At 42.8% G+C, this 144,179-nt stretch overlaps 4 protein-coding genes and 3 long non-coding RNA genes across 23 annotated transcripts; 5 read left to right on the top strand and 2 right to left on the bottom strand.

Annotated features, from left to right (window-relative positions):
• The first annotated feature begins 25,185 nt into the window (after window positions 1-25,185).
• Window positions 25,186-28,114, top strand: LOC127342224 (uncharacterized). The gene is made up of 3 exons (XM_051368178.1): window positions 25,186-26,544; window positions 27,514-27,719; window positions 27,824-28,114. The coding sequence occupies exons 1-2, from the start codon at window positions 25,338-25,340 to the stop codon at window positions 27,660-27,662; spliced, it is 1,356 nt and encodes a 451-aa protein (XP_051224138.1). The 5' UTR covers window positions 25,186-25,337; the 3' UTR covers window positions 27,663-27,719; window positions 27,824-28,114.
• Window positions 28,115-33,893: 5,779 nt separating this feature from the next.
• Window positions 33,894-66,516, bottom strand: LOC139838467 (uncharacterized). 2 transcript variants are annotated; one of them, XR_011755268.1, is made up of 5 exons: window positions 65,974-66,516; window positions 65,240-65,680; window positions 64,129-64,916; window positions 35,655-36,026; window positions 33,894-34,813 (listed from the first exon to the last, which is right to left on the bottom strand). It is a non-coding gene; the product is annotated as an uncharacterized lncRNA (long non-coding RNA). The 2 variants fall into 2 exon arrangements; XR_011755269.1 differs by having other exon boundaries at window positions 33,898-34,813; window positions 65,634-65,680; window positions 65,969-66,516.
• Window positions 66,517-69,553: 3,037 nt separating this feature from the next.
• Window positions 69,554-72,330, top strand: LOC127323726 (uncharacterized). Its single transcript, XM_071826956.1, has 3 exons — window positions 69,554-70,761; window positions 71,730-71,935; window positions 72,040-72,330. The coding sequence occupies exons 1-2, from the start codon at window positions 69,555-69,557 to the stop codon at window positions 71,876-71,878; spliced, it is 1,356 nt and encodes a 451-aa protein (XP_071683057.1). The 5' UTR covers window position 69,554; the 3' UTR covers window positions 71,879-71,935; window positions 72,040-72,330.
• Window positions 72,331-78,654: 6,324 nt separating this feature from the next.
• Window positions 78,655-122,187, bottom strand: LOC127342228 (uncharacterized). Of its 9 annotated transcripts, none has more exons than XR_007876406.1 (7): window positions 121,640-122,187; window positions 121,305-121,351; window positions 119,798-120,585; window positions 119,616-119,693; window positions 118,763-119,518; window positions 79,879-80,250; window positions 78,655-79,037 (listed from the first exon to the last, which is right to left on the bottom strand). It is a non-coding gene; the product is annotated as an uncharacterized lncRNA (long non-coding RNA). The 9 variants fall into 9 exon arrangements; XR_007876405.1 differs by adding an exon at window positions 118,471-118,605 and having other exon boundaries at window positions 119,798-121,351; window positions 121,645-122,187; XR_007876409.1 differs by adding an exon at window positions 118,523-118,605 and having other exon boundaries at window positions 119,798-121,351; window positions 121,645-122,187.
• LOC139829821 (uncharacterized) lies at window positions 86,343-88,215 on the top strand. 3 transcript variants are annotated; one of them, XR_011754084.1, is made up of 3 exons: window positions 86,343-87,292; window positions 87,668-87,800; window positions 87,983-88,215. XR_011754084.1 is itself a non-coding variant. In XM_051368182.2 (3 exons), the coding sequence occupies exons 1-3, from the start codon at window positions 86,765-86,767 to the stop codon at window positions 87,995-87,997; spliced, it is 621 nt and encodes a 206-aa protein (XP_051224142.2). In that variant the 5' UTR covers window positions 86,343-86,764; the 3' UTR covers window positions 87,998-88,213. The 3 variants fall into 3 exon arrangements, 2 of the variants coding, with proteins under 2 accessions (XP_051224142.2, XP_051224141.2); XM_051368182.2 differs by having other exon boundaries at window positions 87,668-87,745; window positions 87,983-88,213; XM_051368181.2 differs by having other exon boundaries at window positions 87,668-87,757; window positions 87,983-88,212.
• On the top strand, window positions 88,303-97,518 carry LOC127342226 (uncharacterized). Of its 6 annotated transcripts, XR_011755259.1 has the most exons (9): window positions 88,303-90,465; window positions 90,562-90,673; window positions 90,776-90,918; window positions 91,122-93,630; window positions 94,266-94,481; window positions 94,639-94,708; window positions 95,214-95,336; window positions 96,005-96,135; window positions 97,192-97,518. It is a non-coding gene; the product is annotated as an uncharacterized lncRNA (long non-coding RNA). The 6 variants fall into 6 exon arrangements; XR_011755260.1 differs by lacking the exon at window positions 95,214-95,336 and having other exon boundaries at window positions 97,192-97,517; XR_011755261.1 differs by lacking the exons at window positions 94,266-94,481; window positions 94,639-94,708; window positions 95,214-95,336; window positions 96,005-96,135; window positions 97,192-97,518 and having other exon boundaries at window positions 90,262-90,465; window positions 91,122-91,657; window positions 91,735-92,545.
• A 3,038-nt stretch (window positions 122,188-125,225) lies between the features above and the next one.
• On the top strand, window positions 125,226-128,029 carry LOC127339577 (uncharacterized). Its single transcript, XM_051365414.1, has 3 exons — window positions 125,226-126,432; window positions 127,448-127,653; window positions 127,758-128,029. The coding sequence occupies exons 1-2, from the start codon at window positions 125,226-125,228 to the stop codon at window positions 127,594-127,596; spliced, it is 1,356 nt and encodes a 451-aa protein (XP_051221374.1). The 3' UTR covers window positions 127,597-127,653; window positions 127,758-128,029.
• Window positions 128,030-144,179: the final 16,150 nt, after the last annotated feature.

Genomic DNA, 144,179 nt, shown 5'->3' with positions numbered 1-144,179 from the left:
TAGATCATCCTTGGTATCCTTATGGCCTCGGGGAAGAGGTGGAAGGGCATGATGGCCATGATCGTCGTCTTCGCCGTCTGATACGTCCAATTTGCATCACTATTTTGTATCATAATTTGCTGTTATTCATTGATATATTTCATGTTTGGACACAATACTTATGTTATTTTATCTATTTTGCATGTTTCATCATTATTGGAGGATCAAGCACCGGAGCCAGGATTCTGCTGGAAAAAGCACCGTCAGAACGCAATATTTCGAAAGATCAACTGTGGAAGGAAATTATACCAAAAATCCTATTTTCCCAGATGACGAAGGAAGCCAGAAGGGGGAGCCAGCTGGACCCAAGGTGGGCCCAGACCATAGGGCAGCGCGGCCCATGGCCTGGCCGCGCCACCTGATGGTGAGGGGGCCCCACAGCCCCTTTCGCCTCCTTTTCTTCGCGAAATCCTTCGTCCCGAAAACCTAAGCCACAGGGGGTACCTCACGAAGAGTTACAGCCGCCTCTGCGGGGCGGAGAACACCCGAGAGAAAAGAGCTCTCCGGCGGGCTGAGATCCGCCGGGGAAATTACCTCCGGGAGGGGGAAATCGACGCCATCGTCACCGTCATCGAGCTGGACATCATCTCCATCACCATCATCATCATCTCCACCATCATCACCGCCGTCTCCACCGCTGGACATCGTCACCGCCGTAGCAATTTGGGTTTGATCTTGATTGTTTGATAGGGGAAACTCTCCCGGTATCGATTTCTACTTGTTGTTGATGCTATTGAGTGAAACCATTGAACCAAGGTTTATGTTCAGATTGTTATTCATCATCATATCACCTCTGATCATGTTCCATATGATGTCTCGTGAGTAGTTCGTTTAGTTCTTGAGGACATGGGTGAAGTCTAAATGTTAGTAGTGAACTATGGTTGAGTAATATTCAATGTTATGATATTTAAGTTGTGGTGTTATTCTTCTAGTGGTGTCATGTGAACGTCGACTACATGACACTTCACCTTTATGGGCCTAGGGGAATGCATCTTGTACTCGTTTGCCAATTGCGGGGTTGCCGGAGTGACAGAAACCTAAACCCCCGTTGGTATATCGATGCAGGAGGGATAGCAGGATCTCAGAGTTTAAGGCTGTGGTTAGATTTATTCTTAATTACTTTCTTGTAGTTGCGGATGCTTGCAAGGGGTATAATCACAAGTATGTATTAGTCCTAGGAAGGGCGGTACATTAGCATAGGTTCACCCACACAACATTTATCATAACAATGAAGATTATTTAGCCGTATGTAGCGAAAGCACTAGACTAAAATCCCGTGTGTCCTCGAGAACGTTTGGTCATTATAAGTAAAAAACCGGCTTGTCCTTTGTGCTAAAAAGGATTGGGCCACTCGCTGCAATTGTTACTCTTGCACTTTACTGACTCGTACTTTATTCACCTGTTACATCAAAACCCCCTGAATACTTGTCTGTGAGCATTTACAGTGAATCCTTCATCGAAACTGCTTGTCAACACCTTCTGCTCCTCGTTGGGATCGACATTCTTACTTATCGAAAATACTACGATACACCCCCTATACTTGTGGGTCATCAAGACTATTTTCTGGCGCCATTGCCGGGGAGTGAAGCGCTATTGGTAAGTGGAATTGGTAAGGGAAATATCTACTGTTTGTGCTAATTTTATTTCTGCCTGCTGCCATAATTCATTATGGAGAGATCTTCTCTCGAATGTTTATTTGGGAAATCCGCTACAACTGCAAAGGTAGTGGATGAGGCGCCAGGTGAAGAAGAAATACCATACAAAATACCTATGAAAATTATTGAACGCGTAGTGAATAACCGTTATACAGGGGATGGAACTGTCCACCATGGAGATCATTTATTGTTCTTGCATGAATTATGCGGTTTATTCAAGTGCGCAGGTATTGTTATGGATGAAGTGAGGAAGAAACTATTCTCTATATCGATGTCTGGTAAAGCGGCGCATTGGTATAAATTACTGGATAATGGGGATTCTCTTGAATGGAATGATATTGTGCCCCGGTTTTATTCTAAGTTCTATCCTCCAAATGAAATTCACAAGGATCGGAATCGCATATATAATTTTTGGCCTCATGATGGAGAGAGTATTGCCCAAGCTTGGGGAGATTGAAGTCTTTAATGCTCAAATGCCCCATTCATGAGCTTCCTGGTAATGTTATTATTGATAATTTCTATGCAAGACTTTCTTTTGAAGACAAGACCTTGCTGGATACTTCTTGTTCTGGATCATTCACGCGCAATAAGGAAGAGTTTAAAAGGGAACTTCTTAATCGGATCCAGGAAAATACTGAAGGATGGGAGATCGACAAAGATCGAGAATCAGGTATAAATTATGATTACAAATGCATTGAAGCTTTTATGGATACTGATAAGTTTCGTAATATGAGTGCTACTTATGGTCTTGATTCTCAAGTTGCTGCAAATCTTTATAAAGCTTTTGCCTCTCATTATGAATTGCCTAAGAAGAATTTTGATAAGTATCATGAACCGTACAAAGATAAAATTGATTCATCTATTAATAAATGTGTTGTAGTTGAAACTGTTGATCATGTTATTCCTGAAGCTTATATTGAAAAAACTCCTTTCCCTGCTAAAATGAAGGAGTACTCTGTTATAAATAGTGCGGTTCATAAAAGTGAAAAGAAACCTATAGAACCTGAAGAACAAATAAAAGTTGAACCTGTTGTTGCAATAGTTAAAGATCTTGTGACTGAAAATTTGGAGGAAGGTCATATTATTTTCTGTGAAGATGCTTCTAATATTGTTTCACATCCTATGCTATCTGTTAGAATTGGTGATCATTGCTATTATGGTTTATGTGATATTGGTGCAAGTATTAGTGCTATTCCTTATGAGCTTTATACGGAGATTATGCACGAAATTGGTTCTTGTGAACTTGAAGATATTGATGTGGTTATTCAGCTGGCTAATAGAGAAACTATCTCTCCAATTGGTATTGTTCGAGATGTAGAAGTTTTATGCGGTAAGATTAAATATCCTGCTGACTTTTTGGTACTTGGTTCTGCCGCTAGTGATTATTGTCCTATCATTTTTGGTACACCTTTTCTAAATACTTGTGGAGCTATTATAGATTGCAAGAAAGAGAAAATTTTGACTAAATTTGCTGGTGAATCATATGAGTTTAAGTTCTCTAAATTTACCAAAACTCCTTATAAAGCTGATTTGCCTAATAATGATTTTAAAATGGAACAGTGTGCATCTATTGTTCTTGTTCCTAATAATCCTTTGCAGCAACATTTGGAGAATAGCGAGAGTGAAGTTTTTAGGAAAGAAAGAGATGAGCTTGAGGAAATTTTTCTTCGTCAACCTATTCTCAAGCATGATTTACCGGTGGAAGATCTGGGTACAACACCGCCACCAAAGGAAGATCATGTCTTTGATTTAAAACCCTTGCCTGATAATCTTAAATATGCTCATATTGATGATAAGAAAATATATCCTGTTATTATTAGTTCTAAGCTTACAGAGTTTGAAGAAGAAAGGCTATTGGAAATATCACCGAGGAGCTATTGGCTACACTCTCGATGACTTGAAGGGGATTTCTCCCTCTATTTGCCAACACGCCATCAATATGGAAGATGATGCGAAGCCTGTTGTTGAACCTCAGCGTCGTCTAATTCCCAAGATGAAGGATGTGGTAAGAAATGAGGTATTACGACTTCTTGAAGCTGGTATTATATATCCTATTGCTGATAGTAGATGGGTTAGTCCTGTGCATTGTGTTCCTAAGAAAGGAGGAATGAGCATTGTGCCTAATGATAATGATGAGCTCATACCTCAAAGAGTAGTTGTAGGGTATAGAATGTGCATTGATTATCGAAAAGTTAATAAAGTTACTAAAAAAGATCATTACCCTTTGCCTTTTATTGATCAAATGTTAGAAAGGTTATCTAAAAATACTAATTTTTGCTTTCTTGATGGTTATTCTAGATTTTCACAAATTGCTGTTAAAACTAAAGATCAAGAGAAAACCACTTTCACTTGTCCCTATGGAACTTATGCTTATAGACGTATGCCTTTTGGTTTGTGTAATGCTCCTGCTACTTTTCAAAGATGCATGTCTGCTATTTTTCATGGTTTTTGCGAGAGTATTGTAGAGGTATTCATGGATGATTTTTCTGTCTATGGGAATTCTTTTGATAATTGCTTGCGGAACCTCGATAAAGTTTTGCAGAGATGTGAAGAAACTAACCTTGTTCTTAATTGGGAGAAATGCCACTTTATGGTTAATGAAGGAATTGTATTGGGACATAAAATTTCCGAGAGAGGTATTGAAGTTGATAGAGCTAAAGTTGAAGCAATTGAGAAGATGCCCTATCCTAGGGATGTTAAAGGCATTCGTAGTGTTCGTGGTCATGCTGGGTTTTATAGGAGGTTTATTAAAGATTTCTCCAAGATTTCAAAGCCTCTTACTAATCTTCTTCAAAAAGACGTACCTTTTGTTTTTGATGACGATTGTAAGGAAGCTTTTGAAACTCTTAAGAAAGCCTTAACAACTGCTCCTATAGTTGAACCTCCTGATTGGAACTTACCATTTGAAATTATGTGTGATGCTAGTGATTTTGCTGTAGGCGCTGTTCTTGGACAGCGGGTAAATAAAAAACTGAATGTTATTCATTATGCTAGTAAAACTCTTGATGCTGCTCAAAGAAATTATGCTACTACTGAAAAGGAATTGTTAGCTGTAGTCTTTGCTTGTGATAAGTTTAGATCTTATATTGTTGATTCAAAAGTTACTATTCATACTAATCATGCTGCAATCAGATACCTTATGCAAAAGAAAGATGCTAAGCCTAGGCTTATTAGATGGGTACTTCTGTTGCAAGAATTTGATTTACATATTGTAGATAGGAAGGGTGCTGATAATCCTGTTGCTGATAATCTGTCTAGATTGGAAAATATTGCTTATGATCCTGTTCCTGTTAATGATAGTTTTCCAAATGAACAATTGGCTGCAATAAAGGTGAGTTCGCGAGACAGTCCTTGGTATGCTGATTATGCTAACTTTATTGTTTCCAAGTACTTGCCTCCAACCTTTTCAGCTCAGCAAAGGAGGAAATTCTTTTATGTCTTGAGGCATTATTTCTGGGATGACCCACACTTATATAAAGAAGGAGTGGATGGTATTATGCGAAGATGTGTTCCCGAATATGAACAACAGGAGATATTGAGTAAATGCCATGGTAGTGCTTATGGAGGACATCACGCCGGAGAAAGAACCGCGCAAAAGGTTCTACAATCAGGTTTTTATTGGCCAACTCTCTTCAAAGATGCAAGGAAGTTTTTTTTTTTTTTTTGACACCTGAACCGTAGGGAAAAATCCCTACGGTGTAAAGGGAAGGAAGTTTATTTTATCTTGTGACGAATGCCAAAGGGTTGGTAATATCTCTAGACGCAATGAAATGCCAATGAATTATACTCTTGTTATTGAACCGTTCGATTGTTGGGGATTTGACTTCATGGGACCTTTTCCCTCTTCAGAAGGTAACACTCATATACTTGTTGCTGTTGATTATGTTACTAAATGGGTGGAAGCCATACCTACAAAAAGTGCTGATGGTGAGACCTCTTTAAGAATGCTTTTAGATATTATTTTTCCTAGATTTGGAGTTCCTAGATATATTATAACTGATGGAGGTTCTCATTTTATTCATGGTGGTTTTAGAAAAACTCTTGCTAGATATGGTATTAATCATAGAATTGCTTCCACTTATCATCCTCAAACTAGTGGGCAAGTAGAATTATCAAATAGAGAGATTAAATCTATCTTGCAAAAGACTGTTAATAAAACTAGAAAGAATTGGGCTAGTAAATTGAAGGATGCACTTTGGGATTATAGAACTGCTTATAAAAATCCCATGGGAATGTCACCTTATAAAATGGTTTATGGGAAAGCTTGTCATTTACCTTTAGAACTAGAGCACAAAGCTTATTGGGCTGTTAGAGAATTAAATAAAGATCCTAAACTTGCCGGTAATAAGAGGTTGTTGCAATTGAGTTCTCTAGATGAATGGAGAAGTGAAGCTTACGAAAATGCTAAACTCTTTGAAGAGAAAGTTAAAAAATGGCATGATAGAAGGATTATCAAAAGAGAATTTAATATTGGAGATAAAGTCCTATTGTATCGGTCTCGTCTCAGATTCTTTGCAGGGAAATTACTCTCGAAATGGGAAGGACCGTATGTTGTCGAGGAGGTGTATCGTTCAGGAGCAATCAAAATTAGCTCTCTCCAAGGCAATGCTACGCAAGTGGTAAATGGACAAAGACTCAAGCATTATATCTCAGGTGATTCCTATAATGTTGATGTTGATATTATTCGAGTGGAAACACCGGAGGCCTTCATCAAAGGACAAGTTGACAGTTCGCCAGAACTCGACTTTGAATAGGTAACAGTACTGGTAATAAAAAGTTCGCAATTTACTTTCCGAACAATATTTTTGCTATTTTTGGAAAATATGAAAAATTACGAGATCGAAACAGAGTGGAAAAGACGCGCGAGGGCGTGCCACCATAGGCCGGCGCGGCCTAGCCTGGGCCCGCGCCGCCCTATGAGCTGGCCGCCTCGTCGCCCCTTTCCGACTCTAGTTCGATCTGGTACTTTCCTTTTGTCGTGAAAATTTTTGCTATATAATCCCCCGGACCCCTGGAGGTCCGTATATCGTTTTCTCGACGTGTTTTGTTTCGAGTTGTTTCTGCCAGGATTTGCTTCGGATCTAGAGCCATCATGTCTTCGTCGGAAACTCCGAAGGACAGCTCCCGCAAGGATGTTGGCAACTTGTACATGGAGGAGCTGAGGATGCACCCCAAGGAGTTGCTGCTCGTTGAGGGAGAACTGCAGATCAAGGATACCCAGGGTCCTAAAGGAGAAGGAAGCTTGGAAGACAGGATGGAGAAGCTAGAACAAGAGGTCTTCAAATACAAGAAGATGGCTGAGCGTGAGGTGGATATCTTCCACAAGATTGTGTCTGAACTCATTGCTGAACACGAGAAGGAAACTGCAAAGCTTTGGGGCGACATCCTCTCACTTCACGACACCACCAACAAGCTCCAAGCACAACTCTATGACGTTCAGAATCAGAACTGTGAGTATGAAAACAGGTTTAAATACATAAGCTGTGCTGCTAGTTTCAGGATCCCCGAGACCAAGATGTCGTTTCTTGATGGAGAACCTCTTCCTTGGAAGTTTGATGACGGGAGTTCATCACCACCATCACCGCAAGAGTAATTCATCATCGGTATTGGCATCCCCTTGGTTTGTTCCAAGCTTGGGGGAGTGCCGTGGTATCACATCATCACTACCTTTTACTTTTTACTGTCAAGTAGTGTCATATCATGAGTAGGGAAGTTATCATATAAGATGGGTTGCAGTTTGGAAGTATCTCTCCTTTAGTTGGTTGTCTATGTATCCCTTGGTGTGAGTCATCGTTATGGAATATTAATGAGAAGTCTTATCATTTACATATTGCACATCTTATTTTAGTTTGCAATCTCTATTATATGATTTACCTTGTTGTTAGTATTGGTATCACTTTGGGAGCATTGAATAAATCTATTTGGTTTTGGCAAACTTAGCATTGGTCAATAGCAACAACACTTTGAGGTTTAAGTAGAAAAGAGAAATACATGTAGATGTTTCATTGTCTTTCTTTCTTGTTAGCTCATAGCTTATTATTCTGAAGTTAAAATTGTTTGTGCTTACAAGTAAGATGCATGATTGTTTCTATCACATGTATATTTGTTTGTTTCCCTCGACTCTTATGCTTGCTAATTAACCTTGCTAGCCAAAGACCTGTACTGAGAGGGAATACTTCTCGTGCATCCAAACCTTAACCCAAACCTATGCCATTTGTGTCCACCATACCTACCTACTACATGGTATTTTCTGCCATCCCAAGTAAATACTTCGTGTGCTACCTTTAAACAAATTCAAAATTTACTATCTCTTATTTGTGTCAATGTTTTATAGCTCATGAGGAAGTATGTGGTGTTTTATCTTTCAACCTTGTTGGGCAACTTTCACCAATGGACTAGTGGCTTTATCCGCTTATCCAATAATTTTGCAAAAAGAGCTGGCAATGGGATTCCCAATCCCAAATTAATTAAACTAAAAAGACACTCCTCCATGGTATGTGATTGATGGACGGCACCCGAAGGATTCGGTTAGCCATGGCTTGTGTAAGCAAAGGTTGGGGGAGTGTCATCATCATAATAAAACCAAAATAAAAAGGCACTCCTTCATGGTATGAGATTGTTGGCAGGCACCCGAGGATTCGGTTAGCCATGGTTTGTGAAAGAAAGGTTGGAAGGAGTGCCACACAAAATAAAAATAAAATGGGAGCCGCTCTTTGAAGGTTTGCCTGGCAAGGGGGTTAGAGTACCCGCTACCAGTCGTTGACAACAACAAACACCTCTCAAAATTTTACTTTTATTATCTCTATATGATTTCAAAACTGAAAAAGCTCTAGCACATGATTTAATCACTGCTTCCCTCTGCGAAGGGCCTGTCTTTTACTTTATGTTGAGTCAGTAAACCTATTTCCCTCTATCTCAAGCAAGCATTTGAGTAGTTGTGATCAAACCATTATATTGTGATCTGCTTCATCATGTCTTTTATTCTTCCTTGTTTAGTACAAGTTTTATCTGAATGAATATAGCTTTGCAAGTTATCAATGATTATGAGGAGACTATTATGATTGAGTATGCAAGTTGTGCCATATAAACTTTAACATGAGAGCGCTGCTCAATAGATAAATATAACCTGTTAATTGTTCTCTGACCAAGAACGAAGTTTGCCATAACCAACTATGATTTCTTATGCACCTTTATTTGTGATTACCTTATACTTGTTTCAAGTTGAGTTATATGAGGAAGTTGTTTGCTAGAGTGTCTTGTGTGAATGAATATGATGCTTCTTGTCCATATTTGATTTATCGACTCTTCACTCCATAAACATGTGGTCCTGTTTACTGAGTTCAGTTTCGCTTGGGGACAAGCGAAGTCTAAGCTTGGGGGGAGTTGATACGTCCAATTTGCATCACTATTTTGTATCATAATTTGCTGTTATTCATTGATATATTTCATGTTTGGACACAATACTTATGTTATTTTATCTATTTTGCATGTTTCATCATTATTGGAGGATCAAGCACCGGAGCCAGGATTCTGCTGGAAAAAGCACCGTCAGAACGCAATATTTCGGAAGATCAACTGTGGAAGGAAATTATACCAAAAATCCTATTTTCCCAGATGACGAAGGAAGCCAGAAGGGGGAGCCAGCTGGACCCAAGGTGGGCCCAGACCATAGGGCGGCGCGGCCCATGGCCTGGCCGCGCCACCTGGTGGTGAGGGGGCCCCACAGCCCCTTTCGCCTCCTTTTCTTCGTGAAATCCTTCGTCCCGAAAACCTAAGCCACAGGGGGTACCTCACGAAGAGTTACAGCCGCCTCTGCGGGGCGGAGAACACCAGAGAGAAAAGAGCTCTCCGGCGGGCTGAGATCCGCCGGGGAAATTCCCTCCGGGAGGGGGAAATCGACGCCATCGTCACCGTCATCGAGCTGGACATCATCTCCATCACCATCATCATCATCTCCACCATCATCACTGCCGTCTCCACCGCTGGACATCGTCACCGCCGTAGCAATTTGGGTTTGATCTTGATTGTTTGATAGGGGAAACTCTCCCGGTATCGATTTCTACTTGTTGTTGATGCTATTGAGTGAAACCATTGAACCAAGGTTTATGTTCAGATTGTTATTCATCATCATATCACCTCTGATCATGTTCCATATGATGTCTCGTGAGTAGTTCGTTTAGTTCTTGAGGACATGGGTGAAGTCTAAATGTTAGTAGTGAACTATGGTTGAGTAATATTCAATGTTATGATATTTAAGTTGTGGTGTTATTCTTATAGTGGTGTCATGTGAACGTCGACTACATGACACTTCACCTTTATGGGCCTAGGGGAATGCATCTTGTACTCGTTTGCCAATTGCGGGGTTGCCGGAGTGACAGAAACCTAAACCCCCGTTGGTATATCGATGCAGGAGGGATAGCAGGATCTCAGAGTTTAAGGCTGTGGTTAGATTTATTCTTAATTACTTTCTTGTAGTTGCGGATGCTTGCAAGGGGTATAATCACAAGTATGTATTAGTCCTAGGAAGGGCGGTACATTAGCATAGGTTCACCCACACAACACTTATCATAACAATGAAGATTATTTAGCCGTATGTAGCGAAAGCACTAGACTAAAATCCCGTGTGTCCTCGAGAACGTTTGGTCATTATAAGTAAAAAAACCGGCTTGTCCTTTGTGCTAAAAAGGATTGGGCCACTCGCTGCAATTGTTACTCTCGCACTTTACTTACTCGTACTTTATTCACCTGTTACATCAAAACCCCCTGAATACTTGTCTGTGAGCATTTACAGTGAATCCTTCATCGAAACTTCTTGTCAATACCTTCTGCTCCTCGTTGGGATCGACATTCTTACTTATCGAAAATACTACGATACACCCCCTATACTTGTGGGTCATCACCGTCGATGTTAACCGCTATCCCATTCTTCACAGCTTCACCGTAGGCCGCAAAGCTTGTCTTCCACTTTTGCACGACCTTCAACTTCTCGCAGCAATGGACCATATGGTAGCCCTTCTTATGTGATACCTGCAATCACGCCAATGCCTAATGATGTACATAGAATGATGTAAATAGAATAGAATGATGATGGTTGTCTTGTTTACCACTGAAATCACGCCAACGCCGCTAATGGGGGCGTTCACAACATGTTCGACGGCGGAGCAGAACTTGCTTGTCTCTTATTTGATGTAGTTCCATCTTTTTCTGATGGACTCTTCTGTGCGAGGGCCTGGGATCTGGTAGGGATGGTGAAGCTTTCTCTCATTGTACTCATGTATGACCTTGGCCCATTACAACTTTTTCTTTTGTTGGGCGCCTTTAATAAAGTCATGGCTTGTCGCCAGCCAGCGTCGCACAAACACGAGTCCTCGTCGTTGATGAATCCTTGTGTCATGTGGCTCTCCCCTTCTTCTTGCTAGAATTTTCCGTGGTGAGGACATACCCTGTTGGCGCGTCCTCATAGGCGTCAACGCACACATGCGTTGGCTGCGTGGGATGGGCGGAGAACAGCTGTGCGACATCGATGTCCTCTGCATCTTGCATCGGTGCCCACTCATCATGTGGCCCTATCCCGGCCTCGGCGTTGCCAATAAAGCCGCCACCGTAGATCATGGCCATGATGTCTTTGATAAAGGGATCCCAGCAGATCCTCCTAGGTTGTTGCCCGATATTTCACAACGAGAACCCGGGTAGATAGAATCTTCCAACAACGCGATGAACGCAGCCTAGAGAAGAGGAACAAATCCAGCAAGCAGCGGATCGACGAACGATATGCCTCAAACCCGAGATAGACAATCCTTGATGAACAAAAGAACCTTCGCAATAGATCTTATTACGAACTAGATAAATGGCAGTGTCGTACCCCCGGAGGGATGATACACGTGAACGCATGCAATAGTTTTTAACCTAAACTTGTCTAACCCTAAACCCTAGCTGTACCAGCCCTTATATGAGGGGGTGGCCGGACAAGCCCTTATGGGCTTGCCTAACTTGGTTTGGATAGGCCCAAACCAAAACTAACTCGACTTATTAAAAATCCTATTTGGCCCACATATGACCATAGATATAAAATACAGTAAATATGATAACTAGCTAGGTGGAGTCTTGAAATTGGGCTTCACCTCAGCCTTCATGCCCGTATCATCCTCCCCCTTCAAGAAGCGTTGTCCCCAACGCGTGAGGGTCTTCTGGAAAAGGTGACGTCATATGAATATCACACGTACGCGCCGTCTTCAAATCTTGCCTGCCTACCACACCACATCCTCCCTCTCGGCATGCTTGACTTGATATAGCTCTTGGACGCCCAAGTAGCAATCCACACACCTCCAATGGCAACACATCGCACTCTATCTCATCAACCTATTCTCAAGCATGATTTACCGGTGGAAGATCTGGGTACAACACCGCCACCAAAGCAAGATCATGTCTTTGATTTAAAACCCTTGCCTGATAATCTTAAATATGCTCATATTGATGATAAGAAAATATATCCTGTTATTATTAGTTCTAAGCTTACAGAGTTTGAAGAAGAAAGGCTATTGGAAATATCACCGAGGAGCTATTGGCTACACTCTCGATGACTTGAAGGGGATTTCTCCCTCTATTTGCCAACACGCCATCAATATGGAAGATGATGCGAAGCCTGTTGTTGAACCTCAGCGTCGTCTAATTCCCAAGATGAAGGATGTGGTAAGAAATGAGGTATTACGACTTCTTGAAGCTGGTATTATATATCCTATTGCTGATAGTAGATGGGTTAGTCCTGTGCATTGTGTTCCTAAGAAAGGAGGAATGACTGTTGTGCCTAATGATAATGATGAGCTCATACCTCAAAGAGTAGTTGTAGGGTATAGAATGTGCATTGATTATCGAAAAGTTAATAAAGTTACTAAAAAAGATCATTACCCTTTGCCTTTTATTGATCAAATGTTAGAAAGGTTATCTAAAAATACTAATTTTTGCTTTCTTGATGGTTATTCTAGATTTTCACAAATTGCTGTTAAAACTAAAGATCAAGAGAAAACCACTTTCACTTGTCCCTATGGAACTTATGCTTATAGACGTATGCCTTTTGGTTTGTGTAATGCTCCTGCTACTTTTCAAAGATGCATGTCTACTATTTTTCATGGTTTTTGCGAGAGTATTGTAGAGGTATTCATGGATGATTTTTCTGTCTATGGGAATTCTTTTGATAATTGCTTGCGGAACCTCGATAAAGTTTTGCAGAGATGTGAAGAAACTAACCTTGTTCTTAATTGGGAGAAATGCCACTTTATGGTTAATGAAGGAATTGTATTGGGACATAAAATTTCCGAGAGAGGTATTGAAGTTGATAGAGCTAAAGTTGAAGCAATTGAGAAGATGCCCTATCCTAGGGATGTTAAAGGCATTCGTAGTGTTCTTGGTCATGCTGGGTTTTATAGGAGGTTTATTAAAGATTTCTCCAAGATTTCAAAGCCTCTTACTAATCTTCTTCAAAAAGACGTACCTTTTGTTTTTGATGACGATTGTAAGGAAGCTTTTGAAACTCTTAAGAAAGCCTTAACAACTGCTCCTATAGTTGAACCTCCTGATTGGAACTTACCATTTGAAATTATGTGTGATGCTAGTGATTTTGCTGTAGGCGCTGTTCTTGGACAGCGGGTAAATAAAAAACTGAATGTTATTCATTATGCTAGTAAAACTCTTGATGCTGCTCAAAGAAATTATGCTACTACTGAAAAGGAATTGTTAGCTGTAGTCTTTGCTTGTGATAAGTTTAGATCTTATATTGTCGATTCAAAAGTTACTATTCATACTGATCATGCTGCAATCAGATACCTTATGCAAAAGAAAGATGCTAAGCCTAGGCTTATTAGATGGGTACTTCTGTTGCAAGAATTTGATTTACATATTGTAGATAGGAAGGGTGCTGATAATCCTGTTGCTGATAATCTGTCTAGATTGGAAAATATTGCTTATGATCCTGTTCCTGTTAATGATAGTTTTCCAAATGAACAATTGGCTGCAATAAAGGTGAGTTCGCGAGACAGTCCTTGGTATGCTGATTATGCTAACTTTATTGTTTCCAAGTACTTGCCTCCAACCTTTTCAGCTCAGCAAAGGAGGAAATTCTTTTATGTCTTGAGGCATTATTTCTGGGATGACCCACACTTATATAAAGAAGGAGTGGATGGTATTATGCGAAGATGTGTTCCCGAATATGAACAACAGGAGATATTGAGTAAATGCCATGGTAGTGCTTATGGAGGACATCATGCCGGAGAAAGAACCGCGCAAAAGGTTCTACAATCAGGTTTTTATTGGCCAACTCTCTTCAAAGATGCAAGGAAGTTTATTTTATCTTGTGATGAATGCCAAAGGGTTGGTAATATCTCTAGACGCAATGAAATGCCAATGAATTATACTCTTGTTATTGAACCGTTCGATTGTTGGGGATTTGACTTCATGGGACCTTTTCCCTCTTCAGAAGGTAACACTCATATACTTGTTGCTGTTGATTATGTTACTAAATGGGTGGAAGCCATACCTACAAAAAGTGCTGATGGTGAGACCTCTTTAAGAATGCTTTTAGATATTATTTTTCCTAGATTTGGAGTTCCTAGATATATTATAACTGATGGAGGTTCTCATTTTATTCATGGTGGTTTTAGAAAAACTCTTGCTAGATATGGTATTAATCATAGAATTGCTTCCGCTTATCATCCTCAAACTAGTGGGCAAGTAGAATTATCAAATAGAGAGATTAAATCTATCTTGCAAAAGACTGTTAATAAAACTAGAAAGAATTGGGCTAGTAAATTGAAGGATGCACTTTGGGATTATAGAACTGCTTATAAAAATCCCATGGGAATGTCACCTTATAAAATGGTTTATGGGAAAGCTTGTCATTTACCTTTAGAACTAGAGCACAAAGCTTATTGGGCTGTTAGAGAATTAAATAAAGATCCTAAACTTGCCGGTAATAAGAGGTTGTTGCAATTGAGTTCTCTAGATGAATGGAGAAGTGAAGCTTACGAAAATGCTAAACTCTTTGAAGAGAAAGTTAAAAAATGGCATGATAGAAGGATTATCAAAAGAGAATTTAATATTGGAGATAAAGTCCTATTGTATCGGTCTCGTCTCAGATTCTTTGCAGGGAAATTACTCTCGAAATGGGAAGGACCGTATGTTGTCGAGGAGGTGTATCGTTCAGGAGCAATCAAAATTAGCTCTCTCCAAGGCAATGCTACGCAAGTGGTAAATGGACAAAGACTCAAGCATTATATCTCAGGTGATTCCTATAATGTTGATGTTGATATTATTCGAGTGGAAACACCGGAGGCCTTCATCAAAGGACAAGTTGACAGTTCGCCAGAACTTGACTTTGAATAGGTAACAGTACTGGTAATAAAAAGTTCGCAATTTACTTTCCGAACAATATTTTTGCTATTTTTGGAAAATATGAAAAATTACGAGATCGAAACGGAGTGGAAAAGACGCGCGAGGGCGTGCCACCATAGGCCGGCGCGGCCTGGCCTAGGCCCGCGCCGCCCTATGAGCTGGCCGCCTCGTCGCCCCTTTCCGACTCTAGTTCGATCTGGTACTTTCCTTTTGTCGTGAAAATTTTTGCTATATAATCCCCCGGACCCCTGGAGGTCCGTATATCGTTTTCTCGACGTGTTTTGTTTCGAGCTGTTTCTGCCAGGATTTGCTTCGGATCTAGAGCCATCATGTCTTCGTCGGAAACTCCGAAGGACAGCTCCCGCAAGGATGTTGGCAACTTGTACATGGAGGAGCTGAGGATGCACCCCAAGGAGTTGCTGCTCGTTGAGGGAGAACTGCAGATCAAGGATACCCAGGGTCCTAAAGGAGAAGGAAGCTTGGAAGACAGGATGGAGAAGCTAGAACAAGAGGTCTTCAAATACAAGAAGATGGCTGAGCGTGAGGTGGATATCTTCCACAAGATTGTGTCTGAACTCATTGCTGAACACGAGAAGGAAACTGCAAAGCTTTGGGGCGACATCCTCTCACTTCACGACACCACCAACAAGCTCCAAGCACAACTCTATGACGTTCAGAATCAGAACTGTGAGTATGAAAACAGGTTTAAATACATAAGCCGTGCTGCTAGTTTCAGGATCCCCGAGACCAAGATGTCGTTTCTTGATGGAGAACCTCTTCCTTGGAAGTTTGATGACGGGAGTTCATCACCACCATCACCGCAAGAGTAATTCATCATCGGTATTGGCATCCCCTTGGTTTGTTCCAAGCTTGGGGGAGTGCCGTGGTATCACATCATCACTACCTTTTACTTTTTACTGTCAAGTAGTGTCATATCATGAGTAGGGAAGTTATCATATAAGATGGGTTGCAGTTTGGAAGTATCTCTCCTTTAGTTGGTTGTCTATGTATCCCTTGGTGTGAGTCATCGTTATGGAATATTAATGAGAAGTCTTATCATTTACATATTGCACATCTTATTTTAGTTTGCAATCTCTATTATATGATTTACCTTGTTGTTAGTATTGGTATCACTTTGGGAGCATTGAATAAATCTATTTGGTTTTGGCAAACTTAGCATTGGTCAATAGCAACAACACTTTGAGGTTTAAGTAGAAAAGAGAAATACATGTAGATGTTTCATTGTCTTTCTTTCTTGTTAGCTCATAGCTTATTATTCTGAAGTTAAAATTGTTTGTGCTTACAAGTAAGATGCATGATTGTTTCTATCACATGTATATTTGTTTGTTTCCCTCGACTCTTATGCTTGCTAATTAACCTTGCTAGCCAAAGACCTGTACTGAGAGGGAATACTTCTCGTGCATCCAAACCTTAACCCAAACCTATGCCATTTGTGTCCACCATACCTACCTACTACATGGTATTTTCTGCCATCCCAAGTAAATACTTCGTGTGCTACCTTTAAACAAATTCAAAATTTACTATCTCTTATTTGTGTCAATGTTTTATAGCTCATGAGGAAGTATGTGGTGTTTTATCTTTCAACCTTGTTGGGCAACTTTCACCAATGGACTAGTGGCTTTATCCGCTTATCCAATAATTTTGCAAAAAGAGCTGGCAATGGGATTCCCAATCCCAAATTAATTAAACTAAAAAGACACTCCTCCATGGTATGTGATTGATGGACGGCACCCGAAGGATTCGGTTAGCCATGGCTTGTGTAAGCAAAGGTTGGGGGAGTGTCATCATCATAATAAAACCAAAATAAAAAGGCACTCCTTCATGGTATGAGATTGTTGGCAGGCACCCGAGGATTCGGTTAGCCATGGTTTGTGAAAGAAAGGTTGGAAGGAGTGCCACACAAAATAAAAATAAAATGGGAGCCGCTCTTTGAAGGTTTGCCTGGCAAGGGGGTTAGAGTACCCGCTACCAGTCGTTGACAACAACAAACACCTCTCAAAATTTTACTTTTATTATCTCTATATGATTTCAAAACTGAAAAAGCTCTAGCACATGATTTAATCACTACTTCCCTCTGCGAAGGGCCTGTCTTTTACTTTATGTTGAGTCAGTAAACCTATTTCCCTCTATCTCAAGCAAGCATTTGAGTAGTTGTGATCAAACCATTATATTGTGATCTGCTTCATCATGTCTTTTATTCTTCCTTGTTTAGTACAAGTTTTATCTGAATGAATATAGCTTTGCAAGTTATCAATGATTATGAGGAGACTATTATGATTGAGTATGCAAGTTGTGCCATATAAACTTTAACATGAGAGCACTGCTCAATAGATAAATATAACCTGTTAATTGTTCTCTGACCAAGAACGAAGTTTGCCATCACCAACTATGATTTCTTATGCACCTTTATTTGTGATTACCTTATACTTGTTTCAAGTTGAGTTATATGAGGAAGTTGTTTGCTAGAGTGTCTTGTGTGAATGAATATGATGCTTCTTGTCCATATTTGATTTATCGACTCTTCACTCCATAAACATGTGGTCCTGTTTACTGAGTTCAGTTTCGCTTGGGGACAAGCGAAGTCTAAGCTTGGGGGGAGTTGATACGTCCAATTTGCATCACTATTTTGTATCATAATTTGCTGTTATTCATTGATATATTTCATGTTTGGACACAATACTTATGTTATTTTATCTATTTTGCATGTTTCATCATTATTGGAGGATCAAGCACCGGAGCCAGGATTCTGCTGGAAAAAGCACCGTCAGAACGCAATATTTCGGAAGATCAACTGTGGAAGGAAATTATACCAAAAATCCTATTTTCCCAGATGACGAAGGAAGCCAGAAGGGGGAGCCAGCTGGACCCAAGGTGGGCCCAGACCATAGGGCGGCGCGGCCCATGGCCTGGCCGCGCCACCTGGTGGTGAGGGGGCCCCACAGCCCCTTTCGCCTCCTTTTCTTCGTGAAATCCTTCGTCCCGAAAACCTAAGCCACAGGGGGTACCTCACGAAGAGTTACAGCCACCTCTGCGGGGCGGAGAACACCAGAGGGAAAAGAGCTCTCCGGCGGGCTGAGATCCGCCGGGGAAATTCCCTCCGGGAGGGGGAAATCGACGCCATCGTCACCGTCATCGAGCTGGACATCATCTCCATCACCATCATCATCATCTCCACCATCATCACCGCCGTCTCCACCGCTGGACATCATCACCACCGTAGCAATTTGGGTTTGATCTTGATTGTTTGATAGGGGAAACTCTCCCGGTATCGATTTCTACTTGTTGTTGATGCTATTGAGTGAAACCATTGAACCAAGGTTTATGTTCAGATTGTTATTCATCATCATATCACCTCTGATCATGTTCCATATGATGTCTCGTGAGTAGTTCGTTTAGTTCTTGAGGACATGGGTGAAGTCTAAATGTTAGTAGTGAACTATGGTTGAGTAATATTCAATGTTATGATATTTAAGTTGTGGTGTTATTCTTCTAGTGGTGTCATGTGAACGTCGACTACATGACACTTCACCTTTATGGGCCTAGGGGAATGCATCTTGTACTCGTTTGCCAATTGCGGGGTTGCCGGAGTGACAGAAACCTAAACCCCCGTTGGTATATCGATGCAGGAGGGATAGCAGGATCTCAGAGTTTAAGGCTGTGGTTAGATTTATTCTTAATTACTTTCTTGTAGTTGCGGATGCTTGCGAGGGGTATAATCACAAGTATGTATTAGTCCTAGGAAGGGCGGTACATTAGCATAGGTTCACCCACACAACACTTATCATAACAATGAAGATTATTTAGCCGTATGTAGCGAAAGCACTAGACTAAAATCCCGTGTGTCCTCGAGAACGTTTGGTCATTATAAGTAAAAAAACCGGCTTGTCCTTTGTGCTAAAAAGGATTGGGCCACTCGCTGCAATTGTTACTCTCGCACTTTACTTACTCGTACTTTATTCACCTGTTACATCAAAACCCCCTGAATACTTGTCTGTGAGCATTTACAGTGAATCCTTCATCGAAACTTCTTGTCAACACCTTCTGCTCCTCGTTGGGATCGACATTCTTACTTATCGAAAATACTACGATACACCCCCTATACTTGTGGGTCATCACCGTCGATGTTAACCGCTATCCCATTCTTCACAGCTTCACCGTAGGCCGCAAAGCTTGTCTTCCACTTTTGCACGACCTTCAACTTCTCGCAGCAATGGACCATATGGTAGCCCTTCTTATGTGATACCTGCAATCACGCCAATGCCTAATGATGTACATAGAATGATGTAAATAGAATAGAATGATGATGGTTGTCTTGTTTACCACCGAAATCACGCCAACGCTGCTAATGGGGGTGTTCACAACATGTTCGACGGCGGAGCAGAACTTGCTTGTCTCTTATTTGATGTAGTTCCATCTTTTTCTGATGGACTCTTCTGTGCGAGGGCCTGGGATCTGGTAGGGATGGTGAAGCTTTCTCTCATTGTACTCATGTATGACCTTGGCCCATTACAACTTTTTCTTTTGTTGGGCGCCTTTAATAAAGTCATGGCTTGTCGCCAGCCAGCGTCGCACAAACACGAGTCCTCGTCGTTGATGAATCCTTGTGTCATGTGGCTCTCCCCTTCTTCTTGCTAGAATTTTCCGTGGTGAGGACATACCCTGTTGGCGCGTCCTCATAGGCGTCAACGCACACATGCGTTGGCTGCGTGGGATGGGCGGAGAACAGCTGTGCGACATCGATGTCCTCTGCATCTTGCATCGGTGCCCACTCATCATGTGGCCCTATCCCGGCCTCGGCGTTGCCAATGAAGCCGCCACCGTAGATCATGGCCATGATGTCTTTGATAAAGGGATCCCAGCAGATCCTCCTAGGTTGTTGCCTGATATTTCACAATGAGAACCCGGGTAGATAGAATCTTCCAACAACGCGATGAACGCAGCCTAGAGAAGAGGAACAAATCCAGCAAGCAGCGGATCGACGAACGATATGCCTCAAACCCGAGATAGACAATCCTTGATGAACAAAAGAACCTTCGCAACAGATCTTATTACGAACTAGATAAATGGCAGTGTCGTACCCCCGGAGGGATGATACACGTGAACGCATGCAATAGTTTTTAACCTAAACTTGTCTAACCCTAAACCCTAGCTGTACCAGCCCTTATATGAGGGGGTGGCCGGACAAGCCCTTATGGGCTTGCCTAACTTGGTTTGGATAGGCCCAAACCAAAACTAACTCGACTTATTAAAAATCCTATTTGGCCCACATATGACCATAGATATAAAATACAGTAAATATGATAACTAGCTAGGTGGAGTCTTGAAATTGGGCTTCACCTCGGCCTTCATGCCCGTATCATCCTCCCCCTTCAAGAAGCGTTGTCCCCAACGCGTGAGGGTCTTCTGGAAAAGGTGACGTCATATGAATATCACACGTACGCACCGTCTTCAAATCTTGCCTGCCTACCACACCACATCCTCCCTCTCGGCATGCTTGACTTGATATAGCCCTTGGACGCCCAAGTAGCAATCCACACACCTCCAATGGCAACACATCGCACTCTATCTCATCAACATAGTCATCAACTGTAAATGGCGCATGCACCTTATGAGTAATCTTCAGCATACCACAACTATTTAACCACTCAAGACGCTTAGGTCCAGGAAGACGCTATGTAGACAACCCCAATGCTGCCACCATCGCCTTGCTTATGCCATTAGTATAGCTACCACCATCAATCATCAACTTGCAAGCCTCGCCCTTTATAATGCACTGAGTCTGAAACAAACTCCACCGCTGACCCTTGTCAACTGTCTTGCAAGCATCTTCTTGTACCTTCCTGAGTTGCATATTCAGCCCGCTCAATGGTACATCCTCCTCCATAACCATAGTAGTGCCCATGGTATCAGAGCCAGGTTTCTTTTCCACAATAGTGTTAGAACAAACCACCTGCTTATTCAACCTTGTAAACTTAAATCTAGCACGCATAAACTGCTTGAAATCTGCCCAATTAGACCGTACACCAATGATACTCTCGACTATCAGATGATCATGGTACCAACTAGCCACAACATCATCAACACGCCAGTATGCAATATCAAATTCATTTTGGCCACCAAATGTACTATCAAACGTCTTGCATCGCTCAAAACCACCATCCATGTCGGCTTCTCAAAGCTGAAATTCCGTTGGTGTCGCGGAACTATCCAACCTCCACTTGATTCTAGATGCATCCAATGGTGAACCCTTCACCATACTAAGGTAATCATGATAGACATTGTCCTTCCTATCTGCCACGCCAAATCACAACAACATAATAAGCAGCAGAAGATAACACCGCCGGAAGCAACACAGAAATAGCAGCAGGGCCGGTCAGAGGGCCGGTTTGGCCTGCCTGGACGGTCTGTTGCCTCGTCATGCCAGCCTAGGCGTCGGCCTGGGCACCACCCTTGAGGGCAGAAGCCCCTGGAATTGGCCCGGTGGGAACCGACCTGGAAGCCGATTTTAGCCGGTCTGGCCAGCCTGAGGCCCGGTCTGGCTAGGTGTGGCACCGACCCGGCCGGTGCAGGAGCCGGTCGGCCGGTCCTGGCACCGGATCCTGTCGCGATTTGCCTTCTTCTTCCCGACTCCAAACAACAAAATTCGCAATTTTGACACCTGGAACAGCCATGGATGATAGAAAAATCGCACCGCAACAGCACCAATCTTCCTCCACCCTACCTCCTTCAACCTCGAGTCAATCTCCTTGATCAACATAACCTCGCCGTGAGCAACCCAGAAATCTGATACCACATGATAAGGGGATCCCAGCAGATCCTCCTAGGGTGTTGCCGATCTTTCACAGCGAGAACCTGGGTAGATAGAATCTCCCAACAACGCGATGAACGCAGCCTGGAGAAGAGGAACGAATCCAGCAAGCAACGGATTGACGAATGATACGCCTCAAACCTGAGCTAGACAATCCTTGATGAACACAAGAACCTTTGCAGCAGATCTTATTACAAACTAGATAAATGGCAGCGCCGTACCCCCGGAGGGATGATACACGTGAACACACGCAATAGTTTTTAACCTAAACTTGTCTAACCCTAAACCCTAGCCATACCAGCCCTTATATGAGGGGGTGGCCGGCCAAGCCCTTGTGGGCATGCCTAGCTTGGTTTGGACAGGCCCAAACCAAAACTAACTCGGCTTATTAAAAATCCTATTTGGCCCACATATGACCATAGATATAGAATACATTAAATATGATAACTAGCTAGGTGGAGTTCTGAAACTGGGCTTCACCTCGGCCTTCATGCCCGTATCATCCTCCCCCCTTCAAGAAGCGTTGTCCCCAACGCATGACGGTCTTCTGGAAAAGGTGACGTGATATGAACATCACATGTACGCGCCGTCTTCAAATCTTGCCTGCCTACCACACCACATCCTTCCTCTCGGCGTGCTTTAATTAATACAGTCCTTGGACGCCCAAGTGGCAATCCACACACCTCCAAAGGCAACACATCGCACTCTATCTCATCAGCATAATCATCAACTGTAAATGGCACACGAACCTTATGAGTAATCTTTAGCATACCACAACTATTCAACCACTCAAGACGCTTAGGTTCAGGAAGAAGCCATGTAGACAACTCCAATGCTGCCACCATCCCTTGCTTATGCCATTAGTATAGCTCCCACCATCAATCATCAACTTGCAAGCCTCGCCCTTTATAATGCACTGAGTCTGAAACAAACTCCACCGCTGACCCTTGTAAACTGTCATGCAAGCATCTTCTTGTACCTTCTTGAGTTGCATATTCAGCCCGCTCAATGGTACATCCTCCTCCATAACCACAGTAGTGCCCATGGTATCAGATCCAGGTTTCCTTTCCACAGTAGTGTTAGAGCACACCATGTGCTTATTCAACCTTGTAAACTTAAATCTAGCACGCAGAAACTGCTTGAAATCTGCCCAACTAGACCATACACCAATGATACCCTCCACTATCAGATGATCATGGTACCAACTAGCCACAACATCATCAACACGCCGGTATGCAATATCAAATTCATTTTGGTCACCAAATGTACTATCAAACGTCTTGCATCGCTCAAAACCACCATCCATGTCGGATTCCCAAAGCTGAAATTCCGTTGGTGTCGCGGAACTAGCCAACCTCCACTTGATTCTAGATGCATCCAATGGTGAACCCGTCACCATACTAAGGTAATCATGATAGACATCGTCCTTCCTATCTGCCACGCCAAATCACAACAGCAGAATCGGCAGCAGAAGATAACACAGCCGGTTTGGCCTGCTTGGCCGGTCCGTGGCCTGGTCAGGCCTAGGCGCCGGCCTGGGCACCGCCCTGGAGGGTAGAAGCCCCTGGAATTGGCCCGGTGGGCACCGACCTGGAAGCCGGTTTTGATCGGTCTGGCCGGCCTGGGGCCCGGTCTGGCCGGGTGTGGCACCGGCCCGGCCGGTGCAGGAGCCGGGCGGCCAGTCCTGGCACCGGATCCTGTCGTGATTTGCCTTCTTCTACCCGACTCCAAACGCCAAAATTCACGATTTTGACACCTGAAACAGCCATGGACGATAGAAAAATCGCACCGCAACCGCACCAATCTTCCTCCACCCAACCTCCTTCAACCTCGAGCCAATCTCCTCGATCAACACAACCTCGTCGTGAGCAACCCAAAAATCTGATACCACATGACAAGGGGATCCCAGCAGATCCTCCAAGGGTGTTGTCGACCTTTCACAGCGAGAACCCGGGTAGATAGAATCTCCCAACAACGCGATGAACACAGTTTGGAGAAGAGGAACGAATCCAGCAAGCAACGTATCGATGAACGATACGCCTCAAACCTAAGCTAGACAATCCTTGATCAACACAAGAACCTTCGCAGCGGATCTTATTACGAACTAGATAAACGGTAGCGCCGTACCCCCGGATGGATGATACACGTGAACACACGCAATAGTTTTTAACCTAAACTTGTCTAACCCTAAACCCTAGCTGTACCAGCCCTTATATGAGGGGGTGGTCGGCCAAGCCCTTGTGGGCTTGCCTAACTTGGTTTGGACATGCCCAAACAAAAACTAACTCGACTTATTAAAAACTCTATTTGGCCCACATATGACCATAGATATAAAATACAGTAAATATGATAACTAGCTAGGTGGAGTCCTGAAATTGGGCTTCACCTCAGCCTTCATGCCAGTATCAGTCTTTGTTATGCCGGTCGTTCCAATAGGCCTACGAATCACCGGACGTTAGACGCATGACACACGGCAGTCGCACACAGTGAGAGAGCTCACGTACCGGGTCGTCCATCGTAGGGGCAGATGGTGCCATTTCGTCAAACAGGATGCGGGGCACTAGCATGCTCTCCTCCGGCAACTGAAGCGTCTTGTGTGTCGCGCCCGGGCATGAGTCACCGCTTCTCGGCGTCCGGTTGAGGTCGAACCGGTGTCACGCTGGAGGCGAACCGCGACGCCGCGTGGACCTGCAAGAGAGCGGGAGTTTCAGGATGCAGCTGGGAACTTACCGAGCTCACCGACGAGGCCGAAGGAGCGACGTTGGTGATCCCCTCTCGCTTGACGAGCATGTAGGCCTCCGCTAAGCTCGGATGGAGGCCTACTTGTGCGGCGCCGGCTTTCAGCTGCATCTGCCACGCCTGCTGGCTGGCCTCCAGGGCGGCGGCCGCTGCATTCCTCTCCTTCAGGTTCATGTGCCGGCCGCGACGCTTCGCGGCCTCGACGCCTTTCTCCTACTTGGACATCACAGCTCTGGACCAGATTTGCGTCGCCGCGGACAGCCCGATCACTTTGCGTTACCCGACTGGAGCAGGATCCAGACGCATTTTCGGTCGCCATTCGGTCGCCAGCGGACGCAACCGGTGGCTCGGCCCGTTGGAGGTGCCCTTATACTCAAATTTCAAGTTATGACTTTATAATAACTTGAACATATGTGTGCGAAATTTGAGGGTCAATCATGCACTAGTAGGAGAAAAGACAAAGAAGTGCCATGGCGGAGAAAAGGAAAACAAAAAGGATCGATTGTCCACAGGAGTAGCATTCCTCTGTCTAAAGCCTGCCTGCCGCGCCACTGCACCCAGCGCAGCACAGCACAGCACAGCACAGCTCTGCGCTGCGCCCCTACAACGGAAACAATTTGCTTTCTTTGACTCCGCCGCCCTGGGCACCTCGCCTCGCCACCTCTCCCATCTTTGCCTCCCCCTCCACCGCAATGGCGTTGCGCCAAGTCCGCTTGCTCGCGGCGAGGGCCGCCGCCCTACCCGCCTCCCTGCGCCAGCGACCCAGCCGATCGCCGCTCTCCGCTCCGTCGCGGGCCCAGACCCAGACGGCGGCCTCGAACTCGTCCTGGGCCATCCTGGCCAGCATCCCGCGGGTCGCCGCCGCCGACGGCGCCGACGTTTCCCTCGCGCTCACGCCGCCCCCGCGCGTCTCCATCCTCACCGTCTCCCCGCGCGTCTTCCCGGAGCCCGTCACGCCGCAGCACTTCCCCTTCGTCCTCGCCGCCGACCCCTCCGGCCTCCTCCTCCTCCAGGCCACCCTGGGCCGCCCCTGGACCCGCGAGGCCACCCTAGGCCCCGACGGCTACTTCAAGTCCGTCACCTGGCACAACTCGCTCCCGCGCTACTTCGTGCTCGACCCCGCCGCCGACTCCGCCTCCGCGTTCCAGCTCCCCGACCCCGACGACGCCATCATGCACCAGGCCCTCCTCGGCCTCATCGCCTCCCCCGCCGGCTACATGGTCGCCGAGCTGCGGCCCCTCATCGGCAGCGACAAGGCCACGCTCCTCTGCTTCTCGTCCGAGACGGGGAGGTGGGTCAGCAAGCCCGTCCACTACCCGCTCCCGCCCCGCCACTTGGCGCCCATCAACGTGCTCTCGCTCCACGGGCGCCTCTGGTGGGTCGACCTCGAGTGGGGCGTCATCACCAGCGACCCCTTCGCCGACCACCCGGTCCTCCGCTTCGTGCCCTTCCCGCCGGACAGGGTGCTCGGCTGCAGGGAAGCATGGGGCGTGGCCGACATCTACCGTTGCGTCGGGGTCAGCGCCGGCAAGCTCAGGTTCGTCGACACCATGTACATGGGCCCTATCATCGGCGGCACTCCCGACATCACCGTCTGGACGCTGCCCGGCCCGGACGCCACGGAGTGGACGCTGGAGCACCAGGTGAGCTTTGGAGACATCTGGGCCGACGACACCTACAAGGCCACCGGGCTGCCCGTCGACATCCCCGCGCTCGCACTCATCCATCCCGACGACCCCGACATCGTCTACTTCTTCCTGGAGGAACACATCTTCGCCGTCGACGTGCCTGCCCGCAAGGTTGTCGACTGCAAGGTCTACCATCTGGTTGCGCCGCCCAGGTGCAAGGTCGCCAGCCGCTTCGTTCGTGCTTGGAAGCTTCCGCACCCACTTCCCTCAGGTTTATATCCTCATCTCATTCTCCGTGCTCTAGGCTTGTACTACACCACTACTGGCGTTCAGTTGCTATGCGAGTAGTGTACATGTCTGCACAAGAACCAAATTACAAGCTTGGGAACTTAGCTAACTGCATTCTATCTGCATATGTCTGCACAAGCATGCTAAGTGAATAATCTGTCCAACCATGTGTTAAGTGGGTAAATGCAGAGATTCATTATCTTAGCCTCTATAATTGACACATATAGCTGACAGTTCATCACAAGTAAAACATGATTTTTTTTGGTGGTTAGTGATTACAGATCTGAAGTTTATATTTTGCTGTGCTTGAGCAAGACCTTAGAGAGGCTGTGTTAATCCATGTTTTCTTTGAAATTACTTTCCATTGCTAGCATGATATATACCTCAGTTGGTGCATCTAAATAGCAATTCTACATTAAAGTACTCATATGCTTGATCTACATTAATTATGTCCTGATATGTCCAGTGGCTCACGTATTTTTGACTAATATTGCCTGTCTTAGCATCTTAGGCTAGCTATTCAGTAATTCACCTAACTGACATAGTTGATGGTTTGTACACTAGTAAAATATATATGTTGTTCTTCTTAAAAGCATGGCCTAGAGGCTGATTGTATGCTCTGTACAATGTTGTGTGCCTTGATGTTAATAGCTAGCATCTGCTAGTAGATGTTGATTCTTATTAGTACGATGCTTGATTGATTGGTACATGTATGTAAGATTTTAGTTGTGCCAAAAGTAGCTTTGGAACTAGACCATCAATAATACTTTTTTCAGATATATGTAATTGTGTTTTGTTTGGATTTACTTACCGCTGGTAGCAAGACCATACATCTCAGTTTGTGTCATCCAAATAGTAATGCTACGTTAAAAGTACTCATATTTTGATCTACAATATATCCAGACATGTCGAATGGCCATTTGTTTTTGACTAATACCGATTGTCTTTCAAGGGATGCTTGACTGGTCTAATGACCCCATCTTGACTGAAAGAGACAAAGCACCTCATGGGATTTACCCCCTGGAGGGCCATTCCATGCTGTGCAGGGAGACCTTCAAGGTGAGGGCCATTCCATGTTGTGCAGGGAGACCTTCAATGTGAGGTCAATTCGAGGAGCATGAAGCACGATGTGTTTATTCTTAACTGCCTCTTAGCTAGGTGAGCTCAATTCCTCACATCACCTATGCCTTCTTGCTCTCGCATCCAGCTTCTTGCAACTGCAGTACTAATTTTGGGTATGCCCCAAATTTCCTTTGATCCAGGTGAAATTAGTGCTGAACTGAAGTTATGGAATGGTCGCATGGGATGAGATAGTAGTGGCATGCATGTTTTTGTGGCCGCGGAGCTCTTGACTCAAACGCTTAACATGTCGTTTTTTGGTCTGTCAGATGATGCTAGGATACTGGAACGGCATCGATCGCTTAGTTTATCGCTTCTAGGATGGAACACTGATGCTCAGAGTAGTCTGACCGTGGTGAACTGTGGTGCTTCCGTTGATCATTTGAAACTATTGCAGTGAAATGATGCTCTTCAGTGATTTTATTGCTCCTTAATTGCAGCGTTGATCCTTGGTTACGACGTACTGTTAACCGTTCTTATGCTTGAAATTTTGTTATCTTTTCCCTTGAGTTTATCTGTTCGCTCTTTGTCGATTGCTGGTTCAGCATTTGGCTTTGGGATCTCATTAAGGATTGGTTTGGCCTTTACTTCATCGGCCCTCATGCTTGGCCAACGCTTTCAATCCACAATTGGTGGGAGATCGTGATGAAACGCAAAGATTTCGCATCCATCGCCTTTCTTGTGTTATGGGATATTTGGAACGAAAAAAATGTTCCTGTCATTCAGCACAAACAAGCTCCCCCTCTGGTCATTCTAGAGAATATCAAACGTGAACCGAAGCTTTAGGTTTTAGCGGGCGCATAAGCAACTTGATGCTGGGAGAACAAAGACTTGTTGTATTTTGGACTTTTACTTTCTTTGCAAAACTCTCCCTTTACTAATTGAAGGTGTTTGGTCCAGTACAACCCTATCTCCTCAAACTCATCCAAATTTAAACACAAGGATGGTGACGAGTGATGTGGAGCGGTTGGCCTTGGCGTGGGGATCACCTGGCCAATGAGGATGCGATTGCCGTCGACGGGAGAGGATTGCCGCGTCAACGACCACGGTCGCGAGCGAGACGTGGGCGACCGATGAGGGAGGAGCAGTTCTATGCATTATACTGCACTAGTACAAATGCCGGTGCATTGTCAAGGTAGAGACAAAAACATGAGAGGACGGTGCAGCTAGATGATTGAAGTTACATCTAATTCAACTTCTCTTCAACTAAGTGGCGTAAAAATATCTTTGTTCTAACACTCTTTGTAAATATTATTATATGAATGCCGATAGAACCCAGTGACATTAATTTCTTTATTGTCGAAATTCATTGTAAGAAAATATCTTAATACTTTTGAAAACAAATTAGTTTTATTTTCTGTCTACGTGAATGTGAATTATATTTATACATGTGTGCTTCCAATTTTTCAACACAATATAGTTAATGTGGATGTGAAAAACAAAAATCACACCAGAATCGGGCTAAATTAGTTTCAGTCCACAACCCATCTACAGATTAAAGACCATTTAAGGAGGGAAAAAACGACATGAGATTCACCGACCGTTTCACTCTCTCCCACTCTCTCTATTCCCCACACCTCAAAAAAAACTCTATCTATACCCCAATGTCTAGCTCGCCGACCATCTCTTCTCCACCGTCGGCGACTCCCCTCCCACTCCTACAGAACACCGGTTTCTTATGGTAGATTTGAGGTTTTTAAGGGAAAAGAAAGGTTCTTTAGGTTCGATGAGTTTGAGGTTTCAAGATTCCTGATACCTTTTTGTTTCGTTCCAAATCCTGCTTGGTAGAAAAAGGTTAGCAAATGAGAGGGATCGTCCGAGTGAGGAGGAAAAGGCAGGCCACTTTTGAACACCTCCTTTTCGTAACATTGCTTGTTCAGGCCTTCTCTGACTGCCTTTTGAGGGAGAAAATGGAACAAGAATACAAGGTAGTAAGGAATGGTTGTTAATATGCTGAGTCTCTCTTCACGCTGTACGCAAAGTTGTACATGGGATAATTTTATCAAAAAAAGAGAATTGCATTGTGTTCCGTAGGCATCCTGTGGTTCTACATGGGATCTTTAGCTTAAATTTGCAGATTGATATTGATGTTCATGAATGTCTGACTGCTACCTTTGCTTCATTTGGGCAGATAAGTGTTGTTGCGAATGCAACCTGTATGATGAAGAAAGGAGATTACGGGCTCCTTTGATTCAAAGGATTTGCATAGGAATTGTGTAGGATTTAGTTCCTATGGGAAAGTTTCCTATACATGTTGTTTGATTCATAGGAACATAGCCTATAGGAAAAATTCCTATAGGAATCTTGTAGTGTAATTCCTATAGGAAAAAAGCATTAGCCCATATCTCATGGAAAAATTCCTTTGCTACAATCAAACAAACTTCATCTTCCTATAGGATTCAAGTAGACATGCCATTCCAATCTTATACCTTCCCTATTCCTATGTTTTTCCTATCCTTCAAATCAAAGGAGCCCTACATGGGCTTGGTGCAGGCACGATTAGTAATTTCTTTATCATCTAATTTTTTTTGGTGAAGCATGGATGGAAAGAGCTGCATATTTAGTTGTTGGTAAACTTCACTTTTGTTCTATATATTTGTCCATACGATGAATTGCCTCCTATTTGATATCAATACCACGAAATTGATATTGGGTAGTGGTGAAAAAAATGCTACCTGGGGGAGGAAAAGATGCTATGCTTTATGCATACATAATTATTCCTGGTTCCTTGACCATAGAGGCAGCAACTTCTGTCTGGGACCAATTACATATCAGAGATCGCAGTCTCCAATGATAGTTTCCCTGGGGCAATGATGCATTTGAATTTTGTAATGTTATAAGAAAATAGTTCACTTTGCATTTCCACTTATGTTAATAATATTTTAAAAGCAATTCATGCACAATATAAGCACCACTGACAGCAGGCACTTGGATGACTTTCAATATGTGTTTCGACTTGCTCGAAAGCCCTTTTTTGTTACAGTAAGCGCATGCTTGGTAAAGCAACGGTTTGACTCACGGCTTTATATACTTAGTTACGAATAAAACCTGGTGATGAGGGGGATACGTGAGCACCCCTTCTCTGCTTGACACGTGTCAAACGGTGTTAGTTGGCTGTGAAAAACTTTGTTGTCCTCTCTTGTGGACCAGACCCACAAGTCTCTCTCCTTACCCATCTTCCTCTCTCACCTTCGATTCTCCAACAAACCCAAAAAAATCTGCGCAAAGTTAGGATATGAGAAAAAACATGTTTTTTGTTCATTTGTGGAACCACAATGATCTCGTCGTGGGTCTTAGTACATGTTTCGAGATCAAGAAAATAATCAAATGATAAACAAAAGAGCTCAGATTCATAATGGAGCAGTTTCATACTATGAACAGAGACTGCAGCGGAAAAATCTGAACAAATAAACCACATTCATGAATACAACAGTTCTGCTCTTGCTCCATCTAATCGATTTACTGTTTGCATTCAGGGTATTTGAAAAAAAATTGTTTGCAAAGGCACCCTAATATTCAGGTGAGTGAAGCCTGACCTATTTTCATGTGCTCCAAAATTATTGTTAGATTGTGACGTTACCAATTACAGTATGTTATTTCTACCATGCTTTCGTATTTTGATCCCCACTTAAGTCTCTGAACAATTTTCTTTACCTTGGTGTGTCAACCCTGGTCTCAATGTACAAAATGGTTATGTCATTGTCATGTGATAGGACGGTATGGAATTATGTACATTCTGTAATGAAAAACGAGTCAGTTCAATAATTCTGGAGCTCTTTCCAGATAGTATGCTTCATGAAATTGTGCATTCTCCTCTTTGTATGCCATAAGTTATAGCATTTACCTTTTTATTTTCTTTACCTTGGGAGGGCCATATTTTTAGAAAAGAATAATCAGCGAGATGCGATGTGGTGACCTTTTTTTTATCATTCTTGTGTTGTAAAAAAATTACTACTGCATTCTTTTTTCGTTTCTCATACATCTGTGTCGCCTTACTACATTCTAGCATGTTGATGTGATCTGAGATCTAGGGTTTGGCCCGATCTCGCGATTTGACCCCAAAATCTAAGGGAAGAGGTGGGAGAACGAGGAACACGAAGAACGCCGGTACTCACGCACGCACACCAACCCGATACACCCGATACTTACCCCCGTGGCTCGATGGACCACGCCAATAGAATCACCCGGAAGAGGCCCGCGGCAGAATTCCTGGTGAGAGATTGGTGTTGGAGAAGAAGAGATTGGTGAGGGAGAGAGAGTAGCTTGTACTAGAATCTCACTCAACAATATCCAAATCAACAACAAGGATGCCTTGATTACAAAGGGATGCTAACCCTAGGGAGACAAAGCTCAAAGTAGTGTTTAAGCTCAATTCAAGTCTAAGGGTTAAAGGAGGGGTCCAGGTTGCTTATATAGGTCTACATGGCCAGCAAGGCGAAAAGGTACATAAGTGGATAACTTAGGGAGTTTGGTGGGTCATTCCCGTCGGATCCGGTCCTGGGGCCGGTCAGACCGGGCCTGTGACCGGGTGGTCCAGTCGTGGGGCCGGTCGACCGGGCGCCAACCGGAAATGTCGCAAGTCTCCATCCGGTTGGCCCCCGGTACGACGCTCGGTCAGGACCGAGGGGAATCCGGTTGGGCGTCCGGTTGACCGGGCCATTATCCTCTTCGAACAGGCGCGTCTGAGGCTAAATTGTAGTGGCGTTGGCATGGTCATTGGGTAGTATGAAGTTCGTCCCAGGTGAACGATTAGTTCCAGGATAAATAGGTCTCGCGCAGGTCTTGACTTTGATTGAATCCTGGGCGCATATCAGGGGCGCATTAGATCGCAGATAACCTACCTAAGATGGTGACAGCTTCCCGTGGCAAGTGATTAATGTGATTTTAATCAGGTTTCCTTTTATTCAGATTTCCTTTTTTTATTCTGGTTTTCTTTTATTCCCAGGATAAATCTTCTCAATGGGAGTGTCGAAACAATTGGCATTACAATCCAAGCTTGTAACGGGTATGCATACATGTCCCTTGTATACATTTGTGATTTATATACAACTCTCGATTTATCTTTTAGGCGCCAGGTTTTATTTCGCTTACGAAACTTCAGAGTATATATGTTGAGCTCAGTGTGATTTTAATCAGATTTCCTTTTTATTCTGGTTTCCTTTTATTCAGATTTCTGGTTTCCTTTTATTCAGATTTTGGTGTCATATTTTATTTAATCTGGTTTCCTTTTATTCAGTGCAGCACAGGTTTGGCGGCCCTTTTTGTGCGAACCATGAGACATGACCCAGATACTCGGACGAAGGTCTGCGAAGTGGGTGACGGTGAACGACCAAAAGAACGACGAAAGTATGGGGAAGGGGGAACATGTTTCTTCTTTTTTAACTACTAGTACAAATGCCCGTGCGTTACTACGCGTTTTTAAATTTTATTTCTCAATGCACATATATAATTCATAATTACTATAAAAATTCGAAACAAATAAGAGATATCATAATATACTAAAACATGATAATACCGAACGCAATAACAAGACAACATTGTTGTGCATCTGCATGGTTTCAAGTTCTAGGTCTTCTTGTTACCCTTCAGCGGTAAGTCCCACACATGTGTTCTAGGCTGTGATAACTATCAATTCAACAACCTCTGTTTTTTGATGTATTATTATCTCATAAAACGTAGGTGCTGCAAACACAGATATAATTGGAGCTATACTTTTTTCAAACTTGATATTGAGTGGCATGTCCAAACAACACCTTTATATTCATAATTAAATGTCTATGTGCTGCCATGCATGGGGTATCAAATATTTTTTTCATATCGTCATTTTACTTCAATAGTCAACTCACTCCAACAACACCACTACATACTCCTATAGTCCTCCTACTTCAACATGTCACTGGCCCTTATGTACTAATATTTTGTCCAACTCTGGTAAATCTTAGTCGATTCTGTAATTTCCAGGGCCCATGAATTTAGAGTTGCTATGAGATAACATACAAACATGAATTGTTAGTATTTCCTTTTCCTCTTTTACAGTGACCACCTGCATCATCGCCTTAGTTTCCTGGATATCTCTCCTCAGCTCCTCCATCCTAGCCCGACCGATGTACCATGGGTGGAGCACGAGCAAACGAAGCTCGACGAAGTCGCCGAATGGCGAGACAACAATGTTGAGCACATGCGTAATACCGACATTGCGTGAAGCAAGAGTGGGAGAAGTTCATGCGAAGTCAGCAGAAGAACAAGAAGGCAATGTCTAAGGAGGGGCAGAATTGCAAGACGGGGCAAGGCACGGCTTGCTACATGTTGATATTTATTGAATATAAAAAAGGGCACTGAAGGCAAGTGATTTTTACAACATGTAGTTTCTCCCCGTGCAATTATGTCATCTAACTGACTGCCCTAATGTGTGATGAAACAACACCCAATAAGCAGCCTGATATTAAGTGTATTTAGCATGCTATTATTTTTGTTCTTTTATTACCATATTGGAAGCGATTTAGCACAAGTACAAACGATTGGGTGTTCTAGCTAAAGTGATGCACTTTGCAGTGAATTACTTCAAAGCGGAAGAAAAAGGTTTAAGGCATTGAAAATATATTTAAAAAAAGTCAAATGGCATATATCTCTTGTTCGGAAGTATACCAAATTCGAATGGCATGTATCTCTTGTATGTAAAATATATAATCTTATAGCTATACCAGATCAACAAAGAAATAATATTTGAGAAGATTTGAGATAGTAGGTCTACAACTAAACATTTGGCATACTTATTCCAAGTCGGTCAAAAACTACCAAATCTTCCTGAGTTACCTAATTCTTGAATTGAGTGGCAACCCTAATAAGAGGGGAAGAAGAAAAAAGTGTGCAATAATTCTACCCAACGCAGAGAAGTACATGTCAAATCACACTAAAAGATCCCGTGTTCTCTTCCTTTTGATTGCCATCTCGGTATATCCCTAGTACCAACTGTACATGAAAACAAATGAACCGTGCACCAACAATCAATCTGAGCACCTGGGAAAAAATCACCAGAATTAAACTTGTGGGTGCCGAGTGAGATAGCGTTGCATGGCCTTCTCTAGGTGATTGCGTGCAAGGACTCTCCCCGCCAGGCGCCGTTGCCAGCCGCTCTACATGGTTAATGTGAATTTTGGTAAAGAATGAGGTTCGCATGATAAAAAAGCATCAGGGAACACAACTTGATTACTGGAAGTTCTTTTAATGCAAATTGGAGCGTGTGCTAGGCGTAATGCTAATACCTTTTTTTCCTAGACAACGTTGAATGCAATATGTAAGATACGAAAGCTGAATAATCTCTGATTTCATAGGTAGTAATATTTATCGTATGCCAAGATTAGTATTTAAGCTCTGGCTTTATATATCATGTTAAGCCCCACAAGCAATAGACCCTATACCCAACAAAAACTGCAAACGGAGGCCGAGCTACATGTAGCCTTTTATTTTTTAAATTCAGAATCATAGTTTAAGTTTTGAAAAAATATGAAAAAAAAATCCTGGATGTAGACAATGATGAAATTTACAAACGTGGAAAATCTCAATGTAAAATTCTTTGTATTTTAGACTACACAAAAATGATAAAATCTGACAGGTTTTATAGTTTTGAAATGTGCACTATTCACTATTCTCATATACACATATTTGTCATTTTTGTGTAGCCTAAAGTACTAAGAATTTATATTGAGATTTTGCATGTTTATAGATTCCATCATTGGCCACACCTAGGATTTTTTTTCATATTTTTTTGAAACTTTAAAATATGATTTTAGATTTTTTGAAAATAAAGAGCTACATGTAGCTCGACCTCCATTTATCCACTCTCCTATACCCAACCTAAATTCAGATTTCTCTTATTTCTCTTCATAAAGACATAAACAATACCCAAGCACCATAGCTCAATGAAAAGCAACCGTCATATGTAATTTCTTAACGACTGGAAGAACAAGCAAAAACCTGATGGGCTGCTGGTGCTGGTACGTGGATAGGACTCTCTTGGACTTGGGAGAGGTGGAGGGCCAGAGGAAGCTACTTGACCTCCTTATGGCAAAGCAGAACTGAAAAAATGTCGTAAGCTATTTCCTACCAATGAACCAAGCATAAATACAATCTATTGAGACCTTCAGTATATTTCTCTCACTGAAACCATATAAGGATGCAAGGTCATACATGCTTATTGAAAGCACAACAACTACCAGAAAATATAGCACAGATCAAGAATTCAATATAATAGTATTCCTCCTCACGCTTGACTCCATGTGCATCCACCTTATATCAAGGTTATTAACTCCACGTGGCCTCTTTTACTGAAAGATGCTCTGCTATGACCTGTAGTAAAAAAAGTATGTGAGGCAAATAATTAGTATGAGCATATTACGTTTGATCTATGGTGAACAAGTATTCCATATAGTAGGTCAGAAGAATTTATGTTCACTTATTTTCATGGAACATTGATACGTCTCCAACGTATCTATAATTTCTGATGTTCCATGCTTGTTTTATGACAATACCAACATGTTTTGCAGCAGGGGGCCCACACCATAAGGCGGCGCGGGTGGCCCCCTGGGCGCGCCAGCCTATGGTGTGGGGGCCCCAGCCGCCTCCTTGCGCCGCCTCTCCGCCTATATATTCGTCCCTGACCTAAAAACATCGACAAGTTCAACGGAAACAGAGAAAACCATCCAGAGCCGCCGTCATCGCGAAAGTCCAATTCGGGGGACAGAAGTCGCTGTTCCGGCACCCTGCCGGGACGGGGAATTGCCCCCGGAGCCGTCTCCACCACCGTCTCCACCGCCATCTTCACCGCCATCGCTGCCTCCATGATGAGGAGGGAGTAATTCACCCCCGGGGCTGAGGGCTCCGCTGTAGCTATGTGGTTCATCTCTCTCTCTATGTGATCTAGTTGAATATCATCTATGTGCTACTCTAGTGATGTTATTAAAGTAGTCTATTCCTCCTCCATGATGTAATGTTGGCAGTGTGTGCATCATGAAGTACTTGGTTTATGCTATGATTGTGATCTCTTGTAGATTATGAAGTTAACTATTACTATGATGGTTTTGATGCGATCTATTCCTCCTTTCATAGTGTGAAGGTTACGGTGTGCATGCTATGTTAGTACTTGGTTTGGTGGCGTTGATCTATCTTGCACTCTAAGGTTATTTAAATATGAACATTGAATATTGTGGAGCTTGTTAACTCCAGCATTGAGGGTTCGTGTAATCCTACATAATGGTGTTCATCATCCAACAAGAGGGTGTAGAGTAGTCCTATTATGTGATCATTGTTGAGAGTGTCCACTAGTGAAAGCAGGATCCCTGGGCCTTGCTTCCAAACATCGAATCTCCGTTTGTTTACTGTTTTGTTGAATGTTTACTCGCTGCCATATTTTATTCAGATTGCTATTATCACTCATACTCATCCATATTACTTGTATCTCACTATCTCTTCGCCGAACTAGTGCACCTATTGTATTAGGTGTGTTGGGGACACAAGAGACTTCTTGCTTTGTGGTTGCAGGGTTGCTTGAGAGGGATATCTTTGACCTCTTCCTCCCTGAGATCGATAAACCTTGGGTGATCCACTTAAGGGAAACTTGCTGCTGTTCTACAAACCTCTGCTCTTGGAGGCCCAACACTGTCTACAAGAATAGAAGCTCCCGTAGACATCAAGCTATTTTTTGGCGCTCGTTGTGGGGAGGAAAGGTAAAAGGCACTCATACTCCGGTTCCAGTGTGATGACTTTTACGGCGCCATTGTGTTTGTGCTCGAAGCTATTTCCTTTAGATCCTGCAATTGCAACTTTTTGTTTCTTGTTTACACTAGTTAGGCATAATGGAAAACAACAAAAAAATTGGTGAGCTTTTTAATCTTTTTCCTGATTTAGAATTGTTTGATGCGAAAATTAAAAAACCTATGGAACCTTATTTGCATGCTAGTAGCGATGTTATTAGTATGAACGCAATTACTGCTAATGCTATGGATAAGTCTAAGCTTGGGGAAGCTAGTTTATGTAAAAATAATCTTTTTGCTCCTCGAGTTTTGGAAGAAATATTTTGCTCTGATAATGCTTTATCTCCCATATGCGATAACTCTAATGATGCTTCTGATATTTTAAATCCACCTGCTGAAAGTATTCCGTATAAAATACCTATGAAAATTATTGAACGTGTTATGGATAACCACTATAAAGGGGATGGAACTGTCCATCCTAAAGATCATTCTTGTTTTTGCATGAATTATGCGAGTTATTCAAGTGTGCAGTATCTCTATGGATGAAGTGAGGAAGAAGCTATTCTCTGCTTTCATTGCCCGGTAAAGCGGCGCATTGGTATAAATTGTTGGAGAATAGTCATTCTCTTGGTTGGGAGGAAATTGCATCTCTCTTTTATTCTAAATTTTATCCTCCTCATGAAGTGCATACTGATAGGAATTATATTTATAACTTTTATCCTCGTGATGGAGAGAGTATTTCTCAAGCGTGGGGGAGATTGAAGTCACTAATTCTCAAATGTCCCATTCATGAGCTCCCCCGTAATGTTATTGTTAACAATTTTTATGCGAGACTTTCAGGGCAACACAAGGACTATCTGGATGCCTGTTCGGAAGGATCTTTCACAAGCAAGGAGATTGAAGCTAGATGGGATCTTCTTGATCGGATTGAGGACAACGCTGAAGGATGGGAGAACAATGAAGGTAAAGAGTCAGGTATAAATTATGATTATGAATGCATTGAAGCTTTTATGGATACCGATAAATTTCGAAATATGAGTGCTACTTATGGTCTTGACTCTCAAGTTCCTGTAAATCTTTATAAAGCCTTTGCTTCTCATTTTGAATTGCCTAAAAAGAATTTTGATAAGTATCATGAACCTTTTAAAGAGGCTTGCATGAAGAATGAAACTGTTGTTAATTATTGCAATAAGCATGCTCAAACTCCTAAGAATGCTATTTCCTATAAGCATGTTAATTTTTGTGGAATGCATAGACCTTGTGGAATTAATCAAGTCAAAGATGAATATTGCATCCATCATATTAATGAAAAAACTAGAAAGTGGCTTAGGGCTCTAGATGATCTTGGTAAAAAAGTTTGTGCCCTCTATCCTTTTATTTGTGAAGTTTGCCATGAAGTGGGTCATTTTAATTTTCAATGCTCCTCCAATGATAATTTGAACCCAATGAGTGCTGCAAATTTGTATTGTGATGATGAAATTACTCCTAATCAGCATGATGAACTTACTTTATTTTTGGGGTGTGAAGAACTGTCGAGAAAAATCTCTTTGATACATATGAGTGATCTTGATATTGATGATGTCCTGCATGGGTGTTTTTCTTATTGCATTGATAATAGCCATACAAATACTTACATACAAAATATTTTAGAAGATGACACCTTGCCAAAATATGATAGGACCGCCATGTGTTTTGAACTAATTAATGAAAAGGAGGAATCCTCCCAAGTTTCTTCTATTGTTTCTAAAAGTAAATCAGATTATGCGGACAAGCCACCCTTCAAGCCTCTTCCTCCTAAAGAAGGAAATGAGGAGAAGGAAGAGAAGAAGAAGAAGAAGGGAACGAAGAAGAAGAAGAGGAAGAAGAAGGAGAATAAAAAGAAAGAGGTAACGGCGTATCCCCGCGTGAATGAGATAACGCTAAGTAACCGTAAGTATGTTGCTCCTAATGATTATTGTGATAATGAATCTAAATATGATGATCTTCCTATGCCCTTTACATACATTAGAGATCATGATTTGAATGAGCACACTACTTTTGATATTGCAAATCTACGGGAAACTAATTCTGAAAATGATTATGATAATAATTGCCATAGTGTCGATGCTATCCATGCTTCCTCCCATAATGATATAGAAAGCTCTAAGCTTGGGGAATAGGTGTTTGAAAATCCTTTTGCTACTGATCATTATGTGTTTGATACATCTCCTTCTAATAACAACGATGGTATGGTCATAGATAAACCGACTGTGAAAGATAACTATTCTATTTCTTATGATGACACTGTGCCTCCGATCTTTGATGATTATTATAAAGAATGCTATGATATAGGTTATAACTACCCTTATGAAACTTGTCATAGTCATGGTTGGATTACCAAAAATAATTCTTTTAATATGCAACTTGTTTACCATGTTCAAATTCTTGATAATAATCTTGCTCCAATTACTATTAATGAGAATAACTCTTCTTATGCCAAACTTAATGATACTTCTATTCATATGAACCATGATAAGAATGTTTTAAGTGATGGGTATATTGTGGATTTCATCAATGATGCTACTGAAAGTTATTATGAGAGAGGGAAATATGGTTGTATGCATCTTAATAATATTAAGTTTCCCCTCTTTGTGTTGAGAATCTTGAAGTTACTCGTGTTTTATCCTCTTATGCTTGTCACTTTGTTCTTCATGAATTCATTTGTGTATAAGATTCCTCTTCATAGGAAGCATGTTAGACTTAAATTTGCTTTGAATTTGCCTCTTGAAGCTCTCTTTTGCTTCGAATACTATTTCCTGCCAGTGGATCATTAAAACTGCTGAGCCCATCTTAATGGCTATAAAGAAAGAACTTCTTGGGAGATAACCCATGTGTTATTTTGCTACAGTATTTTGTTTTATATTTGTGTCTTGGAAGTTGTTTACTACTGTATCAACCTCTCCTTATCTTAGTTTTGTGTTTTGTTGTGCCAAGTGAAGCCTCTAATCGAAGGTTGATACTAGATTTGGATTTCTGCGCAGAAACAGATTTCTATCTGTCACGAATCTGGGCTCTTTTCTCTATAGAAAAATCAGAAAAATATGCCAATTTATGTGCGTGTTCCTCAGATATGTACGCAACTTTCATTAGTTTTGAGTTTTCTGATCTGAGCAACGGAAGTATTTATTAAAAATTAGTCTTTACGGACTGTTCTGTTTTGACAGATTCTGCCTTTTATTTCGCATTGCTTCTTTCGCTGTGTTGGGTGGATTTCTTTGTTCCATTACCTTCCAGTAGCTTTGAGCAATGTCCAGAAGTGTTAAGAATGATTGTGTCACCTCTGAACATGTGAGTTTTTGATTATGTACTAACCCCTCTAATGAAATTTATGAGAAGTTTGGTGTGAAGGAAGTTTTCAAGGGTCAAGAGAGGAGGATGATATACTACGATCAAGAAGAGTGAAAAGTCTAAGCTTGGGGATGCCCCGGTGGTTCATCCCTGCATATTTCAAGAAGACTCAAGCGTCTAAGCTTGGGGATGCCCAAGGCATCCCCTTCTTCATCGACAAATTATCGTGTTCCTTCTCTTGAAACTATATTTTTATTCGGTCACATCTTATGTACTTTACTTGGAGCGTCTGTCTGCTTTCTTGTTTTTGTTTTTGTTTGAATAAATGATTGTGTGGGAGAGAGACACGCTCCGCTGGTTCATATGAACACATGTGTTCTTAGTTTTTAATTTTCATGGCGAAGGTTGAAACTGCTTCGTTAATTGTTATATGGTTGGAAACGGAAATGCTACATGTAGAAATTGGTGTGATATCTTGAATAATGTGATACTTGGCAATTGTTGTGCTCATGTTTAAGCTCTTGTGTAGCACCCTACCTTTTAATAAAGGCAAGATACGTGTGTATAGTGCTATTCCCGGGATCACTGATAGCACACACATTACAAAATATAGTAATCATTGCAATAGTATCAGATTACTACATCGTTGATCCAGAGGGTACAATAAAACCTTACAAATTGCATAGTCACATGGACTAGCTCAGAATAAACACAGCGGAAAGTAAATCATCAATGAGCCTTCATCTTCTTCATGTGCCACAGGCAGTCATGTTGGAATGTAGACTCGAGATCCTACCACGTACTTCTCCTCAGAAAATCCTGCACGTTTGAATATGCAGCCCCACGAATGGAGGTCAGTACAATGATGTACTGGCAAATGACACTTATATGGTGGCAGTTTTGGGCTTATCTATCTACATGATATTTGGCAAGTGGAGTTCAGGCAAATTTGCATAAAGCCAATTTTATCCTACACTTTTATTTCAAAACAAAACATTTTACAAAACTCACTATGATGTCATAAATAGTATCATGGTTACATCTCCCATGTACTATCCGACAGTTGCTACTCAAATTTTAACTCATTTCAGAAAAGGTGATGAGATTCTTCCGTACATTCCCTGCCTAGAAAGCTCAAATTGTCCATAACCGGGGACACAGCTAAGATCTTAGGTTTAACTCTCGAGAGGTCGCGCTCTTTACCCACAATTCGCAACCAAGCCTTTTTGCCAAAATTCTTCATCTTCATTAAGGCCAGGACAAGGTCACTACGAAGCTTTTCCTTAGTAGCCCCCCTACCTACCGGATCCGCCCGTACCCAGATTCCCCCCACTGGCGGTACCCTAGGCGAGGTTTCCCACTACATACTTAGCCAAGACAGAGCCCATATTGTATTGTGGTTGCACTGGAAGCTATCTAAAACATGGACGACATAATAATCTCTTTAATCCTGGGTGGCCATCCACAAGTGCACTCTCAGGCGATGACAACCACAATGTGGCCCCGAGTAGCCACTCAACATAATCCAAAACCACACCAATTCCACCCAGGCGTTTCATTAATGTTGTTAATTTTTAATTTCCAATGATCACAATCCAGAATAATCAAAACAGCATTGGCATTTTTGTTATTGCTAAGCATACTAAGGATACTAGCAATGGTTCAAGGGTGGCTACACACTACTAGGATCTAATAGGCATAGCATAATTTTTCGAAAACAAAAACCTACCATGCATACTAGTTTGAAAACACTAATGCATAATAAAAAGTAAGTAGGAAATGAGCGTCACTTGCCTTTTTGGTAGTCGAAGCGCGTTCACTTCTCTTAATCAAAATACGTGTCTCTCCGTACCACTATAACATAGAATATAGCACAACATAAACACACCATTCAACAACAACATATCAAACAAGACAACAATCGATAATCGCTCTATGGTACTAAGGTGTGGCATGAGGTTTGGCTTGCAGGATATGGCTGTGAGAGTGGATGGCAATTCACACGATTAGAAAGAGATGGATTATCCATGATATAACTGAAGAAGCTTTATGCTTTACAAAAGCATGAAAAGAAAACAGAACGCCTTATGTGAATTGAATCACGTAAGTGACAAATAGTGCAACAACAATACTACTGAATAAGTGTGACAACAATTACTCAATAGTATGAATTACACATAGGCTTGGGTATGGACCAATGACATATGAAAGTACTCAATTTACTCATTTGTAAGTTGAATAGTTTTAAACCAAGTCAAGGGAGTGAATGAAAATGAATTTTGATAGACACAATATTGGTTCAAGGTAAAGTGTCTAGTGGTATCGGTGAGTGGATGTGATCATGAGTTTCACCTTCACAAAAGAACCATGTTGAGAAAGAATATAGAAAACAATAATGGATATATACTCAAATTCTCATGTTTGAATTTGAATATTTGCAAAACGATTCAAATATTTTGGACGGTGGTGCTATTGGATGAAGTTCTGTAAAATAGGCTCATGCAATTGACATAGTGTGACAACACTTATCAGAGTAGCACGAGGTCACACCTAGCATTGGATATGAACTAATGATATATTGAACTACTCAAATCACTCATTTGAAAATTGAATAGTTTGAACTAAGTGGAAGGATTTGAATGGCATGAATGATATTGGGATTTGGTTCGCGGAGCTGGGGTAGAGTATCTCCACCCTACTAAATCAAGGTAAAAATCTAACCTAGGACATGTCGGACTTTACTCAAATAACTCAATTGTTATTTGAATAACATGAGCTAGACAACCAGGGGTAAGCTATGCATTATCTTTGAACATGATAAAGAATTATAACTGGTCCTGGATGATGGGTATGAGCATAAGGATCAATTTGGCTAAAGGAACTATGTTGAAGCCAATCATAGGACTGCACTTTTCGCGAAAAGTCAATAGAGAAAGTTTTCCGGATGGAAGAACTTTCTACACGGAAGTTGTAGAGAATTCCATTACAAGCGTATCGCCAAAAGAATCACTCGGAAAAAGTTTGTAGGATTTATTTCATAGACGATGTTGCGGAACAAAGGGGTACCGCGAAAATAAAGTGGGCGAAACTACCACGCAACATGTCTAACATGATCTACGTGATTTGCTGATTCCAACGGTATATGGTTTGTCGAAATCCGACGGATAGAACTTAAGATATAAATTTTACAAAACTAGACATAAGTGGTCGCAGTTCTAATGGTATACGAAAAGTTGTCCGAACAAGTTGCTCGGATGGAAAAACTTCGTATACGAAAGTTGTAACTTAACGGAAGAACTAATATTCTAAACAGGGGTGTAGATCTAAGGAAATAAAATTGCGAAATTACTAAAGACAATCTACGTAAAAAGAGCGAAAATAGATTTTTTACCGGGCGAGGGATGCGGTCGAGTCGCATCGTTTCCCAAATAGCGTTGCGTCGCAATTAGCTGCGTCGTGAAACAGCTGCGTCGCTCGCTCCAGGAAGACGCTTTGCGCGAGGAGAGAGAGGAGGCGCCGGCCTGATGTGCTTCGGGCTGGCCCTTGGAGGTCTTTATATAGGCTACACGCTCGGGAAATTTTGCTTGGAAAGGCGATGTGGGACTAAATACAAAAGGAAAAAGGGGCGGCGCGTGCGGGAGCTGGGTAGCGGCGGGCGAGCTGGGCCGGGGCAGCTGCGCGGGCGTCGCGCGCGCGTGGCGGCTGCTGGGCCGTTCGGCCGGGTGGGCCGTTTGGCCTGGCCGAACCTCTTTTTTTTTTAATTCCAGAAATTTTAAACATACTTTTGAACGATCTAAAATAATCAGAAAAATGCAAATAAGATACCGTTGGATTCGTTACGAAAAATTCTTCAATATGAGACTAAATTTGGAACAAAAATATAAAATTTATAAAACCAAAATTTGACATACATGTCTATGTGGCTATATTGCCCTTTTAGGGTTTAATGTTTTCTCAAATAAAATAGTTTTATAAGTTTCAAAACCTTCGAACGAAATATAGAATTGTTGGAAAATCTTTTCAAAACTAAGTTTTATGAAAACTCTATATTTTGCAAAACCCTTTTTAATATCCCTTTGTGAAAACATAATAACCATTATATACATTTGGCCTATATGTTTGATTTTGAAAATACTTTAAAACCAAAAGTCTTTGAAAACACTATTTTGGAATTAACTTGTAATTAAGTTTTAAAGAATTTAATTCTTTGTGAATTTTCAATCAAATTCAAACAATCAAGCATTTAATTTATTTTTATTTTACATTCCAAAATTTTGAAAATTCCGGGATGTGACATCTTGCATCATATACCTTGCACCTATTAGTGAAGAAATACATAGAGCTTGTTAAAATTTGGTTTGCATGAGTGGTTTCTCTAGAGTCTAGATATTTTCTAGTGAGGTGTTTGAACAACAAGGAAGACGATGTATAGTCTTATAATGTTTACAATATGTCTTTTATGTGAGTTTTGCTGTACTAGTTCGTGCTTGTGTTTGCTTCAAACAACCTTGCTAGCCTAAACCTTGTATCGAGAGGGAATACTTCTCATGCATCCAAATCCTTGAGCCAAACAACACTATGCCATTTGTGTCCACCATACCTACCTACTACATGGTATTTCCTGCCATTCCAAAGTAAATTGCTTGAGTGCTACCTTTAAACAATTCAAAATTTATCACCTCTGATTTGTGTCAATGTTTTATAGCTCATGAGGAAGTATGTGGTGTTTATCTTTCAATCTTGTTGGGCAACTTTCACCAATGGACTAGTGGCTTCATCCGCTTATCCAATAATCTTGCAAAAATAGCTGGCAATGGGATTCCCAGTCCCGAATTAATTAACAAAAATAGACACTCCTCCATGGTATGTGATTGTTGGACGGCACCCGAAGGATTCGGTTAGCCATGGCTTGTGTAAGCAAAGGTTGGGAGGAGTGTCATCATAATAAAACTAAAATAAAAAGGCACTCCTTCATGGTATGAGATTGTTGGCAGGCACCCGAGGATTCGGTTAGCCATGGTTTGTGAAAGAAAGGTTGGAAGGAGTGCCACCCAAAAATAAAATAAAATGGGAGCCGCTCTTTGAAGGTTTGCCTGGCAAGGGGGTTAGAGTACCCGCTACCATTCGTTGACAATAACATACACCTCTCAAAACTTTATTTTTATGCTCTCTTTATGTTTTCAAAATAAAAGCTCTAGCACAAATATAGCAATCGATGCTTTCCTCTTTGAAGGACCATTCTTTTACTTTTTATGTTGAGTCAGTTCACCTATTTCTCTCCATCTCAAGAAGCGAACACTTGTGTGAACTGTGCATTGATTCCTACATATTTGCATATTGCATTTGTTATGTTGCTTTGCATTGACAATTATCCATGAGATATACATGTTTCAAGTTGAAAGCAACAGCTGAAACTTAATCTTCCATTGTGTTGCTTCAATACCTTTACTAAGAATTTATTGCTTTATGAGTAACTCTTATGCAAGACTTATTGATGCTTGTCTTGAAAGTACTATTCATGAAAAGTCTTTGCTATATGATTCAATTGTTTACTCATTACATTTACATTGTTTCGAATCGCTGCATTCATCTCATATGCTTTACAATGGTATGATTATGTTGGTAGCATGTCACCTCAGAAATTATCTTTTATCGTTTACCTACTCGAGGACGAGTAGGAACTAAGCTTGGGGATGCTGATACGTCTCCAACGTATCTATAATTTCTGATGTTCCATGCTTGTTTTATGACAATACCAACATGTTTTGTTCACACTTTATGTCATATTTATGCGTTTTCCGGAACTAACCTATTGACGAGATGCCGAAAGGCCGATTCTTTGTTTTGCTGTTTTTGGTTTCAGAAATCCTAGTAACGAAATATTTTCGGAATTGGACGAAATCAACACCGAAAGTCTTAGAATTCCCGGAAGCTTCCGGAACACCGAAGGAGAGTCGGAGGGGGGCAGCAGGGGGCCCACACCATAAGGCGGCGCGGGTGACCCCCTGGGCGCGCCAGCCTATGGTGTGGGGGCCCCAGCCGCCTCCTTGCGCCGCCTCTCCGCCTATATATTCGTCCCTGACCTAAAAACATCGACAAGGTCGACGGAGACAGAGAAAACCATCCGAGCCGCCGCCATCGCGAAAGTCCAAGTCGGGGGACAGAAGTCGCTGTTCTGGCACCCTGCCGGGACGGGGAATTGCCCCCGGAGCCGTCTCCACCACCGTGATACGTCTCCAACGTATCGATAATTTCTTATGTTCCATGCCACATTATTGATGTTATCTACATGTTTTATGCACACTTTATGTCATATTCGTGCATTTTCTGGAACTAACCTATTAACAAGATGCCGAAGTGCCGATTCTTTGTTTTCTGCTATTTTTGGTTTCAGAAATCCTAGTAAGGAAATATTCTCGGAATTGGACGAAATCAAAGCCCAGGGGCCTATTTTTCCACGAAGCTTCCAGAAGTCCGAAGGAGAGACGAAGAGGGGCCACGAGGGGGCCACACCCTAGGGCGGCGCGGCCCCCTTGGCCGCGCGGCCCTGTAGTGTGGGGCCCCGTGCCGCCTCTTGACCTGCCCTTCCGCCTACAAATAGCCTCCGTGATGAAACCCCCGGTGCGAGAGCCACGATACGGAAAACCTTCCGGAGACGCCACCAACACCGATCCCATCTCGGGGATCCAGAGATCGCCTCCGGCACCCTGCCGAGAGGGGAATCATCTCCCGGAGGACTCTACGCCGCCATGGTCGCCTCCGGTGTGATGTGTGAGTAGTCTACCCCTGGACTATGGGTCCATAGCAGTAGCTAGATGGTTGTCTTCTCCCCATTGTGCTATCATTGTCGGATCTTGTGAGCTGCCTAACATGATCAAGATCATCTATCTGTAATTCTATATGTTGCGTTTGTTGGGATCCGATGAATAGAGAATACTTGTTATGTTGATTATCAAAGTTATATCTACGTGTTATTTATGATCTTGCATGCTTTCCGTTACTAGTAGATGCTCTGGCCAAGTAGATGCTTGTAACTCCAAGAGGGAGTACTTATGCTCGATAGTGGGTTCATGCCCGCATTGACACCGGGACAAAGGATGTAAAGTTCTAAGGTTGTGTTGTGCTTGTTGCCACTAGGGATAAAACATTGATGCTATGTCTAAGGATGTAGTTGTTGATTACATTACGCACCATACTTAATGCAATTGTCTGTTGCTTTGCAACTTAATACCGGAGGGGGTTCGGATGATAACTTTGAAGGTGGACTTTTTAGGCATAGATGCAGTTGGATGGCGGTCTATGTACTTTGTCGTAATGCCCAATTAAATCTCACTATACTCATCATGATATGTATGTGCATGGTCATGCTCTCTTTATTTGTCAATTGCCCAACTGTAATTTGTTCACCCAACATGCTGTTTGTCTTATGGGAGAGACACCTCTAGTGAACTGTGGACCCCGGTCCAATTCTCTTTACTGAAATACAATCTACTGCAATACTGTTCTACTATTTTCTGCAAACAATCATCTTCCACACAATACGGTTAATCCTTTGTTACAGCAAGCCGGTGAGATTGACAACCTCACTGTTTCGTTGGGGCAAAGTACTTTGGTTGTGTTGTGCAGGTTCCACGTTGGCGCCGGAATCCCTGGTGTTGCGCCGCACTACATCCCGCCGCCATCAACCTTCAACGTGCTTCTTGGCTCCTCCTGGTTCGATAAACCTTGGTTTCTTTCTGAGGGAAAACTTGCTGCTGTGCGCATCATACCTTCCTCTTGGGGTTCCCAACGAACGTGTGAGTTACACGCCATCAAGCATATTTTCTCGGGCGCCGTTGCCGGGGAGATCAAGACACGCTGCAAGGGGAGTCTCCACTTCTCAATCTCTTTACTTTGTTTTTGTCTTGCTTAGTTTTATTTACTACTTTATTTGCTGCACTAAATCAAAATACAAAAAAATTAGTTGCTAGCTTTACTTTATTTGCTATCTTGTTTGCTATATCAAAAACACAAAAAAAATTAGTTTACTTGCATTTACTTTATCTAGTTTGCTTTATTTACTGTTGCTAAAATGGCCAACGCTGAAAATACTAAGTTGTGCGACTTCACAACCACAAATAATAATGATTTCTTATGCACACCTATTGCTCCACCTGCTACTACAGCAGAATTCTTTGAAATTAAACCTGCTTTACTGAATCTTGTTATGCGAGAGCAATTTTCTGGTGTTAGTTCCGATGATGCTGCTGCCCATCTTAATAATTTTGTTGAACTATGTGAAATGCAAAAATATAAAGATGTAGATGGTGATATTATTAAACTAAAATTGTTCCCTTTCTCATTAAGAGGAAGAGCTAAAGATTGGTTGCTATCTCTGCCTAAGAATAGTATTGATTCATGGACTAAATGCAAGGATGCTTTTATTGGTAGATATTATCCCCCTGCTAAAATTATATCTTTGAGGAGTAGCATAATGAATTTTAAACAATTAGATACTGAACATGTTGCTCAAGCTTGGGAAAGAATGAAATCTCTGGTTAAAAATTGCCCAACCCATGGACTGACTACTTGGATGATCATCCAAACCTTCTATGCAGGACTAAATTTTTCTTCACGGAATTTATTGGATTCAGCTGCTGGAGGTACCGTTATGTCCATCACTCTTGGTGAAGCAACAAAGCTTCTTGATAATATGATGATCAACTACTCTGAATGGCACACGGAAAGAGCTCCACAAGGTAAGAAGGTAAATTCTGTCGAAGAAACCTCTTCCTTGAGTGATAAGATTGATGCTATTATGTCTATGCTTGTGAATGATAGGACTAATATTGATCCTAATAATGTTCCGTTAGCTTCATTGGTTGCACAAGAAGAACATGTTGATGTAAACTTCATTAAAAATAATAATTTCAACAACAATGCTTACCGGAACAATTCTAGTAACAACTATAGGCCATATCCTTATAATAATAGCAACGGCTATGGTAATTCTTATGGGAATTCTTACAAAAATAATAGGAGTTCACCCCCTGGACTTGAAGCCATGCTTAAATAATTTATTAGTACACAAACTGCTTTTAACAAATCTGTTGAAGAAAAGCTTGGGAAAATTGATATACTTGCTTCTAAAGTCGATAGTCTTGTCATGATGTTGATCTTTTGAAATCAAAAGTTTTGCCTAATGAGAATCATCATAATAAAATTGTTACTACAGCAAATGCCATTCAAGTTAGAATTAATGAGAATATAAGATTAATGGCTGAACTGCGTGCTAGGTGGGATAGAGAAGAAAATGAAAAACTAGCTAAAGAGAAGAATGTAGCTAAAGTTTGGACTATTACCACCACTAGTAATGCTAATGCTACACATGTTGCTGCACCTCCTACTAATACTAATAAAAGAATTGGTGTTAGCAATGTTTCCACTTCTAATGCAAAGCGCGAAAAAACTGCACTGAAACTGCTAAAATCACAAACTGCCTGTGATAAAGCTGCTGAAATTTTTTCCAACATTGGGGATGATGATCCCATTGCTTTAGATTATAATGGTTTGAATTTTGATGATTGCCACATCTCTGAAGTTATAAAGTTCTTGCAAAAACTTGCTAAAAGTCCTAATGCTAGTGCTATAAATTTGGCTTTCACGCATCATATTACAAATGCTCTCATAAAAGCTAGAGAAGAGAAACTAGAGCGTGAAACCTCTATTCCTAAAAAGCTAGAGGATGGTTGGGAGCCCATCATTAAGATGAAGGTTAAAGATTTTGATTGTAATGCTTTATGTGATCTTGGTGCAAGTATTTCTGTTATGCCTAAGAAAATTTATAATATGCTTGACTTGCCACCGCTGAAAAATTGTAATTTGGATGTTAATCTTGCTGATCATTCTACAAAGAAACCTTTGGGTACGGTTGATAATGTTCGCATTACCGTTAACAATAACCTTGTTCCCATTGATTTTGTTGTCTTGGATATTGAATGCAATGCATCTTGTCCCATTATATTGGGAAGACCTTTTCTTCGAACTGTTGGTGCTATCATTGATATGAAGGAAGGTAATATAAAATATCAATTTCCTCTCAAGAAAGGTATGGAACACTTCCCTAGAAAGAGAATGAAGGTACCTTTTGATTCTATTATGAGAACAAATTATGATGTTGACACTTCGTCTCTTGATAATACTTGATACACACTTTCTCGCGCCTAGCTGAAAGGCGTTAAAGAAAAGCGCTTATGGGAGACAACCCATGTTTTTACCTACAGTACTTTGTTTTTATTTTATGTCTTGGAAGTTGTTTACTACTGTAGCAACCTCTCCTTATCTTAGTTTTGTGTTTTGTTGTGCCAAGTTAAGCCGTTGATAGAAAAGTAAGTACTAGATTTGGATTACTGCACAGAAACAGATTTCTTTGCTGTCATGAATCTGAGTCCACCTCCCTGTAGGTAGCTCAGAAAATTAAGCCAATTTACGTGCATGATCCTCAGATATTTACGCAACTTTCATTCAATTTGAGCATTTTCATCTGAGCAAGTCTGGTGCCATTTTAAAATTTGTCAATACGAACTGTTCTGTTTTGACAGATTCTGCCTTTATTTCGCATTGCCTCTTTTGCTATGTTGGATGAATTTCTTTGATCCACTAATGTCCAGTAGCATTATGCAATGTCCAGAAGTGTTAAGAATGATTGTGTCACCTCTGAATATGTCAATTTATATTGTGCACTAACCCTCTAATGAGTTGTTTCGAGTTTGGTGTGGAGGAAGTTTTCAAGGATCAAGAGAGGAGTATGATGCAACATGATCAAGGAGAGTGAAAGCTCTAAGCTTGGGGATGCCCCGGTGGTTCACCCCTGCATATATTAAGAAGACTCAAGCGTCTAAGCTTGGGGATGCCCAAGGCATCCCCTTCTTCATCGACAACATTATCAGGTTCCTCCCCGAGACTATATTTTTATTCCATCACATCTTATGTGCTTTTTCTTGGAGCGTCGGTTTGTTTTTGTTTTTTGTTTTGTTTGAATAAAATGGATCCTAGCATTCACTTTATGGGAGAGAGACACGCTCCGCTGTAGCATATGGACAAGTATGTCCTTGGTTTCTACTCATAGTATTCATGGCGAAGTTTCTTCTTCGTTAAATTGTTATATGGTTGGAATTGGAAAATGATACATGTAGTAATTGCTATAAATGTTTTGGGTAATGTGATACTTGGCAATTGTTGTGCTCATGATTAAGCTCTTGCATCATATGCTTTGCACCCATTAATGAAGAAATACATAGAGCATGCTAAAATTTGGTTTGCATATTTGGTTTCTCTAAGGTCTAGATAATTTCTAGTATTGAGTTTGAACAACAAGGAAGACGGTGTAGAGTCTTATAATGTTTTCAATATGTCTTTTATGTGAGTTTTGCTGCACCGATTCATCCTTGTGTTTGTTTCAAATAAGCCTTGCTAGCCTAAACCTTGTATCGAGAGGGAATACTTCTCATGCATCCAAAATACTTGAGCCAACCACTATGCCATTTGTGTCCACTATACCTACCTACTACATGGTATTTTCCGCCATTCCAAAGTAAATTGCTTGAGTGCTACCTTTAAAATTCCATCATTCACCTTTGCAATATATAGCTCATGGGACAAATAGCTTAAAAACTATTGTGGTATTGAATATGTAATTATGCACTTTATCTCTTATTAAGTTGCTTGTTGTGCGATAACCATGTTTATCGGGACGCCATCAACTTTCATTGTTGAATTTCATGTGAGTTGCTATGCATGTTCGTCTTGTCTGAAGTAAGGGCGATCTACACTGAGTTGAATGGTTTGAGCATGCATATTGTTACAGAAGAACATTGGGCCGCTAACTAAAGCCATGATCCATGGTGGAAGTTTCAGTTTTGGACAAACATCCTCAAATCTCTAATGAGAAAAGAATTAATTGTTGTTGAATGCTTAAAGCATTAAAAGAGGAGTCCATTATCTCGTTGTCTATGTTGTCCCGGTATGGATGTCTAAGTTGAGAATAATCAAAAGCAAGAAATCCAAATGCGAGCTTTCTCCTTAGACCTTTGTACGGGCGGCATAGAGGTACCCCTTTGTGATACTTGGTTAAAGCATATGTATTGCGGTGATAATCCAGGTAGTCCAAGCTAATTAGGACAAGGTGCGGGCACTATTGGTACACTATGCATGAGGCTTGCAACTTATAAGATATAATTTACATGATGCATATGCTTTATTACTACCGTTGACAAAATTATTTCATGTTTTCAAAATCAAAGCTCTAGCACAAATATAGCAATCGATGCTTTTCCTCTATGAGGACCATTCTTTTACTTTCAATGTTGAGTCAGTTCACCTATTTCTCTCCACCTCAAGAAGCAAACACTTGTGTGAACTGTGCATTGATTCCTACATACTTGCTTATTGCACTTATTATATTACTCTATGTTGACAATATCCATGAGATATACATGTTATGAGTTGAAAGCAACCGCTGAAACTTAATCTTCTTTTGTGTTGCTTCAATGTCTTTACTTTGAATTATTGCTTTATGAGTTAACTCTTATGCAAGACTTATTGATGCTTGTCTTGAAGTGCTATTCATGAAAAGTCTTTGCTTTATGATTCACTTGTTTACTCATGTCATATACATTGTTTTGATCGCTGCATTCACTACATATGCTTTACAAATAGTATGATCAAGATTATGATGGCATGTCACTCCAGAAATTATCTGTGTTATCGTTTACTGCTGGGACGAGCAGAACTAAGCTTGGGGATGCTGATACGTCTCCAACGTATCGATAACTTCTTATGTTCCATGCCACATTATTGATGTTATCTACATGTTTTATGCACACTTTATGTCATATTCGTGCATTTTCTGGAACTAACCTATTAACAAGATGCCGAAGTGCGATTGCTATTTTCTGCTGTTTTTGGTTTCAGAAATCCTAGTAAGGAAATATTCTCGGAATTGGACGAAATCAAAGCCCAGGGGCCTATTTTTCCACGAAGCTTCCGAAGTCCGAAGGAGAGACGAAGAGGGCCACGAGGGGCCACACCCTAGGGCGGCGCGGCCCCCTTGGCCGCGCGGCCCTGTGGTGTGGGGCCCCGTGCCGCCTCTTGACCTGCCCTTCCGCCTACAAATAGCCTCCGTGACGAAACCCCCAAGACGAGAGCCACGATACGGAAAACCTTCCGAGACGCCGCCAACGCCGATCCCATCTCGGGGATCCAGAGATCGCCTCCGGCACTGCCGGAGAGGGGAATCATCTCCCGGAGGACTCTACGCCGCCATGGTCGCCTCCGGTGTGATGTGTGAGTAGTCTACCCCTGGACTATGGGTCCATAGCAGTAGCTAGATGGTTGTCTTCTCCCCATTGTGCTATCATTGTCGGATCTTGTGAGCTGCCTAACATGATCAAGATCATCTATCTGTAATTCTATATGTTGCGTTTGTTGGGATCCGATGAATAGAGAATACTTGTTATGTTGATTATCAAAGTTATATCTACGTGTTATTTATGATCTTGCATGCTTTCCGTTACTAGTAGATGCTCTGGCCAAGTAGATGCTTGTAACTCCAAGAGGGAGTACTTATGCTCGATAGTGGGTTCATGCCTGCATTGACACAGGACGATGTGAGAAAGTTCTAAGGTTGTGTTGTGCTGTTGCCACTAGGGATAAAACATTGATGCTATGTCTAAGGATGTAGTTGTTGATTACATTACGCACCATACTTAATGCAATTGTCTGTTGCTTTGTGATACGTCTCCAACGTATCTATAATTTCCGATGTTCCATGCTTGTTTTATGACAATACCAACATGTTTTGTTCACACTTTATATCATTTTTATGCGTTTTCCGGAACTAACCTATTAACAAGATGCCACAGTGCCAGTTCCTGTTTTCTGCTGTTTTTGGTTCCAGAAAGGCTGTTCGGGCAATATTCTCGGAATTGGACGAAATCAACGCCAAACCTCCTATTTTCTCCGGAAGGCTCCAGAACACCGAAGAAGAGTCGGAGAGGGGCCAGGGGGCCACCACACCACATGGCGGCGCGGGCCAGGCCTAGGCCGCGCCGGCCTAGGGTGTGGAGCCCCCAGGCACCCCCCTGCGCCGCCTCTTCGCCTATAAAACCCCTTTCGACCTAAAAACACCGTACCAATTGACGAAACTCCAGAAAGACTCCAGGGGCGCCGCCGCCATCGCGAAACTCCAATTCGGGGGACAGAACTCTCTGTTCCGGCACCCTGCCGGACGGGGAATTGCCCCCGGAGCCATCTCCACCGCCGTCTTCACCGCCATCTTCACCGCCATCGCTGCCCCCATGATGAGGAGGGAGTAATTCACCCCTGAGGCTGAGGGCTTCGCTGTAGCTATGTGGTTCATCTCTCTCCCATGTACCTCAATACAATGATCTCATGAGCTGCTTTACATGATTGAGATTCATATGAGTTTGTATCACAATTTATCTATGTGCTACTCTAGCAAAGTTATTAAAGTAGTTCTATTCCTCCTGCACGTGTGTAAAGGTGACAGTGTGTGCACCGTGTTAGTACTTGGTTTATGCTATGATCATGATCTCTTGTAGATTGCGAAGTTAACTATTGCTATGATAATATTGATGTGATCTATTCCTCCTACATATGCATGAAGGTGACAGTGTGCATGCTATGTTAGTACTTGGTTTAGTCTATTGATCTATCTTACACTATAAGGTTACTTAAACATGAGCATTATTGTGGAGCTTGTTAACTCCGGCATTGAGGGTTCGTGTAATCCTACGCAATGTGTTCATCATCCAACAAAAGTGTAGAGTATGCATTTATCTGTTCTGTTATGTGATCAATGTTGAGAGTGTCCACTAGTGAAAGTGTAATCCCTAGGCCTTGTTCCTAGATACTGCTATTGCTACTTGTTTACTACTGCTGCGTTACTACTGCTTGTTTACTGTTTACTGTGTTACTACTGCTGCAATACTACCACCATCAACTACACGCCAGCAAGCTATTTTCTGGCACCGTTACTACTGCTCCTATATATTCATACCACCTGTATTTCACTATCTCTTCGCCGAACTAGTGCACCTGTTTGGTGTGTTGGGGACACAAGAGACTTCTTGCTTTGTGGTTGCAGGGTTGCATGAGAGGGATATCTTTGACCTCTTCCTCCCTGAGTTCGATAAACCTTGGGTGATCCACTTAAGGGAAAACTTGCTGCTGTTCTACAAACCTCTGCTCTTGGAGGCCCAACACTGTCTACAGGAAAGGAGGGGGCACGTAGACATCAAGCTATTTTTCCGCGCCGTTGCCGGGAGGAAAGGTAAAAGGTACTCACACTCCGGACCTCGGCTACCAAGCTATTTCCCTTTGTAAGTACTCGAAGCTATTTCCTTTAGATCCTGCAATTGCATCTTTTTGTTTCTTGTTTTACACTAGTAAGGCATAATGGAAAACATCTGTGAACTCTTTGTACTATTTCCTGAGTCAAGACATGAATGGTTTAATGCGAAAATAAAAAACCCTATGGAACCTTATTTGCATGCTAGAAGCAATGATATTAGTATGAACACTTTGAACACCATTGTTGCTAATGATATGGAAAATTCTAAGCTTGGGGAAGCTGGATTTGATGAGCATGATCTTTTTAGTCCCCCAAGCATTGAGGAGAAAATTTTCTTTGATGATACTTTGCCTCCCATATATGATGATTATAATGATAGTGGTCTTTTGGTGCCACCTACTATGGAGAGTAAATTTTGTTGTGATTATACTATGCCTCCAACACTTGATGAGAATAATAATGATAGCTACTTTGTTGAATTTGCTCCCACTATTACTAATAAAATTGATTATGCCTATGTGGAGAGTAATAATTTTATGCATGAGACTCATGATAAGAATGCTTTATGTGATGGTTATATTGTTGAGTTTGCTCATGTTGCTACTGAAAGTTATTATGAGAGAGGAAAATATGGTTGTAGAAATTTTCATGTTACTAAAACACCTCTCTATGTGCTGAAATTTTTCAAGCTACACTTGTTTTATCTTCCTATGCTTGTTACTTTGCTCTTCATGAACTTGTTTATTTACAAGATTCCTATGCATAGGAAGCATGTTAGACTTAAATGTGTTTTGAATTTGCCTCTTGATGCTCTCTTTTGCTTCCAATACTATTTCTTGCGAGTGCATCATCAAAACTGCTGAGCCCATCTTAATGGCTATAAAGAAAAGAACTTCTTGGGAGATAACCCATGTGTTATTTTGCTACAGTACTTTGTTTTATATTTGTGTCTTGGAAGTTGTTTACTACCGTAGCAACCTCTCCTTATCTTAGTTTTGTGTTTTATTGTGCCAAGTAAAGCCGTTGATAGAAAAGTAAGTACTAGATTTGGATTACTGCGCAGTTCCAGATTTCTTTGCTGTCACGAATCTGGGTCCACCTCCCTGTAGGTAGCTCAGAAAATTAAGCCAATTTACGTGCATGATCCTCAGATATGTACACAACTTTCATTCAATTTGAGCATTTTCATTTGAGCAAGTCTGGTGCCATTTTAAAATTCGTCAATACGAACTGTTCTGTTTTGACAGATTCTGCCTTTTATTTCGCATTGCCTCTTTTGCTATGTTGGATGAATTTCTTTGATCCACTAATGTCCAGTAGCATTATGCAATGTCCAGAAGTGTTAAGAATGATTGTGTCACCTCTGAATATGTTAATTTTTATTGTGCACTAACCCTCTAATGAGTTGTTTCGAGTTTGGTGTGGAGGAAGTTTTCAAGGGTCAAGAGAGGAGGATGATATACTATGATCAAGAAGAGTGAAAAGTCTAAGCTTGGGGATGCCCCGGTGGTTCACCCCTGCATATATCAAGAAGACTCAAGCGTCCAAGCTTGGGGATGCCCAAGGCATCCCCTTCTTCATCGACAAATTATCAGTGTTCCTTCTCTTGAAACTATATTTTTATTCGGTCACATCTTATGTGCTTTTCTTGGAGCGTCGGTTTGTTCTTGTTTTTGTTTTTGTTTGAATAAATGCTTGTGTGGGAGAGAGACACGCTCCGCTGGTTCGTATGAACACATGTGTGCTTAGCTCATAATATTCATGGCGAAGGTTGAAACCGCTTCGTTAAGTGTTATATGGTTGGAATTGGAAAATGCTACATGTAGTAATTGCTATAATGTCTTGGGTAATGTGATACTTGGCAATTGTTGTGCTCTTGTTTAAGCTCTTGCATCATATACTTTGCACCTATTAGTGAAGAAATACATAGAGCTTGTTAAAATTTGGTTTGCATGAGTGGTTTCTCTAGAGTCTAGATATTTTCTAGTGAGGTGTTTGAACAACAAGGAAGACGATGTATAGTCTTATAATGCTTGTAATATGTCTTTTATGTGAGTTTTGCTGTACCGGTTTATACTTGTGTTTGCTTCAAACAACCTTGCTAGCCTAAGCCTTGTATCGAGAGGGAATACTTCTCATGCATCCAAAATCCTTGAGCCAACCACTATGCCATTTGTGTCCACCATACCTACCTACTATGTGGTATTTTCTGCCATTCCAAAGTAAATTGCTTGAGTGCTACCTTTAAACAATTCAAAATTTATCACCTCTGATTTGTGTCAATGTTTTATAGCTCATGAGGAAGTATGTGGTGTTTATCTTTCAATCTTGTTGGGCAACTTTCACCAATGGACTAGTGGCTTCATCCGCTTATCCAATAATTTTGCAAAAAGAGCTGGCAATGGGATTCCCAGTCCCAAATTAATTAACAAAAATAGACACTCCTCCATGGTATGTGATTGTTGGACGGCACCCGAAGGATTCGGTTAGCCATGGCTTGTGTAAGCAAAGGTTGGGGGGAGTGTCATCATCATAATAAAACTAAAATAAAAAGGCACTCCTTCATGGTATGAGATTATTGGCAGGCACCCGAGGATTCGGTTAGCCATGGTTTGTGAAAGAAAGGTTGGAAGGAGTGCCACCCAAAAATAAAATAAAATGGGAGCCGCTCTTTGAAGGTTTGCCTGGCAAGGGGGTTAGAGTACCCGCTACCATTCGTTGACAACAACAAGCACCTCTCAAAATTTTACTTTTTATGCTCTCTATATGTTTTCAAAACCAAAGCTCTAGCACAAATATAGCAATCGATGCTTTCCTCTTTGAAGGACCATTCTTTTACTTTTATTGTTGAGTCAGTTCACCGATTTCTCTCCACCTCAAGAAGCAAACATTTGTGTGAACTGTGCATTGATTCTTACATACTTGCTTATTGGATTTGTTATATTGCTCTGCATTGACAACTATCTATGAGATATACATGTTACAAGTTGAAAGCAACCGCTGAAACTTAATCTTCCATTGTGTTGCTTCAATACCTTTACTAAGAATTTATTGCTTTATGAGTAACTCTTATGCAAGACTTGTTGATGCTTGTCTCGAAAGTACTATTCATGAAAAGTCTTTGCTATATGATTCAATTGTTTACTCATTGCATTTACATTGTTTCGAATCGCTGCATTCATCTCATATGCTTTACAATGGTATGATTAAGATTATGTTGGTAGCATGTCACCTCAGAAATTATCTTTTATCGTTTACCTACTCGAGGACGAGTAGGAACTAAGCTTGGGGATGCTGATACGTCTCCAACGTATCTATAATTTCCGATGTTCCATGCTTGTTTTATGACAATACCAACATGTTTTGTTCACACTTTATATCATTTTTATGCGTTTTCCGGAACTAACCTATTAACAAGATGCCACAGTGCAGTTCTGTTTCTGCTGTTTTTGGTTCCAGAAAGGCTGTTCGGGCAATATTCTCGGAATTGGACGAAATCAACGCCAAACCTCCTATTTTCTCCGGAAGGCTCCAGAACACCGAAGAAGAGTCGGAGAGGGGCCAGGGGGCCACCACACCACATGGCGGCGCGGGCCAGGCCTAGGCCGCGCCGGCCTAGGGTGTGGAGCCCCCAGGCACCCCCCTGCGCCGCCTCTTCGCCTATAAAACCCCTTTCGACCTAAAAACACCGTACCAATTGACGAAACTCCAGAAAGACTCCAGGGGCGCCGCCGCCATCGCGAAACTCCAATTCGGGGGACAGAACTCTCTGTTCCGGCACCCTGCCGGACGGGGAATTGCCCCCGGAGCCATCTCCACCGCCGTCTTCACCGCCATCTTCACCGCCATCGCTGCCCCCATGATGAGGAGGGAGTAATTCACCCCTGAGGCTGAGGGCTTCGCTGTAGCTATGTGGTTCATCTCTCTCCCATGTACCTCAATACAATGATCTCATGAGCTGCTTTACATGATTGAGATTCATATGAGTTTGTATCACAATTTATCTATGTGCTACTCTAGCAAAGTTATTAAAGTAGTTCTATTCCTCCTGCACGTGTGTAAAGGTGACAGTGTGTGCACCGTGTTAGTACTTGGTTTATGCTATGATCATGATCTCTTGTAGATTGCGAAGTTAACTATTGCTATGATAATATTGATGTGATCTATTCCTCCTACATATGCATGAAGGTGACAGTGTGCATGCTATGTTAGTACTTGGTTTAGTCTATTGATCTATCTTACACTATAAGGTTACTTAAACATGAGCATTATTGTGGAGCTTGTTAACTCCGGCATTGAGGGTTCGTGTAATCCTACGCAATGTGTTCATCATCCAACAAAAGTGTAGAGTATGCATTTATCTGTTCTGTTATGTGATCAATGTTGAGAGTGTCCACTAGTGAAAGTGTAATCCCTAGGCCTTGTTCCTAGATACTGCTATTGCTACTTGTTTACTACTGCTGCGTTACTACTGCTTGTTTACTGTTTACTGTGTTACTACTGCTGCAATACTACCACCATCAACTACACGCCAGCAAGCTATTTTCTGGCACCGTTACTACTGCTCCTATATATTCATACCACCTGTATTTCACTATCTCTTCGCCGAACTAGTGCACCTGTTTGGTGTGTTGGGGACACAAGAGACTTCTTGCTTTGTGGTTGCAGGGTTGCATGAGAGGGATATCTTTGACCTCTTCCTCCCTGAGTTCGATAAACCTTGGGTGATCCACTTAAGGGAAAACTTGCTGCTGTTCTACAAACCTCTGCTCTTGGAGGCCCAACACTGTCTACAGGAAAGGAGGGGGAACGTAGACATCACTTTGCAACTTAATACTGGAGGGGGTTCGGATGATAACCTGAAGGTGGACTTTTTAGGCATAGATGCAGTTGGATGGCGGTCTATGTACTTTGTCGTAATGCCCAATTAAATCTCACTATACTCATCATGATATGTATGTGCATGGTCATGCTCTCTTTATTTGTCAATTGCCCAACTGTAATTTGTTCACCCAACATGCTGTTTGTCTTATGGGAGAGACACCTCTAGTGAACTGTGGACCCCGGTCCAATTCTCTTTACTGAAATACAATCTACGGCAATAGTGTTCTACTGTTTTCTGCAAACAATCATCTTCCACACAATACGGTTAATCCTTTGTTACAGCAAGCCGGTGAGATTGACAACCTCACTGTTTCGTTGGGGCAAAGTACTTTGGTTGTGTTGTGCAGGTTCCACGTTGGCGCCGGAATCCCTGGTGTTGCGCCGCACTACATCCCGCCGCCATCAACCTTCAACGTGCTTCTTGGCTCCTCCTGGTTCGATAAACCTTGGTTTCTTTCTGAGGGAAAACTTGCTGCTGTGCGCATCATACCTTCCTCTTGGGGTTCCCAACGAACGTGTGAGTTACACGCCATCACACCGTCTCCACCGCCATCTTCACCGCCATCGCTGCCTCCATGATGAGGAGGGAGTAATTCACCCCCGGGGCTGAGGGCTCCGCTGTAGCTATGTGGTTCATCTCTCTCTCTATGTGATCTAGTTGAATATCATCTATGTGCTACTCTAGTGATGTTATTAAAGTAGTCTATTCCTCCTCCATGATGTAATGTTGGCAGTGTGTGCATCATGAATTACTTGGTTTATGCTATGATTGTGATCGATCTCTTGTAGATTATGAAGTTAACTATTACTATGATGGTTTTGATGCGATCTATTCCTCCTTTCATAGTGTGAAGGTTACGGTGTGCATGCTATGTTAGTACTTGGTTTGGTGGCGTTGATCTATCTTGCACTCTAAGGTTATTTAAATATGAACATTGAATATTGTGGAGCTTGTTAACTCCGGCATTGAGGGTTCGTGTAATCCTACACAATGGTGTTCATCATCCAACAAGAGGGTGTAGAGTAGTCCTATTATGTGATCATTGTTGAGAGTGTCCACTAATGAAAGCAGGATCCCTGGGCCTTGCTTCCAAACATCGAATCTCCGTTTGTTTACTGTTTTGTTGAATGTTTACTCGCTGCCATATTTTACTCAGATTGCTATTATCACTCATACTCATCCATATTACTTGTTTCTCACTATCTCTTCGCCGAACTAGTGCACCTATTGTATTAGGTGTGTTGGGGACACAAGAGACTTCTTGCTTTGTGGTTGCAGGGTTGCTTGAGAGGGATATCTTTGACCTCTTCCTCCCTGAGATCGATAAACCTTGGGTGATCCACTTAAGGGAAACTTGCTGCTGTTCTACAAACCTCTTCTCTTGGAGGCCCAACACTGTCTACAAGAATAGAAGCTCCCGTAGACATCAAACATGCACAAACAATAATCTTCAATTATGTATCAGAAAAAAAAAATCAGTGAGTAGGATGCTAATTAGGGGCTGTGTTCAAGAAAATTAGGCTAGACAAATATCCTGTTATAATAAGTACAACCAGACTTTGCATTTTTAGTCTAGTAGTAGAACAAAAATAAGAATCACCAAGAGGGCAGATATAAGAGGTGCAATCTAGCTAGTATAGAAATAAAAAGGGAAGGGTTTACTTAGATTCTACACCCTCTGTTTCAAAAGCTTTGGCAATTTCGGTCTCCTGGCCAACATAATACACCATAATTTCAGTCTAAAAATAATAACTTCCATGATTTAAAGGGACAAAAATAAGACTTAATACGAATCATCAAACATTTGCTACCCGTATGTCATTCTATTCTTCCCTGAAGACCTCTGCCTCTTGGTCCACATACCAGAACGACTTTGGGGCTGCCACGGTACTCTTAAATGCTCGGCTATGATGACAGAGCACATTCTCAATATCCGTCGTAAATTCCTAAGAAAATAAGCCGACACGGTGAAACAAATGTAGAAGTAGGCGCCGCAATTTCAGCAGCACGAAGTACATGTAAAAAAGTGCACACACTCATATGTAATCAATAACAAAAAAGCAAAGCACGTACACATTCAGCAGCACGAAGTTAACCTTATACCTACGGGAAATTTCTGATGGATCTTTATGCAGGAGCTGACCACTCGAACTCATGCGGTCAGCGAAGCTCAATTTCCACATTTGTGACAGGGAGAAGTCCAAACAAATCAGCCAAAGTGACCAGCGGAATGAACCAGAGATGAGGCACGATCGCACGATCCGTCGACTCACATAGGCAACTTCGGACGGAAGATCTGTCGACGCTGACCATGCCATGCTCGTGCATTGATCTTTTCCCTCCCCTCGGCTAGCTTCTCTCCGGTGCTGGTCGTCCCCGTCACTTCCAATCGAGCTCGCGCACGATGTGGCCACCGTGTAACCCGCGTCTCTGCCAACGACGCCGGGAGGCAAGTCAACCTAGAGAAGGCGCATCTCGGCAACCTGACCGTAACAGAGCCAATCTGGCGCGCCACCATGTCCACCGACAATGGCTCGATCTGAAAACCCCCAATGCGGTGCGAGTCGTTGCCGGGTATGACAACACCGGCCCTCATGGTTCGGGTCTTCGTTCGGTGGCGGCAATTGCTGCCATTATCCGCCACTTTATTCGTCGGGCAAGGCACCTAGAAGGGAGCATCCATGTCCGACCGGATCCTAAGCAGCCCCAATGTATCCAGCTATGGACGCCAGCGCCGACAGCCGCGGCTTCCTCGTTGGTCGCCACCTTGCTTGATCTGTCCTCTGTATCGTCCATAGGGTATGTATATATACACCTTCACATAGCTAATTTGCATGTCCTTTGTACCGTTTGCTCTAAAATATTGTAAACAATTAGAGCAGTTTTTTTTTAAATGTTTTGCTACAGTTGTCGTTCTAAATTAACTGAAATTGAAGAGAGATGTTTTTATTACTCTAGAAAATAAGTGCACTGCCACCGGACTTGCCTCCTCGTACATCATATAAAATCATAACAGAGAATCCATAACTCCCTGCTTACACAACTACTTGTATGTATCTAAGTTTGATCAATATAAAAATTGGGCAATGGATTAGCAAATGAAACAATTGTGCATTTTCATGGCTTCTACCGTACCTTTGCATCTGCACAAAATCCCCAGATAAATTTCGTCTCCATCCATCCATTGGGCTTGATAATTGGTATCAGTGTCATGATGGTTAGAGAAAGATCCCAGTTTGATACAAAAACAATCAACAAAGCAGGAAAATAATTCTCCACAGCCAGTTGAAGTGTCCCCCGCAAGCCCCCTGAATTTTGATGTATCAACTGATAGCCTTCTCTGATTGGAACACTTGATTTCTCCATATTGAGCACCTTCTGAATTCAGTCTCATATTTTCGATCAACTTGCACCGGCCACCGAAAAGAAGTATGATCCTACAGGGAGTGTCAGTGTAATTGCAAAGATAGGGAATATCACTCCACGGAGAGGGAGTTTCTGTTGTATTTCTTCAACTATCCTCGAGTAACAAATCCTGGCGTCCACGACGTATTGCTGGTAGGAGGTGTGGGCTCAGCTCCACTTGGATCAGGAATCTGCAGCTCCGGCAAAACGAAGCCACGACAACGACGAGTATCACAATTTCGCCTGAAGCATTCTTCAGAAGTACTCTAATTCGATGGACATGCCCTTTGCCTAACCGGTCATCCATCGATATATCCAAGAAAAGCAAGCACTCGGACACGCAAGTCCTTCTAGGCCGCCATCCAACAGCTCATTGCTATGATGTGGGTCATCTCCACGCAAGTCCAGTGCAGATCAGGGCATCATTCATTGCTGCAGCGACTACTATCCAAAGTGCTGATCTATACCATGTGAACTGTTGTATGGCAAAACACGAGCAGCCGAGCAGGTTGTTTGACCTAAACATGCATGTACACACAAAAAAAAACATGTAACCATCACGGATCCAGACTACGATACACTCCGACGTGCAACCAAGCCTAGCTAAGATGTGACTAACTGAATTTAGGTCTCTACTGACATGCCGAACACATCCAACCTTCTCCAACAAATTCAACCAGTTGTAAACTAATTAATTAAGAAAAAGTTGGACAATGCAATTGCTCCCATCAAGTTAGTGCATTATTTTTGCAGTCAAAGATAAAGTATGTCTTCGAGCCCAAACACTATAATTTAGTATTAGCTTGCAATATATCTAACGTGTTGCAGTTAGACTGAATACCGGTAGTATGGTTGAGGGGCGGAGGGCCTTGGAAGCGAAATTGGGCTACAACCCCCCTTCGAAAAGTACCCTAACCCTAACCCTAACCACAATAACATGCCTTTTTTCTCGAACGATGGTGATGTTTCCCATTACTTCTAGCTTCGCAAGGTCGCTAGAAACCAGACCGAATAAGAAGTCCAGCCCATGCTCAATCCACGTACAATAGGCAAGCTCGCCCTTTTGCCGAACTCGGCAAAAGCATGAGCAATTGTATTACAGTTTGTCCGAAAAAATAACAAGTCAAAAGATTCAAATTAAAGGATGAGCTTCTTGGTTCACAGAAAAGAACACCAAAATCTGAGAGGTCGACTTGAATACAACCATGTGAACTCCAAAATTTTCAACACCTTACCGTTGATTGCTTCAGCATGGAGGTGTAATCATGCTTGCCAGCAGACCCTGCCAAAAACACACCTTGGTCACACCGGATGACAAAGCCCACTTAGTGTCTAAATATGCTCGAAAATAGCCATAGGATTAGGAAATTCAGTTAGTTTTTTTTTTTGCATGTAGGGAATTCAGTTAGTTTCAGCCGCACATCTTCCAGGTTGACCTGCTTAACCAACTTTGCAATTTTGAAAGCATTTAGCCTGAGACAACATTGGGCATCCAGTATCCAACTCCACATGTTTCATCGTAATATTTAAATGAGTGGCAAACTTTTAATCAACATAGAAAAACGCGTACCTTACCTGGCAACTTGAAAGACCAGAACTTGTTCCACTGCATTGCAATTTGCAAAGTTTGGCACTGAACTTGATGAACTCGCATCTCTGGTTTTTTTAATGTCGCATTGAGCTTGCAAACTTTTAACCACCAAATCCCCCTCGATCTCTCCCAGATCTAGGCGGGCAAGCCCTGGGCGCTCGCCCGAGCACCTCCACACCGCCGCCTTCCATCAGCCGGCGTCAGATGCAAGCCCTTGCTACTGCTCCGCGCGAGAACGCCCGCCTAGCAGCTCCTCCCGGCCGCAGACGGAGCAGGAGGCGGTGGGAAGATCGAGGGGACAGGACGCACCACACATGGTGGGTCGGTGGCCTGGAGGGGTGGATGTGTTCTGCGGGTACGGCTCCGTGGACCTGCTGCCATGCGATCGTGCTTCATGCACGGGCATGCTGAGCTAAAGGCGAGGATCCCGTGGGAGATTTGGATGTGCGGTTTTCACGGGTTGACGAAGGGGAGCAGAACATTATGTTTTCACCGGATTGACGAAGGAAGCATCAATTTGCGAGGCGCGGTTTTTTTTTTTTGAGAGCAACCACATATTTCATTAATCGAAAATCAAGTTACATGAAGCAACACATGTGGAAACTAAAAGACAAACCGGGATAAAATGATTATCCTGAATTTGCAGATAAAATCCTAAAAGATCGAGAAATACAAAACGATCCCTAGGGTTTCCTGCAACCACCGGAGCCCGCGGCCGCCGTCCAATTCCAACGCCGCCGAGACGAACGCAAGAAGAGACGCCGAGCCTCCACCATTGCAAGATCCAAAAGAGCACCATTGCCAACGAGGCTTTGTGAGTCGATGAACAGGCCTGCTGTAAGCAGCGAGGCACATGTCGCTGTGGCACGTCGACCGGGGGACGTCCCCGTGCTGTCTTGGACCAAGATACGCCGCCTCCCATCGACGAAGTCGGAGAAGAACGGCATATCCACCACCTCCGGACCAACATATTCGCTCCAGAAGAACCACCTCGCCCCGGCCCCCAGCGCCATCGTGGACAACGACAAACGCCAGTGACACGTCGAGAAACAGATCTCGCCAGATCTGAAGAACGGCGCGGTTTGCGGGACGACGAAGACGACCAAAAGTTTGACGTATTGCTGGTTGAGGCAGAATAAGGAACTTCGTCCTTTTTAAGTTTTTAACTACTAGAGATACCCATAAGTGGGTGTACTGGCTTTAGACATGGGCATAGTAAGGTCAACTCTAATTTCAAAATTAATTAATTGACTAATAACCCTGTTACCCAAGATAAGTTTTGCAGAGGGGGGTATAGTGAAGGAAGCCTGATAATTGAATAGGGCAATGTTTTTGCCGTCGTTTAAGAAAAAAAATCAGGGAGAGCCTGTTGCAGTGCTGCTTGACCGCTGCCTTCATTTCTCAAGGATTATCAACACCCAGTACTACCAAATACAGTATGTTAACATGAACAGTCGAAACAAAATTTGATCGCCGGCCATTGCCCTTGTATCAAAAAAAGGTCGACTTGTCAATATCACACGGCCGCGGCAGGATCGGTTCCTGCAGAAGGCGGCCCGCGGCAGAGCGGGCAGGTATCGTTCTCCCGCAGCCACTCGCCGACGCAGGCGTCGTGGAAGTAGTGCATGCACACCGGCAGCACCCTGACGGTCTCGCCGTCCTCCATCTCCGACAGGCACACCGGGCACGTCGCCTCCCGCCACCCGTCGGCCCTCAGGTACGTGCACACCAGCAGCTCCTCCGTGGCCACCGCCGGCTCCCGAGTCCCGCCGCGCGGGACGGAGGAGCCCGACGACGTCCCGTCACGATACCTAGTGCGCATTGGCGGGGGCGGCGCCTGCATCCGCAGGACCGCCAACGCCGCCTGCAGACTGGCCGAGGCGGACGCGCGACGTCGGCGCTCCGCCAATTCCCGACGGCGCGCGCGGGCGGCACGGCGGTGGGTCCAGAACAGCACGACGATCAAGGCCAAGACGACGGGAGCAGCAACGGCCAACGCGATTTGGGTTGAGTCGCCGGAGCTGTGGCCCGACGTGGACATCGTCAAATCGATCGCGAGAACAGCTTAACTACATGGAGCGGGTTGCATAATAAGGGAACTACTTAAGCAGGTCGTAACCAAATCCAGGATTAACCATTTGGAGGCGCGCGTACTTTATTGTTAATAAGGTCACAGTGATGCCATATGGATTGACGCCGGCTGACAGGCGAGAAACGGTCTACGCGGCACAGCCGGCATGCGGCCTGCGTGGTGAGACAGAAATTTTCAACATCGTCAGTCCACTAATTGATCTTACAGCAAAGGTAGCTAGGGTAAATGTAGCATGTTCATAAGGTTGTCCCGTTGGTGAACCATAGGGTGTCAAGGTGGGATCCAAGTGGGATCTCACTTTTAGTGTATTTTACCTTTTGTAGTTTAAAATTTTATGTCAAAATTTACACTACAAAAAACAAAATGTAATACAAGTGAAACTTAGGTGAAATCCCACTTGACACCCTAGTGAACCAGTAAATCAAAATCTTGAAAAATATCAGAGGTAAGTAACAGCTCGAGCTCAGGGAGTCTGATTTTTCTTTGAAAACTTCAAAATCTTAACTTCACTATTTCAGAAGTTTAGAAAAAAAAAATCCAAGTACACAGATGTCTGTAGTATGCATGTATATTTTGTACTCTCTCTAAAAAAATGATTTTTTAATAATTCGCAAAAGGGATTTTTTAATGTGTACTTAAAGCGACTTTGTTATATTTTGTGTAGCCTAAAATACACCATATTTTTAACATAATTTTACACATTTATAGAAACCATCTGGTATAACACATTTTTAAGACACTATAGCCCATGTGAGTGGTCGTACCAGAAATTTCGTAACAAACAGTCCATACCACGATGATATATATGGAGCCGAGGTGGTAATTTCATAAAAAAGGAAGAACGTATTATTTCAAGTTACAAGAAAATATATTGTAAATGTATGGATACATACATTCGAAAACATGCCAATATAATTCTCATAGAAATAAATAACATTAAATGTGAAAGCGTGAAATGCGTTCAATCTGAAAAAAAGGTCCTATACATCTAGAAAATCTAAAAAAAAGTAGGGCAAGCTCAAAATTTCCCGAAATTTCAAAAATCCATGTGATGCTGTTTGCAATACACCCATATGTCAAACAAATGAAAAAAGTAAAATGCCCTAAAAATATTTACCAGTTCTAATATAGGTGAGAAACTGAGGGTTTGGTTTGTTATAGATCAAAAAACAAAATATGTGAAACTGCTTTGGAAGTATCCAACAGGCATAAAATTGCTTAAACCGCAATATATATTTGCTAGAACATTTGAAAACGCTCTCCCTAGTGAATCAAATGTGAAATAGGAAATATCCTTAAAATACTAAGCCAGCTCAAGACATTTGACTGACCAAATTATGCCACACCCACACACAAGGCATGCTACTTATACCAGTAGCATGCTGCTTTCTTTGACTCCGCCGCCCTGCGCACCTCGCCTCGCCACCTCTCCTCCATCTTTTCCTGCCTCGCCTCCGCCTCCACCGCACCGCAATGGCGTTGCGCCAAGTCCGCTTGCTCGCGGCGAGGGCCGCCGCCCTACCCGCCTCCCTGCGCCAGCGACCCACCCGATCGCCGCTCTCCGCTCCGTCGCGGGCCCAGACCCAGACGGCGGCCTCGGCCTCGTCCTGGGCCATCCTGGGCAGCATCCCGCGGGTCGCCGCCGCCGATGGCGCCGACGTCTCCCTCGCGCTCACGCCGCCCCCGCGCGTCTCCATCCTCACCGTCTCCCCGCGCGTCTTCCCGGAGCCCGTCACGCCGCAGCACTTCCCCTTCATCCTCGCCGCCGACCCCTCCGGCCTCCTCCTCCTCCAGGCCACCCTGGGCCGCCCCTGGACCCGCGAGGCCACCCTAGGCCCCGACGGCTACTTCAAGTCCGTCACCTGGCACAACTCGCTCCCGCGCTACTTCGTGCTCGACCCCGCCGCCGACTCCGCCTCCGCGTTCCAGCTCCCCGACCCCGACGACGCCATCATGCACCAGGCCCTCCTCGGCCTCATCGCCTCCCCCGCCGGCTACATGGTCGCCGAGCTGCGGCCCCTCATCGGCAGCGACAAGGCCACGCTCCTCTGCTTCTCGTCCGAGACGGGGAGGTGGGTCAGCAAGCCCGTCCACTACCCGCTCCCGCCCCGCCACTTGGCGCCCATCAACGTGCTCTCGCTCCACGGGCGCCTCTGGTGGGTCGACCTCGAGTGGGGCGTCATCACCAGCGACCCCTTCGCCGACCACCCGGTCCTCCGCTTCGTGCCCTTCCCGCCGGACAGGGTGCTCGGCTGCAGGGAAGCATGGGGCGTGGCCGACATCTACCGTTGCGTCGGGGTCAGCGCCGGCAAGCTCAGGTTCGTCGACACCATGTACATGGGCCCTATCATCGGCGGCACTCCCGACATCACCGTCTGGACGCTGCCCGGCCCGGACGCCACGGAGTGGACGCTGGAGCACCAGGTGAGCTTTGGAGACATCTGGGCCGACGACACCTACAAGGCCACCGGGCTGCCCGTCGACATCCCCGCGCTCGCACTCATCCATCCCGACGACCCCGACATCGTCTACTTCTTCCTGGAGGAACACATCTTCGCCGTCGACGTGCCTGCCCGCAAGGTTGTCGACTGCAAGGTCTACCATCTGGTTGCGCCGCCCAGGTGCAAGGTCGCCAGCCGCTTCGTTCGTGCTTGGAAGCTTCCGCACCCACTTCCCTCAGGTTTATATCCTCATCTCATTCTCCGTGCTCTAGGCTTGTACTACACCACTACTGGCGTTCAGTTGCTATGCGAGTAGTGTACATGTCTGCACAAGAACCAAATTACAAGCTTGGGAACTTAGCTAACTGCATTCTATCTGCATATGTCTGCACAAGCATGCTAAGTGAATAATCTGTCCAACCATGTGTTAAGTGGGTAAATGCAGAGATTCATTATCTTAGCCTCTATAATTGACACATATAGCTGACAGTTCATCACAAGTAAAACATGATTTTTTTTGGTGGTTAGTGATTACAGATCTGAAGTTTATATTTTGCTGTGCTTGAGCAAGACCTTAGAGAGGCTGTGTTAATCCATGTTTTCTTTGAAATTACTTTCCATTGCTAGCATGATATATACCTCAGTTGGTGCATCTAAATAGCAATTCTACATTAAAGTACTCATATGCTTGATCTACATTAATTATGTCCTGATATGTCCAGTGGCTCACGTATTTTTGACTAATATTGCCTGTCTTAGCATCTTAGGCTAGCTATTCAGTAATTCACCTAACTGACATAGTTGATGGTTTGTACACTAGTAAAATATATATGTTGTTCTTCTTAAAAGCATGGCCTAGAGGCTGATTGTATGCTCTGTACAATGTTGTGTGCCTTGATGTTAATAGCTAGCATCTGCTAGTAGATGTTGATTCTTATTAGTACGATGCTTGATTGATTGGTACATGTATGTAAGATTTTAGTTGTGCCAAAAGTAGCTTTGGAACTAGACCATCAATAATACTTTTTTCAGATATATGTAATTGTGTTTTGTTTGGATTTACTTACCGCTGGTAGCAAGACATACATCTCAGTTTGTGTCATCCAAATAGTAATGCTACGTTAAAAGTACTCATATTTTGATCTACAATATATCCAGACATGTCGAATGGCCATTTGTTTTTGACTAATACCGATTGTCTTTCAAGGGATGCTTGACTGGTCTAATGACCCCATCTTGACTGAAAGAGACAAAGCACCTCATGGGATTTACCCCCTGGAGGGCCATTCCATGCTGTGCAGGGAGACCTTCAAGGTGAGGGCCATTCCATGTTGTGCAGGGAGACCTTCAATGTGAGGTCAATTCGAGGAGCATGAAGCACGATGTGTTTATTCTTAACTGCCTCTTAGCTAGGTGAGCTCAATTCCTCACATCACCTATGCCTTCTTGCTCTCGCATCCAGCTTCTTGCAACTGCAGTACTAATTTTGGGTATGCCCCAAATTTCCTTTGATCCAGGTGAAATTAGTGCTGAACTGAAGTTATGGAATGGTCGCATGGGATGAGATAGTAGTGGCATGCATGTTTTTGTGGCCGCGGAGCTCTTGACTCAAACGCTTAACATGTCGTTTTTTGGTCTGTCAGATGATGCTAGGATACTGGAACGGCATCGATCGCTTAGTTTATCGCTTCTAGGATGGAACACTGATGCTCAGAGTAGTCTGACCGTGGTGAACTGTGGTGCTTCCGTTGATCATTTGAAACTATTGCAGTGAAATGATGCTCTTCAGTGATTTTATTGCTCCTTAATTGCAGCGTTGATCCTTGGTTACGACGTACTGTTAACCGTTCTTATGCTTGAAATTTTGTTATCTTTTCCCTTGAGTTTATCTGTTCGCTCTTTGTCGATTGCTGGTTCAGCATTTGGCTTTGGGATCTCATTAAGGATTGGTTTGGCCTTTACTTCATCGGCCCTCATGCTTGGCCAACGCTTTCAATCCACAATTGGTGGGAGATCGTGATGAAACGCAAAGATTTCGCATCCATCGCCTTTCTTGTGTTATGGGATATTTGGAACGAAAAAAATGTTCCTGTCATTCAGCACAAACAAGCTCCCCCTCTGGTCATTCTAGAGAATATCAAACGTGAACCGAAGCTTTAGGTTTTAGCGGGCGCATAAGCAACTTGATGCTGGGAGAACAAAGACTTGTTGTATTTTGGACTTTTACTTTCTTTGCAAAACTCTCCCTTTACTAATTGAAGGTGTTTGGTCCAGTACAACCCTATCTCCTCAAACTCATCCAAATTTAAACACAAGGATGGTGACGAGTGATGTGGAGCGGTTGGCCTTGGCGTGGGGATCACCTGGCCAATGAGGATGCGATTGCCGTCGACGGGAGAGGATTGCCGCGTCAACGACCACGGTCGCGAGCGAGACGTGGGCGACCGATGAGGGAGGAGCAGTTCTATGCATTATACTGCACTAGTACAAATGCCGGTGCATTGTCAAGGTAGAGACAAAAACATGAGAGGACGGTGCAGCTAGATGATTGAAGTTACATCTAATTCAACTTCTCTTCAACTAAGTGGCGTAAAAATATCTTTGTTCTAACACTCTTTGTAAATATTATTATATGAATGCCGATAGAACCCAGTGACATTAATTTCTTTATTGTCGAAATTCATTGTAAGAAAATATCTTAATACTTTTGAAAACAAATTAGTTTTATTTTCTGTCTACGTGAATGTGAATTATATTTATACATGTGTGCTTCCAATTTTTCAACACAATATAGTTAATGTGGATGTGAAAAACAAAAATCACACCAGAATCGGGCTAAATTAGTTTCAGTCCACAACCCATCTACAGATTAAAGACCATTTAAGGAGGGAAAAAACGACATGAGATTCACCGACCGTTTCACTCTCTCCCACTCTCTCTATTCCCCACACCTCAAAAAAAACTCTATCTATACCCCAATGTCTAGCTCGCCGACCATCTCTTCTCCACCGTCGGCGACTCCCCTCCCACTCCTACAGAACACCGGTTTCTTATGGTAGATTTGAGGTTTTTAAGGGAAAAGAAAGGTTCTTTAGGTTCGATGAGTTTGAGGTTTCAAGATTCCTGATACCTTTTTGTTTCGTTCCAAATCCTGCTTGGTAGAAAAAGGTTAGCAAATGAGAGGGATCGTCCGAGTGAGGAGGAAAAGGCAGGCCACTTTTGAACACCTCCTTTTCGTAACATTGCTTGTTCAGGCCTTCTCTGACTGCCTTTTGAGGGAGAAAATGGAACAAGAATACAAGGTAGTAAGGAATGGTTGTTAATATGCTGAGTCTCTCTTCACGCTGTACGCAAAGTTGTACATGGGATAATTTTATCAAAAAAAGAGAATTGCATTGTGTTCCGTAGGCATCCTGTGGTTCTACATGGGATCTTTAGCTTAAATTTGCAGATTGATATTGATGTTCATGAATGTCTGACTGCTACCTTTGCTTCATTTGGGCAGATAAGTGTTGTTGCGAATGCAACCTGTATGATGAAGAAAGGAGATTACGGGCTCCTTTGATTCAAAGGATTTGCATAGGAATTGTGTAGGATTTAGTTCCTATGGGAAAGTTTCCTATACATGTTGTTTGATTCATAGGAACATAGCCTATAGGAAAAATTCCTATAGGAATCTTGTAGTGTAATTCCTATAGGAAAAAAGCATTAGCCCATATCTCATGGAAAAATTCCTTTGCTACAATCAAACAAACTTCATCTTCCTATAGGATTCAAGTAGACATGCCATTCCAATCTTATACCTTCCCTATTCCTATGTTTTTCCTATCCTTCAAATCAAAGGAGCCCTACATGGGCTTGGTGCAGGCACGATTAGTAATTTCTTTATCATCTAATTTTTTTTGGTGAAGCATGGATGGAAAGAGCTGCATATTTAGTTGTTGGTAAACTTCACTTTTGTTCTATATATTTGTCCATACGATGAATTGCCTCCTATTTGATATCAATACCACGAAATTGATATTGGGTAGTGGTGAAAAAAATGCTACCTGGGGGAGGAAAAGATGCTATGCTTTATGCATACATAATTATTCCTGGTTCCTTGACCATAGAGGCAGCAACTTCTGTCTGGGACCAATTACATATCAGAGATCGCAGTCTCCAATGATAGTTTCCCTGGGGCAATGATGCATTTGAATTTTGTAATGTTATAAGAAAATAGTTCACTTTGCATTTCCACTTATGTTAATAATATTTTAAAAGCAATTCATGCACAATATAAGCACCACTGACAGCAGGCACTTGGATGACTTTCAATATGTGTTTCGACTTGCTCGAAAGCCCTTTTTTGTTACAGTAAGCGCATGCTTGGTAAAGCAACGGTTTGACTCACGGCTTTATATACTTAGTTACGAATAAAACCTGGTGATGAGGGGGATACGTGAGCACCCCTTCTCTGCTTGACACGTGTCAAACGGTGTTAGTTGGCTGTGAAAAACTTTGTTGTCCTCTCTTGTGGACCAGACCCACAAGTCTCTCTCCTTACCCATCTTCCTCTCTCACCTTCGATTCTCCAACAAACCCAAAAAAATCTGCGCAAAGTTAGGATATGAGAAAAAACATGTTTTTTGTTCATTTGTGGAACCACAATGATCTCGTCGTGGGTCTTAGTACATGTTTCGAGATCAAGAAAATAATCAAATGATAAACAAAAGAGCTCAGATTCATAATGGAGCAGTTTCATACTATGAACAGAGACTGCAGCGGAAAAATCTGAACAAATAAACCACATTCATGAATACAACAGTTCTGCTCTTGCTCCATCTAATCGATTTACTGTTTGCATTCAGGGTATTTGAAAAAAAATTGTTTGCAAAGGCACCCTAATATTCAGGTGAGTGAAGCCTGACCTATTTTCATGTGCTCCAAAATTATTGTTAGATTGTGACGTTACCAATTACAGTATGTTATTTCTACCATGCTTTCGTATTTTGATCCCCACTTAAGTCTCTGAACAATTTTCTTTACCTTGGTGTGTCAACCCTGGTCTCAATGTACAAAATGGTTATGTCATTGTCATGTGATAGGACGGTATGGAATTATGTACATTCTGTAATGAAAAACGAGTCAGTTCAATAATTCTGGAGCTCTTTCCAGATAGTATGCTTCATGAAATTGTGCATTCTCCTCTTTGTATGCCATAAGTTATAGCATTTACCTTTTTATTTTCTTTACCTTGGGAGGGCCATATTTTTAGAAAAGAATAATCAGCGAGATGCGATGTGGTGACCTTTTTTTTATCATTCTTGTGTTGTAAAAAAATTACTACTGCATTCTTTTTTCGTTTCTCATACATCTGTGTCGCCTTACTACATTCTAGCATGTTGATGTGATCTGAGATCTAGGGTTTGGCCCGATCTCGCGATTTGACCCCAAAATCTAAGGGAAGAGGTGGGAGAACGCGAGGAACACGAAGAACGCCGGTACTCACGCACGCACACCAACCCGATACACCCGATACTTACCCCCGTGGCTCGATGGACCACGCCAATAGAATCACCCGGAAGAGGCCCGCGGCAGAATTCCTGGTGAGAGATTGGTGTTGGAGAAGAAGAGATTGGTGAGGGAGAGAGAGTAGCTTGTACTAGAATCTCACTCAACAATATCCAAATCAACAACAAGGATGCCTTGATTACAAAGGGATGCTAACCCTAGGGAGACAAAGCTCAAAGTAGTGTTTAAGCTCAATTCAAGTCTAAGGGTTAAAGGAGGGGTCCAGGTTGCTTATATAGGTCTACATGGCCAGCAAGGCGAAAAGGTACATAAGTGGATAACTTAGGGAGTTTGGTGGGTCATTCCCGTCGGATCCGGTCCTGGGGCCGGTCAGACCGGGCCTGTGACCGGGTGGTCCAGTCGTGGGGCCGGTCGACCGGGCGCCAACCGGAAATGTCGCAAGTCTCCATCCGGTTGGCCCCCGGTACGACGCTCGGTCAGGACCGAGGGGAATCCGGTTGGGCGTCCGGTTGACCGGGCCATTATCCTCTTCGAACAGGCGCGTCTGAGGCTAAATTGTAGTGGCGTTGGCATGGTCATTGGGTAGTATGAAGTTCGTCCCAGGTGAACGATTAGTTCCAGGATAAATAGGTCTCGCGCAGGTCTTGACTTTGATTGAATCCTGGGCGCATATCAGGGGCGCATTAGATCGCAGATAACCTACCTAAGATGGTGACAGCTTCCCGTGGCAAGTGATTAATGTGATTTTAATCAGGTTTCCTTTTATTCAGATTTCCTTTTTTTATTCTGGTTTTCTTTTATTCCCAGGATAAATCTTCTCAATGGGAGTGTCGAAACAATTGGCATTACAATCCAAGCTTGTAACGGGTATGCATACATGTCCCTTGTATACATTTGTGATTTATATACAACTCTCGATTTATCTTTTAGGCGCCAGGTTTTATTTCGCTTACGAAACTTCAGAGTATATATGTTGAGCTCAGTGTGATTTTAATCAGATTTCCTTTTTATTCTGGTTTCCTTTTATTCAGATTTCTGGTTTCCTTTTATTCAGATTTTGGTGTCATATTTTATTTAATCTGGTTTCCTTTTATTCAGTGCAGCACAGGTTTGGCGGCCCTTTTTGTGCGAACCATAACCATGAGACATGACCCAGATACTCGGACGAAGGTCTGCGAAGTGGGTGACGGTGAACGACCAAAAGAACGACGAAAGTATGGGGAAGGGGGAACATGTTTCTTCTTTTTTAACTACTAGTACAAATGCCCGTGCGTTACTACGCGTTTTTAAATTTTATTTCTCAATGCACATATATAATTCATAATTACTATAAAAATTCGAAACAAATAAGAGATATCATAATATACTAAAACATGATAATACCGAACGCAATAACAAGACAACATTGTTGTGCATCTGCATGGTTTCAAGTTCTAGGTCTTCTTGTTACCCTTCAGCGGTAAGTCCCACACATGTGTTCTAGGCTGTGATAACTATCAATTCAACAACCTCTGTTTTTTGATGTATTATTATCTCATAAAACGTAGGTGCTGCAAACACAGATATAATTGGAGCTATACTTTTTTCAAACTTGATATTGAGTGGCATGTCCAAACAACACCTTTATATTCATAATTAAATGTCTATGTGCTGCCATGCATGGGGTATCAAATATTTTTTTCATATCGTCATTTTACTTCAATAGTCAACTCACTCCAACAACACCACTACATACTCCTATAGTCCTCCTACTTCAACATGTCACTGGCCCTTATGTACTAATATTTTGTCCAACTCTGGTAAATCTTAGTCGATTCTGTAATTTCCAGGGCCCATGAATTTAGAGTTGCTATGAGATAACATACAAACATGAATTGTTAGTATTTCCTTTTCCTCTTTTACAGTGACCACCTGCATCATCGCCTTAGTTTCCTGGATATCTCTCCTCAGCTCCTCCATCCTAGCCCGACCGATGTACCATGGGTGGAGCACGAGCAAACGAAGCTCGACGAAGTCCCCGAATGGCGAGACAACAATGTTGAGCACATGCGTAATACCGACATTGCGTGAAGCAAGAGTGGGAGAAGTTCATGCGAAGTCAGCAGAAGAACAAGAAGGCAATGTCTAAGGAGGGGCAGAATTGCAAGACGGGGCAAGGCACGGCTTGCTACATGTTGATATTTATTGAATATAAAAAAGGGCACTGAAGGCAAGTGATTTTTACAACATGTAGTTTCTCCCCGTGCAATTATGTCATCTAACTGACTGCCCTAATGTGTGATGAAACAACACCCAATAAGCAGCCTGATATTAAGTGTATTTAGCATGCTATTATTTTTGTTCTTTTATTACCATATTGGAAGCGATTTAGCACAAGTACAAACGATTGGGTGTTCTAGCTAAAGTGATGCACTTTGCAGTGAATTACTTCAAAGCGGAAGAAAAAGGTTTAAGGCATTGAAAATATATTTAAAAAAAGTCAAATGGCATATATCTCTTGTTCGGAAGTATACCAAATTCGAATGGCATGTATCTCTTGTATGTAAAATATATAATCTTATAGCTATACCAGATCAACAAAGAAATAATATTTGAGAAGATATGAGATAGTAGGTCTACAACTAAACATTTGGCATACTTATTCCAAGTCGGTCAAAAACTACCAAATCTTCCTGAGTTACCTAATTCTTGAATTGAGTGGCAACCCTAATAAGAGGGGAAGAAGAAAAAAGTGTGCAATAATTCTACCCAACGCAGAGAAGTACATGTCAAATCACACTAAAAGATCCCGTGTTCTCTTCCTTTTGATTGCCATCTCGGTATATCCCTAGTACCAACTGTACATGAAAACAAATGAACCGTGCACCAACAATCAATCTGAGCACCTGGGAAAAAATCACCAGAATTAAACTTGTGGGTGCCGAGTGAGATAGCGTTGCATGGCCTTCTCTAGGTGATTGCGTGCAAGGACTCTCCCCGCCAGGCGCCGTTGCCAGCCGCTCTACATGGTTAATGTGAATTTTGGTAAAGAATGAGGTTCGCATGATAAAAAAGCATCAGGGAACACAACTTGATTACTGGAAGTTCTTTTAATGCAAATTGGAGCGTGTGCTAGGCGTAATGCTAATACCTTTTTTTCCTAGACAACGTTGAATGCAATATGTAAGATACGAAAGCTGAATAATCTCTGATTTCATAGGTAGTAATATTTATCGTATGCCAAGATTAGTATTTAAGCTCTGGCTTTATATATCATGTTAAGCCCCACAAGCAATAGACCCTATACCCAACAAAAACTGCAAACGGAGGCCGAGCTACATGTAGCCTTTTATTTTTTAAATTCAGAATCATAGTTTAAGTTTTGAAAAAATATGAAAAAAAAATCCTGGATGTAGACAATGATGAAATTTACAAACGTGGAAAATCTCAATGTAAAATTCTTTGTATTTTAGACTACACAAAAATGATAAAATCTGACAGGTTTTATAGTTTTGAAATGTGCACTATTCACTATTCTCATATACACATATTTGTCATTTTTGTGTAGCCTAAAGTACTAAGAATTTATATTGAGATTTTGCATGTTTATAGATTCCATCATTGGCCACACCTAGGATTTTTTTTCATATTTTTTTGAAACTTTAAAATATGATTTTAGATTTTTTGAAAATAAAGAGCTACATGTAGCTCGACCTCCATTTATCCACTCTCCTATACCCAACCTAAATTCAGATTTCTCTTATTTCTCTTCATAAAGACATAAACAATACCCAAGCACCATAGCTCAATGAAAAGCAACCGTCATATGTAATTTCTTAACGACTGGAAGAACAAGCAAAAACCTGATGGGCTGCTGGTGCTGGTACGTGGATACGACTCTCTTGGACTTGGGAGAGGTGGAGGGCCAGAGGAAGCTACTTGACCTCCTTATGGCAAAGCAGAACTGAAAAAATGTCGTAAGCTATTTCCTACCAATGAACCAAGCATAAATACAATCTATTGAGACCTTCAGTATATTTCTCTCACTGAAACCATATAAGGATGCAAGGTCATACATGCTTATTGAAAGCACAACAACTACCAGAAAATATAGCACAGATCAAGAATTCAATATAATAGTATTCCTCCTCACGCTTGACTCCATGTGCATCCACCTTATATCAAGGTTATTAACTCCACGTGGCCTCTTTTACTGAAAGATGCTCTGCTATGACCTGTAGTAAAAAAAGTATGTGAGGCAAATAATTAGTATGAGCATATTACGTTTGATCTATGGTGAACAAGTATTCCATATAGTAGGTCAGAAGAATTTATGTTCACTTATTTTCATGGAACATTGATACGTCTCCAACGTATCTATAATTTCTGATGTTCCATGCTTGTTTTATGACAATACCAACATGTTTTGCAGCAGGGGGCCCACACCATAAGGCGGCGCGGGTGGCCCCCTGGGCGCGCCAGCCTATGGTGTGGGGGCCCCAGCCGCCTCCTTGCGCCGCCTCTCCGCCTATATATTCGTCCCTGACCTAAAAACATCGACAAGTTCAACGGAAACAGAGAAAACCATCCAGAGCCGCCGTCATCGCGAAAGTCCAATTCGGGGGACAGAAGTCGCTGTTCCGGCACCCTGCCGGGACGGGGAATTGCCCCCGGAGCCGTCTCCACCACCGTCTCCACCGCCATCTTCACCGCCATCGCTGCCTCCATGATGAGGAGGGAGTAATTCACCCCCGGGGCTGAGGGCTCCGCTGTAGCTATGTGGTTCATCTCTCTCTCTATGTGATCTAGTTGAATATCATCTATGTGCTACTCTAGTGATGTTATTAAAGTAGTCTATTCCTCCTCCATGATGTAATGTTGGCAGTGTGTGCATCATGAAGTACTTGGTTTATGCTATGATTGTGATCTCTTGTAGATTATGAAGTTAACTATTACTATGATGGTTTTGATGCGATCTATTCCTCCTTTCATAGTGTGAAGGTTACGGTGTGCATGCTATGTTAGTACTTGGTTTGGTGGCGTTGATCTATCTTGCACTCTAAGGTTATTTAAATATGAACATTGAATATTGTGGAGCTTGTTAACTCCAGCATTGAGGGTTCGTGTAATCCTACATAATGGTGTTCATCATCCAACAAGAGGGTGTAGAGTAGTCCTATTATGTGATCATTGTTGAGAGTGTCCACTAGTGAAAGCAGGATCCCTGGGCCTTGCTTCCAAACATCGAATCTCCGTTTGTTTACTGTTTTGTTGAATGTTTACTCGCTGCCATATTTTATTCAGATTGCTATTATCACTCATACTCATCCATATTACTTGTATCTCACTATCTCTTCGCCGAACTAGTGCACCTATTGTATTAGGTGTGTTGGGGACACAAGAGACTTCTTGCTTTGTGGTTGCAGGGTTGCTTGAGAGGGATATCTTTGACCTCTTCCTCCCTGAGATCGATAAACCTTGGGTGATCCACTTAAGGGAAACTTGCTGCTGTTCTACAAACCTCTGCTCTTGGAGGCCCAACACTGTCTACAAGAATAGAAGCTCCCGTAGACATCAAGCTATTTTCTGGCGCCGTTGCCGGGGAGGAAAGGTAAAAGGCACTCATACTCCGGTTCCAGGTAACAGTACTTTTCTGGCGCCATTGTGTTTGTGCTCGAAGCTATTTCCTTTAGATCCTGCAATTGCAACTTTTTGTTTCTTGTTTACACTAGTTAGGCATAATGGAAAACAACAAAAAAATTGGTGAGCTTTTTAATCTTTTTCCTGATTTAGAATTGTTTGATGCGAAAATTAAAAAACCTATGGAACCTTATTTGCATGCTAGTAGCGATGTTATTAGTATGAACGCAATTACTGCTAATGCTATGGATAAGTCTAAGCTTGGGGAAGCTAGTTTATGTAAAAATAATCTTTTTTGCTCCTCAGTTTTGGAAGAAATATTTTGCTCTGATAATGCTTTATCTCCCATATGCGATAACTCTAATGATGCTTCTGATATTTTAAATCCACCTGCTGAAAGTATTCCGTATAAAATACCTATGAAAATTATTGAACGTGTTATGGATAACCACTATAAAGGGGATGGAACTGTCCATCCTAAAGATCATTTACTGTTTTTGCATGAATTATGCGAGTTATTCAAGTGTGCAGGTATCTCTATGGATGAAGTGAGGAAGAAGCTATTCTCTGTTTCGCTGTCTGGTAAAGCGGCGCATTGGTATAAATTGTTGGAGAATAGTCATTCTCTTGGTTGGGAGGAAATTGCATCTCTCTTTTATTCTAAATTTTATCCTCCTCATGAAGTGCATACTGATAGGAATTATATTTATAACTTTTATCCTCGTGATGGAGAGAGTATTTCTCAAGCGTGGGGGAGATTGAAGTCACTAATTCTCAAATGTCCCATTCATGAGCTCCCCCGTAATGTTATTGTTAACAATTTTTATGCGAGACTTTCAGGGCAACACAAGGACTATCTGGATGCCTGTTCGGAAGGATCTTTCACAAGCAAGGAGATTGAAGCTAGATGGGATCTTCTTGATCGGATTGAGGACAACGCTGAAGGATGGGAGAACAATGAAGGTAAAGAGTCAGGTATAAATTATGATTATGAATGCATTGAAGCTTTTATGGATACCGATAAATTTCGAAATATGAGTGCTACTTATGGTCTTGACTCTCAAGTTACTGTAAATCTTTATAAAGCCTTTGCTTCTCATTTTGAATTGCCTAAAAAGAATTTTGATAAGTATCATGAACCTTTTAAAGAGGCTTGCATGAAGAATGAAACTGTTGTTAATTATTGCAATAAGCATGCTCAAACTCCTAAGAATGCTATTTCCTATAAGCATGTTAATTTTTGTGGAATGCATAGACCTTGTGGAATTAATCAAGTCAAAGATGAATATTGCATCCATCATATTAATGAAAAAACTAGAAAGTGGCTTAGGGCTCTAGATGATCTTGGTAAAAAAGTTTGTGCCCTCTATCCTTTTATTTGTGAAGTTTGCCATGAAGTGGGTCATTTTAATTTTCAATGCTCCTCCAATGATAATTTGAACCCAATGAGTGCTGCAAATTTGTATTGTGATGATGAAATTACTCCTAATCAGCATGATGAACTTACTTTATTTTTGGGGTGTGAAGAACTGTCGAGAAAAATCTCTTTGATACATATGAGTGATCTTGATATTGATGATGTCCTGCATGGGTGTTTTTCTTATTGCATTGATAATAGCCATACAAATACTTACATACAAAATATTTTAGAAGATGACACCTTGCCAAAATATGATAGGACCGCCATGTGTTTTGAACTAATTAATGAAAAGGAGGAATCCTCCCAAGTTTCTTCTATTGTTTCTAAAAGTAAATCAGATTATGCGGACAAGCCACCCTTCAAGCCTCTTCCTCCTAAAGAAGGAAATGAGGAGAAGGAAGAGAAGAAGAAGAAGAAGGGAACGAAGAAGAAGAAGAGGAAGAAGAAGGAGAATAAAAAGAAAGAGGTAACGGCGTATCCCCGCGTGAATGAGATAACGCTAAGTAACCGTAAGTATGTTGCTCCTAATGATTATTGTGATAATGAATCTAAATATGATGATCTTCCTATGCCCTTTACATACATTAGAGATCATGATTTGAATGAGCACACTACTTTTGATATTGCAAATCTCTGGGAAACTAATTCTGAAAATGATTATGATAATAATTGCCATAGTGTCAGTGCTATCCATGCTTCCTCCCATAATGATATAGAAAGCTCTAAGCTTGGGGAATAGGTGTTTGAAAATCCTTTTGCTACTGATCATTATGTGTTTGATACATCTCCTTCTAATAACAACGATGGTATGGTCATAGATAAACCGACTGTGAAAGATAACTATTCTATTTCTTATGATGACACTGTGCCTCCGATCTTTGATGATTATTATAAAGAATGCTATGATATAGGTTATAACTACCCTTATGAAACTTGTCATAGTCATGGTTGGATTACCAAAAATAATTCTTTTAATATGCAACTTGTTTACCATGTTCAAATTCTTGATAATAATCTTGCTCCAATTACTATTAATGAGAATAACTCTTCTTATGCCAAACTTAATGATACTTCTATTCATATGAACCATGATAAGAATGTTTTAAGTGATGGGTATATTGTGGATTTCATCAATGATGCTACTGAAAGTTATTATGAGAGAGGGAAATATGGTTGTATGCATCTTAATAATATTAAGTTTCCCCTCTTTGTGTTGAGAATCTTGAAGTTACTCGTGTTTTATCCTCTTATGCTTGTCACTTTGTTCTTCATGAATTCATTTGTGTATAAGATTCCTCTTCATAGGAAGCATGTTAGACTTAAATTTGCTTTGAATTTGCCTCTTGAAGCTCTCTTTTGCTTCGAATACTATTTCCTGCGAGTGGATCATTAAAACTGCTGAGCCCATCTTAATGGCTATAAAGAAAGAACTTCTTGGGAGATAACCCATGTGTTATTTTGCTACAGTATTTTGTTTTATATTTGTGTCTTGGAAGTTGTTTACTACTGTATCAACCTCTCCTTATCTTAGTTTTGTGTTTTGTTGTGCCAAGTGAAGCCTCTAATCGAAGGTTGATACTAGATTTGGATTTCTGCGCAGAAACAGATTTCTATCTGTCACGAATCTGGGCTCTTTTCTCTATAGAAAAATCAGAAAAATATGCCAATTTATGTGCGTGTTCCTCAGATATGTACGCAACTTTCATTAGTTTTGAGTTTTCTGATCTGAGCAACGGAAGTATTTATTAAAAATTAGTCTTTACGGACTGTTCTGTTTTGACAGATTCTGCCTTTTATTTCGCATTGCTTCTTTCGCTGTGTTGGGTGGATTTCTTTGTTCCATTACCTTCCAGTAGCTTTGAGCAATGTCCAGAAGTGTTAAGAATGATTGTGTCACCTCTGAACATGTGAGTTTTTGATTATGTACTAACCCCTCTAATGAAATTTATGAGAAGTTTGGTGTGAAGGAAGTTTTCAAGGGTCAAGAGAGGAGGATGATATACTACGATCAAGAAGAGTGAAAAGTCTAAGCTTGGGGATGCCCCGGTGGTTCATCCCTGCATATTTCAAGAAGACTCAAGCGTCTAAGCTTGGGGATGCCCAAGGCATCCCCTTCTTCATCGACAAATTATCAGGTTCCTTCTCTTGAAACTATATTTTTATTCGGTCACATCTTATGTACTTTACTTGGAGCGTCTGTCTGTTTCTTGTTTTTGTTTTTGTTTGAATAAATGATTGTGTGGGAGAGAGACACGCTCCGCTGGTTCATATGAACACATGTGTTCTTAGTTTTTAATTTTCATGGCGAAGGTTGAAACTGCTTCGTTAATTGTTATATGGTTGGAAACGGAAATGCTACATGTAGAAATTGGTGTGATATCTTGAATAATGTGATACTTGGCAATTGTTGTGCTCATGTTTAAGCTCTTGTGTAGCACCCTACCTTTTAATAAAGGCAAGATACGTGTGTATAGTGCTATTCCCGGGATCACTGATAGCACACACATTACAAAATATAGTAATCATTGCAATAGTATCAGATTACTACATCGTTGATCCAGAGGGTACAATAAAACCTTACAAATTGCATAGTCACATGGACTAGCTCAGAATAAACACAGCGGAAAGTAAATCATCAATGAGCCTTCATCTTCTTCATGTGCCACAGGCAGTCATGTTGGAATGTAGACTCGAGATCCTACCACGTACTTCTCCTCAGAAAATCCTGCACGTTTGAATATGCAGCCCCACGAATGGAGGTCAGTACAATGATGTACTGGCAAATGACACTTATATGGTGGCAGTTTTGGGCTTATCTATCTACATGATATTTGGCAAGTGGAGTTCAGGCAAATTTGCATAAAGCCAATTTTATCCTACACTTTTATTTCAAAACAAAACATTTTACAAAACTCACTATGATGTCATAAATAGTATCATGGTTACATCTCCCATGTACTATCCGACAGTTGCTACTCAAATTTTAACTCATTTCAGAAAAGGTGATGAGATTCTTCCGTACATTCCCTGCCTAGAAAGCTCAAATTGTCCATAACCGGGGACACGGCTAAGATCTTAGGTTTAACTCTCGAGAGGTCGCGCTCTTTACCCACAATTCGCAACCAAGCCTTTTTGCCAAAATTCTTCATTTCTTCTATAAATGTCCCTAGACTACCCGGCCATCCAGAGGTCTGAAAGGGGCAAATGGATCAGCACCGTTCGTTCCACCTGCGCCAGTAATTTTGGTTCCCCGCTTTTCACCTCAACCGTTCAATACGGTAAATGTTTTTTCACCAGTTGCTTCAGGTTCTTGGTGCATGGCAACTGGGCCAGAGCGCGTGCGGGACCTTCAGGCAGAGATAGCGGAGGCAGCTCATTCCCGTCGGTCTTCTCCTATCCATGTGATGCACCGGTGAAAACCTAGCGCCCCAATCCCCCGTCTCGTCTCCTCCTCCAATCCCCTCGCCTCACGCCGCTCCTCCAATCCCCCGCGTCGTCCCTCGCCGCCTCGCCTCCTCCCCGAATCCACTCCTACTCTCCTCCTCCCCCAACCTGATGGCGGCAGCAGGTCGGCGAACGTGGTCAGTGGATGGAGGAGCGAGGCAGGAGACGGGCCGGCGCGGGCGGAGACGCGATGGCGATGGCCGGAAGCTGGCGTGGCCGGAGATGGCCCAGCGCGGGGCGGATCCATGGCGGCGACGACCGGAGGCGACGGGCGCGGCCGGAACCGGGCCGGCGCGGGGCGGATGCCGGCGGCGGGGAGCGGCGACCTCCTGTGTGGTGGTGGAGAGGAGCATGGGCAGCTGAGTCGGCTCTCTGTGCCAGCACAGCCGCCGCACGCCGGTGCGGAGAACCGCTGGGGCAGATCTCGGCGGCGGCACCGACAAGCCCATCTTTATACAACGGGCAGTGCGTCGGCCTCTTCTCCTCCAAGATGCTGCTGCCGCCGGTATGGACGGCCGCCACGCGCCACTCCGGCTCCTCGGCCGCGTCCTCCGATGGGGAAGAAGAGAGCATGGCCTCGTGGGGGATCACTGAGGATTCCGGCAACGACCTGTCTCTGTACAACCGGCCGCGCGTCGGCCTCTTCTCCGCCAAAAGCCTGCCTGTATGAACAACCGCCTCGGATCCTCGACCGCCGCTCCGTGGTGCGACCCGTGGCCGCCTTTGCCAGGAAGTGCTCCCGTCTTCAAGATCCTCCCCGGGGACTACAACTGGTATGCAAGGATGCTTCTCTAGCTTTCTGCTGGATATTTTGCTCTGAAAATTAGCGATAACTCAATTCTGTTGGCTAATATTTCCATGTGTATACATTCTTCATAATTAGATGTTTGTATAGATGCTCAGTTCTTATGACAAAATTAAGAATCTACTTTATCCAGGAACGCCTGGACATTTGGGCAGTAGACATACTTGAGATAATCGACCTAACTTTCTGCAGTAAAATAAAATAAGCTGTTCCGATTGCAAGACATCATTGCTAAATTGTGGACAGTGTGACTCTACTTTCGTTTATAAACGTGCACATATTTTGGACTGCTTTTTTTATGAAATTCTCATGGTGCATCTGCCTAAATTGGTTTCTTTTCCAGGTTATACTCTATTCAGGAGCCATTGTACATGCTTTGTGTTGGCTTTGGTGTTTCCAAATGAATGTTGTTGGAAGTCATGTAAGATTAATGGTACTGAATTGTCATATTAATAAGTATTGATGAACTGGGCTAGGTAATGAGAAGAAAACAAGTTGCTGATCTGTTTTTGCAAAACTGTAGTTATATAGCTTTTGTTCATAGATTTCAGTGCTGTAAATAAATACAACCTTTCAGCTCATATGCCGATTTGTAGGATTGTACAGGTCATTGTGTTCATGTTGATGAAACTGTGAACGGTTTTATTCTTATTTGCAGGCAACAATCACATGATTGAAAACTTGATTGGTTAATTAGGACATGGTTAATTATTTCTGCATCTTTCTTTCTTGAAAGATGTAATTTTTGCGGTGTTCAAAGGTACAATTTTCTATTCAATATTTACTTATTTCATAGACTATGTTATTTGAAATTTTCATGGTTTTGTGATTTGATTGTGAACGAGATTAATCTAACATATGTATCCTTTTAAGTTATGCTCATTCAAGTGATTCCTTGGTATTTTATTTTACTGCAGAAAGTTAGGTCGATTATCTCAAGTATGTCTACTGCCCAAATGTCCAGGCGGCTAGGTAATGAGAAGAAAACAAGTTGCTGATCTGTTTTTGCAAAACTGTAGTTATATAGCTTTTGTTCATAGATTTCAGTGCTGTAAATAAATACAACCTTTCAGCTCATATGCCGATTTGTAGGATTGTACAGGTCATTGTGTTCATGTTGATGAAACTGTGAACGGTTTTATTCTTATTTGCAGGCAACAATCACATGATTGAAAACTTGATTGGTTAATTAGGACATGGTTAATTATTTCTGCATCTTTCTTTCTTGAAAGATGTAATTTTTGCGGTGTTCAAAGGTACAATTTTCTATTCAATATTTACTTATTTCATAGACTATGTTATTTGAAATTTTCATGGTTTTGTGATTTGATTGTGAACGAGATTAATCTAACATATGTATCCTTTTAAGTTATGCTCATTCAAGTGATTCCTTGGTATTTTATTTGTCGTATCCCCGCTTCGGGTCGACGCCGCCGTCGCGGCTCCTCCACACCATGGCCGACGTATGCTCGGCGGCGGCCTCCGACGAAACCCTAGCTGGGAGTGTTCCCAGCCGAGGAAGACCGAAGACCAAGCCACGACGGGGGAAGGTACGGCCTCCAGCACCCTCAATGCCTCAGCCCCCCATCGTAAGTTCTCCTTTTCGATTGCTCCTTCTCCTCCTCCAACCTCTATATATGTAAACAGTGGAATGTGCATGATTTTTTTTATAACGAAAATGGTCCAGATATGATATTTCGAATGTGCATGATTTTTTTTATGACGAAAATGGTCCAGATCTGATATTTCTTGGTTGCTTATTTGTGATCTCTCCTTGCTGATAGAATGGTACTAACGAGAATGGTCCAGATCACTAAATATGCTTGTTCATATGTGCTTTCTAAAGTTTGCTGGTTCATATTTCTTAGCATTTAAAAGTTACCCGGTTACAAGCATTTTGAAAGGCCCAGGAACTACTCTTCGTGGGATATGCTACTACATTAAGTGCAGGGCATTTCTACAGAATGTTCAGTAGCAATTGGTGGTGGAATGAAGAATCTAATCTGGCCGTTGGTACATGATCCAATAATAGGAGAAATTTTCAGATTTTTACAACTTGGTCATGCTTTCAGATTTTTTCAACTTGGTCATGCTTTCACCTGATATGTCCCCGGCTAAAGGCCTACATGGCATGTTACAGATAAACAACAAAATAAATGTATATGAAGATAGAAATTCATCCCTGACCAAGAAGATTATTCAATGCATAGAAGTGTTAAGCATCAATGATTCTATTCCTGCATTATGTTTATCCTTCACTTAAAACCCTTGCCTGATTGTATTTATTGACCAAGAAGAAAGCACATACCAGCATTTTCAGCATCAGAAGCTTCTTCTTCATCACTTTCAGCTGATTCTACTTCATTTTCTTCAGGCAAACTCTCATCCAATGGTTCTCCTACATAATTTCCTTTATTTTTCCTATGCCAGTTAATTATATTGTCAGTTTTTTGGTCATAATTTCCAGCCACATAGTCTACTATAGTTTACACTTTCACTCCCCTTCGGATGCTAATTCAACCCCGACCATCGCTTAGCGGTTTGATGATGGTGTGAACATGTAGACATAACAACATAGCGTTGTATAAATCGTTATAGCCTCATTCTAATATTCCATTGCCTCTATTTTAGATATTGGTGAATTATCCATGATTATTAAAATAAATAGTACACCTGGATATGGATGCTATTTGGATGCCAAGTGACATGGTTTGAATGGGGCAAGATAGGTGCATGGTATCATGAAGAGGCCATGCTTTTGTGTGGGGTAAGATTTGAGTTGATCATGGCTGTTGCTGTTGAATATTAATTTTAATTGCACTTGATGGGTCTGCAATAAGTTTGTTTTCGCTGAGGGGATTAGTTACTCGAAGCACTGATACTTTTAATTTTGTGTGCATTGTCGTAGATTTATGTGATAGACAATGGATGGAAATGCGCCAAAAAGAAGCACTACTCCTTGATGTTTGTGGTTTTTGTGGGTTTCAGTTGGTCAAGGATGTAAGCTAGCCCAGCCGGCTGAAGATTGTTCTCAGCCTTGCGCACGTTGTAAGACACTTGCACACCGAGATGCAGCCTCCGGTTGTCGTCGACGTAATGATGTCCAGTTCGGTCTACCTCGCTGGATATTTCACACCAAAGGTAGCTGTATTGCTGGTTGTAACATGGCTTCTTTAGTGCAATAGGCATCAAAATGTTCTAATTATGTAGTACCTGAGATGAGTTTTGGTATCACAGATAATCGACTTTGTGAGGTGGAGAGTTCTCTCCAAACTACAACTCGGAGAGTCGGCGGCGGCAGATGGGTACTTCAGCTGCCTGGGCGGCAAGGAGAACCAGGCCTTACCAGGTTCTTGATGCCACCCATGTATTTGTTTTAAATCTTGGTGATAAGTCACTCCTGTAATGCATCCTTCTCGAACCTTGATTATAGTATGATACTTGCTTTCAGTATAGTGATATCTGGCCATTGGTTGTGGTGGCGAACAACGGTGGCTTTCTGGCGGCGGCAACGGGTGCATTTCGATGGCAGTGTTTAAGTAATTAATGTGGTGGCTTCCTGATTATGTTAATTGGGCCATGTGTGCTCTGTTGGTAATATTTTTAGTAGTGCTGCTCACATACTGGTTTTTAAACATCACTTTATGGTATTCAAAATATAAATAGTGATCATGAAGATATCAATAGCAAATGTATCAAGGAAACTTAGTTTATATACTTTAGTTTATAATATATTTTGGATCATTTGTGGGGGAGTAGTACCTGACTGTTAATGCTTGATTGTGCTTACTATGCAGATGCCTATGGTCGATGATACTTTGTGTTTTGGTTGCAGCTTAGTGTCGGGTTTGCTTTGGCACAGAGAGTGCTTCCAATTCAACTCCTATGTTTGATGATCTAAGGTGAGCCCTGTCAATCATTCCATTGTTGAATCTATGCATTCAAAACAAGGCCTTTCATATGTTAGTTAATTCTTGCTTTCCATTTTATATTTATATAGTTTGTAACTTCATCTATACCGGCGGAAAATTTCAGACGTGCAAGTGAGACGTTCAAGTGTGCAGCTATAAGAATAAAGTAGAACCAATGTTTTATTCTTGCTAACCTGGCTGCCGCTATTACCTGTTTGGTTGCTTGGCTTGGTGGAATTTTATGCCCCATTTCCTATTAGCTTCCTTAAATCCTAAATGTTTCCATAGTTCAAAGTTAGGAATAAACATTGACGCTTGGCCTATGTTACTGCCCTATGCTATAATTTCTATTAGATTTGTATCTTCTCTAATGCCATGTTTCTGCAGTTCCGTCTGCGGTTAAGCCCTGCTATTGCTCCATGGTAAATCCTAAATTAAATCTACATGTGGTAGTTTAGATTCTACGACAAACAATCCTCTGTTTTCTGTTTGGACGCAGGTTCTTAGCTGGTTGCCATTTGCTGTGAGGTGTGCATCCAGTCCTCTACATAGCAGGTCTATGCACTAAACTGAAGAAGCTTGGGTTTTCGGTTCTTTGTTCATTGCTTTGAGGCGACATATCCAAGCCTCTTACATGTACAACACTCCCTATGTTTCTTAGTGCATATAGGTACTTGTGAACATAGTTTAACTATTATGCTTCTTGGAGAGAGCTTTAAAAAAAATCATGGTTGATTGTTGAACACAGTTTAGACCGTTAGACCTTTTTCCCTTATATTCTATTCTGGATATTAGCTGTTAGGTAAATTAGTACAATAAGTTATTTTGGCTTCCATCGATTTTTCTTCTAATTGCTCCTTTTCTGAATTGACAACTTAATTAACTTAAATTTGCCTTTTTCCAGTGTTGTTTTAACATTTCCAATCAGGTCATACTTCATGGCAGACCATAATAATTAGATCCATTTCTCATGCTTTGAACATATCGCAAATCCAGTAGCAGTTGTATGTTTCAATTCGACAAAAGAGTCGATTTGCTCCTTTTATCATCACCATAGCTGAGCATTTATTCATCTCTCAAATATTTTCTGCTAATACAACATACTGTCGTCTTCAGTTCGTCTTTCCAAATCCTGTATGATATATGGCATACCCTAATGCACATACGATTTAGCTTCTTAGCTTGAGTTTGTCTTTCCAAATCCACTTCAGCAAGATTTTTTTACGGTAATCTGCAATATTGTATATGTCATAACTTATCCACTAAATTAAGAATTCAGTAATACCCTGATGCATATACGATTTAGCTTTCTTAGCTTGAGTTTGTCTTTTCAAATCCACTCCAGCAAGATTTTTTCCACTGATCTGCAGTATTGTATATATATCACAACTTCCCCACTAAATTAACAATTCAGTAATCTCAAATAGTATTAGTGTCACCTCTCTGAACATAGTTAGCTGGATTCATCTTGCAGATGGACTTCCCATCTTAGATGATTTATCAAATTTACTGACTCTAATATGCAATATTTTACCATCATATAGTAGGAGTATCTTTTCTGCAACTGGAAAAAGGTTCCTGTAATTTATGTAGATGTTCTGCAACATATAGCACGAGGTACTTGTGGAATTTGATTTCTTTAGATCATTTTACTGTTTTTTACCTAGACCTGGGCAGGGTCATTGTTCGTAGTTGTACTTGAAAGGTAGGAGTTCAATGTCGTGTGTGAATTCGAACTGTCATTTATTAGAAAACCGTGGTAATCTTGATGGAGAAACTATTCCCACCCAAGTTATTACTATTTTGTTTTCTGCAAATTAAAATTTAGGGCTCGAAATAGTCTTGATGAGGCCAAGATTTTGGTCTCTGTAGACGGCCTTTTGAATAAAGTTATTTTTTCGAGCGTTAGAAACTATTGCCACCCAAATTATTTCAAAAGCCTTATCGCCTGCACTTGGAATGTTCAAAACATGGGGGCTGACATTTTCCCATATGAGGCAACAATGCAGAAGTTACATGATCGTGCTCAGTCCATCTTTTGAAGAAACCCAGTGCAGGCATCAGGCTCTTAGAGGATTATATGGTTCTGTGGTTCATGTCTCTAAAAAATTCTTATAATCTCTTTATGGTTTGTGGTTCAAATAGACCACATGCAGCGGTTTCTTCCGTTGTGCAATCTTTTCAGCTGAAGAGATCTTACTAGAACAATCTCTTTATGTGTTGGACATTGTCTACTGACCGTATGAGAAGGTCGTGAGGATTCCTATTGGAGCATGGCCTAAGCTGGTTGACGAATGGGCATGATAAGAAGCTGCTTTAAGTAAGCGGAGACTTGTGTTGCCCCAGACCAAGCTCAAGGACAGGGTTAGAGTTGAAATGAGGTTACCTTCACAGGGTAATTTATCATGTTGGCCACTGCCTCTTGAGTTTTTACATAATGGGACCATCTGGTAGTAATTTATGTTGTAACTATGAGTTTTTATGCAATAAATTCAAGTTTGAATTGAATAATTATGCCAGTGACGCAGCAGGTCATTTGTTGTTTCATAAGAGTTTCGACCTGATCTGATCACCTGACTGTTTTATCCAATGTTGTTGCTTGCCACAATATTCGCTAAATTTACATAGAATGTACATATAAGTCCCACCATTTAGGTTCTGTATTATGCTTATGATGGTTACAAAATTATTTTGCTTTTGCCTTTGCGCCGGGGCGCAACCGGTCATCTACATGTATGAATATATGTCCTATGATTGTTTTACCGATTTTATTTGCTCTGTATAATTCATTTATAATATTATATTAGTACACTGAAATAAAAGTACTGCAAGGAGATTAAGAAAATCTTAATTTGTAGTTAATGCAAACCTTTGCCATGATTGTCCTTCATCTTGGTACTTATTTATTTGGCATCCTAATCAAGTGTTCTAGCTCTATTATTGTTGTCACAGACTCCCAGTGCATGTAATAAAGTGGTCCATGAGCAATTTTAGTTTTCATTCACCGAAGCTCGGACGTTTGAAATGCAGGTTATAGGTCACTACAGGAAAGCCAATACCCACTCTAAAATTCATGCCACCTAATGTTACAGCGAGGTGTTGGTGGTGTCCCTGATGAGGGTAGCTTGCTTCCTTCTTTTCCGCAATCCATCTGGTCCAATGGGTTCCACGGTTCTGCCATTAAAGTTCATTTTTATTCTATGGCCACTGCAGACCATGCTGAAGTTCAGGAAGTTGTTGCATGAGGTGAGGCTGAGACCCTCTTGTTCTTATTTCGGTTTGATCTTTCCGTAGGATTCCTTACTACTTAATAGGAGGATATGAATTTGCATGCTACATTTTGAACTTTAAAGTAAACATAGTTGTTGCTTTTTTTAATTTTTATATTCATGTTGCATTTCAGAGGTTTGACCTATTGCATTTCAAAGATTTGATCTATTAAAAGTGGCGGTGAACAGGAGGTGGATAGTCATGTAAGTTTGAGGTGTATGTTGTATCCTCTGGATATTGTAGGGCACATTTGTTTCCTATTTAAAATATGACATTGTGGTCAGAAATAAGGGTGTATAGTTTGTAATATTAAATCTATCGCTACGTGTAGGTGAAAATAAATGACCACTGTATATGGTTGTCATCCTCCCTTAACTTAGGTTTGTCGATTTTGCATATGGCGTACTAGAAGTCAGATATGTGAATCCTCCATATTGAGATAGTGCAGCCCTCAAGTTTGCACTATTTTTTGAAACTGTCACTTTAAATGTTTTTGCATCTGGATTTATGTGATGATCTTCTGGTTGAAGGTGGGGAGAAGGGTGAAGAAAAAAGTATGAGATTCTCCCTATTTTTTATACGTTCTGTTTGTTGAACAAATTGCCATAGTGGTCAGGACCTGGGATATTTTAGAACAATAACTTCATACAGCTACCTAATGGAACATAATTACTTGAAGAGTTTACTTGGTTTAATTGAATAAATCAGGGGGTGGCGCATATATATCATTCAGGCTTAATCCTTTTGACGACTATTTACCGCGAGCAATCTGAAAGAATGAATGCCCGATAATCATCTGACAAGCCAATGCACCATGTCGCTCAATTACAGGTATTTTACTTGCGCAAAGGATATTTAAACTTAACATGTGGTAATTTTTTAGGTACAGATCAATATGATTGTTACCTATGATGAACCTAATGGCACCGTGTGTTGCCCAATAAAACCTGATTCGGTATAGTTATTTCCCATATGGATTTTGACTAGCTCATGAGTGTTATCATAAACCATGAGGTCTAAGAATGGTAGGAAGTAGGAATGGTGTAATATCCATATTAAAATAAACCAAGCTTGAGAAATATAACTTACAACAAGCCTTGATTTTTCTCTTAGTGAAGTTCATTCAATGACATTCTATTTCTCTTGGAATGCAGTAATTTGCTTCCAATATAACTTGTTTTGTTTGTAAGTGCAAGACTAACCAGTGATTCGGTGAACCATCGGTTGAAAGCAATGGTAGTCGGTAGATGTAGTCTTAGTATTATTAATATATGTTCATCTTAGTCACGATAAATTCCTGCTATGCCTGGAAACATTGTGATGTATGTCTAATTTTTTTAAATGGCTGCGGTGCTCAGACTCAAAAAATCGAGCCGAGTATACTTACAAAGAAAGTTTGTTCAACCAAAAATTTAGAAAGAAATTTCGTTCATCCTCTTCTCTTACATATATTTGATCATTTCCCTTCGGTTTATTGCTTCGTCTTCCTTGTTTTCCAGAGCTGAGGAGGACCTGTCAGGAGGTTGTGACGATGATGCCCTGGAGGAGGGATGGTGTTTGGTGGCAGAGGATGCTGGCAAGGCACAAGATTGCAGCAGATGAAGATGGCCTGGCGTTCAAACCTTGGGAAGTAAGTGACTATTGTTTCTTGTGCTTCTTAATGTTATCCTTTGTTTACCAAATTATCATGGAGAAACTTTGTTCTTCCTCTTTTACAGTTCATGTATTTTTTACTTCTTCCTACACCTAGCAGAGTTGCATTGTCTTCTAAATTTGTATATCTATTTCTGTGAAAATTTGCTACCAATCACGTTGTGATTCATCTTACTATATAGGTTCATCTTAGTCATGTCAAATTCCCGCTATGCCTGACATTGTGATGTATGTCTAATTTTCTATATGTATCTTGTAACAATTCGCGCCTCATTACATTGTGGTTCATCTTAGTATTATTAGTATACATGTATCTTACCAAAGAAATAGTGCGATCTTGATCTTAGTTCTCTCAAACTCCATCAATTTCTTTGCTATTGCCCTTATTTCTGTACTATTTTCGTGCTAGAAGAGCACTTGTATGCGTTTATAGGGGTGATGTTCCAACCAAATGCATTATTGGGCATACCAATGATTGTGCAAAGGCAACCATGGAGCACGACAAGATTTTAGGATAGTGCCTGAACATGGAGACTTGACCTACTACCAATGTGTCATCATAATGCTTCTTTTATATCCATATAATTTTAATGTACGGACTACTTTTCATACAAGATTCCTATGGTCAAATTAGTAATGCAGATATATGTGAGAACAATGTGTGCAATGCTGGTGAATGGTAAAATATCGGATGACTCAATGTTACCGATCAACGTGATGAGTCGTGGTTTTAAGCAATGTTATAAAAATGACAAGTAGTATTAATTATGGAATTAAATTTTAGCCTGACATGGGTATTTCCCCCAGTTGTCCAACGTGTAATCTTTATTTTTGATTGCAACATTTATAAGGTCATGGAGTTTGGGCATGTACCCTATGGTTTAACTATGTAGCTGCATCAGATAAACTAATTTTTTTGTTATGTCTTCCCTTATTTTGAAAAGAGACAGATGGTGTATTATGTACGATTTTGAAATTAACAACATATTTTCTTAGGATTCTAAAATGTTTAATCTGTTTTGTCCTCAATCAGGTGTCGGTTAAATCCTGTGGCGAGCAGCGGATGGCTAGAGGGAATGGAGGGAGCTGTAGCAGATGAAGGCGGAGGGATATGAAGATAGGTTAAGAGAAAGAGACTATAAGCCGTTAACGCAGATCACGGTGGGCATGGGCATCAGCCGATAATAGTGGTGAGAATTGTTTAAGTGGGGCAAATATTTGTAATAGTTTCTTGTTCCGTGGTATCGGTTAAGAGACTCAAAATCTTGAACCAAATTTTTGTGTCTTGGTACTCACAATCTTGAACCAAATTTTTGTGTCTTGGTATCTTATTTCAGCACCTCGATAGAATGGTATGTCCGTATGTGGACACTAAAGCAGTTATATTCTGGTCTAATTTTTAATACAAAAATAAGCTACACTTATGGTTTAAATTCTGAATTAATTTTGCCATTTGCGCGATAGCGCAACCGGTCATCTAGTCTTCATTAAGGCCAGGACAAGGTCACTACGAAGCTTTTCCTTAGTAGCCCCCCTACCTACCGGATCCGCCCGTACCCAGATTCCCCCCACTGGCGGTACCCTAGGCGAGGTTTCCCACTACATACTTAGCCAAGACAGAGCCCATATTGTATTGTGGTTGCACTGGAAGCTATCTAAAACATGGACGACATAATAATCTCTTTAATCCTGGGTGGCCATCCACAAGTGCACTCTCAGGCGATGACAACCACAATGTGGCCCCGAGTAGCCACTCAACATAATCCAAAACCACACCAATTCCACCCAGGCGTTTCATTAATGTTGTTAATTTTTAATTTCCAATGATCACAATCCAGAATAATCAAAACAGCATTGGCATTTTTGTTATTGCTAAGCATACTAAGGATACTAGCAATGGTTCAAGGGTGGCTACACACTACTAGGATCTAATAGGCATAGCATAATTTTTCGAAAACAAAAACCTACCATGCATACTAGTTTGAAAACACTAATGCATAATAAAAAGTAAGTAGGAAATGAGCGTCACTTGCCTTTTTGGTAGTCGAAGCGCGTTCACTTCTCTTAATCAAAATACGTGTCTCTCCGTACCACTATAACATAGAATATAGCACAACATAAACACACCATTCAACAACAACATATCAAACAAGACAACAATCGATAATCGCTCTATGGTACTAAGGTGTGGCATGAGGTTTGGCTTGCAGGATATGGCTGTGAGAGTGGATGGCAATTCACACGATTAGAAAGAGATGGATTATCCATGATATAACTGAAGAAGCTTTATGCTTTACAAAAGCATGAAAAGAAAACAGAACGCCTTATGTGAATTGAATCACGTAAGTGACAAATAGTGCAACAACAATACTACTGAATAAGTGTGACAACAATTACTCAATAGTATGAATTACACATAGGCTTGGGTATGGACCAATGACATATGAAAGTACTCAATTTACTCATTTGTAAGTTGAATAGTTTTAAACCAAGTCAAGGGAGTGAATGAAAATGAATTTTGATAGACACAATATTGGTTCAAGGTAAAGTGTCTAGTGGTATCGGTGAGTGGATGTGATCATGAGTTTCACCTTCACAAAAGAACCATGTTGAGAAAGAATATAGAAAACAATAATGGATATATACTCAAATTCTCATGTTTGAATTTGAATATTTGCAAAACGATTCAAATATTTTGGACGGTGGTGCTATTGGATGAAGTTCTGTAAAATAGGCTCATGCAATTGACATAGTGTGACAACACTTATCAGAGTAGCACGAGGTCACACCTAGCATTGGATATGAACTAATGATATATTGAACTACTCAAATCACTCATTTGAAAATTGAATAGTTTGAACTAAGTGGAAGGATTTGAATGGCATGAATGATATTGGGATTTGGTTCGCGGAGCTGGGGTAGAGTATCTCCACCCTACTAAATCAAGGTAAAAATCTAACCTAGGACATGTCGGACTTTACTCAAATAACTCAATTGTTATTTGAATAACATGAGCTAGACAACCAGGGGTAAGCTATGCATTATCTTTGAACATGATAAAGAATTATAACTGGTCCTGGATGATGGGTATGAGCATAAGGATCAATTTGGCTAAAGGAACTATGTTGAAGCCAATCATAGGACTGCACTTTTCGCGAAAAGTCAATAGAGAAAGTTTTCCGGATGGAAGAACTTTCTACACGGAAGTTGTAGAGAATTCCATTACAAGCGTATCGCCAAAAGAATCACTCGGAAAAAGTTTGTAGGATTTATTTCATAGACGATGTTGCGGAACAAAGGGGTACCGCGAAAATAAAGTGGGCGAAACTACCACGCAACATGTCTAACATGATCTACGTGATTTGCTGATTCCAACGGTATATGGTTTGTCGAAATCCGACGGATAGAACTTAAGATATAAATTTTACAAAACTAGACATAAGTGGTCGCAGTTCTAATGGTATACGAAAAGTTGTCCGAACAAGTTGCTCGGATGGAAAAACTTCGTATACGAAAGTTGTAACTTAACGGAAGAACTAATATTCTAAACAGGGGTGTAGATCTAAGGAAATAAAATTGCGAAATTACTAAAGACAATCTACGTAAAAAGAGCGAAAATAGATTTTTTACCGGGCGAGGGATGCGGTCGAGTCGCATCGTTTCCCAAATAGCGTTGCGTCGCAATTAGCTGCGTCGTGAAACAGCTGCGTCGCTCGCTCCAGGAAGACGCTTTGCGCGAGGAGAGAGAGGAGGCGCCGGCCTGATGTGCTTCGGGCTGGCCCTTGGAGGTCTTTATATAGGCTACACGCTCGGGAAATTTTGCTTGGAAAGGCGATGTGGGACTAAATACAAAAGGAAAAAGGGGCGGCGCGTGCGGGAGCTGGGTAGCGGCGGGCGAGCTGGGCCGGGGCAGCTGCGCGGGCGTCGCGCGCGCGTGGCGGCTGCTGGGCCGTTCGGCCGGGTGGGCCGTTTGGCCTGGCCGAACCTCTTTTTTTTTTAATTCCAGAAATTTTAAACATACTTTTGAACGATCTAAAATAATCAGAAAAATGCAAATAAGATACCGTTGGATTAGATTACGAAAAATTCTTCAATATGAGACTAAATTTGGAACAAAAATATAAAATTTATAAAACCAAAATTTGACATACATGTCTATGTGGCTATATTGCCCTTTTAGGGTTTAATGTTTTCTCAAATAAAATAGTTTTATAAGTTTCAAAACCTTCGAACGAAATATAGAATTGTTGGAAAATCTTTTCAAAACTAAGTTTTATGAAAACTCTATATTTTGCAAAACCCTTTTTAATATCCCTTTGTGAAAACATAATAACCATTATATACATTTGGCCTATATGTTTGATTTTGAAAATACTTTAAAACCAAAAGTCTTTGAAAACACTATTTTGGAATTAACTTGTAATTAAGTTTTAAAGAATTTAATTCTTTGTGAATTTTCAATCAAATTCAAACAATCAAGCATTTAATTTATTTTTATTTTACATTCCAAAATTTTGAAAATTCCGGGATGTGACATCTTGCATCATATACCTTGCACCTATTAGTGAAGAAATACATAGAGCTTGTTAAAATTTGGTTTGCATGAGTGGTTTCTCTAGAGTCTAGATATTTTCTAGTGAGGTGTTTGAACAACAAGGAAGACGATGTATAGTCTTATAATGTTTACAATATGTCTTTTATGTGAGTTTTGCTGTACTAGTTCGTGCTTGTGTTTGCTTCAAACAACCTTGCTAGCCTAAACCTTGTATCGAGAGGGAATACTTCTCATGCATCCAAATCCTTGAGCCAAACAACACTATGCCATTTGTGTCCACCATACCTACCTACTACATGGTATTTCCTGCCATTCCAAAGTAAATTGCTTGAGTGCTACCTTTAAACAATTCAAAATTTATCACCTCTGATTTGTGTCAATGTTTTATAGCTCATGAGGAAGTATGTGGTGTTTATCTTTCAATCTTGTTGGGCAACTTTCACCAATGGACTAGTGGCTTCATCCGCTTATCCAATAATCTTGCAAAAATAGCTGGCAATGGGATTCCCAGTCCCGAATTAATTAACAAAAATAGACACTCCTCCATGGTATGTGATTGTTGGACGGCACCCGAAGGATTCGGTTAGCCATGGCTTGTGTAAGCAAAGGTTGGGAGGAGTGTCATCATAATAAAACTAAAATAAAAAGGCACTCCTTCATGGTATGAGATTGTTGGCAGGCACCCGAGGATTCGGTTAGCCATGGTTTGTGAAAGAAAGGTTGGAAGGAGTGCCACCCAAAAATAAAATAAAATGGGAGCCGCTCTTTGAAGGTTTGCACGGCAAGGGGTTAGAGTACCCGCTACCATTCGTTGACAATAACATACACCTCTCAAAACTTTATTTTTATGCTCTCTTTATGTTTTCAAAATAAAAGCTCTAGCACAAATATAGCAATCGATGCTTTCCTCTTTGAAGGACCATTCTTTTACTTTTTATGTTGAGTCAGTTCACCTATTTCTCTCCATCTCAAGAAGCGAACACTTGTGTGAACTGTGCATTGATTCCTACATATTTGCATATTGCATTTGTTATGTTGCTTTGCATTGACAATTATCCATGAGATATACATGTTTCAAGTTGAAAGCAACAGCTGAAACTTAATCTTCCATTGTGTTGCTTCAATACCTTTACTAAGAATTTATTGCTTTATGAGTAACTCTTATGCAAGACTTATTGATGCTTGTCTTGAAAGTACTATTCATGAAAAGTCTTTGCTATATGATTCAATTGTTTACTCATTACATTTACATTGTTTCGAATCGCTGCATTCATCTCATATGCTTTACAATGGTATGATTATGTTGGTAGCATGTCACCTCAGAAATTATCTTTTATCGTTTACCTACTCGAGGACGAGTAGGAACTAAGCTTGGGGATGCTGATACGTCTCCAACGTATCTATAATTTCTGATGTTCCATGCTTGTTTTATGACAATACCAACATGTTTTGTTCACACTTTATGTCATATTTATGCGTTTTCCGGAACTAACCTATTGACGAGATGCCGAAAGGCCAGTTGCTGTTTTCTGCTGTTTTTGGTTTCAGAAATCCTAGTAACGAAATATTTTCGGAATTGGACGAAATCAACACCGAAAGTCTTAGAATTCCCGGAAGCTTCCGGAACACCGAAGGAGAGTCGGAGGGGGGCAGCAGGGGGCCCACACCATAAGGCGGCGCGGGTGACCCCCTGGGCGCGCCAGCCTATGGTGTGGGGGCCCCAGCCGCCTCCTTGCGCCGCCTCTCCGCCTATATATTCGTCCCTGACCTAAAAACATCGACAAGTTCGACGGAAACAGAGAAAACCATCCAGAGCCGCCGCCATCGCGAAAGTCCAATTCGGGGGACAGAAGTCGCTGTTCTGGCACCCTGCCGGGACGGGGAATTGCCCCCGGAGCCGTCTCCACCACCGTGATACGTCTCCAACGTATCGATAATTTCTTATGTTCCATGCCACATTATTGATGTTATCTACATGTTTTATGCACACTTTATGTCATATTCGTGCATTTTCTGGAACTAACCTATTAACAAGATGCCGAAGTGCCGATTCTTTGTTTTCTGCTATTTTTGGTTTCAGAAATCCTAGTAAGGAAATATTCTCGGAATTGGACGAAATCAAAGCCCAGGGGCCTATTTTTCCACGAAGCTTCCAGAAGTCCGAAGGAGAGACGAAGAGGGGCCACGAGGGGGCCACACCCTAGGGCGGCGCGGCCCCCCCTTGGCCGCGCGGCCCTGTAGTGTGGGGCCCCCGTGCCGCCTCTTGACCTGCCCTTCCGCCTACAAATAGCCTCCGTGATGAAACCCCCAGTACCGAGAGCCACGATACGGAAAACCTTCCAGAGACGCCACCAACACCGATCCCATCTCGGGGGATCCAGGAGATCGCCTCCGGCACCCTGCCGGAGAGGGGAATCATCTCCCGGAGGACTCTACGCCGCCATGGTCGCCTCCGGTGTGATGTGTGAGTAGTCTACCCCTGGACTATGGGTCCATAGCAGTAGCTAGATGGTTGTCTTCTCCCCATTGTGCTATCATTGTCGGATCTTGTGAGCTGCCTAACATGATCAAGATCATCTATCTGTAATTCTATATGTTGCGTTTGTTGGGATCCGATGAATAGAGAATACTTGTTATGTTGATTATCAAAGTTATATCTACGTGTTATTTATGATCTTGCATGCTTTCCGTTACTAGTAGATGCTCTGGCCAAGTAGATGCTTGTAACTCCAAGAGGGAGTACTTATGCTCGATAGTGGGTTCATGCCTGCATTGACACAGGACGATGTGACAGAAAGTTCTAAGGTTGTGTTGTCTTGTTGCCACTAGGGATAAAACATTGATGCTATGTCTAAGGATGTAGTTGTTGATTACATTACGCACCATACTTAATGCAATTGTCTGTTGCTTTGCAACTTAATACTGGAGGGGGTTCGGATGATAACCTGAAGGTGGACTTTTTAGGCATAGATGCAGTTGGATGGCGGTCTATGTACTTTGTCGTAATGCCCAATTAAATCTCACTATACTCATCATGATATGTATGTGCATGGTCATGCTCTCTTTATTTGTCAATTGCCCAACTGTAATTTGTTCACCCAACATGCTGTTTGTCTTATGGGAGAGACACCTCTAGTGAACTGTGGACCCCGGTCCAATTCTCTTTACTGAAATACAATCTACTGCAATACTGTTCTACTATTTTCTGCAAACAATCATCTTCCACACAATACGGTTAATCCTTTGTTACAGCAAGCCGGTGAGATTGACAACCTCACTGTTTCGTTGGGGCAAAGTACTTTGGTTGTGTTGTGCAGGTTCCACGTTGGCGCCGGAATCCCTGGTGTTGCGCCGCACTACATCCCGCCGCCATCAACCTTCAACGTGCTTCTTGGCTCCTCCTGGTTCGATAAACCTTGGTTTCTTTCTGAGGGAAAACTTGCTGCTGTGCGCATCATACCTTCCTCTTGGGGTTCCCAACGAACGTGTGAGTTACACGCCATCAAGCATATTTTCTGGCGCCGTTGCCGGGGAGATCAAGACACGCTGCAAGGGGAGTCTCCACTTCTCAATCTCTTTACTTTGTTTTTGTCTTGCTTAGTTTTATTTACTACTTTATTTGCTGCACTAAATCAAAATACAAAAAAATTAGTTGCTAGCTTTACTTTATTTGCTATCTTGTTTGCTATATCAAAAACACAAAAAAAATTAGTTTACTTGCATTTACTTTATCTAGTTTGCTTTATTTACTGTTGCTAAAATGGCCAACGCTGAAAATACTAAGTTGTGCGACTTCACAACCACAAATAATAATGATTTCTTATGCACACCTATTGCTCCACCTGCTACTACAGCAGAATTCTTTGAAATTAAACCTGCTTTCTTGAATCTTGTTATGCGAGAGCAATTTTCTGGTGTTAGTTCCGATGATGCTGCTGCCCATCTTAATAATTTTGTTGAACTATGTGAAATGCAAAAATATAAAGATGTAGATGGTGATATTATTAAACTAAAATTGTTCCCTTTCTCATTAAGAGGAAGAGCTAAAGATTGGTTGCTATCTCTGCCTAAGAATAGTATTGATTCATGGACTAAATGCAAGGATGCTTTTATTGGTAGATATTATCCCCCTGCTAAAATTATATCTTTGAGGAGTAGCATAATGAATTTTAAACAATTAGATACTGAACATGTTGCTCAAGCTTGGGAAAGAATGAAATCTCTGGTTAAAAATTGCCCAACCCATGGATCGACTACTTGGATGATCATCCAAACCTTCTATGCAGGACTAAATTTTTCTTCACGGAATTTATTGGATTCAGCTGCTGGAGGTACCGTTATGTCCATCACTCTTGGTGAAGCAACAAAGCTTCTTGATAATATGATGATCAACTACTCTGAATGGCACACGGAAAGAGCTCCACAAGGTAAGAAGGTAAATTCTGTCGAAGAAACCTCTTCCTTGAGTGATAAGATTGATGCTATTATGTCTATGCTTGTGAATGATAGGACTAATATTGATCCTAATAATGTTCCGTTAGCTTCATTGGTTGCACAAGAAGAACATGTTGATGTAAACTTCATTAAAAATAATAATTTCAACAACAATGCTTACCGGAACAATTCTAGTAACAACTATAGGCCATATCCTTATAATAATAGCAACGGCTATGGTAATTCTTATGGGAATTCTTACAAAAATAATAGGAGTTCACCCCCTGGACTTGAAGCCATGCTTAAATAATTTATTAGTACACAAACTGCTTTTAACAAATCTGTTGAAGAAAAGCTTGGGAAAATTGATATACTTGCTTCTAAAGTCGATAGTCTTCTTCTTGATGTTGATCTTTTGAAATCAAAAGTTTTGCCTAATGAGAATCATCATAATAAAATTGTTACTACAGCAAATGCCATTCAAGTTAGAATTAATGAGAATATAAGATTAATGGCTGAATCACGTGCTAGGTGGGATAGAGAAGAAAATGAAAAACTAGCTAAAGAGAAGAATGTAGCTAAAGTTTGGACTATTACCACCACTAGTAATGCTAATGCTACACATGTTGCTGCACCTCCTACTAATACTAATAAAAGAATTGGTGTTAGCAATGTTTCCACTTCTAATGCAAAGCGCGAAAAACTGCACAAAGCTGCTAAAAGCTATTAAAGCTGTGATAAAGCTGCTGAAATTTTTTCCAACATTGGGGATGATGATCCCATTGCTTTAGATTATAATGGTTTGAATTTTGATGATTGCCACATCTCTGAAGTTATAAAGTTCTTGCAAAAACTTGCTAAAAGTCCTAATGCTAGTGCTATAAATTTGGCTTTCACGCATCATATTACAAATGCTCTCATAAAAGCTAGAGAAGAGAAACTAGAGCGTGAAACCTCTATTCCTAAAAAGCTAGAGGATGGTTGGGAGCCCATCATTAAGATGAAGGTTAAAGATTTTGATTGTAATGCTTTATGTGATCTTGGTGCAAGTATTTCTGTTATGCCTAAGAAAATTTATAATATGCTTGACTTGCCACCGCTGAAAAATTGTAATTTGGATGTTAATCTTGCTGATCATTCTACAAAGAAACCTTTGGGTACGGTTGATAATGTTCGCATTACCGTTAACAATAACCTTGTTCCCATTGATTTTGTTGTCTTGGATATTGAATGCAATGCATCTTGTCCCATTATATTGGGAAGACCTTTTCTTCGAACTGTTGGTGCTATCATTGATATGAAGGAAGGTAATATAAAATATCAATTTCCTCTCAAGAAAGGTATGGAACACTTCCCTAGAAAGAGAATGAAGGTACCTTTTGATTCTATTATGAGAACAAATTATGATGTTGACACTTCGTCTCTTGATAATACTTGATACACACTTTCTGCGCCTAGCTGAAAGGCGTTAAAGAAAAGCGCTTATGGGAGACAACCCATGTTTTTACCTACAGTACTTTGTTTTTATTTTATGTCTTGGAAGTTGTTTACTACTGTAGCAACCTCTCCTTATCTTAGTTTTGTGTTTTGTTGTGCCAAGTTAAGCCGTTGATAGAAAAGTAAGTACTAGATTTGGATTACTGCACAGAAACAGATTTCTTTGCTGTCATGAATCTGAGTCCACCTCCCTGTAGGTAGCTCAGAAAATTAAGCCAATTTACGTGCATGATCCTCAGATATTTACGCAACTTTCATTCAATTTGAGCATTTTCATCTGAGCAAGTCTGGTGCCATTTTAAAATTTGTCAATACGAACTGTTCTGTTTTGACAGATTCTGCCTTTTATTTCGCATTGCCTCTTTTGCTATGTTGGATGAATTTCTTTGATCCACTAATGTCCAGTAGCATTATGCAATGTCCAGAAGTGTTAAGAATGATTGTGTCACCTCTGAATATGTCAATTTATATTGTGCACTAACCCTCTAATGAGTTGTTTCGAGTTTGGTGTGGAGGAAGTTTTCAAGGATCAAGAGAGGAGTATGATGCAACATGATCAAGGAGAGTGAAAGCTCTAAGCTTGGGGATGCCCCGGTGGTTCACCCCTGCATATATTAAGAAGACTCAAGCGTCTAAGCTTGGGGATGCCCAAGGCATCCCCTTCTTCATCGACAACATTATCAGGTTCCTCCCCTGAGACTATATTTTTATTCCATCACATCTTATGTGCTTTTTCTTGGAGCGTCGGTTTGTTTTTGTTTTTTGTTTTGTTTGAATAAAATGGATCCTAGCATTCACTTTATGGGAGAGAGACACGCTCCGCTGTAGCATATGGACAAGTATGTCCTTGGTTTCTACTCATAGTATTCATGGCGAAGTTTCTTCTTCGTTAAATTGTTATATGGTTGGAATTGGAAAATGATACATGTAGTAATTGCTATAAATGTTTTGGGTAATGTGATACTTGGCAATTGTTGTGCTCATGATTAAGCTCTTGCATCATATGCTTTGCACCCATTAATGAAGAAATACATAGAGCATGCTAAAATTTGGTTTGCATATTTGGTTTCTCTAAGGTCTAGATAATTTCTAGTATTGAGTTTGAACAACAAGGAAGACGGTGTAGAGTCTTATAATGTTTTCAATATGTCTTTTATGTGAGTTTTGCTGCACCGATTCATCCTTGTGTTTGTTTCAAATAAGCCTTGCTAGCCTAAACCTTGTATCGAGAGGGAATACTTCTCATGCATCCAAAATACTTGAGCCAACCACTATGCCATTTGTGTCCACTATACCTACCTACTACATGGTATTTTCCGCCATTCCAAAGTAAATTGCTTGAGTGCTACCTTTAAAATTCCATCATTCACCTTTGCAATATATAGCTCATGGGACAAATAGCTTAAAAACTATTGTGGTATTGAATATGTAATTATGCACTTTATCTCTTATTAAGTTGCTTGTTGTGCGATAACCATGTTTACTGGGGACGCCATCAACTTTCATTGTTGAATTTCATGTGAGTTGCTATGCATGTTCGTCTTGTCTGAAGTAAGGGCGATCTACACTGAGTTGAATGGTTTGAGCATGCATATTGTTACAGAAGAACATTGGGCCGCTAACTAAAGCCATGATCCATGGTGGAAGTTTCAGTTTTGGACAAACATCCTCAAATCTCTAATGAGAAAAGAATTAATTGTTGTTGAATGCTTAAAGCATTAAAAGAGGAGTCCATTATCTGTTGTCTATGTTGTCCCGGTATGGATGTCTAAGTTGAGAATAATCAAAAGCAAGAAATCCAAATGCGAGCTTTCTCCTTAGACCTTTGTACAGGCGGCATAGAGGTACCCCTTTGTGATACTTGGTTAAAGCATATGTATTGCGGTGATAATCCAGGTAGTCCAAGCTAATTAGGACAAGGTGCGGGCACTATTGGTACACTATGCATGAGGCTTGCAACTTATAAGATATAATTTACATGATGCATATGCTTTATTACTACCGTTGACAAAATTATTTCATGTTTTCAAAATCAAAGCTCTAGCACAAATATAGCAATCGATGCTTTTCCTCTATGAGGACCATTCTTTTACTTTCAATGTTGAGTCAGTTCACCTATTTCTCTCCACCTCAAGAAGCAAACACTTGTGTGAACTGTGCATTGATTCCTACATACTTGCTTATTGCACTTATTATATTACTCTATGTTGACAATATCCATGAGATATACATGTTATGAGTTGAAAGCAACCGCTGAAACTTAATCTTCTTTTGTGTTGCTTCAATGTCTTTACTTTGAATTATTGCTTTATGAGTTAACTCTTATGCAAGACTTATTGATGCTTGTCTTGAAGTGCTATTCATGAAAAGTCTTTGCTTTATGATTCACTTGTTTACTCATGTCATATACATTGTTTTGATCGCTGCATTCACTACATATGCTTTACAAATAGTATGATCAAGATTATGATGGCATGTCACTCCAGAAATTATCTGTGTTATCGTTTTACCTGCTCGGGACGAGCAGAACTAAGCTTGGGGATGCTGATACGTCTCCAACGTATCGATAACTTCTTATGTTCCATGCCACATTATTGATGTTATCTACATGTTTTATGCACACTTTATGTCATATTCGTGCATTTTCTGGAACTAACCTATTAACAAGATGCCGAAGTGCCAGTTGCTATTTTCTGCTGTTTTTGGTTTCAGAAATCCTAGTAAGGAAATATTCTCGGAATTGGACGAAATCAAAGCCCAGGGGCCTATTTTTCCACGAAGCTTCCAGAAGTCCGAAGGAGAGACGAAGAGGGGCCACGAGGGGGCCACACCCTAGGGCGGCGCGGCCCCCCTTGGCCGCGCGGCCCTGTGGTGTGGGGCCCCCGTGCCGCCTCTTGACCTGCCCTTCCGCCTACAAATAGCCTCCGTGACGAAACCCCGATGCCGAGAGCCACGATACGGAAAACCTTCCAGAGACGCCGCCAACGCCGATCCCATCTCGGGGGATCCAGGAGATCGCCTCCGGCACCCTGCCGGAGAGGGGAATCATCTCCCGGAGGACTCTACGCCGCCATGGTCGCCTCCGGTGTGATGTGTGAGTAGTCTACCCCTGGACTATGGGTCCATAGCAGTAGCTAGATGGTTGTCTTCTCCCCATTGTGCTATCATTGTCGGATCTTGTGAGCTGCCTAACATGATCAAGATCATCTATCTGTAATTCTATATGTTGCGTTTGTTGGGATCCGATGAATAGAGAATACTTGTTATGTTGATTATCAAAGTTATATCTACGTGTTATTTATGATCTTGCATGCTTTCCGTTACTAGTAGATGCTCTGGCCAAGTAGATGCTTGTAACTCCAAGAGGGAGTACTTATGCTCGATAGTGGGTTCATGCCTGCATTGACACCTGGGACAGTGACAGAAAGTTCTAAGGTTGTGTTGTGCTGTTGCCACTAGGGATAAAACATTGATGCTATGTCTAAGGATGTAGTTGTTGATTACATTACGCACCATACTTAATGCAATTGTCTGTTGCTTTGTGATACGTCTCCAACGTATCTATAATTTCCGATGTTCCATGCTTGTTTTATGACAATACCAACATGTTTTGTTCACACTTTATATCATTTTTATGCGTTTTCCGGAACTAACCTATTAACAAGATGCCACAGTGCCAGTTCCTGTTTTCTGCTGTTTTTGGTTCCAGAAAGGCTGTTCGGGCAATATTCTCGGAATTGGACGAAATCAACGCCAAACCTCCTATTTTCTCCGGAAGGCTCCAGAACACCGAAGAAGAGTCGGAGAGGGGCCAGGGGGCCACCACACCACATGGCGGCGCGGGCCAGGCCTAGGCCGCGCCGGCCTAGGGTGTGGAGCCCCCAGGCACCCCCCTGCGCCGCCTCTTCGCCTATAAAACCCCTTTCGACCTAAAAACACCGTACCAATTGACGAAACTCCAGAAAGACTCCAGGGGCGCCGCCGCCATCGCGAAACTCCAATTCGGGGGACAGAACTCTCTGTTCCGGCACCCTGCCGGACGGGGAATTGCCCCCGGAGCCATCTCCACCGCCGTCTTCACTGCCATCTTCACCGCCATCGCTGCCCCCATGATGAGGAGGGAGTAATTCACCCCTGAGGCTGAGGGCTTCGCTGTAGCTATGTGGTTCATCTCTCTCCCATGTACCTCAATACAATGATCTCATGAGCTGCTTTACATGATTGAGATTCATATGAGTTTGTATCACAATTTATCTATGTGCTACTCTAGCAAAGTTATTAAAGTAGTTCTATTCCTCCTGCACGTGTGTAAAGGTGACAGTGTGTGCACCGTGTTAGTACTTGGTTTATGCTATGATCATGATCTCTTGTAGATTGCGAAGTTAACTATTGCTATGATAATATTGATGTGATCTATTCCTCCTACATATGCATGAAGGTGACAGTGTGCATGCTATGTTAGTACTTGGTTTAGTCTATTGATCTATCTTACACTATAAGGTTACTTAAACATGAGCATTATTGTGGAGCTTGTTAACTCCGGCATTGAGGGTTCGTGTAATCCTACGCAATGTGTTCATCATCCAACAAAAGTGTAGAGTATGCATTTATCTGTTCTGTTATGTGATCAATGTTGAGAGTGTCCACTAGTGAAAGTGTAATCCCTAGGCCTTGTTCCTAGATACTGCTATTGCTACTTGTTTACTACTGCTGCGTTACTACTGCTTGTTTACTGTTTACTGTGTTACTACTGCTGCAATACTACCACCATCAACTACACGCCAGCAAGCTATTTTCTGGCACCGTTACTACTGCTCCTATATATTCATACCACCTGTATTTCACTATCTCTTCGCCGAACTAGTGCACCTGTTTGGTGTGTTGGGGACACAAGAGACTTCTTGCTTTGTGGTTGCAGGGTTGCATGAGAGGGATATCTTTGACCTCTTCCTCCCTGAGTTCGATAAACCTTGGGTGATCCACTTAAGGGAAAACTTGCTGCTGTTCTACAAACCTCTGCTCTTGGAGGCCCAACACTGTCTACAGGAAAGGAGGGGGAACGTAGACATCAAGCTATTTTCTGGCGCCGTTGCCGGGGAGGAAAGGTAAAAGGTACTCACACTCCGGACCTCGGCTACCAAGCTATTTCCCGGCGCTGTAAGTACTCGAAGCTATTTCCTTTAGATCCTGCAATTGCATCTTTTTGTTTCTTGTTTTACACTAGTAAGGCATAATGGAAAACATCTGTGAACTCTTTGTACTATTTCCTGAGTCAAGACATGAATGGTTTAATGCGAAAATAAAAAACCCTATGGAACCTTATTTGCATGCTAGAAGCAATGATATTAGTATGAACACTTTGAACACCATTGTTGCTAATGATATGGAAAATTCTAAGCTTGGGGAAGCTGGATTTGATGAGCATGATCTTTTTAGTCCCCCAAGCATTGAGGAGAAAATTTTCTTTGATGATACTTTGCCTCCCATATATGATGATTATAATGATAGTGGTCTTTTGGTGCCACCTACTATGGAGAGTAAATTTTGTTGTGATTATACTATGCCTCCAACACTTGATGAGAATAATAATGATAGCTACTTTGTTGAATTTGCTCCCACTATTACTAATAAAATTGATTATGCCTATGTGGAGAGTAATAATTTTATGCATGAGACTCATGATAAGAATGCTTTATGTGATGGTTATATTGTTGAGTTTGCTCATGTTGCTACTGAAAGTTATTATGAGAGAGGAAAATATGGTTGTAGAAATTTTCATGTTACTAAAACACCTCTCTATGTGCTGAAATTTTTCAAGCTACACTTGTTTTATCTTCCTATGCTTGTTACTTTGCTCTTCATGAACTTGTTTATTTACAAGATTCCTATGCATAGGAAGCATGTTAGACTTAAATGTGTTTTGAATTTGCCTCTTGATGCTCTCTTTTGCTTCCAATACTATTTCTTGCGAGTGCATCATCAAAACTGCTGAGCCCATCTTAATGGCTATAAAGAAAAGAACTTCTTGGGAGATAACCCATGTGTTATTTTGCTACAGTACTTTGTTTTATATTTGTGTCTTGGAAGTTGTTTACTACCGTAGCAACCTCTCCTTATCTTAGTTTTGTGTTTTATTGTGCCAAGTAAAGCCGTTGATAGAAAAGTAAGTACTAGATTTGGATTACTGCGCAGTTCCAGATTTCTTTGCTGTCACGAATCTGGGTCCACCTCCCTGTAGGTAGCTCAGAAAATTAAGCCAATTTACGTGCATGATCCTCAGATATGTACACAACTTTCATTCAATTTGAGCATTTTCATTTGAGCAAGTCTGGTGCCATTTTAAAATTCGTCAATACGAACTGTTCTGTTTTGACAGATTCTGCCTTTTATTTCGCATTGCCTCTTTTGCTATGTTGGATGAATTTCTTTGATCCACTAATGTCCAGTAGCATTATGCAATGTCCAGAAGTGTTAAGAATGATTGTGTCACCTCTGAATATGTTAATTTTTATTGTGCACTAACCCTCTAATGAGTTGTTTCGAGTTTGGTGTGGAGGAAGTTTTCAAGGGTCAAGAGAGGAGGATGATATACTATGATCAAGAAGAGTGAAAAGTCTAAGCTTGGGGATGCCCCGGTGGTTCACCCCTGCATATATCAAGAAGACTCAAGCGTCCAAGCTTGGGGATGCCCAAGGCATCCCCTTCTTCATCGACAAATTATCAGGTTCCTTCTCTTGAAACTATATTTTTATTCGGTCACATCTTATGTGCTTTTCTTGGAGCGTCGGTTTGTTCTTGTTTTTGTTTTTGTTTGAATAAATGCTTGTGTGGGAGAGAGACACGCTCCGCTGGTTCGTATGAACACATGTGTGCTTAGCTCATAATATTCATGGCGAAGGTTGAAACCGCTTCGTTAAGTGTTATATGGTTGGAATTGGAAAATGCTACATGTAGTAATTGCTATAATGTCTTGGGTAATGTGATACTTGGCAATTGTTGTGCTCTTGTTTAAGCTCTTGCATCATATACTTTGCACCTATTAGTGAAGAAATACATAGAGCTTGTTAAAATTTGGTTTGCATGAGTGGTTTCTCTAGAGTCTAGATATTTTCTAGTGAGGTGTTTGAACAACAAGGAAGACGATGTATAGTCTTATAATGCTTGTAATATGTCTTTTATGTGAGTTTTGCTGTACCGGTTTATACTTGTGTTTGCTTCAAACAACCTTGCTAGCCTAAGCCTTGTATCGAGAGGGAATACTTCTCATGCATCCAAAATCCTTGAGCCAACCACTATGCCATTTGTGTCCACCATACCTACCTACTATGTGGTATTTTCTGCCATTCCAAAGTAAATTGCTTGAGTGCTACCTTTAAACAATTCAAAATTTATCACCTCTGATTTGTGTCAATGTTTTATAGCTCATGAGGAAGTATGTGGTGTTTATCTTTCAATCTTGTTGGGCAACTTTCACCAATGGACTAGTGGCTTCATCCGCTTATCCAATAATTTTGCAAAAAGAGCTGGCAATGGGATTCCCAGTCCCAAATTAATTAACAAAAATAGACACTCCTCCATGGTATGTGATTGTTGGACGGCACCCGAAGGATTCGGTTAGCCATGGCTTGTGTAAGCAAAGGTTGGGGGGAGTGTCATCATCATAATAAAACTAAAATAAAAAGGCACTCCTTCATGGTATGAGATTATTGGCAGGCACCCGAGGATTCGGTTAGCCATGGTTTGTGAAAGAAAGGTTGGAAGGAGTGCCACCCAAAAATAAAATAAAATGGGAGCCGCTCTTTGAAGGTTTGCCTGGCAAGGGGGTTAGAGTACCCGCTACCATTCGTTGACAACAACAAGCACCTCTCAAAATTTTACTTTTTATGCTCTCTATATGTTTTCAAAACCAAAGCTCTAGCACAAATATAGCAATCGATGCTTTCCTCTTTGAAGGACCATTCTTTTACTTTTATTGTTGAGTCAGTTCACCGATTTCTCTCCACCTCAAGAAGCAAACATTTGTGTGAACTGTGCATTGATTCTTACATACTTGCTTATTGGATTTGTTATATTGCTCTGCATTGACAACTATCTATGAGATATACATGTTACAAGTTGAAAGCAACCGCTGAAACTTAATCTTCCATTGTGTTGCTTCAATACCTTTACTAAGAATTTATTGCTTTATGAGTAACTCTTATGCAAGACTTGTTGATGCTTGTCTCGAAAGTACTATTCATGAAAAGTCTTTGCTATATGATTCAATTGTTTACTCATTGCATTTACATTGTTTCGAATCGCTGCATTCATCTCATATGCTTTACAATGGTATGATTAAGATTATGTTGGTAGCATGTCACCTCAGAAATTATCTTTTATCGTTTACCTACTCGAGGACGAGTAGGAACTAAGCTTGGGGATGCTGATACGTCTCCAACGTATCTATAATTTCCGATGTTCCATGCTTGTTTTATGACAATACCAACATGTTTTGTTCACACTTTATATCATTTTTATGCGTTTTCCGGAACTAACCTATTAACAAGATGCCACAGTGCCAGTTCCTGTTTTCTGCTGTTTTTGGTTCCAGAAAGGCTGTTCGGGCAATATTCTCGGAATTGGACGAAATCAACGCCAAACCTCCTATTTTCTCCGGAAGGCTCCAGAACACCGAAGAAGAGTCGGAGAGGGGCCAGGGGGCCACCACACCACATGGCGGCGCGGGCCAGGCCTAGGCCGCGCCGGCCTAGGGTGTGGAGCCTCCAGGCACCCCCCCTGCGCCGCCTCTTCGCCTATAAAACCCCTTTCGACCTAAAAACACCATACCAATTGACGAAACTCCAGAAAGACTCCAGGGGCGCCGCCATCGCGAAACTCCAATTCGGGGACAGAACTCTCTGTTCGGCACCTGCCGGACGGGGAATTGCCCCCGGAGCCATCTCCACCGCCGTCTTCACCGCCATCTTCACCGCCATCGCTGCCCCCATGATGAGGAGGGAGTAATTCACCCCTGAGGCTGAGGGCTTCGCTGTAGCTATGTGGTTCATCTCTCTCCCATGTACCTCAATACAATGATCTCATGAGCTGCTTTACATGATTGAGATTCATATGAGTTTGTATCACAATTTATCTATGTGCTACTCTAGCAAAGTTATTAAAGTAGTTCTATTCCTCCTGCACGTGTGTAAAGGTGACAGTGTGTGCACCGTGTTAGTACTTGGTTTATGCTATGATCATGATCTCTTGTAGATTGCGAAGTTAACTATTGCTATGATAATATTGATGTGATCTATTCCTCCTACATATGCATGAAGGTGACAGTGTGCATGCTATGTTAGTACTTGGTTTAGTCTATTGATCTATCTTACACTATAAGGTTACTTAAACATGAGCATTATTGTGGAGCTTGTTAACTCCGGCATTGAGGGTTCGTGTAATCCTACGCAATGTGTTCATCATCCAACAAAAGTGTAGAGTATGCATTTATCTGTTCTGTTATGTGATCAATGTTGAGAGTGTCCACTAGTGAAAGTGTAATCCCTAGGCCTTGTTCCTAGATACTGCTATTGCTACTTGTTTACTACTGCTGCGTTACTACTGCTTGTTTACTGTTTATCTTGTGTTACTACTGCTGCAATACTACCACCATCAACTACACGCCAAAAGCTATTTTTACGGCACCGTTACTCTTGCTCCTATATATTCATACCACCTGTATTTCACTATCTCTTCGCCGAACTAGTGCACCTGTTTGGTGTGTTGGGGACACAAGAGACTTCTTGCTTTGTGGTTGCAGGGTTGCATGAGAGGGATATCTTTGACCTCTTCCTCCCTGAGTTCGATAAACCTTGGGTGATCCACTTAAGGGAAAACTTGCTGCTGTTCTACAAACCTCTGCTCTTGGAGGCCCAACACTGTCTACAGGAAAGGAGGGGGAACGTAGACATCACTTTGCAACTTAATACTGGAGGGGGTTCGGATGATAACCTGAAGGTGGACTTTTTAGGCATAGATGCAGTTGGATGGCGGTCTATGTACTTTGTCGTAATGCCCAATTAAATCTCACTATACTCATCATGATATGTATGTGCATGGTCATGCTCTCTTTATTTGTCAATTGCCCAACTGTAATTTGTTCACCCAACATGCTGTTTGTCTTATGGGAGAGACACCTCTAGTGAACTGTGGACCCCGGTCCAATTCTCTTTACTGAAATACAATCTCTTGCCAATCTTTGTTCTCTTGTTTTCTGCAAACAATCATCTTCCACACAATACGGTTAATCCTTTGTTACAGCAAGCCGGTGAGATTGACAACCTCACTGTTTCGTTGGGGCAAAGTACTTTGGTTGTGTTGTGCAGGTTCCACGTTGGCGCCGGAATCCCTGGTGTTGCGCCGCACTACATCCCGCCGCCATCAACCTTCAACGTGCTTCTTGGCTCCTCCTGGTTCGATAAACCTTGGTTTCTTTCTGAGGGAAAACTTGCTGCTGTGCGCATCATACCTTCCTCTTGGGGTTCCCAACGAACGTGTGAGTTACACGCCATCACACCGTCTCCACCGCCATCTTCACCGCCATCGCTGCCTCCATGATGAGGAGGGAGTAATTCACCCCCGGGGCTGAGGGCTCCGCTGTAGCTATGTGGTTCATCTCTCTCTCTATGTGATCTAGTTGAATATCATCTATGTGCTACTCTAGTGATGTTATTAAAGTAGTCTATTCCTCCTCCATGATGTAATGTTGGCAGTGTGTGCATCATGAATTACTTGGTTTATGCTATGATTGTGATCGATCTCTTGTAGATTATGAAGTTAACTATTACTATGATGGTTTTGATGCGATCTATTCCTCCTTTCATAGTGTGAAGGTTACGGTGTGCATGCTATGTTAGTACTTGGTTTGGTGGCGTTGATCTATCTTGCACTCTAAGGTTATTTAAATATGAACATTGAATATTGTGGAGCTTGTTAACTCCGGCATTGAGGGTTCGTGTAATCCTACACAATGGTGTTCATCATCCAACAAGAGGGTGTAGAGTAGTCCTATTATGTGATCATTGTTGAGAGTGTCCACTAATGAAAGCAGGATCCCTGGGCCTTGCTTCCAAACATCGAATCTCCGTTTGTTTACTGTTTTGTTGAATGTTTACTCGCTGCCATATTTTACTCAGATTGCTATTATCACTCATACTCATCCATATTACTTGTTTCTCACTATCTCTTCGCCGAACTAGTGCACCTATTGTATTAGGTGTGTTGGGGACACAAGAGACTTCTTGCTTTGTGGTTGCAGGGTTGCTTGAGAGGGATATCTTTGACCTCTTCCTCCCTGAGATCGATAAACCTTGGGTTATCCACTTAAGGGAAACTTGCTGCTGTTCTACAAACCTCTGCTCTTGGAGGCCCAACACTGTCTACAAGAATAGAAGCTCCCGTAGACATCAAACATGCACAAACAATAATCTTCAATTATGTATCAGAAAAAAAAAATCAGTGAGTAGGATGCTAATTAGGGGCTGTGTTCAAGAAAATTAGGCTAGACAAATATCCTGTTATAATAAGTACAACCAGACTTTGCATTTTTAGTCTAGTAGTAGAACAAAAATAAGAATCACCAAGAGGGCAGATATAAGAGGTGCAATCTAGCTAGTATAGAAATAAAAAGGGAAGGGTTTACTTAGATTCTACACCCTCTGTTTCAAAAGCTTTGGCAATTTCGGTCTCCTGGCCAACATAATACACCATAATTTCAGTCTAAAAATAATAACTTCCATGATTTAAAGGGACAAAAATAAGACTTAATACGAATCATCAAACATTTGCTACCCGTATGTCATTCTATTCTTCCCTGAAGACCTCTGCCTCTTGGTCCACATACCAGAACGACTTTGGGGCTGCCACGGTACTCTTAAATGCTCGGCTATGATGACAGAGCACATTCTCAATATCCGTCGTAAATTCCTAAGAAAATAAGCCGACACGGTGAAACAAATGTAGAAGTAGGCGCCGCAATTTCAGCAGCACGAAGTACATGTAAAAAAGTGCACACACTCATATGTAATCAATAACAAAAAAGCAAAGCACGTACACATTCAGCAGCACGAAGTTAACCTTATACCTACGGGAAATTTCTGATGGATCTTTATGCAGGAGCTGACCACTCGAACTCATGCAGTCAGCGAAGCTCAATTTCCACATTTGTGACAGGGGAGAAGTCCAAACAAATCAGCCAAAGTGACCAGCGGAATGAACCAGAGATGAGGCACGATCGCACGATCCGTCAGACTCACATAGGCAACTTCTGGACGGAAGATCTGTCTGACGCTGACCATGCCATGCTCGTGCATTGATCTTTTCCCTCCCCTCTGGCTAGCTTCTCTCCGGTGCTGGTCGTCCCCGTCACTTCCAATCGAGCTCGCGCACGATGTGGCCACTGTGTAACCCGCGTCTCTGCCAACGACGCCGGGAGGCAAGTCAACCTAGAGAAGGCGCATCTGGCAACCTGACTGTAACAGGAGCCAACTGGCGCGCCACCATGTCCACCGACAATGGCTCGATCTGAAAACCCCCAATGCAGTGCGAGTCGTTGCCGGGTATGACAACACTGGCCCTCATGGTTCGGGTCTTCGTTCAGTGGCGGCAATTGCTGCCATTATCCGCCACTTTATTCGTCGGGCAAGGCACCTAGAAGGGAGCATCCATGTCCGACCGGATCCTAAGCAGCCCCAATGTATCCAGCTATGGACGCCAGCGCCGACAGCCGCGGCTTCCTCGTTGGTCGCCACCTTGCTTGATCTGTCCTCTGTATCGTCCATAGGGTATGTATATATACACCTTCACATAGCTAATTTGCATGTCCTTTGTACCGTTTGCTCTAAAATATTGTAAACAATTAGAGCAGTTTTTTTTAAATGTTTTGCTACAGTTGTCGTTCTAAATTAACTGAAATTGAAGAGAGATGTTTTTATTACTCTAGAAAATAAGTGCACTGCCACCGGACTTGCCTCCTCGTACATCATATAAAATCATAACAGAGAATCCATAACTCCCTGCTTACACAACTACTTGTATGTATCTAAGTTTGATCAATATAAAAATTGGGCAATGGATTAGCAAATGAAACAATTGTGCATTTTCATGGCTTCTACCGTACCTTTGCATCTGCACAAAATCCCCAGATAAATTTCGTCTCCATCCATCCATTGGGCTTGATAATTGGTATCAGTGTCATGATGGTTAGAGAAAGATCCCAGTTTGATACAAAAACAATCAACAAAGCAGGAAAATAATTCTCCACAGCCAGTTGAAGTGTCCCCCGCAAGCCCCCTGAATTTTGATGTATCAACTGATAGCCTTCTCTGATTGGAACACTTGATTTCTCCATATTGAGCACCTTCTGAATTCAGTCTCATATTTTCGATCAACTTGCACCGGCCACCGAAAAGAAGTATGATCCTACAGGGAGTGTCAGTGTAATTGCAAAGATAGGGAATATCACTCCACGGAGAGGGAGTTTCTGTTGTATTTCTTCAACTATCCTCGAGTAACAAATCCTGGCGTCCACGACGTATTGCTGGTAGGAGGTGTGGGCTCAGCTCCACTTGGATCAGGAATCTGCAGCTCCGGCAAAACGAAGCCACGACAACGACGAGTATCACAATTTCGCCTGAAGCATTCTTCAGAAGTACTCTAATTCGATGGACATGCCCTTTGCCTAACCGGTCATCCATCGATATATCCAAGAAAAGCAAGCACTCGGACACGCAAGTCCTTCTAGGCCGCCATCCAACAGCTCATTGCTATGATGTGGGTCATCTCCACGCAAGTCCAGTGCAGATCAGGGCATCATTCATTGCTGCAGCGACTACTATCCAAAGTGCTGATCTATACCATGTGAACTGTTGTATGGCAAAACACGAGCAGCCGAGCAGGTTGTTTGACCTAAACATGCATGTACACACAAAAAAAAACATGTAACCATCACGGATCCAGACTCTGATACACTCCGACGTGCAACCAAGCCTAGCTAAGATGTGACTAACTGAATTTAGGTCTCTACTGACATGCCGAACACATCCAACCTTCTCCAACAAATTCAACCAGTTGTAAACTAATTAATTAAGAAAAAGTTGGACAATGCAATTGCTCCCATCAAGTTAGTGCATTATTTTTGCAGTCAAAGATAAAGTATGTCTTCAGTAGCCCAAACACTATAATTTAGTATTAGCTTGCAATATATCTAACGTGTTGCAGTTAGACTGAATACCGGTAGTATGGTTGAGGGGCGGAGGGCCTTGGAAGCGAAATTGGGCTACAACCCCCCTTCGAAAAGTACCCTAACCCTAACCCTAACCACAATAACATGCCTTTTTTCTCGAACGATGGTGATGTTTCCCATTACTTCTAGCTTCGCAAGGTCGCTAGAAACCAGACCGAATAAGAAGTCCAGCCCATGCTCAATCCACGTACAATAGGCAAGCTCGCCCTTTTGCCGAACTCGGCAAAAGCATGAGCAATTGTATTACAGTTTGTCCGAAAAAATAACAAGTCAAAAGATTCAAATTAAAGGATGAGCTTCTTGGTTCACAGAAAAGAACACCAAAATCTGAGAGGTCGACTTGAATACAACCATGTGAACTCCAAAATTTTCAACACCTTACCGTTGATTGCTTCAGCATGGAGGTGTAATCATGCTTGCCAGCAGACCCTGCCAAAAACACACCTTGGTCACACCGGATGACAAAGCCCACTTAGTGTCTAAATATGCTCGAAAATAGCCATAGGATTAGGAAATTCAGTTAGTTTTTTTTTTTGCATGTAGGGAATTCAGTTAGTTTCAGCCGCACATCTTCCAGGTTGACCTGCTTAACCAACTTTGCAATTTTGAAAGCATTTAGCCTGAGACAACATTGGGCATCCAGTATCCAACTCCACATGTTTCATCGTAATATTTAAATGAGTGGCAAACTTTTAATCAACATAGAAAAACGCGTACCTTACCTGGCAACTTGAAAGACCAGAACTTGTTCCACTGCATTGCAATTTGCAAAGTTTGGCACTGAACTTGATGAACTCGCATCTCTGGTTTTTTTAATGTCGCATTGAGCTTGCAAACTTTTAACCACCAAATCCCCCTCGATCTCTCCCAGATCTAGGCGGGCAAGCCCTGGGCGCTCGCCCGAGCACCTCCACACCGCCGCCTTCCATCAGCCGGCGTCAGATGCAAGCCCTTGCTACTGCTCCGCGCGAGAACGCCCGCCTAGCAGCTCCTCCCGGCCGCAGACGGAGCAGGAGGCGGTGGGAAGATCGAGGGGACAGGACGCACCACACATGGTGGGTCGGTGGCCTGGAGGGGTGGATGTGTTCTGCGGGTACGGCTCCGTGGACCTGCTGCCATGCGATCGTGCTTCATGCACGGGCATGCTGAGCTAAAGGCGAGGATCCCGTGGGAGATTTGGATGTGCGGTTTTCACGGGTTGACGAAGGGGAGCAGAACATTATGTTTTCACCGGATTGACGAAGGAAGCATCAATTTGCGAGGCGCGGTTTTTTTTTTTTGAGAGCAACCACATATTTCATTAATCGAAAATCAAGTTACATGAAGCAACACATGTGGAAACTAAAAGACAAACCGGGATAAAATGATTATCCTGAATTTGCAGATAAAATCCTAAAAGATCGAGAAATACAAAACGATCCCTAGGGTTTCCTGCAACCACCGTAGCCAGCGGCCGCCGTCCAATTCCAACGCCGCCGAGACGAACGCAAGAAGAGACGCCGAGCCTCCACCATTGCAAGATCCAAAAGAGCACCATTGCCAACGAGGCTTTGTGAGTCGATGAACAGGCCTGCTGTAAGCAGCGAGGCACATGTCGCTGTGGCACGTCGACCGGGGGACGTCCCCGTGCTGTCTTGGACCAAGATACGCCGCCTCCCATCGACGAAGTCGGAGAAGAACGGCATATCCACCACCTCCGGACCAACATATTCGCTCCAGAAGAACCACCTCGCCCCGGCCCCCAGCGCCATCGTGGACAACGACAAACGCCAGTGACACGTCGAGAAACAGATCTCGCCAGATCTGAAGAACGGCGCGGTTTGCGGGACGACGAAGACGACCAAAAGTTTGACGTATTGCTGGTTGAGGCAGAATAAGGAACTTCGTCCTTTTTAAGTTTTTAACTACTAGAGATACCCATAAGTGGGTGTACTGGCTTTAGACATGGGCATAGTAAGGTCAACTCTAATTTCAAAATTAATTAATTGACTAATAACCCTGTTACCCAAGATAAGTTTTGCAGAGGGGGGTATAGTGAAGGAAGCCTGATAATTGAATAGGGCAATGTTTTTGCCGTCGTTTAAGAAAAAAAATCAGGGAGAGCCTGTTGCAGTGCTGCTTGACCGCTGCCTTCATTTCTCAAGGATTATCAACACCCAGTACTACCAAATACAGTATGTTAACATGAACAGTCGAAACAAAATTTGATCGCCGGCCATTGCCCTTGTATCAAAAAAAGGTCGACTTGTCAATATCACACGGCCGCGGCAGGATCGGTTCCTGCAGAAGGCGGCCCGCGGCAGAGCGGGCAGGTATCGTTCTCCCGCAGCCACTCGCCGACGCAGGCGTCGTGGAAGTAGTGCATGCACACCGGCAGCACCCTGACGGTCTCGCCGTCCTCCATCTCCGACAGGCACACCGGGCACGTCGCCTCCCGCCACCCGTCGGCCCTCAGGTACGTGCACACCAGCAGCTCCTCCGTGGCCACCGCCGGCTCCCGAGTCCCGCCGCGCGGGACGGAGGAGCCCGACGACGTCCCGTCACGATACCTAGTGCGCATTGGCGGGGGCGGCGCCTGCATCCGCAGGACCGCCAACGCCGCCTGCAGACTGGCCGAGGCGGACGCGCGACGTCGGCGCTCCGCCAATTCCCGACGGCGCGCGCGGGCGGCACGGCGGTGGGTCCAGAACAGCACGACGATCAAGGCCAAGACGACGGGAGCAGCAACGGCCAACGCGATTTGGGTTGAGTCGCCGGAGCTGTGGCCCGACGTGGACATCGTCAAATCGATCGCGAGAACAGCTTAACTACATGGAGCGGGTTGCATAATAAGGGAACTACTTAAGCAGGTCGTAACCAAATCCAGGATTAACCATTTGGAGGCGCGCGTACTTTATTGTTAATAAGGTCACAGTGATGCCATATGGATTGACGCCGGCTGACAGGCGAGAAACGGTCTACGCGGCACAGCCGGCATGCGGCCTGCGTGGTGAGACAGAAATTTTCAACATCGTCAGTCCACTAATTGATCTTACAGCAAAGGTAGCTAGGGTAAATGTAGCATGTTCATAAGGTTGTCCCGTTGGTGAACCATAGGGTGTCAAGGTGGGATCCAAGTGGGATCTCACTTTTAGTGTATTTTACCTTTTGTAGTTTAAAATTTTATGTCAAAATTTACACTACAAAAAACAAAATGTAATACAAGTGAAACTTAGGTGAAATCCCACTTGACACCCTAGTGAACCAGTAAATCAAAATCTTGAAAAATATCAGAGGTAAGTAACAGCTCGAGCTCAGGGAGTCTGATTTTTCTTTGAAAACTTCAAAATCTTCACTTCACTATTTCAGAAGTTTAGAAAAAAAAAATCCAAGTACACAGATGTCTGTAGTATGCATGTATATTTTGTACTCTCTCTAAAAAAATGATTTTTTAATAATTCGCAAAAGGGATTTTTTAATGTGTACTTAAAGCGACTTTGTTATATTTTGTGTAGCCTAAAATACACCATATTTTTAACATAATTTTACACATTTATAGAAACCATCTGGTATAACACATTTTTAAGACACTATAGCCCATGTGAGTGGTCGTACCAGAAATTTCGTAACAAACAGTCCATACCACGATGATATATATGGAGCCGAGGTGGTAATTTCATAAAAAAGGAAGAACGTATTATTTCAAGTTACAAGAAAATATATTGTAAATGTATGGATACATACATTCGAAAACATGCCAATATAATTCTCATAGAAATAAATAACATTAAATGTGAAACTGTGAAATGCGTTCAATCTGAAAAAAAGGTCCTATACATCTAGAAAATCTAAAAAAAAGTAGGGCAAGCTCAAAATTTCCCGAAATTTCAAAAATCCATGTGATGCTGTTTGCAATACACCCATATGTCAAACAAATGAAAAAAGTAAAATGCCCTAAAAATATTTACCAGTTCTAATATAGGTGAGAAACTGAGGGTTTGGTTTGTTATAGATCAAAAAACAAAATATGTGAAACTGCTTTGGAAGTATCCAACAGGCATAAAATTGCTTAAACCGCAATATATATTTGCTAGAACATTTGAAAACGCTCTCCCTAGTGAATCAAATGTGAAATAGGAAATATCCTTAAAATACTAAGCCAGCTCAAGACATTTGACTGACCAAATTATGCCACACCCACACACAAGGCATGCTACTTATACCAGTAGCATGCTGCTTTCTTTGACTCCGCCGCCCTGCGCACCTCGCCTCGCCACCTCTCCTCCATCTTTTCCTGCCTCGCCTCCGCCTCCACCGCACCGCAATGGCGTTGCGCCAAGTCCGCTTGCTCGCGGCGAGGGCCGCCGCCCTACCCGCCTCCCTGCGCCAGCGACCCACCCGATCGCCGCTCTCCGCTCCGTCGCGGGCCCAGACCCAGACGGCGGCCTCGGCCTCGTCCTGGGCCATCCTGGGCAGCATCCCGCGGGTCGCCGCCGCCGATGGCGCCGACGTCTCCCTCGCGCTCACGCCGCCCCCGCGCGTCTCCATCCTCACCGTCTCCCCGCGCGTCTTCCCGGAGCCCGTCACGCCGCAGCACTTCCCCTTCATCCTCGCCGCCGACCCCTCCGGCCTCCTCCTCCTCCAGGCCACCCTGGGCCGCCCCTGGACCCGCGAGGCCACCCTAGGCCCCGACGGCTACTTCAAGTCCGTCACCTGGCACAACTCGCTCCCGCGCTACTTCGTGCTCGACCCCGCCGCCGACTCCGCCTCCGCGTTCCAGCTCCCCGACCCCGACGACGCCATCATGCACCAGGCCCTCCTCGGCCTCATCGCCTCCCCCGCCGGCTACATGGTCGCCGAGCTGCGGCCCCTCATCGGCAGCGACAAGGCCACGCTCCTCTGCTTCTCGTCCGAGACGGGGACGTGGGTCAGCAAGCCCGTCCATTACCCGCTCCCGCCCCGCCACTTGGCGCCCATCAACGTGCTCTCGCTCCACGGGCGCCTCTGGTGGGTCGACCTCGAGTGGGGCGTCATCACCAGCGACCCCTTCGCCGACCACCCGGTCCTCCGCTTCGTGCCCTTCCCGCCGGACAGGGTGCTCGGCTGCAGGGAAGCATGGGGCGTGGCCGACATCTACCGTTGCGTCGGGGTCAGCGCCGGCAAGCTCAGGTTCGTCGACACCATGTACATGGGCCCTATCATCGGCGGCACTCCCGACATCACCGTGTGGACGCTGCCCGGCCCGGACGCCACGGAGTGGACGCTGGAGCACCAGGTGAGCTTTGGAGACATCTGGGCCGACGACAGCTACAAGGCCACCGGGCTGCCCGTCGACATCCCCGCGCTCGCACTCATCCATCCCGACGACCCCGACATCGTCTACTTCTTCCTGGAGGAACACATCTTCGCCGTCGACGTGCGTGCCCGCAAGGTTGTCGACTGCAAGGTCTACCATCTGGTTGCGCCGCCCAGGTGCAAGGTCGCCAGCCGCTTCGTTCGCGCTTGGAAGCTTCCGCAGCCACTTCCCTCAGGTTAATCCTCATCTCATTCTCCCTGCTCTAGGCTTGTACTACACCACTACTGGCGTTCAGTTGCTATGCGAGTAGTGTACATGTCTGCACAAGTACCAAATTACAAGCTTGTGAACTTAGCTAACTGCATTCTATCTGCATATGTCTGCACAAGCATGCTAAGTGAATAATCTGTCCAACCATGTGTTAAGTGGGTAAATGCAGAGATTCATTATCTTAGCCTCTATAATTGACACATATAGCTGACAGTTCATCACAAGTAAAACATGATTTTTTTTGTGGTTTGTGATTACAGATCTGAAGTTTATATTTTGCTGTGCTTGAGCAAGACCTTAGAGAGGCTGTGTTAATCCGTGTTTTCTTTGACATTACTTTCCATTGCTAGCATGATATATACCTCAGTTGGTGCATCTAAATAGCAATTCTACATTAAAGTACTCATATGCTTGATCTACATTAATTATGTCCTGATATGTCCAGTGGCTCACGTATTTTTGACTAATATTGCCTGTCTTAGCATCTTAGGCTAGCTATTCAGTAATTCACCTAACTGACATAGTTGATGGTTTGTACACTAGTAAAATATATATGTTGTTCTTCTTAAAAGCATGGCCTAGAGGCTGCAATAATCTTGGTTTGCGGCCATGAAATGATGCGCATGACGGCAACATAGATTGTATGCTCTGTACAATGTTGTGTGCCTTGATGTTAATAGCTAGCATCTGCTAGTAGATGTTGATTCTTATTAGTACGATGCTTGATTGATTGGTACATGTATGTAAGATTTTAGTTGTGCCAAAAGTAGCTTTGGAACTAGACCATCAATAATACTTTTTTCAGATATATGTAATTGTGTTTTGTTTGGATTTACTTACCGCTGGTAGCAAGACATACATCTCAGTTTGTGTCATCCAAATAGTAATGCTACGTTAAAAGTACTCATATTTTGATCTACAATATATCCAGACATGTCGAATGGCCATTTGTTTTTGACTAATACCGATTGTCTTTCAAGGGATGCTTGACTGGTCTAATGACCCCATCTTGACTGAAAGAGACAAAGCACCTCATGGGATTTACCCCCTGGAGGGCCATTCCATGCTGTGCAGGGAGACCTTCAAGGTGAGGGCCATTCCATGTTGTGCAGGGAGACCTTCAATGTGAGATCAATTCGAGGAGCATGAAGCAGGATGTGTTTATTCTTAACTGCCTCCTAGCTAGGTGAGCTCAATTCCTCACATCACGTATGCCTTCTTGCTCTCGCATCCAGCTTCTTGCAACTGCAGTACTAATTTTGGGTATGCCCCAAATTTCCTTTGATCCAGGTGAAATTAGTGCTGAACTGAAGTTATGGAATGGTCTCATCGGATGGGATAGTAGTGGCATGCATGTTTTTGTGGCCGCTAAGCTCTTGACTCAAACGCTGAACATGTCGTTTTTTGGTCTGTCAGATGATGCTAGGATACTGGAACGGCATCGATCGCTTAGTTTATCGCTTCTAGGATGGAACACTGATGCTCAGAGTAGTCTGACCTTGGTGAACTGTGGGTGCTTCCTTTGATCATTTGAAACTATTGCAGTGAAATGATGCTCTTCAGTGATTTTATTGCTCCTTAATTGCAGCGTTGATCCTTGGTTACGACGTACTGTTAACCGTTCTTATGCTTGAAATTTTGTTATCTTTTCCCTTGAGTTTACCTGTTCCCTCTTTGTCGATTGCTGGTTCAGCATTTGGCTTTGGGGTCTCATTAAGGATTGGTTTGGCCTTTACTTCATCGGCCCTCATGCTTGGCCAACGCTTGCAATCCACAAATTGGTGGGAGATCATGACGAAACGCAAAGATTTCACATTCATCGCCTTTCTTGTGTTATGGGATATTTGGAACGAAAAATATGTTCCTGTCATCCAGCACAAACAAGCTCCCCCTCTGGTCATTCTAGAGAAGATCAAACGTGAACCGAAGCTTTAGGTTTTAGCGGGCGCATAAGCAACTTGATGCTGGGAGGTGATGTATTTTGGACTTTTACTTTCATTGCAAAACTCTCTTTACTAATTGAAGGTGTTTGGTCCAGTACAACCCTATCTCCTCAAACTCATCCAAATTTAAACACAAGGATGGTGACGAGTGATGTGGAGCGGTTGGCCTTGGCGTCGGGATCACCTGGCCAATGAGGATGCGATTGCCGTCGACGGGGAGAGGATTGCCGCGTCAACGACCACGGTCGCGAGTGAGACGTGGTCAACTCTAATTTCAAAATTAATTAATTGACTAATAACCCTGTTACCCAAAATAAGTTTTGCAGAGGGGGTGTAGCTAGTGAAGGAAGCCTGATAATTGAATAGGGCAATGTTTTTGCCTATGTTTAAGAAAAAAAAATCAGGGAGAGCCTGTTGCAATGCTGCTTTTTTGATAAAGGAGCATAGCTCCAGCCTCTGCATCCAAAGGATGCACGCACACAGCTTCTTCTTTATTAAATTATTCGCAATGCCTTACAAGGAGAATACAAAGATCAACTCGAAGCCACCTTCCTAGCGACAACTCGCTATACCTACGATGAAGGTGAACCAAGAACAAGGCCCTACTCCCTGACGGTACACCAACACATGTCGTCCAAAAAGCAAAACCCTGAGGGTGCGCCATTGCACACATCACAGAGTTCGCACCGCCATCTATGTCGAACCAATCTCCAAGCGAGATCAATGCATTGACCATGCTAGGCCCGCCGTAGATGTCACCATAACACCAAATAGCTCCACCATCCTGCACGTGTCCAACAGTCCTCGCCCGTCTTCAATACCCCGCAGCTCCACGCCGCTGAGACACATCGACGACAACGTGGTAGATGAACACCACACCACCAAAAACCACCTCCATCCAACCGCTACTCCAAAAACGATGCTCCAAGAGGTAGCAATGCTGCTTGACCGCTGCCTTCATTTCTCAAGGATTATCAACACCCAGTACTACCAAATACAGTATGTTAACATGAACTGTCGAAACAAATTTGATCGCCGGCCATTGCCCTTGTACTGTATCAAAAAAAGGTCGAATTGTCAATATCACACGGCCGCGGCAGGATCGGTTCCTGCAGAAGGCGGCCCGCGGCAGAGCGGGCAGGTATCGTTCTCTCGCAGCCACTCGCCGACGCAGGCGTCGTGGAAGTAGTGCATGCACACCGGCAGCACCCTGACGGTCTCGCCGTCCTCCATCTCCGACAGGCACACCGGGCACGTCCCCTCCTGCCACCCGTCGGCCCTCAGGTACGTGCACACCAGCAGCTCCTCCGTGGCCACCGCCGGCTCCCGAGTCCCGCCGCGCGGGACGGAGGAGCCCGACGACGTCCCGTCACGATACCTAGTGCGCATTGGCGGGGGCGGCGCCTGCATCCGGAGGACCGCCAACGCCGCCTGCAGACTGGCGGAGGCGGACGCGCGACGTCGGCGCTCCGCCAATTCCCGACGGCGCGCGCGGGCGGCACGGCGGTGGGTCCAGAACAGCACGACGATCAAGGCCAAGACGACGGGGGTAGCAACGGCCAACGCGATTTGGGTTGAGTCGCCGGAGCTGTGGCCCGACGTGGACATCGTCAAATCGATCGCGAGAAGAACAGCTTAACTACATGGAGCGGGTTGCATAATAAGGGAACTACTTAAGCAGGTCGTAACCAAATCCAGGATTAACCATTTGGAGGCGCGCGTACTTTATTGTTAATCAGGTCACAGTGATGCCATATGGATTGACACCGGCTGACAGGCGAGAAACGGTCTACGCGGCACAGCCGGCATGCGGCCTGCGTGTGAGACAGAAATTTTCAACATCGTCAGTCCACTAATTGATCTTACAGCAAAGGTAGCTAGGGTAAATGTAGCATGTTCATAAGGTTGTCCCGTTGGTGAACCATAGGGTGTCAAGGTGGGATCCAAGTGGGATCTCACTTTTAGTGTATTTTACCTTTTGTAGTTTAAAATTTTATGTCAAAATTTACACTACAAAAAACAAAATGTAATACAAGTGAAACTTAGGTGGAATCCCACTTGACATCCTAGTGAACCAGTAAATCAAAATCTTGGATAATATCAGAGGTAAGTAACAGCTCGAGCTCAGGGAGTTTGATTTTTCTTTTGAAAACTTCAAAATCTTCACTTCACTATTTCAGAAGTTTAGAAAAAAAAATCCAAGTACACAGATGTCTGTAGCATGCATGTATATTTTGTACTCTCTCTAAACAAAAAATATTTTTTAATAATTCGCAAAAGGGATTTTTTAATGTGTACTTAAAGCGACTTTGTTATATTTTGTGTAGCCTAAAATACACCATATTTTTAACATAATTTTACACATTTATAGAAACCATCTGGTATAACACATTTTTAAGACACTATAGCCCATGTGAGTGGTCGTACCAGAAATTTCGTAACAAACAATCCATACCACGATGATATATATGGAGCCGAGGTGGTAACTTCATAAAAAAGGAAGAATGTATTATTTCAAGTTACAAGAAAATATATTGTAAATGTATGGATACATACATTCGAAAACATGCCAATATAATTCTCATAGAAATAAATTACATTAAATGTGAAATGTTTAAAAATATCAGTAGTCTCAAAATAGGTTAGAAACTGTGAAATGCGTTCAATCTGAAAAAAGGTCCTATACATCTAGAAAAACTAAAAAAAAAGTAGGGCAAGCTCAAAATTTCCCGAAATTTCAAAAATCCATGTGATACTGTTTGCAATACACCCATGTGTCAAACAAATGAAAAAGTAAAATTCCCTAAAAATATTTACCAGTTCTAATATAGGTGAGAAACTGAGGGTTTGGTTTGTTATAGATCAAAAAACAAAATATGTGAAACTGCTTTGGAAGTATCCAACAGGCATAAAATTGCTTAAACCGCAATATATATTTGCTAGAACATTTGAAAACGCTCTCCCAAGTGAATCAAATGTGAAATAGGAAATATCCATAAAATACTAAACCAGCTCAAGACATTTGACTGACCAAATTATGCCACACCCACACACAAGGCATGCTACTTATACCAGTAGTAATGAGAGCCAAACTGCATGATTTTTTTTTTTGATAAAGAGTGTATATTAATATCACGAACATACAAATTACATCTAGCATCCAATAATGCATTTCCCTAGCGACATTACGGATGCATATAACTAAAAAAAACAAGTACAATAAAAGAAGAGTCCTGCCATAGAGATATATGTCTTGAAGCAACAATACTAACACCACCAGAAGTCCAACATCTCCAAAAGCAACACCTCCAAGAAGCAAACAATGCACAAGCGACATCGTCACATGATCATGGATCTTAGATTTTCACCCTGAAGAAAAGTCCTCGCTTCCAAAAACAATGCATTCAATAAGTCCATTGCCAGACACAACCAATTAAGGCCAGATCTAGGATTTTTACCCTGGAAGGTTTTTTTTCCAAACGATCCACCAGGGGGATCAAATTGCCATTATCAGGGGAGATAACGAAAATACAGCGTTGTTCTCGAACAAAAGAGAAAAGAAAAAAGGGAGGAGGGGATCGCTGCCTAATGCTAGCGTTCATGGTAGCTATTACAAAGCCATAGAAAGTTCTCCAAAGGACATAAACCCCTGCCTACAGCCAAGGGGAGTTCAGGAAACATAACAACAAAAGCAAATCTATTCAAACAGAACAGATCTGTCGATCAAGATACATCAAGAAGTGGTGCCGTCGGTTGTATCTCCAAGTTTTTTGTTCTCCAACCGTAGCTGATCAACACGCCCAACATTTCCAGAGGAAGAGTTTCCAGCTCCAGCCGCCGCAGCCAGGCGCATGAGACCATCGGCACCAGCTCGAAGTTCGGAGGCATCTTGTTCGCCATGCAGACCTGACCAGTAGTTCATAAACACAACAGCGTAACTGATTAGGTCAAAGGGAGAGCTAATTAGCTTATTATCAAAACAAGCTTTGTTTCTAGTTTTCCAGATGGCCTAGCAGATAGCTGCCAAGCCAGCTATCTGAGTATTACGACTGGCAGGAACAAATTGGGGAAACCACCAAAAGAATTGTGAAAAACTCCCAGGGCGGACGGGAGAGTTGATAGCAGTAGCCACTGCACTCCAAACAAATTTGGCCGCTGAACAACCAAAGAAGAGATGATTGATGGTTTCCTGTTCACTTCAAAATTGGGTCCCCAGACCAATTGCGTTTGAGAAGATTATCTTTAGTAGCAATAGCATTATGCCAGATCAGCCAAAGCCATATCTTGATCTTTAGAGGAATTTTGCTTTTCCAAAGATGTCTAAAGGATCCGTCCCTTCCACACCCACATATCTGTTTATACACCGATTTCACGGTAAAGCTGCCATTTTTTGCCCATTTCCATCTGGGAGAATCATTGTCCTGCGCCAAGTTTGTCTGGTTCATCAATTGAAGCAGACCAGCCTCTTGAATGATAAGATCAGGAGTCAACCATCTTCTGTATGAGAATCTCCAGCCCATAACAGCAGCCTCAGCCACAGTGATATTCTGATCATTACAGATATCAAACAAAACAGGAAACATATCCTTGAGAGGACTTGTGCTACACCAGGAATCTCCCCAAAAGCTAGTCAACGCCCCATTCCCAACTTTCATTCTTCTGCCACAGAGGTAAATATCTCTAACTTTCAACATATCAGATCAAAGTGGAGAATCTCCAGGTCTGAATTTTGCATAATAAATGCCTTTACCTCTTAAATATTTCGATCTCATAAAATCCTGCCAAGGACCAGTGTCATGTTCCAGTTTCCACCACCACTTACACATCAGACTGATGTTAAATTTGGACAAATCCTTCACTCCTAGGCCACCCTTTTGTTTTGGTTTACAAATCCATCTCCATTTAACAAAATGGTATTTTATTTTGTCAGCACTACCAGCCCAAAAGAAAGATCTAATAGGTTTATCAATTTGTTCTATGTTTGTCTTGTGCAAAAGCCTCAGAGACATCTGATATACAGCAGTGCTAGCAAGACATGCATCTATCTTAATCACCCTTCCCCAATGGACATAGAATTGCCAATCCAGCCACTCATTTTCTTCTTAGTCTTTTCTCCCAGGAATCTCATATCAGATACAGAAGCTCTTCTGGCACAAACTGGAGTCCCCAGGTACTTGATGGGCCAGCTGCCTTTCTGACAATTGAATAAATCAACATAGAAATTCTGTTTTGTATCATCTTCCAGAATCATCATAGCTTCACTTTTCTAAAAGTTAATTTTCAATCCAGACATGGATTCAAAGATGTAAAGCAGGAGTTTCAAATTGACAGCTTGCTGGACATCATCTTGAAGTAATAAAATGGTATCATCAGCATATTGAAGGATTGCAATCCCATTCTGTATCAAATTATCTGCCAAACCTGTAAGCAGTCCATTGTTTTGAGCCAGATGAACCATTTTAGCCAAACTGTTAGCGAACCATTTTAGCCAAACTGTTAGCAGCCATATTAAAAAGGAAGGGGGCAAAAGGATCACCTTGCCTCACTCCCTTATGACTAGTAAAATATGGGCCCACTTTGTCATCCCATTTCCGAAGCCGCTGCTCCAAAACACAAATCACTAAGCCAATTCATCATCGCAACGAAGAGTCAAATCATCATTGGTAGTCCCTAGATCTCAACTTCCATCACATTCTCCGCCAGCTGACTTAACCATGGGCAAGAAAGCATGCACAATGATGGTAACAGTTAGCAGAGCTTCGAAGTACTCCCTGTGAAACTAAACGTTCATAAAGATATGGGTACGCATGACCGAATCACATCCGATCCAGTAAACTCTAGGATGAAGCAGTTGAGTACACCGGCGGAGCCATCCGAAACACGAAACTCCCACCGGATCAATGGGGACATGCAACTGGCAAATCTTCATCTTATCGCGAGAAAAATCCTAGGACCACCACCATTATTTGCAAGACTAGCAGCCCCCACAGCCAATTACTCATGTCGGACCGACAACGTACAAAAAGGCAGCAAGGTACATTGACGCCGGCGTGGCCAAAGCCAGGGTCCTCATGCGTCGATTGGGCCCAACTGGTCCTAGATCTGGCATAGATCTAACCGTCAACGCCGAAACATCGTCGGAGGACGACTGCCACGTGCCACCCACTCCTCACCGCCGATCGCCGGAGTGCATCAGGACGCGGCCACCGTGGCCATGCCGCCCGATGTCCCTAGCATGCACCCTATGGCCTCCCGTGCTACACTACCGCGGAGCCCCTCTCCAGCCCCGTCCTTCGACGGTATGGGCGCCTCCACCGCCACCGGCAGCAGCGGCGGCCTAAGGGGCAGGGGATGAGAGAGGGCTGCTAGGGAAGGGGATGGGGGCCTCCGCCGCCGCTCGGGAGGGGAGCGGCAGGGGAGGGCAGAGAGGGACTTGGGTCTGTTGTGCACTTGTGCGGTTCTCCATATGAGCTGGTATCGCATTGCAGCTAATATGAGAGAGAAATTCGAAATCAAACAACATCCAAAAATGTATGGGATAGCAGCTCAGAGCAGTGGCGGAGCGTGACCAAAAGAATAGAGGGGGCTGAAAAAAAATTGGCCCTTCACGTCGGACAGATATAGGGGGCGAATGTCGCGACACTCCTAGGAGGCAAACAATCTAGCGAAGACGAGGATTTTTTTTGCAAAACAAACTAAAAAAATCAAAGTTGCCAGGCCTACGTGGATTTTAGCCTCGCAACTTTTATTTTGCGTCGTGCGGAGATTTTCTAGAGCAAACTTTTCCCTAACATAATTTTGCATATTTTTTACAGGTTCACACTAATTTTGCTGTTATTTCATTCGTAATATTAAGAGATGATTTTCAAGCTTAAAATCCACTTAATTTTTTTTATTTACACAGAAATTTACATACCAAGCAAGAGAGGAAAAATATATTTTTGGCAAAGATCCACCGATGCCAAGCACTGATATGCCGATATCTTAGTTTTCTGTGGAATTGGCGTACTAATAACGACTTGTAGTTTTATTTGTAATAGAAGAGGATGAGCTAACCCCACTAACGGGCAAGGAAAAATGAAGAATCATGCCATGAACCAAGCCTCGAGGTTGAAAATAATAACAAACTGCTCACTGGCGGTCAGAGGAACACAGACAACAAGCTACAATTATTAAATTGAGCACTGCGTATTGGGTGGCTGCTCTCTTCTCCTTGCTGCACTGTGGCATGATTGAAAAGTAGTACGAAACAATAGCTTGCCATGACTACTAGTACTGCATGTAACAGGGAACATGCGATGCAGACTTGCCTAGCTGCGCTTTTGGAAGCGGGGGCGGTCGCCCAGTTTCGCCTCCAAGGCGCTCCGCCTATGGCTCAGAGAACAGCTTGCTTGCACAACCAAGTCCAAGACGAATTAAGTTGATGACATATGGAATGTAACCAAACACATAGGTGTGCTTTTTCGCAAAAAAATAAAATAAAATAATCACACACGTATGTGTGCTTTATTGCGGTGTCTTGTAACATGGTGTAAATCTTCTTTCCGTGTCACTGACTTTGAGAACATTGTAGATCACTCTAGTATTTTTTTTTTTGCGGGAAATAGATATCTATGGAGCTAAAATATCAATGTATTTAATTTTGACCTCTCCATTACCTTTTCGGTTTTGTCGGATGGAATGCAACTGAGATATCTTGGTGAGATACTGAGATATTATCTGAGTTTGATGAAACATGCACTAGAAGTGTCGCTGCCTGATTCCAACAGATGCCTCAACTCACGTTGACTCCTAATCTTACTGCGTGAACCAAATTAATATTCGTCAAAACAAATTATCTATGTTTGCAGGTGTTTGCATATAAAAAAACTTAGAAATGTTTTGTATTTCTGCAGGTTGAGTCTTAGTTTATACCTCTTTGCGGTACTCATGGGCTATGGCATTGGATGACTACAATGACTCCTGTAGCTTTAGTTCTTACACTGGGAACATAGTGAAGGAACATGCCTACTGAAAGTTGGTTTGATCTACATAATTACGAGGCAAGTATGGAAACTTAGGCAAGCTAGCTTCAGTTACGTCAGTATCACCTCTCAATATTTTGACTGACAGGAGGGAAAATGATATAAATAAATTCCATTTACTCCTCTATTATATACTCCTTGAAAATGATCATAGTTTTGAAACGAATTAGAAATAAAAGGAAGTATCGTGAAAAAAACACCAAAGGTCCCGCCGTCCTAATATAGCCTAGAATTTTCAAAGCAAAATGTGTGCTAGCTAGCTATACCATTCGTGCAGAAAAATGGAAAATGTGAAAGAACACCAGATCTTCGTCCCTTACAAAGTACACCATATATTGCAAAATCTTATGCTAAACCTTTTGAAACATTCCAAACCGTCAAACAAATGAAAAACATCAAATCTCCATGAAATCTCTGCCGGTTTCAAAAGAGTCAGGATGTGGAAAAAATATGTACTGTTCATTTTAAAATGTGTACAACACGATGACCGAAACCGAAGAATAACATGACGTTCATGGAGCAAAAGCTTTCTTAAAACAAACATCTTGGTCTCATGGTCTGCTTACGGTCACTGTGCTCGGACTTGCGACTAATTAACCTTAATTATATGCTTTCTAAGAACATCTCTAGTCTCGTCCCCCAAAGCGACCCTCAAAAGGCATCGGAATGATCGAATGGGGGACGCCTTCACCTCGTGCCGCATTTGGAACGAGTCCGTTCCCATCCGCGTCCCTAAAACCACCCTAACATCAATACAAATAGTTCACATTCAAAAGCAATTGTTTCCACCAAAATCGTCACGATCAAAGTAGCTATGATCAAAGTAATGGACGCGATCATATTACAGACCGGCTATGAATTGAACATAACCAGAAGAAGTAGTTCGGCGGCGACGATGGCACATCCTGAGTCAACGTTGGCCCGTTGAGCACGATGACCTCATCGTGCTCTGCCCGATCTGGCTGCCCCATCGACGATGCCAATGCCGATGCCGATGATGATGCAGGTGTACTAGACGACGCTATCGCGGACGCGCCTCCGGAGGTGGGGTTGCTGCCGCTGCTTCGGCCAACACAATTTTTGCATCGATCTCGTCGAGGATCATGACTTTGTAGTAGTTGTGCGCCACTAGCATCCAGGGATCCATTCCAACTGTCGACACGGTCAACAGGGAGAAGTCCTCTTTGCGTTTCTTGAGCTACATCTTCTATTCATGCCTCTTGAGCAGCACCACCCACCTTTCGTCGGTCTTTTTGTCGCAGATGAGCAGGGTTGAGGAGACCTCGGCGAGGCACTTGTTGCCGATAGCGCGCCCTGCCGATGTTGCGAGCGGGGCATTCAGATCAATGACGCCATCTTTCCCCTTCGACAAGGCAAGACGCGTCAACCACCACTTCTCACAGGGTTTCAGCTTGCTATAGCAATGCAGCAACACGAGAGGCTTAAACCCTTTTGAATTCTTCCGGTACAACCGCATGGCGTGGTTGAACTAATCAAAGGAAGTTCATAAGATTATCAGATCATGATTAAAAGAGGCACGGTAAACTCGTGGTAGAAAGAGGCGTACAAAGTTGACGGCGTTTGTGTTGCTATCCCCTCTGTTCCTGAGCTAGAAATGGAGTCCATGGAACAAGTTCGCTGATGCCTAGATGATGGCCCAGCGCGTCGACATTGCCTTTTGGCTCCTCTTCATTGGCATCACGTGGTAATCCTTGTCGAGGAATTTGCGCTCGTCAAACTCTGCCTTGATCCTCGCCCAATACTTTCTTCTTCTTCTTCTTCTTCCCCTCACTAACCACGTCATCGGCGACGACTCTGGCCCCTCAGACACTTCACCGACATCTCCATGGGGCCGTGACGACTTCACCGTCCTCAACTGGATCTACGGTTTCATCTCCCCTGAGCTGTTCAGCATCATCATGAAGCCCGGATCATCTGCACGGTAGATCTGGGCCGCCATCGACAACCTCTTTCGCGGCAACAAGAAGAGCCGCGCCGTCGCCCTTGAAGCTGAGTTCCGCAACACTCCTCAAGGCGACATGACGGTGCACGACTACTGCCCCAAACTGAAGTCCCTGGCCGATGTACTGGCCGATGTTGATCAAGCTCCGACGAGACCCTCATCCTCACTGTCCTCCGTGGCCTTAACGAACAGTTTTCGCATCTTCGCTCTTTTATTCCGTTTTAGGTGCCCTTCCCCAGCTTTCTCCAGACACGGTCAGCGCTCGTGCTCGAGGAAGCACAGAAGAAGACGGACGCTAAGAACGCTGCGGCCACCGCCTTATGGTCCAGCGGCAACAACGTCATGCCTAATGGAGGTGGTGGCCCTCCCTTGAACGGGGGTGGTCAAGGCACCTCTGACCCACGCCCTCCTGCGCCTCCTCATGGACATGTCTTCAACCACGGTCAAGCGCAGGTCTTCAAAAACGGCGGCCGCGGCGGCTTCAACAACACTCGAGGCCGTGGCCGTGGCGAACGTGGGCGTGGACGCACCGATCCCTGGATGTTCAATCCGTGGACTGGGCTCCCGACCCGCGCCCAATTCCAGCAGCAGCCTCCACCTGCACCATGGCAGCCATGCCCGTGGCGCGCACCAGGCGTTCTGGGACCCCGCCCCGGCATGCCTCAGGCATACACTGCATATGGCACCTTCCAGCAGTACCAAGGCCACCCTTCCGCTGCTCCATCACCAGCTCAGCACCAGCCACCGCAGCACGTCGACCCAGCGCTACTGACGGTCCTCAGCAACATGCACCTACCTGGGAATCAGGAGTGGCACATGGACACCGGAGCCTCCTCCTACATGGCATCTGATTATGGTAATTTTTTCTCCATCTACCCTTCCTCTCAACAAATCATGGTCGGCAACGGCCAATCCATCTACTCCACCCATGTAGGATCCACCTCTATTCCATCATCATCATCATATATTCCTCTTTCTTTACGCAATATTTTAATTGTTCCTCATATTATCAAAAATCTAATCTCTGTTCGACAATTTACTATTGACAACTCATGCTCCATTGAATTTGGCCCCTTTGGCTTTTCTGTGAACGCTCTTCCCTCCAAGATCGTGATCCTTCGATGCAATAGTCCAGGGCCGCTCTACCCACTTTGCCCACCATCCTCTACCAATGAAGCTCTCACCGCCGCCACTACTTCATCCTCGCTCTGGCATCGCCGTCTCGGACACCCCGGCCAGCACACCATGTTGCGTCTCCACCAGTCCAAGTCCATTATTTCATCAAATAAAGATGGGCCCCCATTGTGCCACGCCTGTCAATTAGGAAAACATGTTAAACTCCCGTTTTCTAATTCCACCACTTCTACTGTACGCCCATTTCAGTAGTTGCATTGTGATATTTGGACGTCACCAATTCCTAGTAATTCCGGTCTTCGATATTATCTCATTATTTTGGATGATTTTTCTCATTATTTTTGGAGCTTCTCCCTGCAACGCAAATCTGATGTCTATGCTACACTTTTAGCCTTTCATGCTTTCACCAAAACACACTTTAATCTGCCCATTCTAGCCATCCAATGTGATAACGGTGGAGAATTTTTCAACAAACGCCTAGATACCTTTTGTGCTGCCCATAGTGTTCTTCTTTGTTTTTCCTGCCCACATACCTCCCAACAAAATGGCAAAGCCGAAAGAGCTATTCGAACTACTAATGATGTTATTCGCACCCTTCTATTCCAAGCATATCTACCACCATCCTTTTGGGCCGAAGCTCTCTACACGGCCACCTATCTCATTAATATTCGCCCTACCTCTGCTATAAACTTCTCTACACCTTACACAAAACTATTCGGCATTCAACCTTCCTACAATGACCTTCGAGTCTTCGGCTGCCTATGCTACCCTAACACATCATCCACCGCCCCTCACAAACTTGCTCCTCGCTCCATAAAATGTATTTTTCTTGGATATCCTCCACGCCATAGAGGCTATCGCTGCCTTGATCTCACCACCCATCGCATCATTACATCTAGAAATTTTATCTTCGACGAGACAACTTTTCCCTACACACCTACCACTATTCCCCACCGCGGTCTCCGCCAGCACCCCTGCCGCGGCAGCAAATTTGCCTGCCATAGAGTCACGGCAGCCTGCCACGGAGCCTCGACAGCCTGCCGCGCCTGCTCCTCCTGCCGCGGCAGACCAGCCTCCACCCAGCCCATCTCCACCATGCTCGCCTACTCCGAGCCCCTCACCAGCACCACCACCTCCTCCTATCCATCGCACTAGGAATTTCACTGGGCACAAACCTAGACCTCGCCCCAAACTTAATCTTTCTTCCATTGCGACCTCTCCTATGCCCCACAATTATCTAACCGCTCTCCGCGATCCTAATTGGCGTCATGCTATGTAGGAAGAGTATGATGCCCTCACTCTAAATAACACATGGACTCTTGTTCCTTCCCCGCCTGGTGCCAACATTGTGAGTGGTAAATGGATCTTTCGCCACAAATACAACTCCGATGGTTCTCTTTCTCGTCACAAAGCTCGATGGGTCGTTTGGGGGTTTTCTCAACAACCTGGCATTGACTATGATGAGACCTTTAGCCCCGTTGTCAAGCCAGCTACTATTCGTCTAGTTCTATCTCTTGCTATTTCCTCTTCCTGGCCCATTGATCAACTTGATGTAAAAAATGCCTTCCTTCATGGCTACCTCGATGAGGTTGTTTACAGTCAGCAACCCTCCGGCTTTGTCGACCCCCATCATCCTGACTATGTATGTCGGCTCCATAAGTCCCTCTATGGCCTCAAGCAAGCACCACGAGCCTGGTTTCAACGTTTTGCCACTTATGCTAGGTCTATCGGGTTTCTTGAATCCAAATCTGATGCTTCCCTGTTTATTCTTCACAAAGGCACCACCATTGCATATCTCCTTCTCTATGTCGATGATATCATTCTAACCGCGTCATCTACTTCAGCTCTCCACTCGCTTATTAATTTATTCGCCAAAGAATTTGCCGTGAAGGATCTCGTTCCTCTCCATCACTTTCTCGGCATCTCTGTCTCTCGTACATCCGATCACATCCACCTCTCCCAACGGCAATATGTCCTTGATATTCTTAACCGGGCGGGTATGACCGATTGCCATCCTGTTTCCACTCCAGTTGATACTAAAGCCAATCTTTCAGCCAATTCAGGTGATCCTGTTTCTGATCCCTCTCTTTATCGCAGCCTCGCTGGCGCTCTCCAGTATGCCACACTAACCCGTCCAGATAATGCATATGCTGTTCAGCAAGTATGTCTTCACATGCGTGATCCTCGTGAGCCTCATCTTCATCTAGTCAAACGTATTTTGCGTTACTAAAAGGCACACTTGATCTCTCACTTACTCTCTCTCCCTCTAAATCTCATACCCTCATTGCCTATTGAGATGCCGATTGGGCTGGTTGCCCGGATACCAGACGCTCCACCTCTGGTTTTTGAATGTTTCTTGGGGACAATTTGATCTCATGGTCTTCTCGTCGGCAGACCACTGTCTCTCGCTCTAGTGCTGAGGTAGAATACCGAGCTGTTGCTGCCGCTGTGGCCGAGTCATGTTGGATACGGCTGTTGCTGCCACTCTGACCTGTCAGCACAGCCACCATTGTTTTTTGTGACAACGTCAGCGCCGTATATCTTTCTCACAATCCGGTACAACATCGCAGGACCAAACACATTGAGCTTGACATTCACTTTGTGCGGGAAAAGGTGGCTCTCGGTCCTGTCAGAGTTTTACATGTTCCTTCTTCATCACAATATGCTGATATATTCACCAAAGGTCTGCCGTCTGCATTATTTCATGAGTTCAGGACCAGTCTTCACCTTGTTGATTCACCAGGTTCATACTGCGGGGGCGTGTTGGAGACACATACGGTCTCTATACTGTATGCTAGGCAGAGTCCTAGTTAGTTTAGATTGTAATCTTAGATTGATTCGGTTTGTAATCAACTTTGACTTGCAAGTCAAGTCTAACCCATGTAATCTCCTATATATATCAATGAGATGGAGAGAGGAGGGTGCGATTCAGCAGCCCAAAGCTATTTAGATTTACACCTTCTGCACCGGTGCCTTCCGCGGCTTCGCAAAGGGCACCTTTGGCCCCTTCTTCGCTGCCTCCTTTCCTGGTGGCTTGGTGGCCGATTTTTTGGCCAGTTTTTTGGGGATTGCCAGCGCCATGGCTACGATTGGCGAAGGCTGTCTGGCTGGGATAGAGAAGCGGGGGCGGGAGGGAGACATGAATTGGCGGGAGAGGGGCAAATGAAATCTTTTGGCCGGGTAGAGAAATGTGTGGCTGGCGGCAGGAAGTGGCGAGAGGGCGCGATGTGGCGGAAGACTAAATAAATTTTCTACATGTGTCAATGACGCATCGGCCCCGTCACTCGCAACTCCTTTCCGCTCTCTGGCTGGCACGCCTACAGCGTTCCCTGTGGAGCAGGGATGGCCTCGGGGCGTCAGACACCATATTGGACCGTGCCGGGCGGAAAGCCCCCTTGGAGCACGCGACTGGAACCAGTTATATGTCCAGCGCGCCTAAAAAGCTTTTGGGATACTTTAGGGACGCGACTAGAGATGCTCTAAATTCACCATTTATCCCAGCAGAAGGAGTACTATCTATAATTTCCCGGGAAAAGAAATTCTACTAGCTATACCCTCTGCAGAGAAAGTGAAAATAGTCGGCAGTCTGTTTCTTTCATTACTTCCTTCGCCGGACATCGGCGTCACACGGCCAACATGGCCGCCGGGAAGGCTCCTGCAGCAGCAGGGACGGCGCGGCACACCGGGCAGGTGTCGTGGCTGTGCAGCCACTCTCCAACGCACGCGGGGTGGAAGTAGTGCATGCACGGCGGCAGCACCCTGACGGTCTCCCCGTCCGCCAGGTCCGACAAGCACACGGGGCACGCCGCAGCCTCCCGCCACCGTTCGTCGCCGCTCCGGTACGCGCACAGCAGCGGCCCCACCCGCATCTCCACGGCGAGTTCTCGCGCCTCGGGCGGCCTCTCTTGCTCGCCGGAGGCTGCGGCTGCCATGCCACGATGGCGCTGGTCGTCCTTTGTCCTTCCACGAGCAGGCGATGTGGCAGAAGAGGCCCACAATTGCGCCTACGATGATGACCCAGCCGTTGGGTCTGTTGTCGCCGGTGCCGGCCATGGATCGGCGGCTTAACGGGGAGGTTAATACCACAGAGCTTGGATTATCTTGCATTCTTGCTACTTATATTGGCGGCTTAGGGACGGCGCCCCCGAGGTTTAATCAGTTTCTTGTTAAGTCTACGCACGTCTTGCTCGAGCCGGTGATGATTACTACTATGGCGTATCAAACAGATGAGATGTCGTATGCGCGGATCATGCCGGCCGTTGAGCATCTGGACATGCATGTCACTGTTGGCTGTCTTGTGAAGATCGGCTAGTGTTCAGCAACAGGATCTCTACGGCGGACATTTTCTGAAATCAACGGATGGTGGAGATATTTATTCATGTTTTAATCTATATCTATATACCTAATATATATATATATATATATATATATATATATATATATATATATATATATATATATATATATATATATATATATATATATATATATATATATATATATATATATATATATATATATACCTACCCGCTAGGCGCCTTCTAAGTCGTAAGTCGCACTTGTCCTGCCCTCCTACAACCTCGGCTCGCAGGAATTTCCCGAGCTGAGTCCCGATCGGTCTCAAGTAGCGAGGAGCGCCAATCAACAG

The sequence above is a fragment of the Lolium perenne genome, chromosome 3 (assembly GCF_019359855.2).
Source record: "Lolium perenne isolate Kyuss_39 chromosome 3, Kyuss_2.0, whole genome shotgun sequence".
In the NCBI taxonomy this organism is placed as follows: Eukaryota; Viridiplantae; Streptophyta; class Magnoliopsida; order Poales; family Poaceae; genus Lolium; species Lolium perenne.
The sequence above is the reverse complement of the archived record's forward strand: the minus strand, read 5'-3'. Positions and strand labels throughout refer to the sequence as shown.

Coding starts and splice junctions, on each gene's coding strand:
- LOC127342224 (XM_051368178.1), top strand. CDS start 25,338: ATGGCGTTGCGCCAAGTCCGCTTGCTCGCGGCGAGGGCCGCCGCCCTA. Junction 26,545..27,513: donor TCCGCACCCACTTCCCTCAG/GTTTATATCCTC, acceptor TTGTCTTTCAAG/GGATGCTTGACTGGTCTAAT.
- LOC139829821 (XM_051368181.2), top strand. CDS start 86,765: ATGGCGGCGACGACCGGAGGCGACGGGCGCGGCCGGAACCGGGCCGGC. Junction 87,293..87,667: donor CTCCCCGGGGACTACAACTG/GTATGCAAGGAT, acceptor TTTCTTTTCCAG/GTTATACTCTATTCAGGAGC.
- LOC127323726 (XM_071826956.1), top strand. CDS start 69,555: ATGGCGTTGCGCCAAGTCCGCTTGCTCGCGGCGAGGGCCGCCGCCCTA. Junction 70,762..71,729: donor TCCGCACCCACTTCCCTCAG/GTTTATATCCTC, acceptor TTGTCTTTCAAG/GGATGCTTGACTGGTCTAAT.
- LOC127339577 (XM_051365414.1), top strand. CDS start 125,226: ATGGCGTTGCGCCAAGTCCGCTTGCTCGCGGCGAGGGCCGCCGCCCTA. Junction 126,433..127,447: donor TCCGCAGCCACTTCCCTCAG/GTTAATCCTCAT, acceptor TTGTCTTTCAAG/GGATGCTTGACTGGTCTAAT.